General features: G+C 36.2%; 1 protein-coding gene and 2 long non-coding RNA genes across 3 annotated transcripts; 1 reads left to right on the top strand and 2 right to left on the bottom strand.

Moving 5' to 3' along the window:
* Positions 1-5,713: 5,713 nt before the first annotated feature.
* Positions 5,714-7,503, bottom strand: LOC127942082 (uncharacterized). Its single transcript, XR_008149255.1, has 3 exons — positions 7,453-7,503; positions 7,260-7,324; positions 5,714-6,553 (listed from the first exon to the last, which is right to left on the bottom strand). It is a non-coding gene; the product is annotated as an uncharacterized LOC127942082 (long non-coding RNA).
* Positions 7,504-7,583: 80 nt separating this feature from the next.
* Positions 7,584-9,768, bottom strand: LOC127942083 (uncharacterized). The gene is made up of 3 exons (XR_008149256.1): positions 9,609-9,768; positions 7,841-8,091; positions 7,584-7,678 (listed from the first exon to the last, which is right to left on the bottom strand). It is a non-coding gene; the product is annotated as an uncharacterized LOC127942083 (long non-coding RNA).
* Positions 9,769-43,630: 33,862 nt separating this feature from the next.
* On the top strand, positions 43,631-125,827 carry LOC127941564 (splicing factor, suppressor of white-apricot homolog). Its single transcript, XM_052536750.1, has 18 exons — positions 43,631-44,186; positions 45,855-46,018; positions 52,546-52,677; positions 56,416-56,495; positions 58,382-58,607; positions 59,288-59,403; positions 61,821-61,971; positions 67,346-67,619; positions 67,702-67,875; positions 68,002-68,095; positions 84,677-84,758; positions 85,101-85,337; positions 89,766-89,950; positions 106,721-107,025; positions 111,293-111,439; positions 119,340-119,498; positions 120,182-120,254; positions 125,133-125,827. The coding sequence occupies exons 1-18, from the start codon at positions 43,993-43,995 to the stop codon at positions 125,196-125,198; spliced, it is 2,859 nt and encodes a 952-aa protein (XP_052392710.1). The 5' UTR covers positions 43,631-43,992; the 3' UTR covers positions 125,199-125,827.
* Positions 125,828-144,179: the final 18,352 nt, after the last annotated feature.

Genomic DNA, 144,179 nt, shown 5'->3' with positions numbered 1-144,179 from the left:
ACGTGTCCATTATAAATGTGTAAAATATCTGGAGGTGACTTTTTTTATTTATTTATTTATTTTAAACCAGTCATTAATAGTGCAGAAGAAATCTGAAAGAAATCATATGGCTGTTAGTAGACTAAAATAGATAATCTTACAAATATTTCTGATGAAACTTAGTAAAATATAGAATATTAAACATTTTAAGCTATTTATCTCTGGTTATTTCCATGAACCCACTAGGACCCTCTTCTGAAACCACACATTGAAAACCTAATGCCATCAAAACCTCTGTTGAAATAAGTAGGACCTTTAGAAAGTGTATTTCCCACCCAAACTTCTTACTTCAGTAAAACATACATCAAAAAACTTTTCAAGCCATTTCACTGTGTTTTAAATTTATCCTATTGTATTTTCTCTCTTGCCCTTGTTTGAGTACTTTCAAACATCTGAAGATCCTCTTGGTAATGTCAATGTTCAAATATCAATATGATGTGAGCAGAATAAAAATATGGGATGAGATGAGAGACAAGAAAGCACGTCCTGACCTTATCTCCCAAGATTGAGACACAGTATGACTGTATGTCTTTTTTTAAATATTTATTTTCTCATCCTTTCTTTGATTTGTGATATTTCTTCTTCAAATTATTCTCCACTCCCAGTCTCCAGAGAGAAAAGCAAGAGACTGCACCTGAAAACTGATATCTTTCCAGATGCACTGAAGAAGATATCAAAAAATCATTTTGTGCCTAATTTAGACTATTTGGTTTACAGAAAATGGAGAATGAACTTCAAAGATGTTTTCCCACAGCACTGTTCTTTGTCAGTGGTTGGCTCTTTTGATAATAGAGAGCCATTTATGTCTAATGAGAACTTTTCATCTAAAATGAAATTGTCTGTTTATTATTGTGTACTTCTCAGGGACATGCACACATAAATAAGATTCAAACATGGCCTTTAAGTAAAACTTTGTTTTTAATATTGAAAAAATTGCTGTGCGTTTATGTTTGTGAAACTGCCATTTATGGCTAAATAAATGCCTAGAAGTGAATGTAGGCTATAATGCTCTGATGTTTTCAGATGAGACACATGATGCCCAGAGGAATGGTATTACATTGCTATGTTTAATTTTCTTCTTTGTAATTCTGAGCAATTATGTCCATCACTGTTTTTCTCATCTTTCTCGCCCTTGAGGGCCTTCTGGATTTTGAATTGATTTAAAAAATGCTTCATGTTTGAAATTACCTTTATTTTTTTGAAAAGTTCAGCCAAGGACATCCTAAGAGATTTGATGGCACAACACTCTGCATGTGATTTGAATCAACAACCTATGTTTTCCTGTGAAACCTTCCATCTCAACCTGCTCATGAGGCTTATTTGAATGTCTTATCAGGGCTGTGCTCCTTGTTACGGACCTAAATGCACCTCTTTTGAAGAAAGATTAGAGCCGAGGATTACTGAGATTCAGAAATAGCTTGTGTGATCCAGCTACACACAAAACGTGAGGAAAATCATGAAACTTGAATATCATGACCTTGAATCTCGGTTCTTTTCCAAGAAACCTTAAACTTTTCTATCTCTATGTGGTGCTCAATATAAGGAAGGCTGAGACCCCATTAATACCTTTACAGCCAATAATTATCTTTATAACCAAGCTTTAAACTTATCATTACACCAGTACGTCGACATCTCTATGATAATTTAGTGAGATTACTGATTAAATAAATATTCGATTCAAATACTGCAATTAAAACAATAACTTGCAGTGATTTCCAGCAAGGTTAATAATAGATGGTAATTCTGTTGGAGCCATAAGAGAGAGAGAGAGAGAGAGAGAGAGAGAGAGAGAGAGAGAAAATGTAATTCAATATGTAAATTAGGTGAAGAACTAAAAAGATGAAAGAGCTCCAGTTAATCATGATGTGAAAGTGAATGATGAATGATGTAACTGATTCGGTCTCTCAACACTCTTAGAAATGTGTATGCAAGTTTGGGGTGGGTATGATTTTTATGGATTTTATTTTTTTTCAAAGAAGTGTCACCAAGACTGTGTTTATTTGATACAGTAAAACAAGTCTTCAATGTCACATGACCCCTCAGAAGTCATTCTAATATGCTGATTTTGTGCTCTAGACACACTTTAAGTTAAAAATAAATTGATAATAGCTGAGTACCAAATCAGCATATTAGAAATGAAGGATGTGACAGCTTCAGCTTTGCCATCACAGGAATAAATTACAGTAAAGAGTGTGTATTAGTGGTTGGTTGGTTCATGACTTAGAATCCTTTACCATATGATTTTCTGAGTACCTGTAGAGAAAATAAATGAGGGTAAAACATGATGTCACTGTAGTCGGAGCCGACTATATGAATGCTTTGTTCTAGGCCAGAAACTTGTTTTCTATAAATGCATTTGTTTCAGTTTCTCAGAGCTGATCTGGTTAGATTCTGTGTCAGTGTCTTTTGGCTTTGTTTTGCTGTTGTTATGCCTCCAGATCAGTATATCATAAATCATGAATTACATTTTGAATTGCTATCAGCCTGTATGGTGATGTTCAAATTTGCTTCACTGACTATGCAGTATTCTACCTGTTTATCTTTTGAGTATGACACACGTTTATTACCTTTTTATGAAACATCCTCCTATCCTTTGTTTGCCATTAGCTAATATCCCATCTGTCTCTCTAAAACGAGTTTCTGTCTACTGTGAAGAAAAAGCTGTCGGCTTAGATTGTGTAATTTTATTAAAGTGTTCTGAACTAAAGTTTGCCATTATATAACTTGCCATAGAACATCGTTCCTCACTCAAAATAGCAACCGCATGTGGCAAAACAATCAGTGATAAGGCTTATCCTTGAGAGTTTTTAGATTATGTTTTATCAGTAAAAACGATACATTAACAACAGATCAACAATGGGGGAGAGAAAATCAAAGACAAAGATTTAGACTGGAACATGTCACTTATAAAACACCACAGTCAAGGCTGTGTAAATAGGTAATATTGACACTTTTGAACAGCTTTTTGGATTGAAAAAAAGAAGAAGTGAATTTAGACTGATTCTACCAATTCGGGTGTCATGGGAACAAACTGGCCTCTTGCTTGGCCTAGTGTATAAATCAAAATTGCAATAAAATCTTCAATGCCTAAATCTCAACCAGTGATTTAATAATAAACGAGGGTTACATTCAGCAATCTGATTTAATGGGTGCTTCTAAACTTTGATTGTCCTTTTGAATTATGAAGCTAGTGAACATGCCATTGAATTGCCATAAACTTGATAAATGAAGTTGACCTACAGAAGTAATTGTCTATTAATGTAGGACATCGGTTTTTAATATTAGGCTTATAGCTTAAGAGAAGTTTCCTCCATTGGGACAAGCCATTGAACAGATGAGTACACAATTGTTTTGCCCTCAACTCAAAACTTAGGTTAGAAATAGCTGGTCAAGGAGACGTTTGTAGATATTTTTATTTTTTCATTTATTTTTCAAATCACTTTGAAGCCTTAGTAGACCTTAGACTTTGTTCAGCCACATGAAACCTGCATTTAGTTTGGTCTTGATTCATCACAACAAACTTTACCTTTGGTTAGTTTCACAGACAAATAACACTGCCCATTTCTTGTCCTCTGACCTTTGACCCATAAGTCAGAATTAGTGACATTCAGCCTGGATACGATGGAAAATATGATTATTCCTTGTTTGTTAAACAAATAGTCTTACCAGCTTTATCTTTTGTTTTGTTTTTAAAATGAGTTTTCGTTACAAATGTCTTCTATTACTTGAAATGGAACCCGTCTTAAAGATTATGCAGCTCACACACTGAAAGGAGAGGGAAAAATCTAATAATTTGTTTGTTGCCATTCATTTGTGTAAATCAAGTACTCAATTTTCCAGAGGAGAGAAACAATCTAATTGAAAAAGACTAGTGAGCTCCCTTTTTCTTGTTTTCTCCATTCATTTCCCCCATGAATCTTAGTAATTAATAGAATGCATCACAGGCTGCTCCGGTGACTTATTTGCCCAATTCCACCAGGCCTAAGGGACAAATCAGTCTAACTTAAGAAAGTGGGTAAAGAAGCTTCATAGGCCTTAGTCAGGATGATTCCATATTTATTTATTTGTTTATTTATTTTAACCAATGATAAGAAGTCTGCAATGGCAATGGCAGATAGACACTGAGGTATTTATACTTGATCACTTCATGTGCTTTAATTGAATGGATTGCTGTCCGAATGTGTATATATATATATATATATATATATATATATATATATATATATATATAACATAATAAATATACATTTGATTTAGTGACCGAGTGTGAATACTCCCATGATTACAGTGCCAAGACAAGTGTTGGGAAATTCCATATAGCCCTTTTTGTCTCCTTCCACTTTCTTGCAATAACTGGTATTTATTATACCCTTACATATTTGGTCTAGCTAATTTATGTATTACCATACAGCCTGATGACAGACTGTATGAAATACAAGGTGAATCATCTTATTCCGAATTCATTATTGTTGATTTACACCTTTAAAATGGCCAGTTTGCATTAGACCTGTATCTGCATGTACTTTATATGTTAATGATACATTATAAATGAAACACATAGCCCTTTTACAGTTGCCTGTAATTCAGTTCCATTTACACTAATACACTGATTCATAACCAGAGTAAGGTCTTATCGAAACTATTCAGTCATTAGTTAAATCTTGAAGGAATGCTTTCCTATAAAAACCCATATACATTTTTAATTCTCTAGATATTTCTAAAGTAACAGATTCAGCTAGCAAAAGCCTTAGGACCAAAAGAAGCTGAATCTGAATAGGCTGATTTATGGCCCATTACACTAATGTGTATAAAATCAGACACTATTTTTTTATTTTTTTTACTACTTTTCTACACACTTCTATATATCTAGTACTGGAACTGATAATGAACTCACATGCAATGATTTGCTTCATCAGAGAACTATACATGGTATGGCCCAGGAAGAAAGAAGGGAGTTTGGCTCACACCTGACTACACCACTTCAATTTTATGGGTAGCAGATTGCAGAATTACTATGAGCACACGTTATTTAAATAAATGAATAGATAAGAAAAGCTATTTAAATTGGAGCAGTAGGCTGTATAAATGGCCAAATGGCCAGATGAAGGCAGAATTTAAAAAGCAAGATATGCACACACATCAGAAATGCAGAAGTGCTTTGTACTGTTATCAGTGGCATCTTCAATTAAAGAAAATGCTATATCAAAACCTCTAGATTATGTTTTAGATGGGAATAATCTGTCCAATAGAAGACGAGGGTTCTAGAAAAGGCTATGAACAATTGTTTGTTTACATTTTTGATGCATACTTTAGCATGAAGGGAAAAAAGAGACACTTTTTGATTTTATAAATAAATGAAGAGTTACACTCTAAAAACTGCTGGGTTGAAAACAACCCAATTTGGGTTATTTTGACAACCCAGCGCTGGGTCAAAAAGGGACGAACCCAGCGCTGGGTTGTTTTAACCCAACCAGTTGGGTTATCATATTTAACCCAGCCTGCTGGGTTGCCTTTTTTATGGTTTAAAATGACTATATTGCAGGGTTTAAAAAAAACAGAGCGGGTGTTTTTTTTTAGCACTGTATTTCAGAAGGAAAACTACTGTATTTAGAAAATGTTCGATATCATTTCGCATGTGCTTGATAAGGCAGCGTTTGTGAGCTCACCGCCGCTCTGCAGCCGTTACCGGAGAAACCTACCTCTCCCGCTCTTAGCGCCTCCTGCTGGCAGAAAATAAACTCGCAGAGTGCAGCCATGTGGGGAAACAATGCATTTCTACGTTAAAATTAACCCAAATTGAGCTAGGCATTAAACCTACAAATGTTGTTCATTTTAAATATCACTTTTACACACAAATAATAATTACCAAAAGGAAAATATTTATTAAAAACAAGAGAAAAGTCAAAAAGTAACATGTTAGAAGAAATGCAGAAAAAGGATGGCATTAACAGCTACAGAGTTCATAAACAAAGCATTGAACATTTGATGAATATAACTTAAGATCAAATTGGACTTTGTTCAATTGTATATATTGTATAAAAATATACGAAAACACATACAATAAATTTACAATTAGTTAGGTTTTTTTTCAACTATTCTGGCATGACAGTACACAAATAATTCACAACATTAACTTTGATATTATAACATTTAACAGATGCATGTATGTGTGTGTGTGAAAGAATGTGAGCAGGTGTATGAATGACAGTGTAAACTCTTCTACTAAACAACACAGAAAAAGCATTTAACTTTTTTTTTTTTTTAACAAATTATACACTTACAGTTTGTTTCATAGTCCATGAATACAGATCATGCATCACAGTCAATTTTCATGATCTGTTTAGCATAACTGATGTAGTCATGAAGAAACCCCATCAGCACAGCATGTGACATCTTCTACATCATCCAGGGCAGCGTCCTCCTTTAAAACCACCACTGCATCAGTTTAGGCAAAAGAAGATTCTCCTCTCTGACCAGCATTCATCCCAGTCACCGCCTGTTCTTCATCAGTGGCCTAAGAGAAACACATTTGAAAAAATTAAACATTTAATTAAACTATCCATTTTCAGGTAGAGGTGTATTCACATCCGTAAGGATAGGTAAATAATCGTTTTAAAGTTTCAACACTTTGTGCGGTTGTTTAATGTCTCAGTCCACCACAGCTCTCGTGAAGGCTATAATGGCAGCACTACTGTGAGGGCAGGTGATATTGTTTGAATAAATATTGCTTTCAGAAAGCTTCTTTACTGAAACATTAAAACAGATACGACATTCACATACCTCACAAATGTTCATTTACGTGGAGGGCTGCTCTTCAAACCGTTAGTTCACCAAATAATTAAAATGTTCATAATTTACTCTCCTCATGTTTTTCCTGACTCATACAAACTCTGCTAATTTTTTGGAAAACATATGAATATATTAAATATTCTCTTTTTGTGTCCTCCATTGCTGGTCTGGGAGACCAGTATTTTATTTTGAACATACATGTTTGCTATCATATAATTTAAGATGTATTCATATATAAATATCAGAATTTACTTCTACAATAACTCTATATTTATGAAGCTTGAAAATACTGATTATCTAAACTATAAATGGATTAACAAATATTATGAGAAAACTAAAAATATATTAATTTATGTTGTAAAGACAGACAAAAGTCTTATAGGTTTGGAATGACTTGAGGGCAAGTAAATGATTTTTTGTGTGAACTTTACCTCTAAGAGCGAAGACCAAGAATAATGACTCTCCAAATCAGACAACTCCAAAGTTGGTTTGATTTCTGCAATAAAAAACACAGACATCAATGGTCTTAATGAAATGAGCACGTAATCACACTGTTGTTGCATCAAAATGTGAAGTAAACTGGCAGGAGACAACAGAAAAATTTATTTTCTAAAAATAACTTACATAAAATCTCAAAGGAATGATGCTCTCCCATGTCTCTTGCTTTTAACATCTACAAAAACAAAAAACAAACATTATTTTACTCTTAGTAAAAAAACAACAACTGATAACATGAAATTATGAAGTTTACTTGCCTTAAACGATCTTTCCCTCTCTTCAGAAGAAGCTGAGAAAACCACCTCCTCACACAAACAGACTTGTGTGTCCTTAACTCCAGTTAGTTTGAGTTCTGCAAAGAGGGACATCAATGGCTTCAATAAAATATTAACATATACATACATACATATATAAAATCACACTGTTTTTGCATCAAAATGTGAAGTTAACAGGCAGGACACAACAGAAACATTAATTTTCTAAAAAAAAAAAAAGTAATAATAATTTAACTTACATCAGTCTCAAAAGAATGAAGTTATCTTGTCTCTGGATTTCAACATCTAAAAAAACACACACACATTATTTTAGTCTTAGTAAAAATAAAGATAACTTGATGTTATTCTGAAGTTTACTCTCCTTAAACCCGTCTATCCCTCTCTTCAGAAGAACACCGTCTCCTCCTCACAGTCTGTGACTCCTCACACAAACAGCTTCTGTGTCTTTAACTCTCAGCGCGAGGACAATGAAGACAGGAGCTGGACAAGTCTGAAATATTACATGTAAAACATACTTTTAACAGTTACCACTTCAACAGCCTCAAAATAATTATGCTAGTCTTTACTACACAATGCCGTTACCTTTAGGAGACAAACACACATTCAGTTTAACCGCGAAAAAAAAAGACAAATTCACATGAGCGTAACCGTGACCATAACGTCTGTTAACGCCTCAAAGAGAACAGATAATGTAAAATCGTATGTAAATATGACAAAATACATTCACAGACGTTATATTAAAAGTACATCCTCCGTTCAGTACCGTTAAGGCGGGCGTACACGGTGCGAATTCGGATGGTCGGAAGATCGTATGTCAACGCACACGGCACGAGTGAGTTTATCTGAAAATCGTACGGACGACATGATATACGACACGATTTTACAACCTGCGAATTCCAGAAGCAATCGCACGAAGTTGATAGACGCGTTCGACTTGAAGCAGCGCTGCACGCTCAGAAGGATTACTGTATGTCATTACCGCGAGAGCGATAAGAGAGCACACATATCCAATGCATTCGAATCGCTCTCGCGGTACTCTGATGTCATACAGGTGATCATTCTGTGCGTGCAGCGGTGCCGTGGAACGCGCCTAATATAACTGCTCTCCCTCTCTCATAACTGCAAATAAAATATTGATACGAGCCTTGACTGTTTCCTACACGTACAGGTTATTTTTCAGCAATAGGAAACCGGGACATTTGGTTACCCTGTGTGTGTGTGTTCTTGTAGGCCTATATGGTTTATAAATATCTGAAATGGGTATTAAAATGTAAACATGGTTTATGAGGACAATTACTGTGCTCTCGTAAAAAATACTATACGGTGTTTAATAGAAATTTTAAACATGCATTTCGTGATGGATAGAGGTAGTGTATGGGGATATACAGTATAGAATACCGTTACGTCTATGGAGAGTCCCTGTAAACTACATATGCGTGTGTGAGCGAGAGAGAACTGAAAAGGCATTGGAATACGTTGCTAGAAACATCATACAGCGCTCGCTGTTCCTGTCAGACTTCAGCTGCCTGTCTTCGTCTTTCTTCTTCTGTGGTTTTCCTATTTCGTGATTGGTCAACTTCAGATAAATCAACAAATCGGCTCGTTCAACAGCACAAATGGCACGAATTCAAACCTATAGCTCACGAACTTTTTAGACATGTTTAAAAATGATCGGGAGGTCGGGAAGTGCTCGTAAGCCACTCTGCTCGGCTCGTAATTCATCGCAAATGATACGAGCCGCGACCATACGAGAATACGCGATTTCCACACGATTGAAAAAAATCGCATGCGAACTCGTACGACAGCAAAAATCGCACCGTGTACGCCCGCCTTTACATGAGGCAGTTATAAGACCTCCGTGTCCGAGGCGAAAACCGCGTCCGTTTTTTTATATATATATAACGTTAAGCTCCTTTGTTTCCGCCTTTCATAAAACCTTCCGCCTTTCATACAACCGGGTAAACAATAAAAGATAACTTTACATTTTGAATATTTAACGTTACTTACCATAGTCTTTCACTCGCTTCTATCACGCTGAGAAAATGGCGGCTGCTCGCACTGGAGACGTACGATTTTGACGTGACGTGCGTGCTCTCCTTCACGTCCGCGTCCTCAACCCACCCCGCTGGGTTAAAAAAGAGAGTTATTTTCAACCCAAACTTGGGTTAAAACATCTCAAAGTCCTATCCAACGGCCTCAACCCAGCAGTTGGGTTGAAAAAAGAACCCAGCGTTTTTTAGAGTGTATAAAACAATGTGAAAATAATTAATTTACAAGTGTTTTACCAGCAGGCATTTAATGGATGCCTTTAATGAAATGTGTGAATGGGAGGGAATCAGATCAAAGCATCATACTCCCTCAATAAAGCCTCCCAAGAACAGTCAGGTCAATACAGCACATCTTTAAATCAACTCGTAAGAACGTTTATACGCAGAGCACACCGTCTTCCATCTTCTTTCCAAACAGCACGAATGCTGTAAAGAGAAAGGAAGAACTCCTGCATAACAGAGTCATTTGCATAATCTTCATCCCTCGTAATAGTAATAATGGTTTGATAAACATGTTTCTCATGTAATGCCAAAGCACCCAAGATGTAATTTGACCCCAGATGCAAAAGGGGTATTATATGCATAAAAATAATTTGCATACTTACAAACTGCAGCAATAGAATAGTATGCTATTGTGCTTTTATTGCACATCAGTCTCACATTTGAGGTCTTTTTGATAATGCTTTACTAGATTACCGTCAAAGATCATCTAAAAGCTGCAATTCATATCACTTTTGCCTCTCTATCTTGAATAAGTCATGTGTTTATCTCGAACAATTGTTCAGTCAGATCAGATCATATGTATCACTGAGAAGAATTGCTCTTTCTCTCTCACAGCTAGCAGAAAATGAGTGCCATTTACTTCACTGACCATAGCAAAGCGAGACAAAAACAACAACAAAAGAAGCTCAATTTCTGAATCAAGCGAACAAGTATTCTAATGATAGCTTGCTACCCACTGAACCACTGTTCAACTGAGAAATAACCCTCTCTGTGCAAGACTTTAATCAGATCTCAGAGATGTCACCACTTCTAAAAAGCAATGCTGATATGTATTCTCATTTTTTTCACAGGCTTCTGTTACTTTCCCTTTTTGACTGCAATCTCTCCACAGTTAGCGTCTTATTTTTGACATCAGGCGATTCCTCAGAAGCTGACAATAAGGGCCGTTTAGAACTTTACTTAGTTGAAAAATGCCTTCTTTTTATTGTTTTCGGACTTGACGTAACCACGCACAGACAAATGATGTCAAACTGACAAATGATATCAATTTTGGAACCATAACCTCAAATTTTAAATCATTATTATAAGCTTACCATTACAAATCTAGGTAAGGTATGCAAACTCTTTTGAACAGCGATGTCTTACATACTTGCTCAATAACTGATTTTTGTTCATTTTTAAAACAGAAAGTTGCATTCTGCAGCTCTGCAGCATATTCTTTATTGACAGCTAAAATAGTCCAGGCCTCTTAATAAGAAAAAGGCAAATTAGTGCATCATAGTTTGAAATGGCAGTAACCCTTAAGATTTACACACACATGAGGGAACAGTAAAAGCCACCACAGGTAAACGCCTCTGTTCAGATACTCATGCAATGTGCATGGATTACAGTAATTAAGGCACAAAAGCTTCTTGATAAAGGATGAGTCAGACATGTTCTGTGCTGCCAAGAATACAATATAAGATTAATTCCGTATTTCTGTGACTTCATTATATTAATGCAGGGGTTAAATAAACTAATAAACTAAATGAAAATTGAAAACTGCCTTGGCCAGTATATATTTTGTATTGAATAACCATTTTTTTCCCCCCCATTTTGTATTTTGAATTTTCACATTGTTGCATTTGATGTTTTTGATCAGAACAGCCTTAAATGTGGGTCGCGACAACAGTCGAGAACTCTGAAATTCAACCAAACCAGATTTTGGCAGATTGAGTTTAATAAAATGATACCAATCAGTCCCACATCTGATGTCTGGGGTGACTTATTTCATCTTTCTTCTTTGATTCCTGACAATAATATGTCGTGCTCATGCTTTCTAAATAACATTTGATTTGAAAAACTGATGGTTTGGATGATGCACATTTATCTGAGTTCCTCACCACTAATGGTCCAATGTCATGCGTTCCGTTGGTCACAAGCCATCTGTTCCTCACTCTTACAGCTGGCCCATTTAAAGGCACACGGCATTCATAATTCATCAAAATTAGCACCAGTTAAAATCCTGCTGTTTCCTCAACAATCTTAATTTGTTGCCTGTATGCTTTAGATCATTCTATCATTATCTCCATGTCCAATAATAACTAGAATGTTCTGGAAAATCTCCTTGAGTGTGTCGATACTGGGCCCTTGTTCTGATCCGATGCAGTTTGGATGGCTTATTGTTAAGTTTACCAAGGCGAAAAGATTAATTATCATTGCAGCTCCTGTATTAACTGGGTTTTCAACCCAGGTGTGAAGTTTACACCTGGGACATATGCAGATGTGATAAGACTGACATTTCAATGGTAAACAACAGTTGGCAGAAAATAAAGTCACGCTGAAATATCATGTGCTAATAATTGATGGCTGCTGCCGCCTGAGAAAATAGTCATGTGTAAAATGTTGACGTACATCTGAATAAAGATTTAATGAAGCCAGCGTAATTCATCACTAGTTCATGTTGACTGATTTCAGAGATCTTAGTACATTAATGCACCATATGGGAAACTTTTAATAAACCATTAGATTTATAGGCCTAATTTAATAAAAAAATAAATCTAATTTATTTATGCTCACCCCCCCCACACATTTTAATGTAACCTACAGTAATTCAGTCACAAAGGTTTATAACATCTTAAGCTATGTAAGTGTTATGATGGTATTTCAAAACATATGTCATGTGAATGTGATATTCTTATTCTTATGCATACTATTATTATTTATAGTATACTTACTAGTCAACACACAACAACACACACACACACACAAAGGGAAGACATTGTCAAATCATGAAGCACAGTCTTTAATGGTACTCTTATACTTTAAACTCAAAGCAAAATGATGAAAATTCATCTTTTAAAAGAAAGCACTTTGAATGCCAGAGAGGCACTTTTATCGGCATGATGACATAAGTGAAATATAATATTGTATTACAATGCTCCCTAGTCTCCTCCACCATGCATTTGAGTCTGAGGAGAGAAATGTCTTAATAGATCGTGTGACAGACAATGCATTTGCTTTCTTGTGATGCTTGGCATGTCTTTCTTGCTTTTTCATCTGCATTTAACAGTTTCCTATGTAGGCAGTGAGGCAGTTCACCAGGGTCTTAAACAATGCTAACATTTTTAAATGTAAGCAACTGATCAAAGCATTCATTTCAAGCAATTTTCAAAAGCTTCTTGTGATATTTTATTTCAAGCGGAGGGTTTTATCAAGCAGAGAGTACTCTGACCTCCTCATTTCTCCATCTGTCTTATAGTGCTGAACATTGTTAGGCAAACGAGGGTAGGAGACTGAATTAACAGCTTGTGTTGGCATTCATTAATGCTCTGTATGTAGCATCTGTGTGTTTTTTTGCTGAATTTTATTTGAATAATCAGTGTTCTCATTAGTGGGGATCATAGTGGTAGCTTCAACTCATTATTAAATTGTAAGTATTGCTTAACAAGAACACAGCCCCTTGTGTGGAGGACAAGGCCCTTTGAGAAGCACTCTCTTCACCGAAAGCCCATTATCACAAACACAGATCAAGGTATCTCAGTGTGTGTTAGAATATGAAGACACAAGGTTTCCACAAACAGATTTTGTATTCCACCTCTCACACTATCTCTTCCCCCTTTGCTCTCTGTATTTGTTTGAATGTCAAGCGTTTATTGAAGGATTTTCTTCATTGCTCTTAAGTAAAAAGGTTCAGTGTTTGCCAACACACTCTCATGATAAGGAGTTCTGCACTTCTAAATCTTACCTTGTTCTCATATTAGGCTCTTTTTGAAGGGCTCCTTTAGGTTACTAAAGCTTTTCAGTTTTTTATTTATTTATGTTATTCTTTTACATTGCTTAAAAGTTCAATCTGATTCTGACATCTGTGGGATCTTGTTTCTAACACAGAATAAAAAATAAAAAAGGGAATTGTGACTATTTGTCTCACAATTCTGACTTTTTTCCCTTGCTAATTGACATTTCACAATTAAATCTTTTTGCTAAACTGTGAGACATAAACCCAAAATTCTGGGAAACCAATTCTACATTTTTATCTAAACTAGTTTATATCATGCAGTAGCGAGAGAAATAACCAGAAAATTCAGAGGGGGAAAAAAAGTCTATATTGTGCAAATATCATTAAAGGGGGGGTGAAATGCTATTTCATGCATACTGAGTTTTTTACACTGTTAAAGAGTTGGATTCCCATGCTAAACATGGACAAAGTTTCAAAAATTAAGTTGTACATTTGAAGGAGTATTTTTGTTCCCAAAATACTCCTTCCGGTTTGTCACAAGTTTCGGAAAGTTTTTTTCGAATTTCCTTATATGGGTCCTGACGCACTTCTGCCGGAAGAGCGCGCGCTCCCGTATAGCGAGGCTGAGCAGCACAGACATTTCACTGATCAGAGCGATTCACTGATCAGAGCGAGAGCATTGCGAAAAGTCACAAAAGAAGTGTGTTTTTGGTTGCCAGGGGCAAGACAACCCTGCAGAGATTACCAAAAAAAAAAAAAAAACAGCATTAAGGGACCAGTGGATGGAGTTTATTTTTACAGAGCATCAACGGAGTTGTGCAAGTGTTTTTGTTTGTTCCCTGCATTTCGAAGATGCTTGTTCACAAGGCCCAGTTTGACGCCGGATTTGCGTATCGTTTATTTCTTAAGGATGATGCAATCCCAAGGAAAAAGGGTCACGATCGTGTGTTGGAACCGCAGGCGGTGAGTAAAACTGCTTCAAATATCTCTGCATCCTTGTTAGTGCGTCCCCTCCCATGCCAGAGACCCCGCTTGGAGCGAGTCGTTGCTGCTGCTGCTTTCGTTCAGTTTCAGCCTCTGGATCTGATTCTGGATCATAAATAAACGGCTGAATCTGACTGTAAGCCATGGTTTGTTTTGGATGATGGTTTTTCCCTCACGGTAATGTCACAGCTTCCACATGCTCTCAACGCAAAAGCCTACTGGCGCTCGTGATTCTTTAGCTCCGCCCACATGTCACGCCTCCAGCCTGTCGTGTTTTTCTGGCAAAAATCGGTACAGACTATCTTTCTCTTATGAATATAATAAAACTAAAGACTTTTTGGATTTATGAAGGATGCAGTACTACTCTATAGGTACTCAAGATTAACAGGATATTGAGTGAAAACGAGCATTTCACCCCCCCCCCCCCCCTTTAAACTGTGAAAGTCACAGTTACCTTATTGTTTTCGTACATAAAAAAATAAGATTTTTGTCATTTATCTGTTGTATTAAAGTTACCCTTTGGTCTGTCTTGAATGTTGTGTATTGATTATTTTATTTGCTTTTATATTGTTTTATTAAACTTACTGTAGAGCACTTTGGTCAACTTAGTTGTTTTATTAGGTGCTCTATAAAAAAGTTGTAGCGGAAGTTGTAGTATTACAATTTTTTTTATTTTATTTTATAATATTCTCTGAGGTTCTCTTATAATGTTAGAGTGATTTTACTTCAAAAACATAATGTAGAAGTAATCGACTATGTTATATCCTGTTTTTGGAAAAGTAAAGCACATTTACTTAAACTTCTGTGTTGTCTTACTATTGGATATGGAAGAAGCAGTGCTGTAGAAGCAGGCGTTGATCTTCTCCTGTAACACTATTACGTCATAAAGTGGCACATTCCGAAATGAGTTGTTTTCTGAGCTTGGTTTCAATAAAAACAGTTTTTAAACCAACTATAAAGTTTTAAAACTTACATGATGTTTTTATAGTACAGTATAGTACATTGACCTGTTATATGGCAAACTATCAAAGGAATTTCTCAGTTCATGACCCCTTTAAACAAAAAATAGCTTGTATCCTGTTCATTTATTTATTGTTATATATCTATATTCCAGAAACTGTGTGTAATGAAAGTCCTCTGGAGGCGAGTGTATGAGTGCAGCTTAATTCCAATCATGAACAGATACAAAATAAACATGAACTTGACTTGACTTGCCTTTACTTGAAACATAAACTAGACCAAAAACTCACCAACAGTGGTTACAGGGAAAGTCTAGGAGTTCTGGTTAAAAAATAATTAATTAACATTTTCAATAATTATAAAGTTGGACAATTGCCTGGCAGCACAAAGAATGTTATTGAAAACTGAAACACTGCCCTCAAAAAGGCCCCAAAACTAGATCACTTCACCTGGTTTGATTCACTTAACCTGGTTTACCCTTGATACTGAATCTTTGTTCCAGACATACTGTAATGCTGATACAGTCATAAATAATGCAAATTTCAAACACTTTGTTCACATTTTTTCTATCAAGTTTCAGTCATTTTCGCAAATTGTAATTCTTTGCTTATAATCTTATCTTGTCTCATTTTTTATTAGGGTCCAACTGATTCCCAGGGAAAGTGGAAAATCCGGTGGATATGAAATAGGCATACGTTTGTGGAGCACATGCACATTGTTTAAAGAGAATGAAAAGCTAATCTTTTTTTTCTGCAAAAAAAAAAAAAAAAAAGATTTGAAGTGAAAAGAATGCTATTTGCTAACTGATTCTGGTCTTTATCATGATTCCTGTCCAAATGAACCATAAATTGCATTCATATCAGATCCATTTGTTAATAGTCTTCTGACTTTAACCTTATTCACTTCAGTACCTGATAAGCAATTGATTTCAGAGTCTCCCCGAGGGTGAGAGATGTCCTCTCCCACCTCTCCTCTCCCATCCTCATCAGGAACGGATTTTATATTGAGGTAGCAAACAGAAAGTAGAATGGCCATTTCAATTTTAATTTAAGGAAATACAATTTGATTTAGTTCTTATAATTGCTATATATACAGTACAGACCAAAAGTTTGGACACACCTTCTCATTCAAAGAGTTTTCTTTATTTTCATGACTATGAAAATTGTAGAGTCACACTGAAGGCATCAAAACTATGAATTAACACATGTGGGATTATATATGGAATTATATACATAACAAAAAAGTGTGAAACAACTGAAAATATGTCATATTGTAGGTTCTTCAAAGTAGCCACCTTTTGCTTTGATTACTGCTTTGCACACTCTTGGCATTCTCTTGATGAGTTTCAAGAGGTAGTCACCTGAAATGGTCTTCCAAGAGTCTTGAAGGAGTTCCCCGAGAAATGCTTAGCACTTGTTGGCCATTTTGCCTTCTGTCTGCGGTCCAGCTCAACCCCTAAACCATCTCGATTGGGTTCAGGTCCGGTGACTGTGGAGGCCAGGTCATCTGGCGCAGCACCCCATCACTCTCCTTCTTGGTCAAATAGCCCTTGATGCCTTCAGTGTGACTCTACAATTTTCATAGTCATGAAAATAAAGAAAACTCTTTGAATGAGAAGGTGTGTCCAAACTTTTGGTCTGTGCTGTATATATATATATATATATATATATATATATATATATATATATATATATGGGTCAGTCAGTCAATAATGTTAATTGATATATGTAAGCAATATCATATGAGCAAGAATGTTATGGTTGTAAATCATCAGCATTTTTTTGATTTGGCAGGCATTCAGAAAATAATTGCATCAACATTTTCCTAAAATAAGAGTATAATTCAATGACTCACTCATAAACACAAAGTTTTGTTCCAGAATCAATCAGAATTTTTGAACGAATCGGTTGAATGAAAAGTAAAGTGACTCACTCGTGAATGTAACCTGCGATAAGACTCACTGTCGCAAAAAAAGATGTATTCATTAACTTAACAAACTGACATAACACTATTGATATATGTTATTTTAGACTGATATACAAAAGAATAAGAAAAATATTAACATTAACATATTTTGCTATTTTTTTTTACTAATATATTGCGTGACTGTGTGGAATTGCACTTTAGCCTTAAGCTCAAATTCCAACTCGTGAATTGAAAGCAGTTATTTTCTTAGAATTAGACTTATTCGCAGCTCTTCCTGGATGACATCAAAGGAGGAACATTGCACCTATACAGAACTGTGTCCCTATAGCCGAAGACAGCAGACTCACAAGGTGAATAATAATGATTTACTTCTCTCAGTCTCTAAATATGTGGCTAAAAAGTAGTTACACTTTGCCCTTCATAAAGTTTCTCTTCTATTGCATTCACCGTCTCATTGGGCTTCACATAAAAATGGACAGTCTACTTCTGTTAGCATCATTAGCATATCATCTCATCATTGCTATCAACTAAATTTAACCACAATTTTTGATAGGACACTTCTTTGTGTCTTGATTTGTATTCACCCTAGTGACAGAATGGAAGAGATGTTGTTTTACTGACACTGCCTCTCCCAGCTACACACGTTCTCAGTTATGCTTTATAACAGACAGAAATACCTATTCTGAGTAAGTCAACGTGATAAATAAACTCCCTCAATAATAAAATGTGAACTGGTAGAGACACTGCTGTACTCAGTAATGTGCATTAGTCCTAAGTGGTTTTAGGCTTAATGAAATCATGGCAAATTTGGTTTTAATAGAACTCATTGACATTGGGTAAGAAAGATGATTGTTAGAATATATACAGTATATATATATGCAAAGCTTTTTTTTTTTTTTTTTGCATTGATCCAATGAAAAATATTGGATACAGCTGGGAAAGGATTCTCACATTTAATGCTTGCTAATCAATTATTTAGCTGTTCTCAAAGCAACTTTAAAAGCTTCATTTATTATCCAACAACCCACTCATTCACTTGTTGTTTTTTCAATCTCTCTGCGCACCCTTTATTATATTTCACAGAAACAAATGCCCTTTATCTTTCAGATTACATGTAGAAATGTCATTTAAATACAATTCAATATATATGTACAGTGCTTTGCGAAAGATGTTTTTTTCCACATATACATAGTATATTTATTTATATAATAGTTTTGTCGTTTAATTGCAATTTGTTTCAGGAATTTTATTTCATAACTGTTTTAAAGTTTGAATTTGCCTGAATAGCCTAAAATGTAGTTTTTAATAATGGGTTAAGACACGACAGTGCCATAACTGCATGTTGTCACAATAAATGTGTTAACTGAAACATTTTTTTTTCTTGGAGAGTAAAGGTGGAAAAAATCCAGAAGCTGTATTTATTTGCTTATCTATTTAATGATCTAGTAGTCTGATTCTTACTTCCTACTTGATGAATACATGTCCACCAGTGGCGGCTCCAGACAATTTTGATTGGGGGGGCAATGGGGGGGTCCTGGTCTTTTCAAGGGGGGTCTCATGAAAACCAACAAAAAATACAGTGGACATGGCTAATAACTGCATATTTCTGCTACTAAACAACAAAAACACCTTTGCAATGTAAACAAATTACAGGCTACATTTGTTATTCATATCCTTCACACTGCACTTTCATGTCAGGTATATTATGCATTTTTATTGACATTGATATTTTTACATTTATTTCCAGATAGATATTATTGAGTTTACAGGCTAAAGTGGTCTTGCTGTTGTAAACACTGTTGCTATTGTAGAAAAAATATTTGCATCACATTTAAAATCTGAATTGTTTTTATTTTTATAATGATAATTCAGAGAATGAGAAAATCTGAATAAGCCTTACCAGTGTTGTGATAATTATTTTTACGTGTTAAAAATAAATAAGTACTGTAATATAATAAAAGTTTATTCAAATAACATAAAAAAGACCAGACCCCTCGATGCCTGTGAAACTTTTCTCCCTCAAACAGCACGCTAGCGTTACTCTACACTACAGGCTACACACAGCAATATAAACAACTTATCTGCATGTTCTCACATCACATCGTTCTTGTAAAATAATAATAAGTAAATAAACACCAAAATCACTTCGCTGAGAATGAAACACCACTTACCAGCTGCCACGATGTTGAAAATATCCTCTAGCAATTAAAAAATGCGCGTGCAGCATGAGGAATCTTCCCGGTTGGATGAGGTCGCAGTCAGGTGAACGGTCATCATGTTGGTCATTTTATTTACGGCTAAATTATTATTAATAAATTGTACTAATATTATGATTGGGCGTGGGCAGGCATTCACAAAAGTTTATGTTATTACAAAAAAAAATTTGAGGAAATTTTGCTTTGACAAAAGGGCACTTAAGGGGCAAAGGAGCAGGTGCTCAAGTGAACCGGTTCTTTCGGACAATTCGATCAAATAAACCAGCTGAAAAAAAAAATGGTTCACCGGTTCTTTTGCGCTCGATGTAATGCCGTCATTGGCGATGATTGCCCTTCATTCAAGCCTTTGGTTTACCCGCGCTTATAACATTAGCACAGAATCAGTTCAGAATCAATCACCAAAAGAATCAGTTCGGTTCAGATGCGCTCTGTGTCAGTCTGCTTCACGCTGAATCACGCATGCGCAGTTATCATCAGCTCATCGGTTCTCGAATCGGACGCGTCCGACAGAAACGGTTCTCGGTTCAGTGTATGAATAAATGTCGAAATAATTATTATTTATTATTGTTCTGCGTAGTTTGAAGAGAAACATTTATGGATCTTTATCCCGAATATATATATTTTTTAATCAGGAAGAGGCTGGGGGGTCAAATGGGGGGTCAAGGCATTTTTTGGCAGGGTCTTGAGACCCCCCAAGACCCCCCCTGGCGCCGCCGGTGATGTCCACTTGGTTAATATGAAACTAATCCAGAGTGCTCTCAGCCGACCCATTTTTTTTCACTTCAAGTTTTAATGAGTATCTTGCTGGTCACAGCATGATGTGGATGAAACTTCTTGGCTTCTCTTTTATTTGAATTTTGCCATGCTTATAATAAAAATAGCTGAATGTAAAGACCTATAGGTGTAAGTGCATTAGTTTGTAGGCAGCATATAGTGTCTTTTGACATGTCGGTTCATTATTGTTTATCTACCACTATATATTCATAGCCATCTCAACTGAGAAAAATTGTGCATCAACAAAACAACCACAGAAGGCCTCAGCCTTTGAAAAAGTCTTTGTTACTGTTTAGTTCTTCATGTCTGCATGTGTATCTTAGCTCATATTACTCCTCTCAGCTTATCTGATGTTTTTACTTCTCTGTTTTTGTCAGCTAAAGCAGAATTTCCATCATTATTATGGGCTGAACTGTCATAATACCTCTGTGCCTGGACATTACTGTTTCCCTCAGACATTTTCGAGTCAAGATTAAAATTTTATGTAGGCCTACAGCCGCTCATGCCCAAATTGAAAATCTGCTGTAGTGGAATTCCATTAAATTAGGATAAATAATTGCCTGCTGTTTTTCATGCGCACAATGGCAGCATTTAGCAACAGAGTGATTGCAAAGGGGAGAGACTTATTAAAGCTATCTTTCCTCACTCAGCTCATCTGAGGCTGGGAGATTTTTCTTTTTTTACCCTGATTAAGATCAAAATGACTGTGTTGACGCATAAGTCAGCAGTCTACAGCAGTCAAAATGTCACAAAGTGTGGATGAATCTGCATTTAACGTCATTACAGGCCAGCGGTTAGTCTCTCAAGGACATAATGTTCCAAACATTGTGAACACTGAATAGCAAAAGTTAAACCATTACGACAATCAATTAAATGCTTGATGACCCGCTGCGTTGGTGGTCCACAATAAATGTGTCACAAGATGCTGACAAATCGGTAATCGGGTCTATGAGGGAAGTTGTCACAAATTACATTTTCAATCATAAAAGACTGTATCAGAAAGACTGTTTAAACAACCATGAAAAAAGACAAATAAATAAATATATATACCTGTATTTATTAGATTTTGTGTGTGTGTGTGTGTGTGTGTGTTTGTGTGTGTGTGTGTGTGCGTGTGTGTGTGTGTATAAATAGAGAGAAGAGAGTGAGAGTGACAGAAAGAGAGAGAGGGGGAGATTATTTGAAAAAAAAATATATATATATATTAATTACATAAAATTACAGGTTTATTTATTAAAATTCAATTTACTCTGTACAATTGCTTTATTTAATATTTTAAATTTAATATTTAAATTTGTTTCGTGAATTTTTGGGGTCTTTATCATGTTTATTTATTTATTCATTTCTTTATTTTTTTTTTAAGTTTACATTTTGAAGAAAAGCCTATATAATATGCTGTGACAGGATTGTCAGGAGAGAAAGTAATGGACATTTAGCCAATAAAGTGTGATAACATATTATTGAGACCTGTTGTCACAAATAGTAATGTGGTTTCTCTATTACAGACTGCAATAGTGACAATGGTAATTATCTCAGCCTGACTCATGCAGTCCTACACAGTACATGTGGATATTTTAGCAGTCTCAATACAGCCCTAACATCATTGCTTTGGTGTTCCAGAAGAAATCAATGTCCAAAGAATCCCACACCTCAGGTCTATCTATGAACCTGTTGTTGGAACTATATAACTGCCAATATCCTTGAAGGCTCAGAAAGTTTTTCTCCTGTGTGACATTGTACATGGAGTGATTCTGTCAGGGCCAAAAAATAGATGTGTGCGGATAGAAGAGAGAAAGAAGGGAGTATTTCAATATGAAATGGGCTCACACAACATAGAACAGTCAAGAACAGTGTAATGTCGCAGTGCTGCTTTGTCCTCTTGGGCCATGATATGGTCTTTTTTGTTGTTCAGAATATATAGTTTATGCATAAATAAAACCATGAAGTCAGGCAGTTTTATATTCCTAGAATATTTGATTTTGTAGATGAGTTGAAACAAAGTGTAGAGATAAACTGCTAATGCACTGATAAACTCAGCGTTGGTTTTGACCTGCTGGTGGTAAATGAGATCCATTATCTGTAATGCTTTTTAATACAATATTTTCACAAAGTTCAAAAAAGTAGTTTTTGTTGTTTACTGGTGTTACACAATATGCAAAACAGAATAAATATCAACAGTTCATATAAAATATGAATTTGAAATTCAGATTATTCTTTAGCAGAGCCGTTGAGCAGGATAATGTCAGACCTGTCATTTTTATTTATTAATTTATTTTCCATCAGAATAATCCTAATGTACCGACCGTGTATCAAAGGGACATAAAAACAGCCGAAATGTCAAAAGCGAGCAGCAGAGACAGACACCACCAAGATGAAAAGTGGGCAGTCAGGTTACTAATGGATAATGTCAAAGACAGCAGTGCCTCATGGGAATAGACTGTCAGATCACCTAATCAGTGGGACAGATGAAGACTAGGATAGATGAAGGACAGAAGAGGAATCTGAGATCTGGGAAACACTCATTTACCCAGGCTGACATTTTGCTGTGCATCTATGTTGCTCCCTTCACTGTCATGAAAAAACTAAACTCCTTTGTTTTTTAATAATCCTAATTATTTCAGCACTGTAAGTAATTCGTAAGACAGTGATGACAGACAGCACAAGACCGCTGATAAACTGATGAAATAACGGAGCACACTCTCATACTCTCTAAATAAATTATCAATATTTTTTGTCTGTATCAGGAGAGAAATATGCATAGATCTATCACTGTTTACAAGTGAATTCTAAACACTGGTGGAAGTGTTAAAATGGACTGGGGCCTGGAATTTTGTCCAGAAGCGACATAAAGTTAAAACAACTTATTGATGCATTTGTTTCTAACAAATACACAGCTTTTCATGTCACAAGTTAATCAATGAACCGGGGTTGTGTGGATTGAATGTGGATTATTTTAAGGTTTTCATCAGCTGCTTGGACTCTCATTCTGATGGCACCCATTCACTGCAGAAGATTCATTGCTGAGTAAGAGATGCAATGCTAAATTTCTCCAAATCTGTTCTGTGGGGACCGTTGAAAAATGACACTAAATAATATTTTTATGAAAATCTAAAAGTGGTACAGGTAACCATTATGGTTAGTTTTACTATTAGCTCAGCATAATAACAATTGAAGAATCTTCATAATTATAGTCCCAATTGCTTTCATGCAAATCCACAGGTGGCTTCCTTTCAATATGTCACTTGCAGTATGTAGCATGCTGTGTCTAAAAGAGTATTTCCTTAGAGGAGATGAATGTGGGGTGAAACATGAGTTTGGTTTTGCTTTTAAGTGGCTCTGTATGCTGAAATGACTCTTACTGACAACAGAACCATTCTGAGAAAAAAAGGAGTAATCATTCTGGGAGCCAGCATCTGGCTACTGTGAATGTCGTGGGGTCCATAGAGTCATTATCTATAATAATGCATCTCATGAATGTAAAAATAACAACTGACTTTTGTTTATGCATGAAAAGACTAATGTTAGTATTATTTATGCAGTATTTATTGTAGTATTTTTTAACATTTTGTTATAGTTTTTTTTATATTTTCAGTTTCCATATGAAATTTAATAATTGTGCTAAGTTTATACTTTTTCATTTTTGTTAGTTTTTGTTTTTATATTTCTATTTAGTTAATTGCAAGGCAAAGTTAATAATTCTTTTTTAGTTTAATTATTATTTTCTAAAGTTTCTTCATCAAACATTTTTTTTATTTTTATAAATCTAAATGTGTATATTTATTTAATGTTGGAATACTTTAAAATGAATTTAAAATGCCATAAATATAATGTTTTATGGAGCAACACTGTAACAGCATTTTACCCTTACAACGCTCTTATGGCATGTAGCAGTGACAAACCCAAATTTCCTTTAAACAACATTAGAAAAAAGAAAACATAATGCTAAAATATTGCACAGTGGAGCATTACATCGAGGGCAGAATTCAATAAAGGTTGAGAGAGATAGAGAGACCAATCACCTTATAGTGTGAGGCACCGATCCCCAAGGTTAAATGACCATACTTATGCGTGGTGTAAATCAGATATTAGCTATAATGCAAAGCCCTGAGGCATCTGCTCTTCACTCCTTCTGTATTAATGAGATTTTGTTCCTTGTTCAATTGAAAGATAAAAAAAGCTCATCAAGCTCAGCCTCCAGAGACTAATGTAATTTGGACAATCAACTCAATCGACTCAAATTTATTTCTTGGCTGGTTTGATAAGGTTTTGTCCAGAAGTAGCAAAATTCATGTTATGAAAGTCGTAAAATTGCCTTTGCTTCGGTGGGATGTTCTTTTCTCTGCCTTTATCTTTTTCTTTTACACATAATCAGGAATTGTTTGTTAATTTAACGAATAATGTCCATGGCAGAAAATTACAAGTACCCTATCTATCTATCTATCTATATATCTGTCTGTCTGTCTGTCTGTCTGTCTGTCTGTCTGTCTGTCTGAGTTAGGGTTAGGGTTAGGGTTAGGGTTAGACTTTAAACATGCAGATTTGTTGCATTATTCACACTCTGTAAATAATCATGTTAAGGCTTTGTTTGCACTGAGGGTTCATACCATACCACCATTTGAAAAACAGTAAGTGCATTTCTCACAACTCATACAAATAGCAAAACACCATGCATTACCTGCAAAAGCCAGGTCTTTTTAGAGTTTATCTCTAAAAACAAATATTTGTGTCAATGAACATGTCAATGCCATCAGTATGACCAGGCCTTTGTTTCATTGTGTACGGATAAGACAGTCAAATTGCTTAGTCATGTTGTCAATATAGTGTACTCTGGAAGGATGTTCTGCTGTAAACTATGGCTACAGTTTTGATAACAATTATAGTAAATTGTAGGTTACACCTTAGAGTATGTGGGAGTTTGATTGCAAGAGACTGGACAAGATTCACATTTACGCTTTTACTGTAATTTGTTGACAGACCATGTCATTGCGATACAGAAAGGAAAAGACAGCACTGCATAGCACAAAGAGAAAAAGAAAAGTGGAAATGTGAAAATCTCATTACAGTATGCCTGATGATGTTGGAGCGATGGAAACTGACATGTCCCAAACAATCAAGTACTTTGGCAGGTCATCTCCAATCTGACCCCTCTCTAGTTCAGGGATGAGATCCCTGTAGAGAGTGTCTAAAAAGGTGACAAGACACTCTGTATTGTATGGCCCAATAATGGGAATATGCGTTAGCAAACCATTCTAAGAGATACAGTAGCAGCACCCATGATTTCAGGTGCAGGTGTGAAAAGGGGCCCTCTGCCATACCTGTCTACCAAAAATGTACCAAAGCAACTGAGAAAAACTGTTTCCCCTAAACTATCATGGATAAACATCATTTCCACTATTTTTTTTCTTAGATACATTTGAGCCATTAGAAACACCATTACACAGCAGATGCACAATCTCAACTGAAGTTCCTTAAGTTTCTCATTGATTTAAAATATCCTGTTTGAAAAAAATAAACAAGTTCCATTGCAAAGATGAAGAAGAAGACGAAAAAGATCTCTTTGTAGGCAGAGTGATCAAAACATTTACAGATGTTCCTTTCAGTAAAGAGATGCTCAAGGTCTCATTGAGAATACTGTTTGAGGACTAAAGTCATTCAGTGTTCTTCTTCTTCTTCTTTTTTTAGCTTACATGCTAACCTGTACAATCAAAGACTTGAGATCAGTAGCAGCCCAGAGAGCATGTCGATCTGTACAATCAGCCTCAGGAGAATCAGTGAGGGATTTGCTTTCAAACTGCCATGAAAAAGAAAATCAAAAGGCTTTTAAAGGAACACATTAGATGCCTCCTCATTTCTCGGGACCTCTGACAATTTATATGCTTTTTGTTTAAATGTTTTGTTTAAATAAATAATGGTAAAAATGGCCAGAAAAACCAATATGGACTCAGAGATTATCAAATATTTCTTTTTAATCAAGTTCCAACATCAATAATGAATTTAGAGCATAAAAATACCCAAAATACCAGTAAGGTTTTTTTTTTTTTTTTTTTTTAAGGAAAATAATTGTTTTGGCTCTAGAAAGGGGGTGTTATTTTGCTATTGTAAATTTAAATTAAAGCACCAGACCATTCAAGGAACACATTAAAGTTTGAAGCTTTTCCCATTCTCATGTTGAATGTTTTGTGAGGATTAAAATGTCTTATTGAATGGATGTTTGCTTTGAATAAAACAAAATCTTTGAATCAGAAACATCCTTCCACTCTGTATTCCACTGTTTTGCACATGGATGGAAAAAAGATCTAAAATGCATTTGGACTGTTTTATTTGGTTTATGCTATTATACTGTTTTCTTTTATATATATATATATATATATATATATATATATTGTATACATAACTAGTTACATAAAACACACACACAGAAGATCAGATGACCCAAACGTGTCTTAATTGCATCTTGATCAGTTTACATAATATACCTATTACAAATTCAGTCCATGCATATACCATCAGTGCAAGCAGAAGGAAGTTGCAATATTGCAGAAGTTAAAAAAAAATCCATGCCAACAAACCTTAAATGTTATTTTCTATATCGCTGATCATGGATAACACATGGAGACTTTATTAGGTATTTCCCTTACATATCAAAACCAAACAGTAAGTTTGGATCACTGGCTGTGCAAAGTCTGATGTTGACAAATATGATTCATTTAAAATGCAACCTCAAGTTTAAGATATTTTTCCAGTGAAAATTAGAAGATGGTAATTTATAGGTCTCCTGGGATTTATATAAATCAAATATTGTTGGGAAATGCATCAATGTATGAATGTATAGTGGATGTCCATTTAAAGAAATTGATCATGCTTTCGTTATATATGTGTAATATCACCTATTGTATGACAATCAATATTAATAGTAAATAAATGTGTGTTAAACATTTTTGTAAATTCCTTAAGACAAAAGTGCATTTGTTATTATGGATATAATGTCTAATACCAATTCACTGGAAGTGCTTTAGAAGCCTATTTGGATTTATATTTTTTACACAATCTCTAAATGAACTTTAAATAATCAATGCACACTTTTTTTAGGAGTGATTGGCCTTTTCTTTCTGACCTTTAGTACAGCATTAATAGAGATTCCACACAAGCAGGATGAAATCACAGGTAAACAAACTCACCCAGCTGGAGAGGTCTCATAAAACACGAAACACCATCCACTCAGAAGTCAAACTGAGGGACCATTTATGGCATTTCAATCCTTATGGAGGGTCATTTCAGTTTGATCACTCGCCGTCTGGTCCAATGATATTACATTTACAATGTGAGGGTTATTAGACTAAAATATAAACATTAAGACATGTCGGTAACACTTTAGAATAAGGTTCCATTAGTTAATGTTAGTTAATGTATTAATTAACATGAACAAACAATGAATAATACATTTATTACTGTATTTATTCATCTTCGTTAATGTTAGTTAATGAAAATACAGTTCTTCATTGTTAGTTCATGGTAATTCACAGTGCATTAACTGATGTTAACAAGCACAACTTTTGATTTAAATAATGCATTAGTAAATGTTGAAATTAATATGAACTAAGACTTATAAATGCTGTAGAAGGATTGTTCTTGCTTAGTTCATGTTAACGAAAGTAGTTAACTAACATTAACTAATGGAACCTTATTCTAAAGTGTTACCGACATGTCAAATAGCTTTCTATTTCTATTTCACTAGTTCATGTGGTTCATGGTGGTTCTTTTCAGTGCTCCAAAAAAAAAAAAAAAAGGATTTGGCAAGCTTTTAAGTTATAGTATTGTTTATTATTGATTTTTTTTTTTTTTAAATCAATTTGAAAAAAAAGTAAAACAAAAAAAGTAGATTCTTTCTTATGAGAAGTATAGACATCCCACTATCACAAAATTATATTTGGCCCAATCTGGTCCAATGGTGGCAGTGTGGTCAGTATGTGGAGATGGAATCATTCATTGCTCCACAGCTCTGACAGGCTGATAGAGACAGGCAGCAGCACACAATGACAAAAAGCCTGCCTGGAGGGCAGCACAGGAACTGTGAGTGTGAGACAGGAGAACCACACATTCTGAGCATACATTTGTACAGAAGGTACAAAGGATTAGCAAACAGAGATATGGTAACGCCTAAGGAATGGAAAAGAGTGAAAAGGAAATGGATAGAGCAGAAGACAGAAGAGAGGGTGAAATCAAGTTTAGCAAATATTATTTCAGCACAAAAATGGGGGGAAAGCCTCTGAAGGAATAGCTCAGACGAAAAGGAAAATTTGCTGAAAATGTATTCACCCTCAGGAGTCAGGCCATCCAAGATGTAGATGAGTTTGTTTCTTTATCGACAGACAGTTTGAAGTTAAAAATGTCTTGACAGATTTCTTACAAGACGTTACTTTATGGACTGGAGTCTTGTGAATCACTTGAAAATTAATTTTCAAAATTTCTCATTGGGTCTGCAGCACAATTAATTGAATTTCTAACTGTGATTAGAATTATGGATGCCACAATTACATAATCGTTTAAAACAGCAATGGATCATTCAAATTCCACTTAAGACATCCTTTTTCTTCTTGCTACATGTAATCTTAAGGAGTTTCCTTACTTATTAAGGCTAACAAGCATAGAAAAATTGTTAGTATATGATCCAATATACTGTTGCAGCATAGTTTCATTTCAGACAGATCACCTCCCGAGTGCACGTTTTCTGTTGCACTAGTCATGATGTGTTGTGTCAGGTTGATCGACCATGAGTAACTTCATAAGTAAAGTAGATGAAGCCTGAGATATGTGCAGTAATGAGGGCCATTTGGCCCTTCCACATCCACCTGCTTACTTTAATAACATAAAAGTCATACTGCTGTCTCCTGCTGGCATTCAGCCATAGCAAAAACCTATGGAAATGAATATCATTATTCAAAGAGCTGCCTACCCTCCCATTTGTTTCCATTAGTTCTTAACATATTTGAAAGTCAAATTCAATCAGTGGGGGACTGAGAAAAGGGAATGAGGACCTCAGAGACTGTAAAGCAGAAGTAATACAGCCAGACGGTGGCCTCCACATAAAACTTTTGATTTGAGATGAGTCAGGGGTAGAATGAAGGTTAGTGTATTCATATGTAAAGTGTACATATTTAATGTTACGATAGACACTTTGTGTAGAACATTTTATGTGCCAAAAACAGAGCAGCTTTCTAAAAGTGTGACCATGTCTTGTTTTTGGTTGTGCTTTCATATATCAGTCAAACCACACAAGAAAAACACACTTGAAAGCAAACAGACTCTTTCTAAAACGTGTGTTAAACTGTTTGGAGCGAACACTTCACACTTATTAAAATAAACTGCACTAATGGAGCAATAACAACAGAGTTTGTTCTAATTTAACCAATCCTGCCTTAAAATGCCCTGAAATATTTTTTATATCCTTTTTTTTTTTTTTTTTTTTTTTTATGTTTTATAGTATTATTGATACATAATTAACCATTTAATTGATCAAATGCATTTGTATTTCAGAAGGGCATTGCAAAACACATTTGGTTTTATCTGAGGCTCAGTCAATATGACTTTTTACACAAGCAACGCTGTTCCCGTGAATATCAGAGAAAAGGTCAGTACTGTTAATGTTGTTATATTTGGCCCACATTATATAAAGCAGGTTATTAAAGTTCTCAGACTGCCAACTTTCTACATCGGCAGACTTTTTTTTTTTTTATGTGTACAGTATGCATATGTGGTTCAAGTGTAAATGATCAGTTAAATAGCTTGTTTTTTCCACATTATTATATGATTTGCCCTCTGAGATTTGAGAAAAATATTGCCCCACAATTGAATTCGACAGCACTTTATGAATCTCACCAGCACAAAAGGCTCCTTTACCATGTGATTAGAGGTTTAACAATAAAACGCCTCTCCTGGTCTTTGTGTTGTGGTATTGAGAGGCGCCATGGTTCCTTTACAGGAACCATGTCATATTCTCTCAAAACCTTGTATTTGTCGCCATCCTTCTGTGTAACAGATTGGAGTCTGTCATTTTTAATTTCTCATCTGACACAGTCGGGTTTTGACATTGCTTTGGGTCGCCCAATCTATTGTGCAAATACTCTTTGTCAGTCTAAATAATGTCAACAAATGGCTTGTCATGTGTTTCTGTTCTGTATTTCATCACGTAATGTACTTCATTATACCTTACTGATGACAACAAATGATAAATAAAATCTACGTGAGAGTGTGTGGGTGTATCTCCAAATCTCTAGGCTATCTGTACTGTACATCTTTCTGTCAGAGTATTTGTTTCATTTTGGTTTCCTTGTTTCATCATAGCTTGAAAGTCTTCTTGAAAATCTCACTCATCCAAATAAGTCAATCCTCCACCAGATAAGTGGTAAAGAACAACAGAGCGGGTCAAATTAATCAGCTGAAGTAAAATACAGTCTGCATTGTGTCTCCATTGCTCAAGATGACGCCTGAAAAACAATCAGGCAGCCATGATAAAGTACATTTGATTTGATGCTTCATAAGTTGATCAATAGGAAATAGGAATAGGATGAGGAAAGGGGGAAACCGATATTGTTGTACTAGTTTTTCTTTGTTCAGTCATCACAGCTGGTGATCACAAAAAACTAAGACTTTTTTGAAGTGTATTATCTTGACTGATTGGAAAAAAAATGGATCGAAGAGATTGAAAAGATTTTTAAAGAATGTGTTTGCCAGTGTGTACGTGTGTGTTGTAGTAGTTCAGCTTGGTACTGCACACATTTCCAATATGAATAATGATTGTGTTGGATACATATTCCTGTAGCTAAAATATGGAGATATATTGTTTGTGGGATATGTAATTGTCATCTGTTAGTGTTTGTACACAAAGTGACCCACAGAAGGCTTTGTTGTTCAAAATAATTGATTGTGAATGAAAAAAAGTAAATACAATTTATTTTATAAGTTAGAAGCTAGAAGGCTTTTTTAATGTAACATACTTAAAAAAGTTAAATGGCTATTTAAACTTTATTCCCCTTAATTTAAATTACTTTGAATGTAAATTAAGGGAAAATGTATTAATTGCTGTTTTTAAACATGCAGACAAGACATATATGTATTCAACAAACAATAACAAACATACAATAATTAGAGAAAAAACCAAAACAACTTGTTTTAAACATTGTTTATTAGATTATGTACAACAAATCATTGCAATTTTTATTTTATTAAAGCACATTATGGCATAGTTCTAAACAATTACAGCAAAAAAAATATATATATGTATATATATTAAAATTGGATTGTTTCTATCTAAGATCTGTATATATTTATTAGAAATCTATAGATTTATGATCAGATTGAGATTAGAAGATCAGATTTATTATATTATTGCAAAACTATCAAACAGTGAAGTACAGTACTGTGATAGTTTGATAAAACATTTAAACAACTTTCCTTGCATGCTGGAATGCTGTCCTTGTCTCTCATGGACTGGTTTTACGATAGTTTCTCAAATGCATGGTGAAGTTGCTGGGAAGTCCTTGTCTGATCAATTCTTCCTGGAGCTGAAACATGATTTCTCTGTTTGTGAGATATTTCTGAGTTGTATTCATTATTTACGTTTATGATTGTTTCACATTATGACATTTTCTTTACCTGTATAATCACCAGCTCTTCAATCTGAGACTGTGATAAATATTCTACACTTGTGAGTTTCACTCTAAGTCCCATCACTGGAAAATACTTTAGTCAGTACTTGGAATTTGGGAATTTATTTTAATTAACCAAACAGAAAAGATCACGATATCTACACAAACCTACCATATTTATCTGAAATAGTGGGTCAGTTTGATGATCATCATGTCCACCACAAAGTAAACAGAAGACAGAGCATACAAGTTATTGACCATATTAAATTAAATTAAATTAATAATATAATTTATTTTACTATTTCCTGGCATTGTGTGTAACGTTATATTTATTTATTTCATTACATAAGGTATATTTGCTTACCGCTGTAACAGAAGAAAGGCAAACTGGAAAAGCAGCTCTCATCTGTCCACTGGCCAAAGTATTGTAAAGACACAGCTGTGCAGTGTTGAAATCCCCGCTGTCCTGGGACACTATAACCATTATCTGGTTGTGCAATGACTTCTTTAGTCAACGGAAGCCAATATGTGAAGGAAGAGTTGCTCTGATCTGACCACAGTCTGTTTCTGTGCAGACCAATCCATACAAGATTAAGTGTAACTTTCAGTATCTGTTGACGCTCTGTTTCATTCCTCACACTGGCCAGGTCTGTGTATTTCTCTCTGCAGTAGCTCTGAGCTCCAGTCCAGTTCCTATACTCATATATCCAAACATAATTCTGAGAGCTGTTTCCTCTACACTGTAAAAAATTTCTTGTTGTTTTTACAAAAACTTTTTGGCAGCTGTGGTTGCCAGAATAATTTTGTAAAAATACAGAAAACTGTAAACACATTTACGTCAAAAACTGTTAATTTTACAATATAAAGCTGTAATTTACAAACAAGAAAATGTGAATATAAACCAGTAAATTCAACAACACACAAAATTAAATCTGTTTTGTACCTTGAAAATACTGACAACCACCATAATAATAAAGATGGTACTGTATAAGAGAAAGCCACATGAAGTATCAAAGCTCATCACAAGTAGCTTCACCACAAGCAGAAGTATATATTAACATATAGAAGGTGCACATTTATGGAAACACAAAACACCATCATGGTAACACACGTGATACTTAAATAATGCAAAAAACTTTCATTAAGCAACAGAAGATGTAACATAAAGCTCAAATGTACATAACTGATAACAAGAACTATTTAAAAACATGATTATTTAAACAAAATACTTTCAAACGTGGAGTGTCACGCAGGGAATTCTGGGAATATCAGTTTACAGTTTTAGACTGTAAATTATACATTGATTTGTTCTTTTTTTACTTCTAAAAGCTGTATAATTAACAGAATTTTACTGTAAATTTACATTAAATGCTTTGTTAGATCTTTTACAGTTTTTCCCTGTATATAGTACGGGAACTTACTGTTAACCTATTATCAGTTTTTTTCCGTAGCGTTTTTACAAAATTTTACAGTTAAAATTACACTTATTTTTTACAGTGTACCTAAAATAAAACAAAATAATGGATGTGTATCAATCAATTTATTTATTTCTTATCTAACTTTATACATTGAAATTATTTTACTTGTAACGTCTTACCATCATAGCAAACAAATGACAGAGTGTTTTCACATGACAGATCATACCATTTTCCATTATTATCCATGTAAACACACAGTTCATTCCCAGCATTGTTTGGTTCATGATAAAAGTTTCTGAAATCTCTCTCTCCTTCCTGATAGAAATCACTGTCTTCCAGTGACCATCTCCAGCTGTTCACATCATCATACTCTCCAATCCAGGCTGAACCGTTGTAACTCCCATTAACTGTGTTAATCAGTCTGTTTATTTCCTCCATGTTGTCAATGGTGGCCAGATCAGTGTAATTCTGTCTGCAGTATCTCTGAGCTTCAGTCCAGGTCTTAGACTCATTCACAAAGTGATACTGACGGGATGATGCTAATGCTGTCAAGGTGGGAAAAAAGTTAAAAAGATAAAAAGTTAAAAAGATAAAAGTTAACAAGGTGCATTAATTGCAACATAATGATTCCTTGTAATGGCATGTGCCATTCTGTGTAAAATGATAATTTACTTGTAAATGTTTACTAATTAACTTATTGAAGATTACGTAAAGATAAAATTACATTACATAATAATAACAAAACATTAGTTAACAAATGAAAATGCTTAATTACATTAAACATTAAATTCATAAATGATCATGCACTTTATAAAAATGTACAAATAATTTTATCAGATGTTGTGCACTGTTTAATAGCATGTTTATTATTGTGCATTTGAATACTTAGAAATACCATTAAATTAGTTGTTTAAACCACTTTACAGACTGTGGTTATGAGTTAATGATCCAACATGAATATTGTATGAATGAATAAGTGCTTGAAATTACTACATTTTTTTTTTACTAAATTGGTGATTGTAAATATAAACATGTATTAAAGAGGTTTAATGGCATTCAAAGCACTTAATGTGTTACACTTAATGTAACAGTGTATAACATCTGTTATATAAAGTATATAAAGGTCAGGGTCATATATGAATTGAGTTTGTAACAACATTTGTAACCATTTTCATTTGTTATGTTAACTAATGTTCTGTTAATCATTTTGTAACATTCAGTAAGTTCAACAGTAAACATTTACATCTCATATAGGCATTTGAATATATATAACTAATGATCTTTTAAGCATTATGTTATGTTTGCTCATGATTAAGGAAAGTTTTTATAAAGTATTGTCTTCTTTTTCTAAAATTCAGTAGCTAAATCTTCTAAACAAAGGTCAACATCATTAATTTTTTAACAGAGATACAGAAAATATCACAGACAGCTGAAAGTGTATGTTTCTGGCAAGACTCTGTTGGGGTCTAAATTATCTACTCACCACTGTAACAAATGAAAGGTAATGCAGTGATGCAGTTTTCATCTGTCCAGTTCCCAGAGTCACTAAATGACACTGCAGTGCAGTATTCACTGTTTCCAGCATTATCTGGCTGTCCTGTTCTCCAGTTACTGAATGAAGAGTTGCTCTGATCTGACCAAGATCTGGTTCTGTACAGTCCAATCCAAAAATTGTAATAATATGGAAATAATGATTGAAGTTTGAAGTTTTCAGTCTCATTCCTGATACTGATGAGGTCTGTGTGATGTTCTCTGCAGTAACTCTGCGCCTCAGTCCAGTTTTTGCCCTGGTTCACAAGCACATAACTTGTACTAGCGTTCGCTCTTCCTGTGTGGAATGCATATGTAGATGTGATATATCTGTGTATCATAAATACTGTATGTTGTTCTTAAAAAATAAAAAATAAAAAATAAAAAATAAAAAAAAAATTCAGTTCTCACCATCATAGCAAAAAAAAGGATATCTATAGGAGCAAAAGGCTTCCCTCCATATTCCCCGATAATATGATATGGATACACACAAACTCTCTCCTCCTGAGTTCACTTGTTGCTGAACGAACCAGCTTTTAAATCCTCCATCAAACATTACACTATCCAGTGACCATCTCCAGCTGTTTATATCATCATAGAGACCAATCCAGGCTTTGCCATAGTAAGTTCTGTGTACTCTTTTAAAGAGCCTATTCATTTCCTCCATGTTGTCAATGGTGGCCAGATCAGTGTAATTCTGTCTGCAGTATCTCTGAGCTTCAGTCCAGGTCTTAGACTCATTCACAAAGTGATACTGACGGGTGCATGAAGATTGTGTGCAGATTCCTTTAAGTTTAAAATACAAAACAGGGAAATATATTAGATTTTTCTCTGCAGAACTGCAATATATAATCAAACTATGAAAATGGGTTTGTAAAGACTTTTTTTGAGAAGTAATACATATTGAATAAAGAAGAAATTATTAAAACTGTTTATATAAACACCTGCTGTTTATATAAAATCTTGAAGAACAGCTTTTGCAATGTGCAAATTAAAATTTGTGATAAATGGTTTTAAAATCTAGAATAATAATAAAGAACATAAATATAACTGAAATCTATACATTGATAAGACATTACAAAAAGTGGTATTATAAAAACATTAGAGATAAAAAAAAGAGGGCAAAAATCTACTTACTGTCATAGCAGATAAAAGTCAAGCTAGATAAGCAGTTCTCATCAGTCCATCGACCTAAATGACTGAATGATACAGCAGTACAGTGCTGCAAGCCCCACTGGCCAGAAACATAATCCCCATTATCTGGTTGTTCAGGTGAATAGGGAACGGCTGGTCTCCAGTCTTCATAACTGGTATTCTGACCGTTGGACCAAATCCTGTTTCTGTACAGTCCTATCCAGACTCCTCCACCTGTTGTCTCAAAGATCCTCTGGTGCTCAGTCTGATTTCTCACATTGACCAGATCTGTGTAATGATCTCTGCAGTATCTACGAGCCTCTGACCAGGTTTTCCACTCATTGATTCTGATAAAACTTACTGTTGCACTCCCTCTACCTGAGATATATATGCACACAGAAAAACTTAAACTGAAAAATAAATAAATTAAAATAATGATGAAATTTCCTTACCATCAAAGCAAATGAATGGCAGCGTGTTGTCACATGATATATCAAACCAGTTCCCCATATAATTCATGTAACCACACAATTCCTTTCCACCATAGTTGTCCGGTTCATGATACCAGTTCCTGAAATCTCTCTCTCCTTCCTGGTAGAAATCACTGTCTTCCAGTGACCATCTCCAGCTGTTCACATCATCATAGAGTCCAATCCAGGCTGATCCGCTGTAATTCCCATTAACTGTGTTAATCAGGCTGTTCATTTCCTCCATGTTGTCAATGGTGGCCAGATCAGTGTAATTCTGTCTGCAGTATCTCTGAGCTTCTGTCCAGGTCTTAGACTCATTCACAAAGTGATACTGACGGGATGATGTCAAAGATGACACTGTGAAAAAATAAAAAAATGTAAACATTTAATAAAATTTTTACAGTCCTGACCACTACATAGACATCCACTCACCACTGTAGCAAATGAAAGGAAATCTATAATCGCAGTATTCATCAGTCCATCTCCCAGAGTCACTGAATGAGACTACAGTGCAGGATCCAGAATTATCTGGCTGTCCTGTTCTCCAGTTACTGAATGAAGAGTTGCTCTGATCTGACCAAGATCTGGTTCTGTACAGTCCAATCCAAACATTATAATAATAATAATTATTTAATAAATGCTGGATCTTCTGGTTTTCAGTCTCATTCCTGATACTGATAAGGTCTGTGTGATGTTCTCTGCAGTATCTCTGCGCTTCAGTCCAGGTTACGGACTGGTAGACAAACACATAACTAGCACTGGCATTCTGTCTTCCTGAAACATTTTAAATACAGTTTTGAACTTTAGTGAGAGCTGATTATTTCAGAATTTTAAATAAATCAAATTAATTGTTTTTCAGTGTCCTATACATATTATTAATGAAACTCCTTACCATCATAGCAGATAAAAGCACGATTATCGAAACAGTATGTCGCATACCATATTCCATTGTCCATATACACACACAGACTTCGTCCTCCATAATTGTATGGTCCTGGGTTATACCAGTTCCTAAAGTCTTTCTCTCCCACCTTGAAGAAATCAGTGTCCTCTAGAGTCCATTTCCAATTATGTACATCATCGTAGAGTCCAATCCAAGCCAAATCAATGGAAACATCATTCACTGTATCGATCAACTGGAGTGTCTGTTGTTCATTTTCAATGGTGGCCAGATCAGTGTATTTTTCTCTACAGTATCGCTGAGCTTCTGCCCAAGTCTTTGACTCATTTACAAAGACATACTCATGGGGGACACTCAAGGCGAAGGTGAGAAACACTATTAGAGTTAAAGTTTAGATTTTCAATAAAACAATACTAAAATAAAATAATAATAATAATGAATTGTCCATTTAAATATTTATATTCATTTATATTCTCCAAATGATAAGAATTTAATTAGTGTAATTTTAGTAGCTAGATAAATTGTACACCATGCTCTTATACAGAATGTCAGTTTAATTGATGACAAAATGTTTTAGAAAAATATGTCTTACCCGATAACAGAAGCAATGGAATCATAGCTCTGGAAGATAGTATGCACGTGTAAAATCAATCAAATAATTGTATTTATTTTCATCATATCTTCATCATATTTATACTGTTTAACAAATGCGGGAGGGATCATTTTTATAAACACACCTGACATCAATAAACCTGTTGGTTCACATAACTGCTAACCTCGACCTAACCACCCCCACCCCCAAAAAACCCACTAAACATAAAATATTCCACATTATGATTTCAACAAGAAACAAGAACTGATCAAAATGTATTTAAAAACTTTAAATGTGGAATTATTTGCATTAACTGTAAATTGTCTTATTTGTTAAATATTAAAAATATACATGCCAATAGTATAAAATATTAGTAATACCACTTAAAAGTCAACATTTCTGTAAACAATATCTTAGCCTTTATGAAAATTTACTCAAAAAAATAAATTAATAAATCAATTAAAAAAAAAAGCACATGGTTACTATAGCTAAACCATGGTTACAACAAATTAGCCATGGTTTTGTTACAATAAACATAGTTTAAAATGGTATTTGAACAAATGGTAATCAATATGCCAAAAAAGAAAAAAAGAAAAAGAAAAACACATGGTTGCTACACTTTTACTATAATAAAACCATGGTTCATTTTCTTAAGGGACAGAACATTCAAAATGCAGGTCACTGATTTTTGAACCATTTGCTTGTGCAGGAATGCTGTCCTAATCTCTCAAAGACCAGTTTTACCATAGTTTCTCAAATGCATTATGAAGTTGTTGGGAAGTCCTCATCTGATAAATTCTTCCTGGAGCTGAAATGTGTGATTAGTTTTGAGATATTTCAGAGCTCTAACTATATGAAAAATAAATATAAATAAATTGCCCAGTACTGAACACACAGTGAATCAGTGATGTGTAACAAAAATAAAATAAATAACTAAAAACACCATTTAGGATTAAAGCTCCAATATGTAGGAATTTTGTAATAAAATTTCCGAAAATAACTTGCACAGTGTGATATATTTCCTCCAGTTGTGTACTTACAATATCTCAAAAGTCTCCAAAGATTATTTATTTCAGAGAAATTCTGATTTTAAATTAACTGGCCATTCCAGAAAAGAAATGTTGCCTCTCAGTGACGCAATGTCCGCTCTATACTTTTTTTCCGGTGTAGACCATGTGATGTTCCACCACAGCGGAATATCACATGGTCAACTGCGGAAGTGGTGGTTATGTTATAGCCGCGCATATGTTTTGGTTGTCGTTGTTATGGTTCATGATTACTCTTTGGCGAGTATTGAAGTGCCAGTAAAACGTAAGCGTCCATATTCGGATACATGCAGACTTTGTGACAAACGGAGGAATAAAACCAGGATAAATATCAGCCAGGTGTTTACGAGATGGAGAGAGCTGCGCGAAAATTTTGGACTTGACAGAGACTCTGCTCTTGCGACTGTATTGATAGACAGGTAAGCAAATCAATTATTTATTTTGTTATTGTACAAGTAACGTAATAGTTACAGTAAAGATAATTTTAATAGATATGAATTACACCACATGCCTGTACATTCTGTCACTGTAGCATTTTTTTATCAATAAATTTACCTGTGAGAAAATAATATTACGTGGCAAATGGACTGTTTCAGTTTCAATAATAGCACTTTTAAACAAAGTTATATTGCTCTTTGTACTAAGGTAAGGATTTTATCATGCCTTTGTTATTGTTGGAAATGCGCCCTCTTGTGGTCAATTACAAAAGTCACATACTGGAGCTTTAAAACCAGCAAACCAGTACTTGCTTTTTACAATACACATTGCTGCCAAACAACTCACATATCTTTGTATAGTTAAAATCATGCAGTTAGTCAATGACATGTATTTAAACAGAAATGGTGAACATAATTAACACATTTTATATTGTGATTGAAACATTTTAGTAGTTTGACAACTGTTTCAGGATGGCATCATCTCAAATCTTCATAAGAGGTCCAGAGTTTTGTGACATTAAGTGATGGAATGTAGCATGATAGAAGACACAGGAGCTAAACCATTTAGGGCCCTTATGAGTAAGCAGCAATATTTAAAACTTAGGTATAGGCAGTGGGGAGATTGTAAATCTTGGGTATTACGATAATATTTTCTTGACCTGGTAAGGTCACACACACACGCACGTCTTTTTGCAGGTCCTTTGGCGGTCTGTGCAAATACGCTTCTCTATCAGCATCAACAACTAAATGGAACAAAAAGTGTTGAACTTGAAAACATTTTTTTTTTTTTGCACACTTGCTAAATAAAGTCGGATTTTATAAAATAGATCAAACTAAAATATGTTGTTAATTAATGAGCTGCAGTTTTATTATATCATGCACTGACAACTGCATACTGAATCTGGTACATTATTTCTGAGTAACATTAATAATCTCTATATATTGTTGCACCACCAGTACAACCAATATTAAGGGGGTCATGCTTATAACAGTAGCTTGGTAAAGTAGTCTAATTTAGACCAGTATAGTAATTTGGTTTAAGCCAGGCTTTAGTGAAGCATGATTTAGTCAAGCACCTGACTAAATTGTGTCAGGCACAGTTTAGTAAAGTATATAAAAACTATTATCTGTGATCATTTCATTTAGAATAATTTCTTTGGGTGTGAGTGATCTAATGTTTAGCAGGCCAAGCTAAAAAAATGCTTTTGTTCATTTATTTTGCAGTTGTGTTGTTTCATCGCGATAATATTTTTTCTAGATCCTGCATTAAATGTATATTTTGACCTTACTATTCAGGGAGCACACAGTCTCAATAGAATAGATAAACTATACACTTGTGTCATTTTAAGGGGTTGTAAATTAGCTATTTTCAAAGGCTTGAATGTGTTTATGGGGTGCACTGTAACGTGTTCATGCTTCATATAAAAACAACAACAAAATCTTTAATCTACACCAGGGATATTCAAATTTGGCTTGAGAGATCCACTTTCCTGCAGAGTTTAGCTCTAACCCTAATCAAACACACCTGAGCATGCTAATCAATGCCTCCAGGATCATTAGAAAATCACAGGTAGGGCGAGTCTGATCAGGGTTGCAGCTAAACTCTGCAGGAATGTGGATCTCGCGAGCCAGATTTGAGTATCCCTGATCTCCACCATTGTTTCCTTTCTCTTAAAAATGCTCTGTTGACTTGCTGGTTCTATGAAGCCCTTCCCTGAGAAATATGCAATGGGCTCAGATTGGTTAGCTGGCCCAGTGTGTTGTGATTCGCTAACCGTACCTTGTTTGTATTGTAAACAATTTTGCTGCCACCTCATCCATCGAGCAAGGGGATGGATCATCTGGCAATCTTGATAGGGCGTCCGCATTTTTGTTGGTGGACCCTGGCCTATACACTGTAAATGTACAAAAAATGTAGTCTTGACCATATGCCCACACCTAAACCTAACCTTAACCATGAGTGATCCTTAAAATCAGAGGAAATGATGAATGACACTGATGTACAAGCACCTAACAGTGATTGTAAGCGTAAACTTCACAAAATCTAAAAACTTGTTCTTCAAATCTGATTGATTATTCACAATGTTGTTCCAGGGTCAACAAAGATGTTATCCCAGGAACATGTCTCACTTGGTAAAATCAGGTTCTGCCCAGATGACCTGGCCTCCACAGTCACCGGACCTGAACCCAATCGAGATGGTTTAGGGGTGAGCTGGACCGCAGACAGAAGACAAAAGGGCCAACAAGTGCTAAGCATCACTCGGGGAACTCCTTCAAGACTGTTGGAAGACCATTTCAGGTGACTACCTCTTGAAGCTCATCAAGAGAATGCCAAGAGTGTGCAAAGCAGTAATCAAAGCAAAAGGTGGCTACTTTGAAGAACCTAGAATAAGACATATTTTCAGTTGTTTCACACTTTTTTGTTATGTATATAATTCCATATATAATTCCACATTTGTTAATTCATAGGTTTGATGCCATATAGTCATGAAAATAAAGAAAACTATTTGAATGAGAAGGTACACACACACACACACACACACACACACACACACACACACACACACATATATATATATATATATATATATATATATATATATATATATATATATATATTATAATGAAGATAAGGTTTCAAAATTAGTAAAAAGGTTCCATACCTGAGAACTGTTTTATTGTAATATTGTTTTATTGTAATAATGTTTAATGTAATAATTTATACATATGTTAAAGTAAATAAGCACCAGTTTTGTCAAAATCATTGTTTACCATTAAGATTTCAAGACTTCAAGTCCCCTGTCTTGCTCACCAGTTTGAGGTTGTCTGTAAATGTATTGCAAAATGTGGATGTGACTATTTTCTTTAAAATTTCTAAGTCTGTTGGTTCACCTAACTAAGCTACCAGCATGGCTTTATTTAGCAGAAATATACAATAAATAAATAAATAAAAATAGGTAGGATATTTATGTTAACACAACATGTTTATTAATAAAAGCATAAAGTATAATAGACATGCTGTATATTAAAAAATACATGAATACATTTCTGTTCAGAAGTTTCAAGATTTGACAAAGCACATGACAAACAGCAATGGAATACAATACAGGTATTAAAAAAAAGAAAAGAAGAAAATAAATGACAAATCAAAGTATATCAAAGCAACACACCCACATGAACAATTTCAAGATAACCAAGACCAGTACAACTGGAAGTTAATTTCTTTTAAACCAGGCCTCTTCTACCATTATATAGTACAATAAATGTGTAAATACATACATAGAATAAATAAATAAATAATTAATAAAAATAATACATATTCTACTCCACTGTAATGGGCAGCATTTATAGAGCTTTTGTCATAAATCATTATTATTGTCAGTACCCAACAAATTTTTTTCCAGCTATGGATCCAGCTCTTAACTTTATGTGAACCCACAATGAAATGTGTGTTTAAAAATGACAAATATAGCCAACGCTTCAGATGTTCTACATGATCTGTATGCTATGTCCGGGTAAGCATGTCCCCAGATGTCATGTCTGTATAGATAAATATAGACTCATTCAAAAATCATGTTATTGAAGGAATGCTGTAGTTTCAAATCAAATTAAGCTACTAACAGTATTTGCAACATGCTTTTGATTGCCACCTGAGAAATCTCATATGCCTCACAGTTTTAAAATGGAAGTTATGCATAATAATAGGTTTAAAAACACACACTTGTGTAAACCATCCTTTCTAAAAACTTATCATGAAGAAAATGTGACTGTTGTGACTGATGTGACTATTTTGTCCTCTTTCTCTGACTCTGACGCATAGGTTTAACACAGTCAAATCTGCACCAGTGGCGTCAATGCAGGCGCTTATATTAAACCCTAATTTCACACACCTGATCCAATTAAGTCGTTCAGGGTCATTTGAAAGCTACATTGTATGTGTGTTGAAGAAGGGTTGGAACAAAACTCTGCAGAGCCAAACTGCAGGGCTCAGACCCTCCAGGAATTGATTTACACTTTCACGTTGACGTTTTCGTCTTGCATAATAATAATAATGGTATCTATCTCTCCAGTCTAAGTGCATACCATAAATGTTCAAATACTATAAAAGCTCAAATATTATATTTAAATATTTTTTATACAAACTAAGACAGCAGCAACAAATTCAGTTTAACGAAACGCAATGCAACGAATCTGCGACTCTGAAACGGAACGTTCTTCAAAACGCCATATTTGATTCAGTGTGTGTTGATATGTTTTGCAGCGGTTGCTAGCCCACATATTTTATTTAACTTTTCCCACCTTTAAAGAAATGGTTACACATTTCTAGCAGTCTCTCGCTTGTTTCGTGTGTTTTGCGGATATTTTCTGGAATGTACCGGCGCGGGGGAAGCAAGGCGGACCATAATAAAGCGACTAAGGAGCAAAGCGACAGCAGCAAGTATGCGGAGCTGTTGGTGTTCGGCTACGCCTGCAAGCTGTTCCGGGACGATGAGAGGGCCATCTACCACGATCAGGGCAAACACCTTATCCCATGGATGGGGGACAAGAACATCATGATCGATAGGTCGGTTAAACAAACCTAATGGGAATCATTACTTAACCAACTTAATGTCTTCCAAAGGGACCTCGGATGTATTTGTTGTTTTGCAGCACACGAGGAGCTGATGGCATTGTGTTATGTTTACATGGCCAAACGCGAATAAAAGAAACCTGACATTGACAGATCTAAGATAACTTGCTTGGATTGTGATTATTTGTAAGCTCGTTGCATTGACAGCAATGACAAATGTTTCAAGAAGAAGTTTAAATCAGCCTAAAATGGCTAGCTGGTCTTAGCTGGTTTAAGCTAGCCCCGCAGCATTGCCAAGCTGGAATTCAGTTTGTCTTCCAGCCTGTGCCCAGGCCCCTCGAAAACCATTCAGGAGACCAGCAAAACAGCTTAGGCTGATTTGAGATTTAATTTATTTATTCTTATTTTTATTTTTGTAAAGTTAGGAATGTTTAAAATGCAAAGCAGAGTCCTTGCTCACTTGGCCCTCGCTTATATAACTTAAAATCAAAATCAATAAAAATATGGCTGATCTATAAATAGAAATTACAGATTTATTGTACATTGTTACAATAAGTGAATAGGAGTCATAATATGGGCCTAATGTACTTGTCACGTGATGCCTCTGCTTCTTAGTACTGAATCTGCTGTGGTCACATCGGTGTTGCATTTATTCGCTTTAATGCAAACCACAGCAAATTCACTGTAAATTAGTCCGTGCATTAAGGTGGTTCACACATTAAGTGATATATGATTTGAATCCCATTATATGAATTATGTCTTTGTGCCTACTGTAGATCCCAAGTCTAACATTGTTCTTTTGCAGGAAGCACTTCCGACATATAGTCAGTCGAATATTGCATTCCTCATGTGTTTTCTCTCTTACTCCACACTTTTTCCAGTTCAGCTGCAGTCCTTCAAATTTGTTAAAATTGGTAACGAGCCAGGAGTGTGTTGAGGCAGCGGGTTGCATTGAGCCACCTTAATCTGCATGGATCTGTTTTCTTGTTTCCAATGTGTATGTGTGTGTCTCTCTATCACGTAATACAGAACTTATTTCCTCAGCAATTAAGGCTAAGGGGTCCCGACAGGCCCCGATTGCCACCTCATCGCCCACTTCTCTATTTTGCCGAAGAAACTGGAACTGAGAAGTGGAATACAGGAGCAAGCGCAGGAAAATTTCCTCCATATGGGTTCTTACGGATAGGTATTTATTTACTCGGGCTTGTGTGGATGTACTTCTTTTACAGTAAATGTAGGAATGATGGCAGTTGTCTCAAAAAGTTGGAATGGTTTGTTGAACCATTTAAGGTAAGAGGAGAGTTGTTGTTTGCGTTTTTTTTTTATTTTTATCTTTACTCAGGCCTGTTGCGTCTTTTTATGGTTTTAGTGAAGAATTAGATGGATTTAGTAAGTATATCATGCAAGTACACTCACCTCTTGATACGTATACCATCTGGAGCGCACCACAAAGGCCGTCTGCTTTTTGCCACCCAGGCATGGTTCAGTTCTCACACCTCCTCATGCTAATCTTGTAAGCGAAATAGCATTTTGAAAGAAAAGCATATATGTTGTGAATATAAATTGGCTTTACTTTTAGGGTTCTCCAGTGTGGTGAGTATTTCTTGTATGTAATCCGATGTTAATTTCCTCTCGCCTTTAACCATGTGATTCGTCTTGCAGGTACGATGGCCGCGGTCATTTACATGATCTTTCGGAATATGACGCAGGCTCGTGGAATCACGATTACCAGCTGTCCGAGGAGGAGGCCAGGATAGAGGCTCTGTGTGATGAGGAGAGGTACCTGGCCATGCACACGGATCTGATGGAAGAGGAGGCCAGGCAAGGTACAGCTCCGTAAATCTTCATACATAATTTAAACATTTGAAGGTCATGTCATCTCAAGTGCAATGCTGATTTTTACACATTTTTGAAGTCCTACATTGTGGCAATTTTTATTTATTTTTACTTATTATTATTTATTTTATTTTTTTACTCTTGACTCAAGTGGGTTGTGTTTTTTTGTGTTTAGGATATGTTTGGGTGCAACATTAATTATTTACTGGCTTTTATAATTTTTTTTTCCTTCACATTTCCAATTTATATATTTATACAATTATTTTAATTTTTCTTCTATATTTTTTAAACATAAAATGTTAATTGTAAACAGTGCTTTTTAAATTTTTTATTAAGTTTTCTTTTTTTTTGACATGATGCACATAAAAAAAGTGTTCATTAACAAACATTATTTGTCATTCATTAGGCAATTGTGAAATACTTTTTCTTCCATGTATAATTTCTTATAAATACTTTTTCATAAAATAAAAAAAAAAAAAAATTATAAAATATGTAAGATGTACTGAAATGCACACAATGGCAAAAAAACCTAAATGCAAAATACACTTGCAGTTTCAGACTTTTGGACCCCACTTAACCTATTTAAAGTTCAGATGACTTCCTCCATATTCCATATTCAATATTTATTAATATATAAAATGAATATGTGTAATGGTAAATATGTGGAATGGTGCACTGTGATTGGTTGAGCAGATTTATCGCATTTTGCAAAAAAAGGGAGACTGGTGTTTGTCATGGGAAAAAAAAGCAGAAAACATGACAGAATAACTGCGAATATCGCATTTTGTGTAAAATTTAAAATAGGCTTTTCAATAACAACCAGATATAGTAGTAATTATATATATTTTTTACTTTGTTAACTTATTAGAAATAAAAATACAAAAAAAAAACTTTTTCATTAGCAACCTCATAAACAAATTTTTTTTTTTTTTTGCTAATTTTCTGTTAACAAAATATAAGCATTTTCACTAGTGGTTTTAGCCTTTTCAAATGATAAACTTCTTTTAAACTTCTTTTAAACATAGAAAACATATTCTGAAACCACAATATGTCTGTCTTGTCCCTGTGAGAGATTGTTTCATTGGGAGGCATATATATGACAAAGTAGAAAAGCATGAAGAGGCCCTTTCATAGTGGCAGTTGCAGGAAAATAAAACCTGACCTTTTCAGCTGGAAATAATTCATCTAGCTTGTTTCGCTTAGGTGGACAACCCAGAGCTCTTCAGTAAACTGCTTTTCATGGTTATCGACTTTAGACTGGTGCGGTCAGGCTTTAAGTGCTTTCCTCAAATATATTTTTGATTGTATTACATTCCCAGAATAGGGGAAGGTACTTGTGCTTTTTTTTATACACTGTGAAGAGCGTAAAGCTGACATGGCTGAGTTTGTTTTGGTATAAATCAAATAGGTTAACTCCATTGAATGTTAAAGTGTTGTTGTCGGGTTATACAAGGTCTCCAAACTTATGTTCAAGAATGCTGTTCAGAATCAAGTTGTCCCTTGACTACACCCAGCAATTAAACCAGTTTAATTCAGTGAGGCACATTTACGTAACAACTGACCTGAAATTAACACAAGATATTATCAGATATGTCTTTAAGAAAGCAATGAGCGAGCTATTGCTTCAAATGAAGTGCAGGTGAGGTCACGCAGCATTGCGATTTCCACCACCATTTTTATTCAGATAATTCTCAAAATATCACCGTTATCGTGTCATGAAATGTAGTTTTAAAAGTATTTCAGGCGAGAATGTAGATGTTGTAAACTCAAATATGCAGTTTATTTATAAAGACAGAGTATCCGGGTATCCACATACAGCGACGATGACTTTGTCCTCCATTGTTGTTTCGTCACGTCACTACTAAGAGCAAGCTCCTAATTGGTTAATGTGGCGCAAAATTTAGCCAAAGTTCAACTTGCATGTTTCACGTCAAAACAGCCGAAATACTCAATTCGCACCGTGTCATTCGTGCTGCAGTGAAGGCACCATTAGTCTTTAAACTATTCTTATGAATCAAATGGGGCACTTTCTGTATGGCACATTATTATAACTCTGTATACGCATCAACAGGTTCAAAAAGTCAAAAATGAGCTCCTCTGCTCAATTTGTGGTTTAACAATCTTTAAACGGAGGTGAGCAGTAAGTGGGAGTGAATTATGATGTCCTTTGCTGGTAGTGTGAGTACGCTATAGTCATTATCTCTGTAGTCATCATGTGGATTCGCCCTTGAGGGGGAGACCTATCCTCATTAAACTTTTATCAATCTGTCTACATTAACATCCTATAAACTGTAATAAAGCATTGTGATTGTTAGGGATGTCAAATTTCGATTATTTCCATGATCGATCGTCGTTTAAATTAACGATCAATTAATCGATTAATCGTTAACCATAATACTGCAAAATGCGTCTATTGTAGGCACGCAGTCAGCGGTATGACAGGATGACGTGCAAAAGCCACACACACACACGAAACGCTTTCTCGCTTGAATTAAAGAGGTTTTAGTCTGAATAAAATGCTAGTAGCAGGATTATAAAATGAATAGATGCGATTATGATCATTTGATAAAATGAAGAGAGCGCGCCATACTTTTGAGGTCATTTTACTTTGTTGACAGTTTCCAATCCCGCACAGAGAACGCTGAACGCGCCTCTTTAAATGGTTTTGTGGTGCTCGTTGTTGTATTTTAAAGCACAATTGCAATGTTTTCAACTGACATTATTGTATAAAATTATCCGAAATGTGGAGCGCGTGTGACTGCGCTGCACATTAAGTGAACTACATCGGCGCTGCTGCACCAAAACACAGTTGCTCACATTAATTTGATCCTGCTGGATTCTGTCCTAGAAAATGTCAGATTTTTTAAAATCCGGCATACAGCGCATTAGATCGTGACAGTGCATGCGTGCAGTCGAGGATGAGCGAGCGCGGCTTTGGCTAGATTAATTTGGAGGTTATTGCTCATGTCTCATTCGGCACAAATCGAAATGTTTCCATATTCGCAATGTATTTGAATGTTAAACTATTATTTATAATGTAAACTAGGCTCGTACTTAACACGCATTCGCATATAGACGGAAAAGATGATCCTCTTCATATGAGCAAAAACGTCCTTGGCATAACAGCAGAGTGGACCGGTATGCTACGGTCTATTTAATATATATTTAATATATATATATATTTCGCATAGCCTATTTAAAAAAAAAAAAAAAAAAAAAAAAAAAAAACATGAAAACAAATTGTTATTTTTATGTTGGGCCTATTACTTAGTAGGCTATACATTTTCCTTAAAGCATCCCATTTTGTCCCAGGGCTTAGAACCTGTGCCCGAGTCAGGTCCATGCAGAAACTTGTGAACGATGCTCGGCGTCACCGTTTAGTGACAGCAGTGAATGCTCCAGGAATGTGTCGGTCACAGCGCCTATTAATCGCTGTTTTGAATCCAGCAATTATTTATTTAGAAATGATAAGATCTGATTATGACAAGTGTGGAATAAAAGCTTTGTTTATTAGAGGAATAATAGGTTAACTGGAAAATGTTAGATCGCGACCATGCTTTTGGACCCCATAGTCTTCATTTACGCGGCTTTGTTCTGGTTTGCCGGTTGGTCACGAATTTCCACAAATTCAGTATATTTAGGCATTGTTTCTTTTCCTAAATCTTCATAGTCTAACCCTCTAATTTCCCAGGTTTATTTTTTATTTTTTGTTTACTTTCGCTTTTAATAACTGTTTTCGCATCTCTTACTGTGGTAAACATGGGAAGGGAAATTAAAGATTTCATGAATTAAGAATTCGTTCGATTTATTAATTTGTTCCCTTATTTCACTTAAATCATGGGTTATTTAGGGAACAGAATTAATGAAACATGGACAATTGCCACATGAATAATTCGTAGGAATGAATTAACAAGTTGTAGGAATGAATAGACTACCTCTCTCCTGTCACTGTGTCCCGCAGCCCTGCAAAGCGCACGATATAAAACAGTTATCTGATGAAATGATTAGTAACTACATTTCTATTGCATTTAATGTTGAAGAACTTTTATGTTGTTTCTATTTTAATGTACTTTAAAGTTTAAATTACATTAAAAGCTTAATTTGTACATTGTGAATCAATGATGATGCTTTTATATATCGTCACCGTCACTCACAGCCGCTCGCACGTGTTGAGTGCGCGTGAGCCGCACGCAGCCCAACATTGAATCGGTTAACCGACCATCGATAGCCTTAATCGATTGCATCTCTTATCGACAATTAATCGATCATCGATTAATCGTTGACATCCCTAGTGATTGTTTAATATTGGACTGTCCTTGTGCTCTATTGCAGTTTTAGTAGCTGTGATACTGTAGTGAGATTGTTAAAGATGAGAACACTGTGGCTGCTTGGATGTGCAGATTGCTATGAATATATGAGGGTCTGCAGCTTTGGCAAAGATAAACTAAAATTAGACCGTATTTGAAGTTTTAGATAATTCGGTTCAGGTTGCTGTTTCAGGATTGGGTTGTGAATAAATGAAATGCCATAACAGAGTTGCTTTGGTGATGTCGTCAGCACATACCCTGTTTTCATTTTTGTTATAGATAATCTAGATGTAAGAAAGAGAAATCCAAGTAACTGTAGTGATGGCTTTTCAGCCAGGAATACACACACACACACACACACACACAGTTGCAATCAAAATTACTTAAAACCCCTCAGAGACTGCAGTACTTTACAAAATACAAGCTTTTCTGAAGATCCAGGATAAAATAAAAATGGCATCTATAACCGTTCACTGGCATTTTAAAAGTGATATTGTCAATATATAATGTAATACTTTTAAGTTATAAGATTTTTCTAATAATACTGCTATGTCATAATTATTCAACCCCTATTCAACATTTCTGTTTTTAAATCACTTATTTGCATGGTGGGGAATAAAACGGTCTCAAAACACAATTAAGCCTTTAGAAACTATTAAAAACCGAGTTAGCTTGAGCCGTTACACACACAGTTAGCCTTGGAGGTGGATCAGTCCTGTTATGGGGTTTCTTAACTATAGCAGGAAGTGGAAATCATGACTGTATGAAGGACATCATGGATTCTTTGAGGTATCAGGCCATTTTGACAAGAATTGTGATGCCTTTGGTGTAAAGACTGAAGCTGATGATCAATGGACTTTCCTGCAGGACAGTCATCCCAAAGTACACATCCAAATCTACCACTGCTTGGTTCAGGGATCAGTCATGGAATCTACTTGAGTGACCTGTTCAGTCTCCAGGCTTAATTCTCATTGCAAATATATGGTTGAATTTGAAGAAAGCAGTGGCAATATAAAAACCAAAGATTATCAGTGATCTGGAAGCTTTTTCAGGCGAGGAATGGGCCAAGACTGTAGTAGAGCGGGGACGGAAGCTTCTAAACACTTACAGACAGCGTTTATTGGTGATTTTAAAGAATTAAAGATTCTGCACAAAGGGGGTCGAATAATTTTGAACATGAATGTTTAGAGCCAATTAGAATTTGATCTTGATTCATCAATGTTCCATTCTCAGAATCAGAATTTAATAAGTGTATTAAAAACTTTCTCTAATACTTTACTGATGCCATTGATTTCATAAAATGTTGTTCTCTGCTGCAATATGTCTTGCAGGTCAAGGGGGTTCAATAATTTTGATTGCAACTGTATTTTTATATATATATATATATATATATATATATATATATGTATATATATATATATATATATATATATATATATATATATATATATATATATATGTGTATATGTATATATATATATATATATATATATATGTGTGTATATGTATATATATATATATATGTGTGTATATATATATATATGTATATATATATATGTGTATATATATATATATATGTATATATATATATATATATATATATATGTGTGTATATATATATATATATATATATATATGTATATATATATATATATATATATATATATATATATATATATATATATATATATATATATATATATATATATATATGTATGTGTATGTATATGTATGTATGTGTGTGTGTGTGTATTACATAAAACGGTTATTTCAAATATAAATAATAAATAAAACAATTGTATGTGTGTTTGATCAAATCAATGCAGCCTTTGTAATTGTAAGAGACTTTCAAAAACATAAAAAAATCTGACCAAAGTTTTGAACAGTGTATATAAAACAAAAATTTAAACCTCACCTAAGGATAGAAAAATATTTAAAAAAATGTGGCATTTTTATCTGATTTGGCTAGTTTAGTAATAATTAGTTTAATCAGTTTTTTATTAGCCCTTTTAGTGTTAGTTTGTAGCAGTTTTAAATCAATATATTTCTTAACATAAATCCATTAATCCAATAGCTAATTTGTGAATCAGCTGTAAAATTGTGGAGAAGAATAGAAAGAGAATGTTGGAGGACGATGAGCACAAGGTTTTTATTTTTTATGCTATGCTTTTTTCTGTAAATCTTTTTTTTTTTTTTTCTTCTGTTTGCAGAGGAGGAGTATAAAAGGCTGAGCGAAGCCTTGGCAGATGAAGGCACCTACAATGCAGTGGCCTTCCGTTACAGCGCTGACTACTATGATCCCTCCCAGCCCACTGAGGAAGATGAGGCCAACAAAGAAGCAGGTGGGATCTTTAAAAGTCAAGTAACCACACAACTTCAACCCCCACATACTTACTTTGAAATGCTGCCTGTAAGTCTGCTTGAGGAGATTTGGGTTCTGAGGCAAGTTTCTGTGCGTGCTTTAGCCTACGAACTTCAAAATGCTCCGGGATGAAAAGAGGCTGTTTCCCTTAGGTCAAATAATTATCATTTTTGAGCCTCAAGGCACTGAACAGCTCAAAGTTTTTTAAAGTCTGAGCGAGGCAGGCAGTGGATATGAAGAGACTATTAATGACCAGCAAGGTCCAGCGGTTCACCACTACAGGGTTTTAGCAAAAACATCACACTCCATGGCTGATTGCTTTATAAATACAGCAGCCTGAAATTAGTTGAGTCCTCAGACCTTGTCTCAAGCAGAAATGTAGTGCAAATGAGTTTCTAAAACAGACAGTAATCACCCTCAATGCTTTTGTACTCCTCATTCACACCTGGTCGCTCCAGCACTCTGCAGATAACAAGACTTGGCCCATGGTGCAAAGTCTTAATCCACTGATTTATTACACACACACACACACACACACACACACACACACACAGAGTCAACAAGTAGCATTGCTGTGTTTTTCTTACTGTGACTGTGATGAAGTCATAAATTTTGTAGGTGCTGAACTGGAAGCCAGTCAACTTTCTTTCCCCCTTAGCATAAGAGGAAGTGCATTCACAATCATCAGCCTCAGATGTCACACCCCAAAGTCCTTTCATCGACCATTCGACATTTCTCACAAAATTGGAAATAACTTTCTGGATGTGGCGAGCTCTGATTTGATTGTCTGGCTTTATACAACTTTCAAGAATGATGGCATTAGTAATCAGTTTTACAGCCTTACTTCACAAGCTTTTCACCACTTAATGTCAGGAAACCTTCAGTTAAATACACACTGAAACTCAAAGATCTTTTGTTACAAACCACCAAAATAACAGTATGATTTAACCTGAGGAAATTATGACCAAAATATATTACTTGCGTTTCCTAAAATGGACTTCTCAAAATAGCAATAGTAATAATAATAATAGTAAGTAGTGTTGTCACGGTACCAAAATTTCAGTATTCGGTACCGATACCAGTGAAAATCCACGGTTCTCGGTACCAATTTCGGTACCAAAGCAAAACACAAAAAAATAAAATTAAAAAAACTTTTTATCACTAAAAATAAAACCAATGCCATTCTTTATACTTATTTACAATTGTGTTTAAAGGTTTTCTACAGGTTATATAATTATGAAAAACGGTAAACAAGTTTCACACAAATTTAATTTGTCTTTTAATTTATGAAATTTAAACTTGTCTTTCATGTAAAGTTCCTTTGACTATTAAGCATATTTTGTTGAATTGTAATTTTTATGATGCTGCTAGAAAACGCTTTTATTCAGAAACATGCTTGCATGGAATATTTGAAAATGTACCACCTAAATGTATTTTAGATTTTCTATCTTATGTTAAGTTGAAATGTTTTATATAATGTAAATCTTATGGATGATACTGAACCTTTTTGCCATGATGCTAACATGGCGTAAAAAACTCAACAAACAAACATGAAATTTAAACACATTTTATTTTTGATAAATAAAGGGGATTTACTATTAAAATTAAAACATGGATGAAATATTGTGATTTATTTCTTTAAAAAAATAAGTTTTATATTTTTTTTTCAACAGCAGTAGCAGTATCACATACATTTTACTAAATAATAGTAATATTTCTAGCACAATGCCTTTATGTAAAAATTTACTTTTAGGCCTAATGAATGCTTATTTGTAATTTTAACTGAACTTAAGACTGGTGGTGATGCTTAAGATATTTTTGGTCATTGAGGGTTTCAGTAAAAAAATTGTAATAGATCATATTAATTATCATTAAAAGATAATACTACTATTAATTCTACTGTCATACTAATGTATATACAATGCACTATGAATTGATGAGCTGCTGGATTCATGAATATTAATCACGTTGTCTGCGTTCGGTCAAATGAAATTTTCGTTTGCGCATTAGCTCCGCCCACTACCGGAGAAACCGGTATGTCTTCTGCTTGTTCGAAAATGAATGTGAATAATTCTAAATTAACTCCATTATTTTGACAGGAGAAGACAACAAAGAATAGTTTACATATAGCGTGTCGATCCAGCATGGTAAGACTCTCGCTCTCTCTCTCTTTGCATGTGTGAGAAACGGCGCTATCAGTATAGCGAAGGTGAGTCGTGCGCCTTCACAAAGAGTTTACAGAGCATCAAATACAGGTGCGCTGGGCATCCATTGAGATGAACTGAAAAGTTCAGATCGCTTGATGGAGAGAGAACTCTGAAGCTCAGATGCTGAAATTAATGCAAACGTCATGCGCTTCAGTCTATGTAGTAAACAAACTCGCACGTCTCTGCCATTCATTAATTCACACAGAGACGCGCAGAACACTGATTCAAATTTCAAACAACTTTTGCGGCTTAACATTTACAGATACTGGTCCATATGGAGATTTGATTTGATTAATTTATGATAACTTTGACAAATTCCATGACTGTCCATATTAAAATGTAAGCTTAATTTTCATGACTGGATTTTGAGATTCCGTTCTCGTTTTCTGCTTTGCGGAAATCATAGCGCTGAACTGGGTTTGAACGGGACCTCAGTACTACCGGTACTTAAAGAAACCTGGTAGCATCACATTTAAAATTTTTTAGTACCGACTTGGTACCGAATTACTGGGTCTTTTGACAACACTAATAGTAAGGAATATCATATTACCAAGATGTTATGATTTGTTTTCATTTATACAGTTCTGCACCAGCAATGTTTCCATCTTCTTCGCCCATTTCCCTTCACACTGTATTCAGCATCAAATTTTAGTTAGCTTTTACAGTTCTATTGTGGACATTTTTATTTGACAAAAAATAAGTGACATTTTGTTGTAAATAAATTTTTATATTACCACCAAATGCCATGTTTTATTGGCACTCTATTTTTGTTGTTGTATAAGCATAAACAAAACAAACCGTGGTTGGTCATTTAGATGTCATTCTGATGATCTCATTAAATCTAAGTGCGGCTCAAAGTGGGCCAAAATAGTCTGTAGTTAGTATCAGACCATATGCCATTTACTCGAAGCTTTCTGAGACTATGTGAGATGATTAGATTGCTAGGTTGTCTTTTGTAACAATCAATGTAAAAAAAATACAAATAAATAATAAATCACGTGACTTCTTACTATTTGCTGGATAGCTTTAGAAGTGCTGTTTGATTTAATAGAGCAACTAATGTGGCACTTTGTAACTTCTAGATTTGATTATTTCCCAAGTATCATTGGACATTAATGCACCAGCAATGTGTTTCCATCTTCTGCCCCCATTTCCCTTCACACTGTATTCAGCATCAAATTTTAATTAGCTTGTCCCTGTCTTGGCCAATTCGTGGAGGCAGAGGGTGGAAGGGTGCATAGAGGCAGCAGCAGTAGTAAACAGAGCTGACAGGGCTTGTGGTCTCCCGGAAAGTTGTAGTAACTTACAATGAAAGCTAAAGTGCTTTTGGTTCTTTTAAAGTGCCCTTAGTTAAAAAGCTTCATAGTTGCATTGTTGTGTGTGTGTGTGTGTGTGTGTGTGTGTGTGTTTCTCTTCCTGCTCCAGAAACTCTGCTTCTTTCTGATTCTTTTGCCTTGCTGATCTGTTATTGTTTGCTCATTCTGTTTTTCCCACCTTTGCTCTTCTCTCAGATCAAGAGCAGCAGGAGGAAGAGAGTGAGGAGCCGTTCGTGGCGCCCCCTGGCCTCCTCATCCCTTCGGATGTAGAGCTGGTGAGCAGATTTTGAAGTATATCTTACACCGTTTCAATTGGGGATGCACCGGTAGTAAAATTCTGGTCGATACCCATAAAACAGTAATTATTTTCATTTTATGGCCTTTTAATGGATAAATGGCCAATGGCTTATATGGATTCAGTAATATTTTGTCTAAATAAATTAAAACAATGCACTAAAAGTCAATCTTTTTTTAATACTACAAGTGAATTAGGCATCACAGCATTATAATGTACAGCATGAAAATGGATTTTCATTTGGAGATTTGTGGAAGATTAAATATAGCAGATTTTTTTAAAGATTAACTTTAAGTGAGTTAAAAGACTTAAGAATCTGGGAAATGAGCGCACACACACAATTAAATATCCAATACCGGTGATCTAGATCAATTAAAGGGGTGGTTCACTCAAAAATGAACATTTTGTCGTCATTAATTTTTTATTTTTTTCAACATTCAAAATAGCATATATTTTGTGTTCATCAGAAGAAAGAAATTCATAAAGGTTTGGAACAGCTTGAGGGTAAGTTAATGATGACAGATTTTTTTTTTTTTTTTTTTTTGGGTGAACCTTTTTATGTAAAATGAAAGTCTATAATATTTGCAGATAACTGATATGGAACCAAAGTATTGTGCATCCCTACTTGTAATCATCATTACCTGCATATTTTGATTGAATGTGTATTTGATTTGCATTTCTGTTGTTGGATGTCTCATAACTTTATCCGAAATGATTGTTGGTTTGCACTGCAAGTGTCCATTTATGACTGTGTGGCAAGTAAATACTCTATTATGTTTTTTTTCCATTTAGAAGATTTCGAATGAGCTTTAAAGATCTTCCTTTTGTGTAACCAGAGTGCGCACGGTGGGATGTAAATGCCAATCTATACAAACCAGACATGGGCATTTATCTCCACTGGGTTCCTCGTTTGGGAGCCACATAACAATCGCTGATCATTTTTTACTGTTTTTGTAGCTGAAAGCACGTTGATCCCACCAAATTATACTTCTCTAAAAGCTCCGGAGTCTTGATGCTCCTCCTTTATGATCTTAAACCAAGGATTTGTCAGTGCTTTCCCTACTGGCCTACTAGAAACATAGCAACATAAATACTTGGCCATCCAGTGAGCCACTTGCCATGCACCCCAACCAGCCTTTTTTTTTTTTTTTTTTTTTTTTTTTAGGAGGGGGTGATATTTGTCTCAAGGTTGGAGAATTAGTTGAAACCTTCAGTTTCTCAGGCTTGGAAACCCCAATTAGTTTCTTGTCTGAGAGGTTCTTTTGAAGGAGCCTTGTGAATTATTAATCTTCAGCTGCTCTGATTACCTTGCTTATTGTACAGCACATAGCTTGAAGCAATAAAATAATCCGATTTTGAAGACAAATGTAAGGTTGATTTATCTTCAAATTAGCAAGTCATTATGGACATTGGAGCTAAGGTTCAGTCCTTCGAAAAGTTCTTCTCATACAATATTCATGCTTGCTTCTAATGAAGGATATGTGTCACTTGGAGCACTATTGGTGCCATTTGTCATTTAAAATAAGGCATTGCCATAAATCAGCTCAGCACATGAATATGATTTTGTCTGCAGCTTGAAAGATGTGTGACTATTTTAAATCTGCATGTGTAGCTGGAAATGAATAAATGACGTCCCTGGTTAGATTCATGGAGCACCAGCCCACACTCATACATAAATTGTTTGTGTGTGAACTACAATTGCTAGAAAATCCTGTACCCGGAGTCATTGACGATAAATATCCTATACCCATTTTTCCCTATACAAGTTTTCAAATTAATCTTTATTTTTTAAAATGGCATATTCTGTAATAAGCCTAAACAGAATTTCAGTCTTGTTTACCCAGTTTTCTTTGCCATCTATTTCAGCCTGCGACCACCAAGACGCACGCTATTATTGAGCGCACCGCTAACTTTGTATGCAAGCAGGGGGCTCAATTTGAAATTGTGCTGAAGGCAAAGCAGGCTGGGAACTCCCAGTTTGATTTCCTGCGGTTCGACCACTACCTGAACCCTTACTACAAACATATTTTACGAGCTATGAAGGAGGGGAGATACACACCGGCATCAGAGAGCAAGCAGGACAAGCAACAGGGTAATCTTTTCACGTGTTACAGTTCATTTATTTGACATTTAAATTTTGGCCACCTTTATTTCCCCACAATTCATTTGTGCGCACCACTTCAAACCAATTTCTTTTCTATTTTGGGGCGAATGCTATTCTATAAAATCATAGGATGCTCTTCGGTTTGACTTCAATTGATCTTTGATTATTGTAAATTAATATATAAATTTGGTTTTGTTGTGGTATAGAATATCCACTTTTCATAATCTAGTTTGCTAGGTGAAATGAAATTAACAATTTTATTTAGCAAAGACTTTTTTGCATTCACTTCCCCCACCTACAATTCCTGGCAGTACCGAGACTCGAACCCATGACCTTTGGGTTACAACTGTTATGCCATGACTGCCCCCAAAGACAAAAAAAACAAAAACAAACAAATGCTGAAAAAAAATATCACAGTTTCTTCAGAGATATTATGCAAGCACAACCGTTTTCAACTTTGATAAGACGACGTGTTTTTGAGCACCAAATCAGCAAATTAGAATGATTTCTGAAGAATTGTGTGACACTAAAGACTGGAGTAGTGGTATATATCATAATTTAACAAGTTGAATTGAATCAGTTGTTTTTAGAATATTGGAAGAAATCTGAACAAATGAGACATTTCTGAAGTCGGTCAACAATCCAATCAATTGCCCCTTTTGAAACAGAATCAAAGTCAGACGATTCTAATGACGACGATGATGATGATGATGGGGATGGAAACTACCTGCACCCAAGTTTGTTTGCATCCAAGAGGAGCTCTCGTCTGGAGGAAATAATGAAGGTATGGCTTCAAACATATACCCCATGCTGCTTAGGAATAATAATACTACACACTTGGTTTTCAGGCTGTGATTATGTACCGTGAACCCTGAATCATTTTTTTTTTCGTCCGCGTTAAAAACTAAAAGAGCAATGACATGTAATTTACCCTCCAGGTATGCACATTGTGCTTAAGCATACATTTTGTTGCAATCAGTTCATCCAACTAAATGGACTGTTACTGTTGTTTTCAAAGTAGATGGATAAGTGTTCAAAGCGATACATTTCAGAATCAATGTCAGACTGCTCTTAAGTAACTGGGCCTAATATGAAAGCATCTGACATCAAAGTATTCACTTTTTATATATCTGTTCAAATAAGAATATGAAGATATCATCAGATGTTTATATCGTGGAATTCGTCATCTAATATTCTGAATGTTTAATCTGAGTTGCTCTGTCATTTTTTTTTTAAAGTGTCACAAAGACATTAGAGATAAAAGCTTGTAAGATAAACTCATTTTATCTGTTTTGGCTTCTTAATAGATGTATTGAGCTCTCGCCTTTTTATTTAAACTTTTGTTTTTTTCTGCAAGATTAATCTAATTTATTTAAAGGAGCTGACTTGTGGTTATTACAGTCAAATACTGCCAGAATTGTCAGAAATTATTAAACTAAGTTTTCTGATGCTGAAGAAAGAGTTACTGTTTAACATTCGTCTCAGGTCTTACGCTTGAGATCCGTCTGCGTGTCATGTTTTTCTGTGGCTTAGTCAACCTGTGTGTTCTGGTTATTCCAGAAAACAGGATTTATGCCACCCGCATGTTATGGCGGATTGATAACTTTATAGCAGCTCAAATAACCAGTCATGTGTTCTTAATGACACAATCAGCTTTATCAAGTTTGCAGGGCATGTAAAAGTAATCTGAACCAATGTGTAAACAAAAAAGATATGATTTTAAGTTTTTTTTTTTTTATATATATATCTATCGATCTCAAGTAATCTGAGCCAATGTGTAAACAAAAAGAAAAACATATATGTTTGATATAAATATATATTGATATAATTATATTTTATACATAATTATTATGGCATATGGTCATTTGTTTATCATTTTCAACCCATTTAAAATTCGAAGACTATTGAAGACTATCACAAATCATTTTCGCAGTTTCCACAAGACTTCACTTATATTAGCCAGCTAAATGACTTCCTAGACATATTTAAATAATCAGGGATTGCAATGAATGTTCAGTATGTCAAAGAAAAGCAGAGGTTTAGGTTTGTAAGGCATACATAAAAACACAAGATCAACACACTTTTGCTCTATTCCTTTTAGTGATTTAGAGCTTGGTCCTATACACATTTTCATATGAATACTTTTATCCTTTTTCATACATTTACTTTAGTCTCTATGAATGGAAATGTAAGGAATGAAACCAGATTCTTACCCATAAGGTAGACCTTTTTGCCCAAAGAGTTCATTCATTTATAAGATTGAAATATGAGCCCTTGATGAATGATTTCTGCTGATGTGATGAAGAACTCTTGAAATATTGCTCCTATGATGGTGAAAAGCAGTACTTCAGCTTCAGCTGCAAAAGCTTGTCACGCATAAATGAAAACTCCCTCATAATTTCCTCACTCTTATGTTGTATCCTAAAATAAAAGTTTATTTAGTTAGCAACAGGCCAGCAAATGGGATATTAAAGGCATTGTGTCATAATACCATGTAGACATTTGTAGAGACTAGACAGAAAATGCACCGGAAGACTGAAAAACTGTGTCTGGTGAACGGTACATTAAAGGTCACCTCCTTAGGGGACAGAAGGGAATCCAGTTAAGTGCATGTTTAGAACGCCATCGAAAACTAACTGGTCTCACAGGGAGGGAAAGAAACCGTTCATGCAGGACGGCAAAAAGCAGAAGCAATGATGGCATGCAAAAGTCTATAAAGCATGGAGTGACATCCAGTGGCAGGAAGTACTGAGGAGAGATGAGTGCAAACTTGTAATCTTTGGTTCATATTGACGTCGCAATATGTCAGACATCAGATTCTTCCAGTGTTATACTGGCCACCTCACACACAATTGGAGCTCTGTCCAATCACATGGACAAGGGAAAGACCTAAACACAGCCAAACACTCTGAGTGAAGCTTGGAAGGATCTGCCACAGAGCCATTTGGAAAAAAACTACAAAACCATGTGCTGCAATGAATTGCTTCCAAGGGGCTCACTCGAAGCTCTGTCTAGATTTAAAACCTGATTAATTGACTTATTTCTTTCATGTGGTGTTTTTACAAGCACATTAATCTTTTCTGTGTTTTTTAACCACATTTTGTGGGGGGTTTGTGTGTGTACATATATTATAAATATATATAATATTTATACACACACTTATTGCACAGCCCATTGATCTTCTGTTTTCATGTGTTATAGCCTCTGCAGGTCATTGATCCAGATCACCCGTTGGCTGCGCTCGTTCGAAAAGTCCAACAAGAGAATAACGGTGCTGCAGCAATGGCGACCAAAGCAGAGGAAGAGCAGCAGTTGCCGGCAGTAGCCACGAAGACAGAATATTCATCTGACCGTGAGTATAACTGCAAATCAACATGTGATCTATATGGTTTAAAAGAAGGTTCTGGAGCAACATTATAGAAGTTAGAAGGGCTCAAATCTGCAAAATTGTTCAAATATAAAATGATTATGATGATTAAATTGTTTGTTTGTTTTTATTTATTAATAAAACAATAATGATGATAGTAATACTAATAATTATAATAATGCAGTTTAATAATTCAAATAGTATGCATATCATGATATTGATTGTATTTATTTTAATTACAGATCTTTGCACATTATTATTATTAATATTATGCTATTCATTAATAATAATAATCACAATAATAAAGCAGTTAAAAATTCCAAACCATGCATATTGTGCAGCCCTGTGCATTATAACAATAATAATTAATAATTAACATGACTTGTTTCTGAAATAGTAATTTGTTTTTTGTTTTCATTTTACTTCGTTTAATTATTCATGGGAATTTCTGTATGCATTTTTATGACGTGCTTTAAAATAATTCACCTGCGCTGTGCACTGTTAATCATTTTTGGCTGCTCTGCTGAAAGAACAGAATTGTGTTTTAACACATGGTGAACATAAACGGGCTTGACATTTGCAGTGTGCTGAGACTTCAAATGCACCAGAAAGCTTGACACCATCTGAAACTGAAGTCTGAAGAGTTCTGTTTGTCTTTTTTGGATGAGGTCAGTCGTTTTTGGCGTGTCTCATGCTGATGAACGAAGACATATGTCTTCTTGAGAAGAGCCTTTTAATGGAAGAGGGGGAGGACTACAATGCCAGCTCTTTAAAGACTGTGGCAAATCATCAACATCTTGAATTATTTTTAGGATGATTGATTTTTCAGGGCATCCTTGAGGTGACATGGCAATGAAGCTGACCATTCAATGCGAGCAAAGTTCATTTAATTAAGTACTAAAGTGGGCAGACTGCTCATCGTGCCCTCCTTATCTTTAGTCTGTTCTAATTCAACATCTTTACAATATTAAAGCCAATTTTTCTTTCACCACTTGAACTGATTCTCACTGATTTTTGCAGCTTGTTAAACACCATAGCCAATCACAGACATGTTCGATGTATGCTTGAATTCAGTGGTGAACCACAAGTGTTCTGGTGAAATGAAGAATTTGGCACTCAGCTGGTGAAACACTCAAGCTGGGACTGCTGATTTGTCTCAATTAGCATCACTGAAGGAACTCTACTGGTTTCTTGAGGGAAGTGCCACATGATTACAATGCCCGAAGGAGCTTCAGTGGGCCAGTTTCACAAAAGAAAAGCTACTTTGATTGCGAATGTGTATTTTCTAGGATTAACAGCATGACAAAGAGGTTCTGTAGGCTTAACCACAGTCATCCTATAATCTCTGTCCAAATGTGAGGGTTATTTTTCCAAGGCATTGGTCTGTATCTGAGGTTTGCTGTGTATTTGTCTTCGAGGGACGCTTGGCACTAAATTTGAAGTATGGTTAAACATTGTTCCCTCTCTGCCCAAGTCAAGTTTGAATTAAGTCTCCTTATTGAAAAATTTAAACTGGTTACGATCAACCCCAGCCTGAGATCCAACCATGCAGTACATCGGAAGCACAATAATTCTTTATGAAAGCAGTTTTCTTTGGTTAACTGGCAGCAGGATGTCATGGGGCTCATATAAGTGTACGCTCATTGGGCTTGAGAGAGACACACGGCTGGCTGACCTCATGCCTTTTTGCATCTCCTCATTTACAGCCATAGCTTAAGCACACTCTAGATTTATTGCGTCACTCGCGCTGTTCTGCTCATTCATCCCAGAATGCTCTGCTCATTGCCTTGAGTCACCCTGGGTACCTCACCACATGCCATGCCAACCTCTCCCTCCCCATTACTCCAGTAAAACATTGCTCTTCTGCGGAAAAGAGCAGTGCGTTCTGTCCGTTTCTCATCGCTAGAACACTTGCGATCTCATTTCATCAGGGTTCAGTAGACCTCGGTGATCCGCATCCGTTCCGCACACATGATTAATGCAGTTTATTTAATATGTTGACAGTGGGGAGGTGTGACCCTTGAGCTGCTCGGTTACTGGACTTAGCTGCTGCCAAAACTGCAATCCCAGTAGAATGAGTTGTCTGTTTTTATGTGATGAGTCATGATGGTGGTTAGAACAGTGTCTGTAGGATCTGCATATTTGAGTTAATGTATTATTAGTGTTTACTGTACAGCGGCAGAAATAGTTTTGGCTGGATAGATCTTATAGAACTGTAATAGATCTTACAGTTAAATGACTCTTCTGAGCCAGATCTTTTAAATGCAAATATCAAAGATAAACTCACTGGTCCAAAACGGATTACTCTCTAATTGAATCAGCTGAAATGGGTCTTGAAAGAAGTAAATCATTTCCATACTGTTTATATACAGTATTTCTACTTTAAAACATTTGGAGTCGGTAGAAGTGCCTTTTTTTATTTGGTCAAAAATAGTAGAAACCGTAATGTTTGAGAAATAATAACAGTACAATTAAGATGAACAGTTTCTTATCTGAATTTATTTCAAATGTAATTTATTCTTGTTAATTTCAGCAGCTATTATTCCAGTCTTCAGTGTCATGTGATCCTTCAGTATCATTGTTATATGCTGATTTGATGCTCATAAATGAATGTTATCCGTGTTTAACAGTGGTGCTGCTTAATATTTTTGTGGAAACTTATACTTTTTTCAGGATTCTTGAATAGAAGTTCATTAGAACAATGCATTTGAGATTGAGATTTTAATTTATTTATTGACTGTCACCTTTGATCAATTTAATGCATGCTTGCTGATTTTTTTTTTACATTTGTTCTAGAACTAAAACTGGTTAATTTCTTATGACTTGCATGCCATCAGCTCCATTAACCTCTCTATGATATGCCATGCTTAGTTCTAGTCTCAGTATTATGAGGTGTGAGGTGTGTTGAGCGTTTCGTAATGTAATTCCTTGAAGAGAAGACACTCACAGACTTATTTGCGTGATTGAGCATACATTTGTTTATGTTTGAGATGTGTTCTCTGAGGAATTGAGGACTGTCTGTTGATTCGTCAGGCTAATCTTTCTTAAATCGCGCTCGAGTCAAATCCAGCAGTACATGCTCGACTTCCATAGCTTCTTCCACAGCTCTCTGCCTCTTCATCTCCACAGGGAGACCTCATAAACGATTAGATCCCATTATTGAAAATGAAGCCTGCTAAGCTGGAGGTGGAGTAAGGAGTAGGACCCATTTTTTTTATGAGCTATATGAATTCTGCTGGGGGTTTTATTGAGCAGGGATGTCATTCCGTTATATGGTTTTGATGTGCTCTGATGTTAACAGGCCTGTCAAAATGATTTCATTATCATCCGTTCATCATTATTAGAACTAATTGCTGGTATTTGATGAAACTGTAACTTCCACTTCCAAACTTGAACATTAAAAAAGATTAACGGAGTAATACTATAACAAATGTAGTTTTTATTGTTAGTTGTTAATTTTGTTTTATTTTTTTGTTAAGTGTCACCAATAAAATAGATATAAAATTAACACCATATGCATACATGCATAAATAACTGAAAATAAATTTAAATGACCTCATCATATTCTTTGTTTAATTGGAGTTGTTCAATTGGTTATGAACGCATAACATGAAACTTTATATAATTTTTTTTATGTTCCTTTTGTTTAAATGAATGTTTATTTTGTGCTCGGGGTGTTTATTTAGCAGGAATGAGTGGGTGTGCATCATCCCACGTATTACAGGCTGCCATATAAATAAATCAATCGAGATGAAATATTGCTGCATAGTATTGATCTTTATGTAGTTTTATTCAAAATTTCATAAATGTGAGTCACAGTCCTAGTTCTGCCACATCTCTCATAAAATGTGGAGATGCATATGCCACACACATCTTTCATTCTCTCCTTCTTTCTATTCCTTTTCTCCCAGAATCTCTTTTTTGTTCTTTCCTTTTTTCTCATTTCTTTTTGGATCTCGCCCTCTTGCACTCAGTTCCTCATTCTTTTTCTCCAAACACTCACATGTGGATTCACACATGCCAGTCCGTCGTGAAGTTAATGTGTCCAGATCCCCTCCGTTCCTTTCCTCTTTCAGCTCTCTCTGATGTGTGGCTGCAGTCAGACGGAATACTAAACTTGCCTAAACGAGAAGGACTATTGGTCTCTTCTAGGTCCTGAACAGCTCTATTTTCAGGAGTACCCAGGAGATGGCATTGCATTAATTCCTCTAGCTTTTAAATTTCTTTGTTTCTTTTGTAGTGTTCCATCATTGTCAGAGTGCTGCAAGTTCATCTCTTTACCTTCTATGAAGTCTGAACACCTCTGTGCTCACTTAAAGGAATAGTTGACCTAAAAATTTGCATTTTGTCATTTACTCACTCTTATGTAGTTGTAAACCTGTGTGAGGGTGAGAATTCTTATTTTTCTTGAGTGAACTAAACATAAAAAAAAAAAAATGCATGTAACTGATATTGTCTGTATTTGCCTAATAGAACCGAGCTTGAACTCCCAGCTCTGTTTGCTTTGGTTTCCTAGTAAGCTGCTTTGTTTTATGCTTCTTTTAGCTATTGTAAAAGCTGACTGAAGGGAAGGAGCAGCGCTTGACTGTAATTAGGCTTTATTAAGTGTTTTTCAAGAACTGTATGTCTTTACATGCTTGCCATCTCAACATGAGGACAGTTTGATCCTAATTATTTGTGGTGGAGCAGAACAAACGGATGCGATTTTTCTCTTCCGCTGGCTTTTTATCTTCTACTTGAAAAGGAAATTTAATTATGCAGACAGTGATCCAAATGTAGATTATTTCACTTCTTAATTTGCGTCAACAGTTATTCAGTGTGTTTTCCCAGCTGTGTAACCAAAGCAGAAATGCTATTGATGATGTTTAATGCAGAACTCAACAGATGTCACCAAAAATATAAATATTGGGGGAGGGATCTATACTTTTATAACATAAATATAAATTAAACTGATCAAAAGTGACAGTAAAGATGTATAATGTTACAAAATATTTCAGTTTCAAACCCAGAGAAAAAAAATATTTTATGTTTTCCACAAAAATTAAGCAGCACAACTTTTTTCAAATGGGTTTTATTTTTATTTTTTTTATTTTTTTAGTGATTTCTGAAGAATCATGTGACACTTTAAGCTGTACATTTTAAAATATATTGAAATAGAAATCAGGTAATTTTTTGCAGTATTTCACACAATATTTTTATTTATTTTCTTGGCAACAAAGATGGTGACATTTTTAAAAAACTTAATGGAAAAAAAATTATGCAGTTTCAAGTACCTGCATTGAATGTGCGTTTGATTTAGTAACTGTGTGTGTTTTTGTGTGTGTGTGTGTTTGTTTATTTCATATAACTAATGTGGCAGCAATGTACTATGGCTACTGTATGCTGCCTGACGGAACATACTGCCTTGCCCCGCCGCCTCCTGGGATTGATGCCAGCTCTTATTACACCTCGCTGCCCACTGGCATGATGACAGCTCCTCCTGCATCTGGTCCTCCTCCTCCGCCTGGCACTACACCTTTGTTGGATCCTGCGGCTGCAGTCCCATCAGCCCCTGCTGCAGGTCCAGTCACAGTGTCCGCTCCTGCGTCTGCTCCGCTCTCCCATTCCGCTCCTGCTGCCCCTCCAGCTTCCAGGTGTGCAACGTATACTGTCTTTGCTTTCTGCAGGACTTATATCCTATATTTGGGTTTATTTTTCTTTCTTTTCGTCCATCAGTTCTCGACCTCCTCAAACCACCGTTGCACCGACGGTACCAGCGGCTGCTGCCCCTGTCGCAGCCATCATCCCTCCTCCTCCCGACATCCAGCCTGTTATTGACAAACTAGCCGAGTATGTGGCCAGAAATGGGGTGAAATTCGAGAGCAGTGTGCGTGCCAAGAATGACCCGCGGTAAGCAATTTGGCCTCGGCTCGTTACAGCCACCCTTCAGACACGGAGTTCTCACCACTCCTCTTAGATCACTGTAATATGTAATAACTATAATCCTCTCTCTGTGTGTATGTGTGCACCTTATAGGTTTGACTTCCTGCAGTCCTGGCACCAGTACAACTCCTATTACGAGTTCAAAAAGCACTACTTCATGCAGAAAGAAGGCCTGAGCATGCAGGAGGTAGTTTCATGCTTTGTTGTCTTTCTTTTTACTATCTCCTTTCTTCCCCTCTCGCACACTTTTTTTTTTTTTTTTTTTTTTTTTTAATTCATTACTAATAACAATTATGTATATTCATTGAGCAGATGCTGTTGTCTGAGGTCCCTTAAAGGAATAGTTCACCCAAAGAAATTAATTTAGCTGAAATGTTCAGGTAATCCAAGGTGTATTGGTTTCTTTATCTGAACAGATTTGGAGAAATGTAGCATTACATCACTTGATCCCCACAGTGTTTGCCACAGGATTTTTTTAAGACTTGTAGCGACAGGTGTGACGTCACACACGAAATGGCGTATTTATGACATTATTGCATTGGGTTTGTCTTCAGACAAGTTTTGGAACTTCAGAGCTGTTCTAATCTCTGAACTGTCACATACTGTAAAACAACTGAATGCCCAATAAAGCAGTTCCAATTTACCCATTTTCTTTGGACATACATAAAACAATTATAAATACTTGTAAATACTAAACACAACCCATTGATACTACATTAACCAGGAGTCACTCTCACTGTACTTTTTAAATCCTGATTTATAATTGCGGCATCGTATTATAAAACCAACATGCATATACACTAAAGAGCGACTATATGCAGTGGTTTTGGCTATATCACTTTTTTGTCTCTGCATCTGAGAAACAAACTATGTGTATAGTAACAGACGGACTATGTTCAAATTTATAAGCCCAAACAGTCAGTAAGAATCTGTTTAGATAAAGAAAACACAGATCTACAGTTTGGATGGCCTGAGGATCAAATGCCAGCTAAATTACATTTTAAGGCAAACTATTCTTTTAAAGTACATTTATTACAGAAACAGCCTTGTCCTGTGTGAACAGCTTCTGAGTATGCATAAGACATTGTCTTTTGATACTGACAAATGGTTTTGCATGTTAATGAGATGCTGATAAAACAATGGCATATTAAGAATCTCATTAACTACTCATTTTGTTTGAGAAATTAATGTTCATCAACTTAAATAATCAGGTTTCATAATTTTCAAGGTTGTTAACACTTGGTGGCTCTTCTCCAAGGCCAGTTCTTCAGATTCTGCATTACTGATTCACCCCCGTATATTTCTGTTCATAACTTTCGCACGTTTTCAGTGAGAGAGCCTTGATTCGAGATTGCTGCATGACTTGCATCAGTAAAAATGTTCAGGATCATCTGTATTCCAAATGCAGTTTATGAATTTTGAGAGAAATGGAGTGTTTTAGCAACCGTTCAAGATGGTAACTTCTGTGAATGATGGTTTCTTGTGTACTGGTAGGATAAAACAATTGTAATATGGATGCAAAGCCAAAAAACCCAGCTTAATGTAGACAAATAAGTCAGTGCAGTAGGCAGATAGTAGTGCCTTTTGGTCCTCTTTAGTAATGTAGAAACAGTGCAGTACAATACAATAATGCCATTCAGTTTAATGGTAATTCAATAAGGCAATTCAGAACAGTGTAAAGAGCGTAATATAAGGGCAATTAGTAAGCAGTAGAGGTATTATGCAGTCAGAAGCAGTTTATGATGATACTTGCTCTAGTTTAACACCATAGAGAGATTTGGAAGCTGTTTTTAGCAGATATAATATTGGATGCTTATCAGTTTAATTTGACAGAATTTTGAAGAATTTTCATAGTTGACTTTTTTGTTTTTTTTTGTTTATTCTGATCTTAATTAATTGAAATCAAATTAATATTAAATTGAGCTTGTTTATAAAATATTTCTCTATTCTTGATGAGGTTAATCAGTTAAATTAACATTGAATTAATCATTGATTAATCTTTAAAGCTTAAGTGTGTAAGCATCTCTCCTATCCCTGTACCTGTTAAATTTGATGGGATTTTTTCATAATGGTGATTAGTTGTTGATTATTATTACAGTAGTTGTAATTTTTTTGCTGGAATTTAAAAATGTTAAAGAATTTAGTAGTATTTTCCTCATAATTATTTCACATTTGAATTAGCCTGTTCCATGTGCAACCATCTAAATTATACACTCCGCCAAAGGTTTGTGTTTACGGCAGGACTATTTGTTTGATGCTTAATGGAAAATTATTTACCAAATCATTTTTGGAAGTCCATTCGGTAAAGCCATTTGCACACTTCAGCTTTAACATCGCTGTGTGTATTCAGGCTAATCCAAGTTTATTAGTGACCGGTTTCAGACTGTAAACCGCAAATGACGCCAATCTTGACCGCTGACTGCTAGAAAATGACATCTTGATATATTTACCAGTCAATTAGTCATGGTGGCTTAAAAAGATGTCAAGAAGGAAAAGAATAATTATGGCTATTAATTCCTTTTTTTTGGTGGGGGGGGTCGTATTTTCTTTTTCTTTTTAACTTTATTTGTTGTCATGTGTATTCTCTCTCTAATGGTGTGTGTGATGCTGTAAATCCATTATGCTATTTGTTTTGCCTGTCATTATTGCTTATTAACTCACTGGTCATCCTTAATGGATTGAGAGGCAAGATCGACTTAACTGTGCAGCTGTGCGTTATTGAATATAAGGAGCGTTCCAGTGAATTGAATGAGAAATAAGAGGGTTTTTATGAATACATCTGCCTGTAAGTGCTCAGAGCTGCCTTGCTGTATTTCTCCCACGCATGCTGGAGGTGAATACAAATTTTGTAAGCATATGATAGATAATGTTTATGGTAGAAATAAGGCGGGATTCCTCATTTTTTTTATCTGTTTGGTCGAATGCATGCATGCTTTAGATGAGCGTTGACCTGTGATCTCCATTAAATAAATCTTATGCTAATGGACCCATCTAAGCTTTAAATTGATATTGCGTGTGTGTAGTTTAACGTTAAAGTGATCTTAAATTCGCAGTTGAAATAATCAGACTGTTTTCAGTTAATGAAAATTAATAATGTGGCTTCATTTATATTGATAGTTCACCCAAAAATGAAAATTGTCATTAATTAATTGCCCTCACGTCATTAAAAACCAGTAAGACCTTTGTTCATCTTCGAAACACAAATTAAAATATTTTTTATAAAAATCTGAACTTGAATGCAATACAAGGTGCTTTAGATAATTGTCTGCCAAATGCATAAATGTAAAGAGCACATAATTTTTTTTTAAGACTTTAACAGTGATATGAAGACATTAAATGTGTTAATTAGCTGGTGAATTAAAAAATCATATTATAGTAAAGGTGTCTTTCATGAATATTTATTAGGTTACTTGACTGGACACCCATGGAAGGTTGCTAGGCAACTTCAGCATGACCAAATTAATATTCACTATACCTTGAATTTAATGGGCGTACATACATAATGAGGTTACATGTTCAGAAACCGCTAGATGAAGCATAACATAATAAAATTGAATAAAAGCGGATCCATGGAAATGAAGACGTACTCCCATTAATTTTGTATAGAATGGCCGACTTAAACTCCTCTTGTTGGGTAGAAAGTAACAACAAGCAGCCAATCAAAGTGTGAAATTTAATTTGCGTAGGTTTATGAGATTTTATGATGGTATTGTAAGATTTGGTATCAGACAAGTTTATACACATTGAACGGAGTCTGTAGCTGCTGTTTCTTCCACAGTCTGTGATTATTATTAACAGTTCGACTGAAGATCCTCCTTTCCTTAATGAGACCGCCGGCTGCGAGCTTTGGCTGTGTGTCTCTGTCGGTGTGTATTTAGGTCAGAAATGTGTGGTTTTGTGTGTGCTGCACTGCTTTCATCCAGGGCTAAGCAGAGTCTTTGGGAGCGTAGATGAAATCAGTTCTTTTTCCAGTTGCCATGGCATAGTCATCCCTGCAAACTCTGTCTGTTTGATGCCTCAATGTGTTTTTTTAGGGTAAAGCTTCTGGTTTGGCCAGTTCACTCATTGATCGAGGTCTTTCTTTTAATGTTCGTGCTAGATAGGGATATCAGTGAACATGTTAATTTAGTGTGATTTAATTATTTAAAAATTTACATGTTTAAAAAATGTAAGTCATTATCATGCCCTCTGATTTCCACTTAAATTATTTTAGTTTTATTTTTCTTTTGTTAGAATTGAAGTCTGGTTTGATGAATTAATAAATTAGGCCTATGTAATTATTTAAACTGTCTACTTGTACTTTTACTTGATTACATCTCTGAAGAAAAAAACAGTACTACTTACTCCTTAATTTTATGTCATCTTGAAAAGTACATAATATTTTTATTTTATCTTATGCCCATTAAATATGGTAAACAGAAGTTCAAACGTGTGTGCCTGATGTCAGAACTAATGATCATGGTTTTCATGCATCAAACACACACATTTCTACTTAAGTCATGACTTTCATCGGGTAAATGTCTGGCTTCGAAAGTTCACCATCAAATCTGAGGAAGCATACTGAGGTAGCAAAGTTTAATCTTAATAATTGCATTATTTTCTTATTAATGTAATTAGTCACAAATAATTATTTATCAATATTTGCTAAGAAAAAAACTCTTATTGCCCCAAAACATTAAACATTAATTGTCCTTTTAGACAGTGACGTTGAATAGACAATGTTTCATTTTAATTGTTGTTGTTGTTGAACTTAATATACATGTTTGACCTGTGCCATTGCATTTTTTCGTTCTCTCCTTTTAACCATTCTTCTGTATGTCTGTCAGAAAAAAGTAGTTCTACTTTTTTAATACTTGAGTACAATTTAAAGTTGTAAATTTTTTACTTTTACTCAAGTATGTTTTTGAACAGAAACTTGTTAGTCTAATTTAGTACTTTTTACACCTCTGCAGATAATCAACCTTTAGAAGTGAGCTCCGTGCATGAGCTGCGGTCGGATTGACATGGCCTCTACCCAGTGTTCATTGCTCCCTACTCCCTGAGCAGGGGAAATTGGTTTAAGTTTACGTTACTTCACTACTAGGGCTGGGATAAACGATTATTTTTTAAACGATTAATCTAGCGATTATTTTTTTGATGCATCGATTAATCTAACGATTATTTTTTTCCAGACCGATTCGATTTCGATTATCTCCCCATTAATTGACTACTAACAATTTATACATGTTGATTTAAATATCGGAATGAAAAAAAAACATGAATTCCTTAACATTACAATATATGTTTATTGCTCTTAAAATTACAACATAAAAGACTGACTAATAATGCATTACTTTGCACTTGTATAGAGATAGCATTCAATAAAACCTTGAAGCCTTGAAAACACATAGCTTACTGAACACATAGGGCCTAGCTTACTGAAAAAAAGTTCTTCTTTCAGATGAAAATAACAACAACTTGATGTCTAGCATTCAATAAAAAGGTCTTCCAAAATACTTGTTTAGAGCAATTGAAAGAATACAGTAACCACTGTAAACTTGAGGGCTTTAAGCTAATACAGAGAGTGCTTTTCCAAAAAAATAAATAAATAAAAATTAACAGTGGGAGCCAGCAAAAAAAATAAAAAATCTCCGAATGCTCCACTTGAAACTTTGGCGTTCCGCCCTTTTTCTATCGTTTCTAATGATTTTGGTTAATATGAACGAGGGAGAGAGAGAGAGCAAGATGGCGCTAGTGTAGTTTGAAGACTGTGTGCGATCGCGCGTGAAACTTTGGTGTTTCGCCCTTTTTATATCATGTTTAATGATTTTGAATATGCACAAGGGAGAGAGCGAGCAAGAAGCGCTCGTGTTGTTTGAAGACTGTGGGTGTGCGCGCGCAGCCGGGGCTCTCTCTCTCTCTCCCTGTCAGGCACAGCAGTCATTCTATTCTACATCACTCACCGATCAAATAAGGCTTTGACAGCCACCAAAAAAAAAAAAATCAATGCAGAAAAACCCCTGGATTAGTTATATAACGTTGGACAGAATGTTGATCCGGCCATCGCGTATATTCAGCGCACATAAGGTAAACGTTTTACAAACGTTTTTTAGAGAAATAAAAACAGGTCGACGAATCGATGCGCATATTTTGCGTCTATGTATTTTTTGCGTCGACGTAATCGATGACCTCGATGCGTTGTCCCAGCCCTATTCACTACTGAACATTCATTCATGGTTTTGTGCTGCGCTATGTCTAAACAAGGACAAGTGTGACATCATATACCTCTGTAAATAAATACAAATTAAATTCATGTCTCGCACACTTCGAATGATCTTTGAATAGAACATATACTTTGCTTCGAACTGGAATCATGGCGAAATATCCTGTGATGTCAACTTCGCATTGGACTTCTGTTCGGATAGACCATTGTCTGAAGCAGTAAGAGTAACATACAAAATGTACAGAGTAGGGTGGCGTGAGGACTGGATGAGATCCGCTACACACCGTATCTACACCAGACGCGACAGTTTTTGTTTGGCGCAGCATCAGCTAAAGACTGTCTACACTGGATGCGACAAAACGACCATTGTAAATCAATCAAACTTTGTGTCAGCATGTCATAAATAGAATTTGACAGCAGTTTACATTTCGGGGGATTTCAGTGTAGACCGCATGTTAATATCAACCCCCCCCACCCCCCACCCCTGCCGATCTCATTGTCCATTGTGATGCTACATTGTAGACCGTGTCCATTGCCAAATTTGTAGATCGTGCCCAACCCTAATTGTCGCAATCAACAAAACAACGCTGTGCTCACGGCATAATCTGATGTTAATTGCTTTCCCTGCCAGTAATATTGTGTCCAGAGACAGATTTGGGATTTGGCTTTAGTTAATTTCCTCAGTTGTTCAGAACTTTTTGAATGAGTGGTGCAATTTTTGGTTGTTTATTCATTTTTAATGTACTTCCAACTGGGTGGCAATCATTCCAGCTGCCGGATGTGCTGACTGCTTCCCAAACTCTTAAAGCTTTGGCTTTGCCTTTGGGTGCATAACATTTCTACTTGCATTCCCCAAATTAACTGGGTAGAGAGTTCTGGAGATCCATTGAGCTCACTTTTGGACTGCTGCTAAGCATTGCCTGAAAGAGTGATCAAGTTCTGCTCCCAAGACATTTTGGACTCACTTGAGTGCTTAAAGTATTTGCTCAACATTTACTCACCCTCATGGCATTCCAAATGTTTGAGCTTCTTTCATGGAACACGAGTATTTAAAAGTATTTAAAAAAAACTGATTATGGGGAGTAAATTTCAACTGAATTTTTAAATCCGTTTTAAAATGTCTGAATATCATTACATAAGATCAAGCAAAGTATCAAATCAAGTGGCTTATGCAAGCAAATAGTGCTAAGAGTACTACACTTTTATAAAATTTGTAGTTATTTTTTAATATGTGGCTTAATGCTCCAGTTTCTTTTATGCAAAATACAATATTAGGCAAAAAACAGTTTCATGGCCAGTAATATTTATGGCCAGTAAAATTTCTCAATTTAAGGCTGGTGTTGCAGAACGTTTGCTTCATGAATTATGCTTTATCTGCATGATTTAGTTTAATATCATCTTAAATTGCATGTTTTATCACGTCATCAGAGCCAACTGTTAGAAAAACTGAACCATGTCAAAGCGTTGTCAGATGAAGCGAGTTTGCAGTGCATCTGCATTCATGCACACTTCAGTGCTTTTTCATTTAAGTCGTTTTGGGGGACGATTATTTGCATGGTTAGGATAGAAATCCGGAGGAAGGACAGAGGAAATGTCAAGCCTGTGAAAATCTATTTATTCTTGTAACTTGTGTGCAAGGACATCATCCAACAACCTAGTGCTTTGAGCATCCTGCTACACTATGGGAGTATGTGGTTAGTCATATTTCACTAACATGTGCTGCCTCATTAAAACCCGTGTCCCACCAAGTGCCTGGAAGCTATTTTTTTTCTGCTTATGGTTGAATAAAAGATGTTTCAAACCAATAGAAAGGGCAGAATATCCTAAATGCATGCACAGAAGGACCACAATCTGATATCCCGGAAATCTTTTTTGCATTGCATGATGTTCCTTTATTCCTCCTCACTTATTCAGCATCCACCAAGGATGCTTGACATGATTTGCAAAGTTCAGCATCCCTGTAAATTTGTCAGTCTCAGCCAGCGTTTAAACTTGATGTTCTGGGATCCTCTTCAAAGTGAGTGACATTTGTTTCAGATTTCTCCATCTCAGCAAATTCTGACTGCTTTAAATCAGCTATATTTAACCACAATGTTTTTTTTGTTTTTTTTTTGAGGGTACTTGTTGTAAAAAGTTTTTACAAGGCAGAATGGTGTCTGTAGACTCTCAGGGACTGCTGTTGCTTGACTTTTAGAGGGTAATGTATTTTGTCCTGGATGGTTTGGGTGCTTATAATTGTTTTTAAGGTTCTTAAAGTCACAATTTTTGTAATTGCGACCCAGTCTCATATTTAAAACTCTCTGCTTTGGCCATTATCACAGTTCTTGAAGGGTTCTCTTTGGAGAACATGTACTTATGTTTAATAAGGTCCTTTTAAACATGGTAATGGTTGTTCCGGAGCCCATTGCCCTGTTTTATTTCTCCTTATCAGACCTTTCTCAGACAAGCCTTATATGTCTTTCCATTAAAACAAGTATAGGATGGCACTTAATGTATTTATCAAAGAAAAACAGGGTCTGGTGAGTATGTCAGATGATAGCATGACGTTGTTTCTCTGTTTTCATCAGTAGTCTAATTATTTGATGAGGTTTTAGTCAAGATTCTCTAAGCTAATTTGAATGTTATTGACTAAGTTGTTATTTTGTGGCATTCTTCTAGAAACCTGAGTGGGGAGTATCTTTTTTGCTTTATTTGGTGAAGTCCTTGTTAATATTTCCCTGTGTAATAATCAAGGCTTTTGCAGTTTAACATTTTTCCATAAGACATAAATGCTGCTATGTTAAAGGTTTTGGAATGCACTCATATTTAAATGAAATGGTCGGCCTTTTAGCTGCTTTTAATAAAAAATGGAAACGTTTCTCTGCAGTTCCAGACCTCCATATAACTGATCTTTTAATCAAATGTTTTTAGCTTTCTTATTGCACGTAATTGGAAAGAGCGGGTTGATATTTAATTTGTCTTGCATATCTTTGCCACCAGCAACTATAAATATACCCATTTCGTTTTCCTCACAAACATTATAACGTTATGAAAAATTTGATCAGAATGCTCTTCTATTCACAATACTACATTTCCATCCTCCACTCTTGAGCGACTACTTTTATGTATTAGAAGGATTTCTGAACTGCACAGAGCTTTCTTCTGGAATTCAATAGAGCATATCTTCTGCTTATTACACTGCTCTCTTGAATACTTGATTCTGATATTTTTGTAGAATGGCTACTGATTTATATATGTGAATGTTGTCCCTGGCAGCCAGTTTCCTAGATAGCTAGTTTCTTCTCTCTCGTAGCGCAGTGCATTATTTTTATGTAAAAATTATTTCAACTTGGATCAATATTTCATGTACTTTTTATTTATTTATTTGATTTTGTTTATTTATAAGTAGCCATGCAAGCAGCATGATAATGAACTGTCAATTGGTCATAATCACAAAGTAAACCCCCTTAGTTTCCTCCACTTTGCACTGACATCCAGATCAGCCTGTTGAGGTTTAAGATGCGATAATGAATGGCGTTATACCTTGCATATAATCTTTGATATTTTTTTTAATAAATGAAGTGACATTCATGTTTTATTAAATAGTAGGAAAAAAAACAAGTTTTTGCCTCTGCCAATATTTCGTTTTCTAAAATTAAAGCTAGAATTTTTAAAACGTTTTTTTTTTTTTAACCCTCTGGCATGGTTTCTGCATTTTCTTTCATATCCAACAGACTACTTTAATACATTAGAAAATTAAAAGACATTATCTTTGTTGTAGTTTTTGAGGGCGGTAGTAAGCGAAATACATTTGCATGTCTTCTGTAAATATTTCAAAATATATCTTCCAAAAGTATAATTCTGAAAATTGCATATATATATATATATATAATGTTAGACTTATGTATACTTTTGATTAGTTGTGTTAACTGGATGCGGTTAAAAGAAATGGAGGGCTATTAGAATTGCTTGTTTTATTTTGGCAGATGGATGTGTGCTACTCATGTCAGTGACTTTGAGAAATGCCTTCAAGCTCCAGTATCTGTTACAACAGTGGCGCTTAAAGGCTGTCTGCACATTTCTAGCAGTGTGCCACTTTACAGCCCCCTTTAGGGCACTTTTTCCTCAGCTAAACCAATTTTGATCATGTGTCCCTCTCTCTTTATGTACATGCAAGGTTGCAGCTTTCTTTTGGTTTCTGGTTACTTAAATGCACGGAGAAGTGAATGAAATGAATACAGTGAATGAAAAGAATACAGACTACTGACAGCATGTGGAGGAGGAGACTGACCACTTGTAGAAAACTGAATAAAAAATTGCTGTGCTCAGTGTAGTGGGTGTAGGAAAGAATAATATTCTTTTTTTGTGTGTGTGTGGAAAGAAAGCATTCCTTTTAATGTAAAACAATCAATTAGCTTTTTTGTAAAGGCTTGTTCTGGTCTATTGCTGGTGTATAAGTGCATTAGTTGGACTAGCTTGAAGAGTACCATATATTCGAATGCGGTAAAGAATTTAATTTTAATACCGTAGCTGTCAGATTTTGTGGTTATATGACATGTTTCTGTCCTTTGGGATTAAAAACTTTGGAAAAAATTAGTTTTTTTTTTTTTTTTTTTTTTTTTGTGATTTTTGCAAAGCTGATTTTCAGCAGTCGTTACTGCAGTCAGAAACCATTTGAATATGCTGAGTTGGTGCATAAGGGTTAGTTCACCCAATAATTAAAATTTGTCTATCTTCTACTCATCCTTGAAGTATTCTGCATGCTGAAGTTCTGGAATTCATGACAGCTTTCATTGGCCAAGGCCCATCCATGAGGCCGTTTGAAAGACATGTCCAACAACCAATCACAATCTTCTCCTGACTGTGGTGAACCGGAAGATGTGCAGATGGATGTTGTGCTGCGTGGTTCGTGTCGAGCGCGGAGAGAGAACAAAACTAATTGCTCATTACGAATTGGAAGCACAAAACAAGGATTTGAAAAAGAAAAGCATTGGAGGATTTCGAAATAAGCCAAAAAGTTTTCCTTTGCTACAGTAAAGAAACTTTGTTTCCTTTTGATGTTAAGAAAAAGTGTTTATCACATTTGAAATCTGGATAGTTATCTTACAAAAACACATGGATTCGCTACATGGGGCCTTTATTCACCCCCCGGAGCTGTGTGAGGGACTTTTTATTACAGATGCGTGCAATTTATTTAATGTCTTCTGAACTGTTGACAACATACACCCTCTTACCCCATTAAAAGGCTTGGAAGAGCAAGGACATTTTTTTTTTAAATAACGCAGATTGGATATTTCTGAAAGAAGAAAGTCACATACACCTGGGATGCTTCATGGACAAATAAAAATTTGGGGGTGAACTAACCCTTTAAGACATGTTTCTTGAAAGCATTTTGAAAGAAGTTAACTTGAATTTATTTATGCCCTGTCCACACGAACGTGGTTATTTTTAAAACTGCAGCTTTTTCTATGAAGTTTGGCATTTGTCCACACTTATACGCAGCACCAGGTCAATAAAACAATACATTTTTTTTAAAACGAGTTTTGGGCTTGTGATGTTGGAGCCTGCACTGTTATCTCCGCCTACTGGACACTTTTTCAGTCTTTTGATGAGCCAAAATGGCTTTACGGTTGAGATTTATATTACCACCTGTTGGCTTGGCATTCTCTTGACCGTGCTTCATAGCATGTTGGCGTTTTTATGTGGATGTTTGTTTTTTTTAATTGGAAGAAGAAAAAACGTACTCCTGTAAGTGTCGACATGGCCTTAATTGTAAAGAATGTGAAGACTTGTCATGTGTATTCATATGCAAACACATATAATGTATGGTTGCATGGATGTTGTCATTTTCTGTATGTGCCCCTACTCGCACTCTCTTGCAATATGCTTGCTTCTCCTCTTGTCCTGTCTCACCTCTCACATAGTTCACTTAAGGACCAACTGAGGTGCTATGGTTTCTGTTTTCTGTCTACTCCCAAGACTTCCATATTCTCCTGTACCTACTTTAAAAGCACAGTCTGTAATTACTGCAACTGGCAGGCCATTAGTGGCAGTGCGAGAACAAACAGCAGCTCTTCCTGTTCACTTCTGTGGTGATTAAGCAGGCATATTTGCAAACCCCAACCTCTGTTTTAAGCCTGTGAGCTGAGTCTTTGTCTTTGAGCATTTGTTTCATCAATTATAGATCGCATCTGCAATTAGTCTCTCAGTCAATCCTAGCATTTTGTACTCCGTAACCTCCTTTTATTATGTCTATCCTAATTGTAAAGAGAATTATCCAGTGTGTATAATCGAAGCCTTGATGATTACAGTCTTACAGTATGAGCGCCCCAGGGTTTCAGTGGTTATTTTCTTAGATTGTTTAGTTTCATCTTTCAGTTTGTAAAGGTGGGTCATAATGGATTTCTCTCTTCTTTTTTAAAAGTTTCTTTCTTAAAGTTTTTACAGCTTTTTTTTTTTAGATTAATGTTAATTTATAAATACACTCGTTCTTCTAATCCATATGTATTAATAATACGTTGTCAAATGTTGATTTAGACAACTTGAAATGCTACAGATGTATTACATTTAGAAATTAACGTTGGTTAACAAATGCTATAAAAGTATTGTTTGTTTCTAGTTTCCTTATACGCAATTCATCTTCTCATTTTAACAAATGTACTAATGGAAACTTATTGTAACATAACTATTTGGATTTTATTTATTTTCATTTTTTAGAGGCATTGCTCTATTAACATGCGTTAGCAGTACAGTTATCACTGTTACAGTTGTTCCTAAAGTTTATCCACCAAACTATTTATTTTGTGTGTTAACTTCAGAGCAGTGAGAGTGCTAATATTATCTGTGCATATCTATTCTTTCAACTTTGTCCTGACCATCCGCCTACAACAGTAGTGCCAACTAAAAGCATGTTTTAAAAGACATGTAGCATTTTTTTTTTTTATTTGTGCAGAAGTGCTTTAACAAAAATATGAGCTTTGCATTTCTGCCTCCCTTGGCCCATAGACATCCATTGAATATGTTTTGTCCCATATCTTCCATCGTAAATGCCTTACCCAGTAGATTTAAACAGCAAATGCCTTGTCCTGTAGATATCCATTGTTAAGGCCTTGCCCCATTGACTTCCACTGTAGGTGACTTGCCCCATAGACTTCATTTAAAATTGCATGGCTGTAGAAATGTTTTATGTTTCACATACAAGTTGAGGAATGTGTCGTGTGCGTTTTTCTTTCTATCTCTTATCTCTCGGTCTTTCTTTTTATTGTCGTCCTTATTATATCTACATGCATTTTATCTAACTTTATAGTCCAGTTAGCTCTGCGCTTACAGCTTGAAAGCCATTGTTCTTGATTTGTGCCTGTCTCTCTTCATTCGGTCCACCTTTGAAGAGGTGGAAGAGCCAAAGAGCACTTCAGTAACCCGGAGTTCTTTGTTTGCCACCTTTCATTGTATTTTTCTCTGGGGAAGTGAATCTTGGTTGCACCTGTCCTCCTTCACCATTCCATCCCTTGTTATTCCAATTCGTTTTTTATATATATATATATATATATATATATATATATATATATATATATATATATATATATATATATATATATATATATATATATATATATTAGTTGTAGTGCCCCACTTTTCTGTAAGCAGGAGGGGGAATGCTTCGACGTGATTGGTCAGATAACCTCAGGCCAGTGCATTGATGGATGGATTAGTTGAAAGAAGCTGTACACAAGGCCTCCAACAGCAAATTTAAACTGAATAATTAAGAGAACAGAGGCTGCATCATTAAACAAGTCAACAGTTTCTTCAAAGCAGGTTTTTATTTATTTTATTTTATTTTTTTTACAGGAGTGTACTTTTCTGACTTTTTGGAATAGGAAACATACTTTTGTTGTCTAATATCATGTCATGCAGTTAGTTGAAATGTTGAAGCATCTTCAAATAAGATAAAATAAACAAGTATTGTTGCTTAAACACTTATTATCATTGTTTTCTTGCAATCGATGTTGCTTTGAATGGTGGTGTGTAACCTAATGTGACAGAAGGATTTTAAGCAATTTTATCTTTTGCTTGTTGTATTTATGCACCTTGTTTTTTAAAGCATCACCTTCTTTCTTTAATTGCAGTGATTAGTAAATAAACTAAAATTAAAACTTCTTATTACTTGCTTTTAAAGTATTTTTTCTCATTGCTATTTTTTTTTTTAGTTAACTTCACCTTAGATCACTTTTCACTGTGTAAAAACGGTTTCCGTTGTTATTTAACATCAACTATATTTTAAGATAATGGAACTTCATGTAAACCTTCATCTGCTCTCTGTTCAGATTTTTAGGTTTCAGTCCTCCACCAAATGGAGAAAAACATCAGTTATATATAAAAAAAAACATCAAGTGAATAATATACTCCATTTTTAATGCCTTCCCTTTGCATTTGTTACCTAGCTACAGATATAAACAGATGTCTGTTCAATTATTACATTGTGAAAAGGAATCTGTGGTGTCAGGGGACTGGGGCTGAAATGCGAACTCCGAAATGAAAATATATTATGATATGTACATTGTGTGATTTAAAAAAAAAAAAAAAATCACTGTGTATTTCATTATGGGTGGATCATTTTTTCTTAGAGATGATGGCAAAACCTTATTTTCCATGGCACCACATCTCTTCATATGCCTTGATGAATGACACCTACCATTACACTCTAAATTACAGCATGCTGACTCTCCCATAGTGACTATGCTCATTCTGATGACTTTATCCATGAACAGGATTAAGGGATTACCACTTCATATGAGAGGATGAAGACATTCTGTATGGCACCATCTCTACAGGGGAGAACGTGTATAATAAAACCCAAGGCTGAAGAAGTAATGTCCCTCACAGGGGGAGACGATGAAACAACCCTCGATTTGTTTTTAATGTTCATTTGATATTAATTCAGTGATGTGTAGACAGCAGAGGACTCACCAGAAACCAACACACACTGAAGTTCTCTGTTTTAAAGCAGAGTAAACAGGCGCAAACAAATGGACCACGCTTGTAATTCACAACAGTTTTCTTTTTTCTTTTCTTTTTTTTAACCTATTAATTAAAATGGGCTCCATTCTTTCATAATCTGGACACAATTTTCTTTTTCTAGTATTTCTTAAAATCTGAATAAGACTCGACAGTGAATCTGAATGAAAACCGGTTCTTAATTCTCAACACTAGGTTAGAGTATAGACTACACTGCAACATTCACTCTCCCCAGTCCCCACAGTGTCTCTCTTCAGTTTTTTATCGAGTGTCTGGTCACAGATCCAATCTCCTGCTTTAATTCCTTCATCTTGACTTTCATCTTTGGGCCAGAGATTTCTAACTGGGTTTAATGTCCTCCTGACCCTTCGTCTTAACCAGGATCTACAGACACTTCTTTAATAGAGCTGTGAAATATTGAAAACTTCCATTAGCGACACTAAACTTTCAGAATCATTATCTTTCGTCCTCTCTCTGTTTTTTTTTTTCTTGTTACATAAAACCCTGGCAGTGATATTATGTGGGATTATCAGTGTGTGTGATTTGTTGTATTATTAGTGGCCACTGACTCGAACAAAATAATAAAACCCAAAGATTTGGGTCAATATAAGGAAAACATCACATTAGTGTGGAAGCACTGAACCTCATTAATGACCACCCCACAGTCTTCAACATGTATTAAGGTGGAGTTAGACATTTATGACCATGTAATCTGATGCATGTAATCTCTAATGTAAGATGATTGATAAATGAGCATCAGGCCTGCATTGCTCTCAGGCTGTATGACCGTGAAGGATCTTGTTGCCATTTTCTCCGCTGCAGAACGTTCCTGAGATTATACTCGTCCATTAGTGTAGCTCTCAGAGTGATACTCAAAGCCTGCATCTCATCCTAACAGAGCTCGGACCGAAACGCTTATAGCAAGTGGGAAATGCTCTCTAAATTTTTATTTGTTTGAAATTGAAGTAATTTCTGTGGCATAAAAAATTATTGCAAAATAATAAGTTTCCAAACAAAGCTAATTTGTTTCTATAAATAGAAAGGAATGTGAAATGGAATGAAGGAATGTTAAATGGAAGGAAAGAATGTTAAGTAGAAGGAAGGAGGGAAGGAATGTAAAATGGAATGAAAGTAAAAATGAATGAAGGAAGGAGGCACGGAAGGGGAAGACAGCGGGAAGGGAAAAAGCAGGAGGGAAGAAAGCTGAAGCAATCCGTAAAAAAGGGGAGAGAAAAAAAAGAAAGAGGACATAGAAAGAACTTGAACATCAAAATATTGCACATGTGGCTTTTTAAGGATGAGATGGATTCTCTCTGAGGCCCTGCTTATAGACTGAACTCCTTCCATCTTTCCTTTTCTTTACCTGTGAAGAGTATAGAGGAATTACTGACTCAGAATAACCATGTATTCAGTACAAAGAAAGTCCTTTAAAATACTGTCAAGCTCTTGAGAGAGCCTTTGTCTGAAAACTGAGAGCTCAGGGTTTTCATCCTTAACCTGTGTCTGCAAAGCAAAGTAACTTTGTGTCTCTCTTCCCTTTCTCTCTCTGTTCTTGTCGTCTCGGCCTCACAGGGTTCGCTTTACAACAGTGGGGGGGACAGCACAGCAAACTGCTCTTCTGACAAGCAGCAGAATGAGGGCAAGCTCATTAAAGGTAAGACAGCTCTGCACTCCATGATCGAGTCCTCAGAACATCCTTGTCAGCCATACTAACATTTCACAATGTCCTCATGCACCTACGTAGCAGCACCATGCCATGTCTCTCCATCTGTAATTGCTGTTGTTGTGCTCCGGTTGTGTCACTTAGAGTTTAAAAATGATGCGCTGACCCCTGTGTCTCCGCTGATGTAAATATAGATGAGCTGTTGGGCTTGACTGTAATAATCACATCTTTGACCATAATGACTGTACCTGTGCAGCAGATTTGTGCTAAGTGAGAAAGTGAGAGGTTATCGAGTCACCGGATAAAACGTGTCTGTTATCTCTCACTTTACAGCGTCCTTTGCACCCATCTGCTTCGCAATCAAGTCAAAAGAAAATGACCTTCTGCCTCTGGAGAAGAATCGTGTGCGACTGGACGATGACTCGGATGAGGATGGGATGAAGGGGGAGGTGCAAGAGGGAGCAGAGTTAGCGATCGGATTGGTCGAAGCAGCCAGAGAGCCTCCGCAACCTCCATTGGCCGAGGAGAAGAAACCAGTACTGTCCCAGGAAGAGCTAGAGGCCAAACAAGGTACGTCAATATCTTCACCAAAGAATTATTTCCTTCAGAAATAAACTTTCTGACAGCATGTACTCTCACCTGCTTGATCAAAACTGTGTGGAACTCAAAAATGTGAAATTGTGAATTGCATCCTTCAATAGGTTTAATTTGAATAATGAGCTAAATCTGAAGCCATGTAATAGATTTAAATGACAAATTAGCTTAGATTTAAATCTGCAGAAGTCAAGAAGAAAGGAACGAGAGAATAAGGTAGGTAGATAAATGGAACTAAGGAAGGAAGAAAAGAATGCAAGGAAGGAGATATGAAATATGAGTGAAGACCGATAGGATGGATTAAGGAAAAGAAGGAAGGATTATTTAAATGTAATGGTGCTATTTTGAATATTTTTGAGCTTCAAAGTCTCCACTCACTTTCATTATATGGAAAAGAGTGGCCAGAGTATTTCTCAAAATGAATAAGTCAAAGGGGTTTGGAAGATCATTTAAATCAGTTGTTCATTTTGAACTGTCCCTTTAAAGCCACTAGACTCTATTCATCGTCCATCTTTATAAATGCCAAGCATATTAGCAAGTTTTAGATTTGAATCACTATCTGTGGAGTTCAGAAGTTAAGTTTTGTAATTGAGTGTTTTCAAGGCTGTTCTTGGGTTATGTTCTGAAAAATAGTTGAAACAGAAAAGATGAGTTCGTTTGTGGAGTATTACGAAAATAACTCGTGCTGATTTCTCTCACCATAATTGTTACAGCCCAAATGTAATTTCTCACTGACCAGAAGCTTAGAAGCTAGACCTCTTTTACTGTAACAAGATAAGTTTAAGAAATGATAGTTTATCAAGATCACATTAAGCCGAGAATTTGGCTTCACTTTTAGGACTTCTTCTTTGTTCTTTTGACCCTCAGAGACTTAAAATAGTGAGCTGATCTGATCGTTGTAACATCACGATGACTGGCAGCACATTAAATTACTCCAGCGAGGGCCAGTGATCTAATGTAATAGATCTGTCCATATGGACCACGCTCACTACTGGCAATAACTGTCCCCTGTATTTAAGAGGGAGTGCAATGGAAGTCAACAGAGAGCAGAAAATTTAAAACACTGATATACTATACTAAATAACACCAACCCTTAACTTTTAAATGGTGTTGTATATATCATGTTTTTGCTATAATGATACATTAGTATATTTTGGATAGTTTACCCAATGATGAAAGCTCTGCATCATTTATTCACCCTCCTGGCATTCCAAACTCATAGGACTTTCTTTCTGGTAACACAAAAGGATTTATTTTTTAAATGGATGAACTGGGTGCTGATTTCAGTATAAAATGACTGGAAAGGCAGGTCTGAAGGTATTATTTAATATGATGCATATGAGATTCAAATTAATCTAAAATCTTGCCTTTTGCTGTTTGCATCTATTCAATTATGACAGTTTTCAGATGTAAAACATCATAATAGGTTTCTGTGGTTTGCCATTGCTTAATTTTTTTGACCGTTTTTGGCCATATTGTTGAATTAATTGCACAGACACTATTTGGAGACGACTGAATGAAGTTGGATGATGACATCACTGAATCAACGATGACTTGAATTGAAAAATTGACTGTTTACTATTGTCCTCTTGAATTTTCACTTTTTTATTGTTTAATACTATAAAGTTGCTTTGACGATCTTACTTGTATAAAGCACTATATAAATAAAAGTAACGTGACTTGACATTGCACCATGACCAAACATCATTGTCACCTAGGGGAAAGACTAATTGTATAAGTGTACAAATATTGCATGGACCACTTTTATGGTAGTTTTTATGTTTGAGCTTGACAGCCCTAGTCTTCATTTACTTTCATTATATGCAAAAGAGTAGAGCCAGGATATTGTAAAATTTTTCATTTTCCAAGGAAGACAGAAAGTCATAGGAGTTTGGAACATCACAAGGGTGAGGAAATTATGACGGATGTTCACTTTGAGTGAAACTATTCTTTTAACAAGAGATGCATCTTTCGTTATAACATGCATGCTTTGCATTGGTTTAGTTGTTCCTCATTAGAAAGTAAGTTCGTTAAATCTCATCACTGACTTTGGACTGCACACGGCAGACACAGTAATGCTCTTGAAACAGAGGGGTAATTACAGTAATAAGACCAGATGCCCAGAAGAAGTTTACTGCATGAGGAAGTGAAATGAATGGCACTGCAGTCAAGAAGGCTTCACTCAGTGGCAAACTAGCTTAGATTGCATGACTATCGACCCGTCCGGAGGAACATAATCTGTATTGATGAGCTGTTAAAGAATCACAGATGCACGATTCAGCAAATGCTCTGTCTGTTTTAATTTGTTCATCCGTTACCTTTTAGTTTATTTACTGAATGGAGTGAGTTTGCGTGATTGTGAGTTTTATTGGGTCGACACTCTGCTGTTTCTTGTGGTTGTGAAAGTAGAGGCAAAGTATTCACACCCCTTGTGTATTTACCAGAGCTTGCCTGTTCATTGAAAATTGTAGTTTGAAAATGAAACCTCAAAAGGTAGCCTTATTGGATTTCGTCCTTATTTTATTTGCTGCCTCAATTGCAGATTGACTTCTGAAGTGTGTAGATGAGAAATTATGCATGAGAAAGCAATTTGCAGGAAAATGCAGAAAATTACTTGAGTTATTGCTTTTAGAAATGCAACAAGCAAATTACAGGTGTTAAGTGCTGTGGGATGCATTGAAAAGGCTTGTCAGGCATTTATTGCAACATTACTGAAGTCCTTTATCTAGGGATGCGCACAGGAGCTTTAAAAGTGCAGTCATTGGTAATGTAAAAAACAAATGATTTACACATGACACAGCTTCAATGCATTTTAGACTAATCTAGTTCTTGTAACTATATGAACATGCAAAAATCACTAATCATTTAAAAAAAATATTATAATTATTTGGGGGCATTTTAGATGAAACCTTGTGGAATAGAAGAAAACTGGTCATTTACTCACCTGTATGAATTCATTTCTTCAGTGGACAACAAAAAGTGATGTTATATACATCCTGTTAATGTGTTTTTATATGGAAGTTAATGTTGTCAGTACCATTATTTATAAAATACTATTATATTATTTAATACTTTGAAAGATCTTTTCTTTTAGCTTGAGATTTAGTAAGAGTGTTACCCGTTTTTTAACTATTGTATTGGTTTAAGTATTTATATTGTCTGTTTAGCTTCAATTTCTTTTTGGTAATTTAAGTACCTAAAGTTTTATCTGCTATTTATATTTTATTTCACTTGTTTGGATATCGAAATGGTGTTGTCCTTGGTGTCTGAACATAGAGAACTTTATGACCGTTTTAGAAATCGGATTATTTTCTGTATGTGTTTTGTATGAAGCTCATGGTATTTTTATAACAAAGAATGATAATGACATAACAAAGAGTCTGCCTATTATAATCCAAAATCAACTGTAGATAGTTATTGCAAGCAAGTTATTGCAAGCACTCAGTGATGGTTTAAACTAAAGTGACTCTTAAATAAATACATTAATAATTACATATATTTTCAAGTGTAGCTTGATGCTAATTGTACTTCTAATTGTGGGATATTCTTGATATTTGTGTTTCTGGTGTAGAACCAAACTTTATCAATCTTAATTTAATGCTGTATATTGAGCAGCGGATCATATACGAGATTGATATCTGAGGAAAAATACGTCAGTCGGCACCAGCTAGCGTGAAGGTGTGAATTAGCAGAAAGCTAACAGTCGTTTTGCACTCAGTGTGAAAGCATAGTTTGTCTGCGATTTTTCTCCTCTCTTTGTCGCATCGCGTTCGGTGTGGAAAGGCCTTTACACACAGTATTATTTTACTCCCAGTGACATAATAGAGAAGACTGTTCCCTCCAGTTGTTTTTTTTTGTTCCAGAGTTATACATGATTGTCCATGGCAGGGGGCCTATTTTTAGTGCGGACACTGACAGGGCCCTCTTCTTGTTCTTGTAGAATATAATGGCTTGTTTTTTTCTCCCGTTTTCCTTTTGTTATTTTTGTTCCTGTGAACAAAACCTGGAAAATTATACATGGGTACATTGCCTACTTGAGCTAGCTAAACTGAGACCCCATCAACCGTTATACAATCCATAACCAGGCAGCCTTAAACACCTAAGCAGAGAGTGCATGTCAGAAAGGATAATTCTATCACTGTAGATCTGAAACACTAAAATGCGATGCATCGTTATCTTGTAGCTTTTTAAGCTCTATGCAGTTTTTATGAGGCGCACTGGCTTACAAAACCAGGTAAGTCATGAGCAGCCTCGTCTAGAAACATTCTGCATTTGCTTAGTAGCAGGAACAGAATGCACTTGTGCACGCAAGCTCCCTTGCCTATGCTTTTAGTTGTCAGAGCATATGGTGTGTATCAAGACAAATGTCTGTGTGTCTGACCTTTCCTCCCCTTTGTCTTCCAGCCAAACAGAAGCTGGAGGACCGGTTAGCAGCTGCAGCGAGAGAGAAGCTCGCCCAGGCCTCCAAAGAGTCCAAAGAGAGGCAGCTACAGGCTGAGCGCAAGAGGAAAGCTGCCCTCTTCCTGCAGACTCTGCGAGGACCAGAGGCTGAGGTCAAGCATACCGAGGAAACTGCTGCTGCGTCTGAGGTTTGTTTGAGAGTGTGTTTGTGTGTGTGTGCATTTTTCAGCATCGTCCGTCTACTACCACATGTACCTAGGCTTTCTCTCAATTACTAGTACTAGTATGAACTGGATTTGAACGATGTTCAGATGTGTATTATATACTGTATCTGCCATATTGACATTGAACTTTGAATTTAACCACAAATAACAATTTCTTCCTACCTATAGTGATTGCGATTGAAAATAGCCCACTCTTCATTTCGCTTTTATTGCATTTCCTGACATGCTTGCCCCGACAAAAAAAAATTATATGTTTGCTCTGCTCTTCAGAATCATGCACCGTGCCATCATGGTTATAGATTTGAGTGTTTTTATTTGATCGGTCAGCATCACGTCAGGATTCCTGCTCTGGTTTCCTTGCGGTTTGTTTAGTCAAGTCCCCCTGTAAAGAAAAGCAACATATTTTATGGATCAATCAGAAATCTTTTGGAAATGCTCATTACTGCAAAATTATTCCTGACAACTGTTTTTCAGCAGTCTCTGGGGGTCAAGTGTGACTTTGTGTGCTGACAGATGAGATGACATTAAATGCGAACACATAGACGCTGTTCATTCTATCCCAGTTGTATTTTTATAGACTTGTAAGAGGAGTTGTTCCTAATTAGTTGTGCTGACAAAGCTGGTGTCTCCCAGGAAAAATGTCTGTTTGTACTTGTGAGTAGTGTTGTTTTTGGCGGCCTGTTTTAGTCTTGTATTTGTGTGAAGCTGTCATTTTAGTTTTATTCTTTTTAGTCAAATTCATATTATTTTTTTTTTTGTCTAGTCAAGTTTGTCAACTAAAAGTCTACTAAGAGCAATTTAGTCTTATTTTAGTCAGAAATATCCATGACGATTTTTGTCTAATTTTAGTCGACGAAAACTGATGACATTTAGTCTCTTTTTGCTAATGCAATTCTATTTAACCCAGTCAATATAGTACAAGTACCTAGCAGTATAGACTAACCCAAAATTATTTTAGCCAAATCCATTTCAAACCAGGGTATCTTATTATATTATTGTTAGTTTATAGAATCGGAACAAAGATTTATAACATTTAGTTTCGTCTCATTTTGGTCAACGAAAATGAAGAGACATTTTAGCATAGTTTTTATTTTTTAATCCACATTTAGTTTTGTTTTTATTTGTCAACAATATTGCGTTATTTAATTATAGTCTTTGTCACATGACTAGCATTTACGTTGCATCTCGTTTTCGTCACGTGATAAAGGTTCATTGACGACGATATTCAGTCATTTTTTGTTGATGAAAGCAACACCACTTGTGAGTTTATTTGGATTTGTTTATCTTGGTTCAGTGTTTATAGCCATCGAAGCAGCCCTGATGATTTCTAAATCCACTGAATCTTTGAATGAAAATGTCAAAATATCTCCAATTAATACCTCACCAATTTCATGCACTACAATTCAAATATTTGGGACCATTAAGATTTTGTTTTTTTGTTTTTTACAAATTAATAAAACGATTAACACATTTATTTAGCAATGATGCATTAAACTGATTGTTGAATTGTCAAAAGTGACAGTGAAGACATTTATAATGTTACCAAAGAAAATAAAATAAAAATCTCTTTCCATTAAATGCTGTTATTCTGAATTAAATGCACTAAATTACTGTAAATGCATCATGGTTTCCACAAAAACAAACAAATGTACAAATATAACAGCTTTTTAAATGTGTAATATTTCACAGTATTACTGTTTTACTGCGTTTTTGATCAAATAAATGCAACCTTGATGAGCATAACAGACTTTTTCAAAAAATATTAAAAAAAAATCTTGCAGACCCAAAACTTTTAAACAGAAGCCAAAATTGAAAATTGTCATTTACTTAACTAACATTAACTTAATTCCTTTCCTTTTCAAAAGCACCATAATAGCACCATAACATAATTTTCAGTGAAAATTTGCTTCTCAAAGTCATATAGACCACTTTTATGGTACATTCTTGACAGCTACCTAGCCAATATTTTTATAGTAAGCAGCATGAACACTTTTTTTTATATATATAGTATATTTTCATGTACAGAAGAAAGTCATAGGAGTTTGTAGAGACACCCATTCCTTTAAGGACATAGTTTGGTTTTTAAAGGTTTTCTACATTTCTCTATGGCGTAATATTGTGTATGGTGTCTGCTTAGAGTGGTTTCTCAGCAGGTGTTTTTGAGATCGTATCCATGATCTTCCTCCTCCTCTCACTATAATGGCCAACTCTGCCTGTGTGCAGCTCATATTTCCCCTGATCTTCTCCGCAGGCTGCAAACACTGTTTCTTCTCCAGAATTTTTGCTCCATGGTGTTCATGGAGGGAGAGCGAGAAAGGCAGAAGTGTGAGATCGAGAGACACCATTAGGAAAAGTGAGAGAGAGTAGGAATAGGAGAGTAGTGGAGACTAATCTCGCCGTTTGTCTCCACTGGCGTGCGGTTCAGCTCCACATTAATGAGGCCAATGAAGCGTGAAATCAGAAGAAGCAGCTGGTGGATGCAGGACTGCTTCCTCTGGGCTTTTACCTGAGTCTCTCGCTCACATATACACAACACTGCTCCTATACGTTCCCAACCAACTAATCCATTATGAATGTCCTTCTGCTTCTTATTCTTGGACACCCAATTACTTGAGAGGGATACCTTATTTAGTTTCCAACTTCTTACTTTACTTTACCCAAGGCCTGATTTCAGATGCACCTTCCAACAGCTTACGGCGGTTCAGTCATTTATCCTTGGGAAAGAAGCAAAGATAGTGTGGCTACACAAGTGATGTGCACTAAACTTTCTCTTGCGTATAAATCTTTTTTTGTCCCAACTAGCTCTGTCCACAGCGTTTAACAGGATTTTTTTTTTTTTATTATTATGACTTTTTAAAAAATAATATTTTTTGCCAAAACTGTTTGAATCAATGTCGTTTTTTTTTTTTTTTTTTTTTTTTTTTTTTTTTTGCAGACCAATCAGGATATCGAACCACATAAACCACGAACCACATATGCTATTTTTATTTTGTAAATATTTTAATTCTGATTAGTATTTTGCGGAGGTATCTTAGTCTCAATCATTTATTTGTTTTTTTCAGAATTATTATTTTTTTGTTTGTTTGAGCATTACCTAATCTGCCGTTTAGTTTATCTGGCCAAAAGTATTTGTTGATCACTTGGTTTTTATTTCTCGTAGCCCAGCTCATTATGAAATCTCATTGGTCTAAACTATTGCTCTTCACAACTGTTAAACCTGAATTATCTTCTGATTGGCTTGTGATTATTTCGTCTAGCACAAGAGTTTCGCATTCAGTGTGAATAGGCAAATTATTTATTGCTGGGAATTTTGCATAGCTCTTGCTAGGGCTAGGTGATATGACAATACATATCGGATGGATTAAATTAAGTATTGTTTCATATTATGCTCTATCGTTTATTTCGTGGTGCCGCAAAATACATAGTTTACTGCAATAATTTCTTATCATTTGATTGACGGCAGTCTTACATGCATTACACGGGGTTACAGGCAGAAGCAAGAATTACAGCTGGTCATGAAAACTTCGTTTGCATAAGTTTTTAGGCACTGCAGTTTAAAACCAACTTATTTTAGGCTGTTGAAATGCAAACAACAGAGCTATATGAACACTCTGTTTCTGTATTTTCTGTCTGTTTCCTTCGCCTTGCCTAGCCATTATCTTTTTCTGTCTTTTTCCGGTGACTCAGTAGTGGTAATGATTTCAGTCAATTTAAGCTTAATGCCAGCTGTGATCTCTGATGGAGCTGCCAGCATTGATCTTAGCTTCCTTTGCCTTTTTTTAGAAGTAGTGATGCACCAAAGTGAAAAGCTGAAACTGAAAATTCTTCGCACTGGGTTGAAAATTGAAAATGCTTGTTTGATTGGGAAAAATATGCAAATGGTTTTAAAATTTTAAAATTATAGTTTTTTTTTTTTTTTTTTGAAAACATGTTTTTAAAACCACAAATGTGTCGCATCTGGATAATGTGAACTAGAACCAGTGTAGTGATAAGGCTTCTTGTAAACTGATTCCACTGAATAGACTATTAAAAAAAAAGATTTATTCTGCAAAATATAAACAAGTTTTCAGACCCTTATTTCCTTTCTAGAGCTCTTTGCAGGTGAGAAAACATTACAACATTTTTTTTGTTTGCAGCTCCCTCCATCCAGATATGCAGCCTTTGGCGCTTTACTGATTGCTATGGCAACAAAAATCAAATCTAGCCAATTCAGCATGCATCAGGTCACGTTTCCTAGCTTTTACCAAACCCAGGATTGCTTCAATGTCTATAGATTCATTTAATAGCTGCAAATAGCTGTGTTTTACAGAGAACTCTTCAGAGTCCAGGGTGGTCGTACATTTTCGCCATGTTGAACCAATAGCCATCTCGTTCCATCACAGCCGGTCGTGACTGCAGCCCTGTTCGTTCAATAAGAGTTTTCCGTTTCTTCTGGAGATAGTATAGAGTGCTTCTGGCAGAGCTCGTATTTGTAGGATTTCAGCTCTCGTTTGCTGGAGTGCATGATTGTGCCACAAGATCACAGGGGGAAAATAAAATAGCCTTGATCTGCACTGCTGTCGCAGGGCTTAGAAAGATAGATATGGTGTGACAGACAGGAGCGCTTTAAAGTGGAAATAAGACCCGGCTAATTGTTTGATGTTTAGCTACAACCTTCCGTCACGCTAAATGCTGTTTGGCAGGTCTCTCTCAGAAAAAGCCAAGCTTGAAATGGGAAATATGGACGGTCATCTGTGCAGCCAGGTGGCACTTTGCAGAGAAGCCCAGCAAAGTCTCTCTTTGCTTCCATCAGCAACTTCCATATTTCTCAATGGTTTTTAGCTCTTTTGCTTGAATTATTTGATCACATTGTTTTATGTCTTTTTTATGTATTTATGGAAAATTCACATTTTTTTTATTGTTTTAGTGTCTTATCCAGCTTATTCCAATTTCTTTTATTATATAAATAAAATATAATATAATATAATATTTTTATTTTATTAAAATATATATTTTATTTTATTTTATATTTAATACACTTCCACCAGTTTCTGTGTCCCTTTTGGATCTTAAATTGAAAATAAAATAGTTTATTACACTACATCATAAAATAAGCAAGTATAATATATAACGTGAAGGAAAATTGATTAATTAAAAACAAATAAGTTAGACAAAGAACATTGCCAAAGTGCGGTTTATGCGACTATCGTCTGTCTAATGCTTTTGTAGGATTTAGTGTAAATATGTGTATCTGAATCAATAAAAGCTGATTCAGGGACACAGTTGTCCAGTTTCAGCATTTTCTGCAATTGGTTTAAAGCATTAACAGCAGCAAATTTGAGAACGAAGCAGCCAAAGACACATTTATTGATTGTGGGATGGGAGAATGAGAGGAAATTAGATCAGGACCTGTGAAACGTGCATTTCCTTCATGAGTGCCACAAGCTCAACATCAGGGGAGGCTTTTGCGTATGGCACCCATTGCAGTTTCCATATCCTAGCATTCAGAGTCATCAGAACATCATGATGATGCTCCTTAAAGGTAATCCAGATATTTTTAGGAGAACAGACCTGAACATATTTAGGTCGAGGCTTCTAATAGTGACAATTCATGCACTATTTCCAAGACCTATAACCAACCGCAGCTTTAAAAACAAGCCCAATGTTATTTGATTTATTATCAATTATTTACTACCAAAAAAATGTTCCTACAACATATTAAACTGAAACAACTTATATTTGACAAGCACAAACTGAAGATATTTTACAAAAAATCAGCAAATGGCAATAAAGCACGCACTATGCATGTATCGCCAATCCCCTGTGAGCAGAATAGGATTGGAGAGCTGGAAAAGGAGAAAAAGATGAGATTTAAGAGGAAGCCATAACACATCCACATACTTGTAACTTGCTTCAATTATCACGCATCTTTTTGATTAGCTCCCAGCAACTTATGCAGTAAAAACTGCACAAATAAGATCATTTTTTTATATTTAATGCTGTTCACTGTGAATTTTATTTATTGCATCATGCACTTTAGTTAGGTAATGTGGGTTTATCGTTCAGGAGTGTTGTCGTTGTTTGTATGCCATACCATAGGTTTCCGTGAAATTCTTCCACTGTTCGACGTGCATTTTTGGTTTTACTGTGACCAGCATAATGTTGTGATGGAAGTCAGTATTTATTCATGTTTGTTCATGGTCATTGTTATTTTGTTCACGGCTCAGACAAGCTGTGATTTTGAAACACTCTTTTCTCCTGATGCCATCGGTTTTGTCATAGTCTACTGTGTTTTTGCATCTGGTTGAGTGAAGTGATAGATAATGTTTCAGCTTCTGTACAGCTGAATTGAAATGACAGACCACTTTTCTAAAAAGGGAGCTAGGATTCAATGGCAGTTCTCAAGGAATGCATTCATTAGTTCACTGAACTTTTTTTGTTTAGTTTTTTTTTAACATGCAACTCGAGTTTGAATCTTCAAGCACTGCCATCATGAAAGAATTACGATATTAACAATTCTGTGTTCAAGATCTAAAATGAGACTAAAGACAGAACCTGTGAGTCAGTTTGCGTCGTCTTAAAGAGCATGGCATGCCTTGGAAGACTTGGGGTAGACAAAGAAAACTCCTTTGTCAGTGTCTGCATTTTCCAACGCTGCTATTTGCAGTATTATAGAAATGCACCTTCTGTGCGACAAGAAAATCTAATTTTTTTTCCTGCTTTTTGTAAATTTGCGCATCTGGAGGGTTTGAAAATTCAAACAAAGTGAGCTTGTGATGCATCTAATTTACTTTATTCCAATGTATTTTATTTTAATTGTTTAATTTCATAATATTAAGAAAGCATCTATATTACATAATGGAAATTAAAAATCGATTAATTGAAAATCAGTTACCTTATTTGAAGAACATCTGCCAAAGTGCAGTTAATATGTGACTGTTTCTCAGTTTGTCCAAAGCTTTGGCGGGATTTAGTGAATTATTTTTTATTATTATTGTTATAATAATCCTATTCCAACAGTTTCTGTGTGGTGGAGTCCAACAATCAGTCTATTTGTGTTTTCGTTCAGACAAGAACAAAATACTCCAAATTAGCTCTAAATCAGTGCAATGCTTTCTGTGCTTCGTTGCCATTGGATGTTCTGCCAATAGCAGTACAGCTTCGGGAGGACCAGCTTCCCAACACATGGTCTGGAGTAAGTTTCCTCTGACCACTGTTCCGCTGTAAGATAACGGCATGTTTACTGGCAAAACAAAGCAGCCGATCATGCACACTTCAAAACCGTATTGAATTTGTGCTTATGGATCTGTCTGTCACTGTGAGATGCTATCAGGAAAGTTTTCTCACAATGTAGTCCCCCACTTAACACCCACAGCCAAACGCACTCTTGGCATTGATTGATGGGCACAGACAGATTAGTTTTAATGCTATTCTGACTAGAACTTGACCAACATTCATCACAGCTCTACAGATTTAATCTGAAATAAAATCCTAACAGACTGTTGCCATACATCCATATGGATTATTTGAAAATCTAGTTTAAATAGCTGTGATTACTGTTGAACCTGTGGCTTAGTGTTTCACTTGTATAGCTGTGTTGGTTTGAGTTTGATATAATTATATATTTCTTATAACTATTCGGTTGTTAAGTGATGACGTAAGAAGCGCTGTTTCCGGGTCCAAGCCTCAACTCACTTCACTTGAGAATACGACCTCAGCAGCCGTTTATGAGCACTGTTTATTCATATTAATCATTTAAGCTAAACGCTTTCAAACTTACGGTTTACACTACAGTCTCCCTGCTCACAGCGTCCCAAACTCAAATAATGTTTTAATATTTTTTTTATATTTATATTTTCATTGTCTGGCTATCTGGGACTTCGGTATGGAGTTAAAGGTTAAGATTATAACTTTTTCGCTAATATTCTATCACATTGTGAGTTTATATTGGCACCTTTTGTTGTTTTCTCATGGCAACTGATAGAGCGTTTGGACACGGAAGCGCTGCTACGTGACGTCAGACTTAACAAGCGAATAGTTGCCTTGCAGCATACTTAAAACTAACTTTCTTGGCCTTTTTTGTTTTTGTGTTATGTGACGCTTTTGAGAAGTCAACATTTATTATAGGCCGGCGATTGATGAGAACAAAAAAAAAAAACATCAAATGGAGGGCCTGTTTTCGGTTAAGGCAATATTTTGCTGGAGCTGTCCTTTTTTTCCTTAAAGTCACCAGACAGAATTAAAAAGGGGAATGGAATCGATGGACCCTGAGGAAATGAGGCTATCTGAAACTGTTGATGCTCACTGCCACTGTGTCTGTGCTCACTCTAATTAGTTTATACATAAATCCATGCCTAAGATTTAAGAGCCCACTATAACTTTTATCCTGACCTAAAAGGAGTAAATTGGCTACGGATTAGCTCTCAGCGAAAATAATTTTTACCTCAACAAAGATTGCTTTTTCACTGTTGGACCATTTGTCACAAATCCCAAATGTCATTCAGAAGACAGAAACAGGTTCTTAAATGGGTTAGTTCACCCATAAATGAAAAGTCATGTATGCCCCCCTCATGTCTTTTTGAAACCTGTTTTGAAATGAGTTATACACTCTTAGAAATAAAACTCTCATTGGCATCAATGTCTACGTGAAGAACTTTGAACATCAACAGAATCTTTCCATTGCACAAAAGGTTCTTTATAGTGGAAAAAGATTAAATTATTCAAATGTTTTTACACTAAAAATACTGAAAACCCATGAAAACTTTTTTAGGGAACTTTTTTTTTTTAGGTCGCTGCAAAAACTCCCATTTTGGAACCTTAAATTTTCAGAGTATAGTACAATGTTTAATCTGCTTTTTTCCATAGAATAAAAGTGAATTGTGACCATGACTGTTTGAAGTAAAGGTCATTGCACACCCAAAATCTTGGCATTTGTGATCCGAAAAATTTCCGATGTAATATTTTTTTGTCCTCTCTCTTTTTAAAAAGAGTATAAGAAAGAGGAAATATTGGGTCCATCCACTCCTGCGATTGTGTAGAGAGGAAGGAGAGTTCCACCTCCTTATCAAATAGCTGCGGGATTATCCAGACCGATTCAAAGTTTACGTACATTCGATTGTCCGTGGCTCAGTATGATGTTTTGCTAGCGATACTGGAGCCACATATTAAAAAGACCACTAATTTCCATGCATCAATTGATCCTGAACAGAGACCGGCAGTATGTCTAATAGCTGTATAATAATATTTGTAGTAATTTTGATACAATAATATTTGTATATATAATTGTAGGTATCTTTTAGGTTTCTAGGTTGATTCATTCACCACCATTGCCAGGAGTTTTACGGTGGCTCAGAGTTTTCAAAACGTCTCTCAAAATGAGTTTTTATACAGTCTATGGTTTTTACGGATGTGAAAAACGCAGAAAATCGAACCTGTTACAATTAATTTTTGATGAACGAATGTTTCGGAGGCAGTGTGCAAGCGTGATTGACGTAATGTGAGGTCGAATTAAATTTTTGACGTGCGGAAATTTTGCTTCCAAATTTGGACTGAGTGTGCAATGGCCTTAACAATGTAAATCTGTTCTTCATACAAAGTCTTCTGAAGAGTCAGAATCCAAGACTAAATTTGCTATAATTTTGTGGTTCTCTTTTGACCTTTGGTCCACATCCACTTACATTGTATGTAAAAAAAACAGCCCTTTGTTATTATTTATTCAGATAATTTTACTATTTAATATTTAATATTAGTGTTATTGTCATGAAATGTAGTTTTTAAAGTATTTCAAGGGAGAATGTAGGTTAAAACTCAAATCTGCAGTTTATTAAGACAGCGCCTATTTAAAAGTTGTTTAGCTGATTTCTGAGACCAACCGCCCTACACGATCAGCGGGAGCTCAGTGCTTGACTCCTAGTCTTTATGACATTTTCCGCTGGCTCTGTGTCTTTAGTGAAATATACATAAAAGTACATAAAATGTGATCTTTGGTCTTCAATTAATCTATTAATATGTTGAAATGGGGAAAAAAGTTCCTGGTACAATTGTTCTGGGTAGTTTCGGTGGAAACGCGGGTTCTGACCGCAATATCTGAATGTCTGCATTTGTGTTTGCTGTCATTGCTTTTGTATGTGTTTGTCAGGAAAACTGTATGTATCTTCAAAATGGCAATTATTTGTATATTTCCACCTCATGGTTCACCAGCCAGGAAAATTAAGATGCATCTCAACATGTTGTCGAGAATTATTCTGGGTGCTAAATAAACAGGCGGCATGTAATCATTAAAGCCATATTTTTCACCTTGAGTGTATTCAGAATAATTAGCAAATGTTCCGGACTGCAGAAAATCTTTGTGCCAGCTGGTCGTTCTGCCGTCTTTCGTTTGATGAATGCACTGTAAATTGTTCACAGTGGACTGCCGACTCTCCAGCGATGTCTTGGATTGACTGCTTTATTGCTATGTCTTGTACTTTAAGCCTGTTTCTTAATATTGACCTTTCATTATTAAGTGGAACACACAGGAATAGTGGAGCTCACAGGACACCTACTCATTGCCGTTCTTTTGAATATCAGATGTGACCGTATGGCCACCTTGTTCTTCACTTTTGATTTCGTGTTTTTTCTTCGGACTGTGATCATTGTCGCAAACTGTCACGGTTTAAGAAAGAACAACACAACGGCTGAAACAGAAGCCAGGCCAGTTCCCACCTCCCTTATTCTTGTATTTCCTGTCTGTCTTTATTTTAAGTGTAAGATTTAACTTTTATTTTATTTTCAGCATTGCTGCATTTTCTTTTTAAAGAGCCAATCATGTGCTTGATGCAAGTCTGTTGTTCTTAATAGAGACTGGTGGCCAAGTGGATAAAGTTAAAGCACTTTTCTCTGTTATTTAAGCAGTATTTATTAGATCGTGAGTATACAGGCAAGCAGACATCTGTTGCGAAGACTAAGGTCTCCCTTCACATCCTTTTGTGTGAGTTTTTATCATGGCTGTCGGGACCTGTTTGCTGTGCCCAAAGTGTGCTTATGTGTACTGGAGCGTGTTCATGCTCCCAGTTGCACACATTCTTGCCCCAGGGCTGTGGCATTTCTCTTCCTCTGATGTGTGATTTACCATTTAATTGATTGGGCACTTTGTATGCGAGCGGCTCTTTTTAAAAGAAGATCCCATGAGAGCGGTGTTTCCAGCAGGTACTGCTTTAACAAGAATGTCGGCTCACAGGAGGGAACACGCTCCTGATTAGTGACAAAAGCAGGGGTGTGGAGGTGAGACTCTGTGCCTTTGCACTTCTCTTTTGTCCGTGTTAAACGAGAATGCTGGGATTGGTGTTCTCGCTGAAGCGACTGGAGTGTATCATGGCTGGGATGGAGGTTTCTGAAGCTGTTGTTGAACAGTCTGCTTATTTGACATGAAGAAATTGTGAAGGCTTCGAGTCAACCAATTGTGTGATTCTGGGGTGGGGCTAACTGTTTGTTTCTGACCAATGGCAGAAGATGAGGGATTGTTTATAAAAAATAAAACATTTTTTGGAACGACATGAGTGAATTAATATAATAAACACCACCAACTGTCCCTTTAAAAACTCATTATGTTAGTTTGACTCATTTCAGAATGGCTGATCATTTTGTTTTCTTCCATTTATAATTTAATGTAATTACACTTAACAGTTTTTGAATCACAATAAATTGGCAGGTCACTTTTTTTTTTCAAGCAAATTTGCTATTCAGTAAAGCCGTTGTTATATTAGTTCCCTTTATGATTGCCGGCAGTTAAACAATCAGTGCGTTTCTTTTATAGTTCACTTCCCTGGTTGGAACCTTCCAGAACGTTAGTAAGAACGCCTTGTGTTGCTGTTACTTTGCCAGGCACCTCCTGACAGATGTCCATTCATCATATTGGCATACTGCAGGAAAAACAAGCTAATTATTTTTGACTTAAAAGCATTCTTTCTACCCCCCTGAAGACGAGAGCTCCACCAGCATTGAAACATTCATGGATTGTTCATAATGAATAGCCAGTTTTTAGATTATTCATTGTTGGCTTGATTAATGTGAACACTTCCATCACTCACTGCTCATTCATCAGTACTAAGCAGAAGAGAAGAATGAATTCAGCCATGTTGACTGGTTGAACTTCAGCCATTTCCATTTAAACCACAGATTGAAAATATTCCTATTTGATGGGGATTAGTGGCTTGTAATAAATCAGTTTTAAGACTTTTTAATTAAAGGATTTTATAGGATGAGGACTTGATGTCATTCAGCTACTGGGGGGAAAGTATGTGCACCCTTTATATTTATCTTGATTTCTGCATGAATTCAATTTAAAAGACAAACACATTCTATATCTTTACTGAACATTTTACAAAGCAGGGTGGGAAAAATGCAAACATTTAGATTTAATAACTTAGAAGGAATTACCATTTTTTCCTTTAAGAGACTTTACGGTTTAAAATATTCTTAGAATATATTGTATAAATTAATCTCTTGAGGTCGTGCTAAAGCATCTCAATCAGTTTGAGGTCAGGACTCTTCTGTTGAAGTATTCCTGTTGTTGGTTTACTCTTGTGCTTTGTGTGACTGTCCTTCAGTTGACAGTCGGATGACCTTGCGTTCTCTTATGTCCTGATCAGGGCCGGATTTATGCATAGGCATTCTAGGCATGTTCCTATGCTTGCTCGTCCAGGGGGGCCAAAAAACACAATGATGAGAAATTTATTTTTGTTATGCTATTGGCTACCTACAACAGCAAATGAGCTAAAACCCCTAAAAACAAACTTTTTCCATGTTTTCCAAAAAAATGTTTTCCTATTTTACGATAAGAGGTAAAGACCTCCCTGGTCCTGAAAACGTTGGAATTCTCTTTTCCTTTGACGATAGCAAGGGATTCAGGCCCAGAGTCATAAAAGCAGCCCAAATCCATGATGGCCTCTCCTCTGCTGTTCTTTTTTTTTTCTTTGATATAGTGTCCCTAAAAGGCTTTTAGAGACCCCTTTCAGTTTTCGGCAGATCAACAGTTCTCAATCTCAGATGTTCAAAGAATTATTTTGCTTGAGGTTTGGTACACATCAGGCAATGCTTTTTGTGATTTAGCAAACCCAGAGTTATAGGGAAGCGCTGACCAACACCACCAATGTCGCCTCACTGACTGAACTCAAGGTTAGTTGAACTCAAGATTACATGGTTACAAGATTACACTAGCCTAGGTGTTCACATACTTTGTCCTCCCTGCAGTGCGAGGGTTTTCACACCGTGTTCATTAGACACAAGAAAATGTGTCTCTGTGTGTAATTTTTCAACAGACTGTTGAAGGTCAGATCAAAATTGATAAGAAATAGTTAAATTGAAAGGGTTCACATAATTTTGATGACTTCGATAATTGACAGAAAATTTGTGACCAGCTTGCATTGTTTGCATGGTCTTAGAGAATTTGCTCTAAACAAGCCTCTGTCAATTTTTCCCCCCATAATCCCTCGGTTGCCATCCGGCATCATGCATTCGCTTTACTGCTTTCTTTCAGTTGACTATTACTTCTTTCCCTTTCTATTTCTCAGTAATCAAATCGTTCTTCACCCCACAACACTTAGTTAGTTCTGCATTTTCAGCAGACACCAAGGCGATTCAGCTGGTAAACGACGATGTGTATGTATATAGTGAGCAGCTTTCAGACTCTCTAAAATCCCCTCGAACTCAGTCAGAGATCCTGTGGGAGAAAAGTGTCCTAATGTTCCATACGAATGTCGGGTGAGATTAAAGCTTCCCTGTGGTCCCCAAAACCACTACAGCGCTCCTTTTAATGCTTCGGACCATGATTTGGAGATCAAATGTGTGGTGGTGTATTTGTTTTTTTAGAGGAACACATTTTTCTTTTGGCAAGTTGATATGAAGTCCATTCCTCTGTAATTACGAAGATAATAGCTTTTTAGACTCCCATTAGATGTGACACATATTGTGTGTGTGGAGAGAAATCGTAAATAAATTCAACTCCTGTTTCCCTGAAGTGCCTTTGGAACTATTGTCCTAAACTCCAGGCTCTCCAGATGCTCCTTCAGAATTAGGGAAACGATAGCCTTTCGTTAAAAGAAGCTAGAGAGAATCATAAATAATGGTTCGTTCCAGCAAAGCCCAAGCTAATTAGCACAGTGCTGAGTCTCGACTCGTAGGCTGTGCCAGAGTCGTTGCACCTCAGTCTCCCAGAATCCCAGGAGAGCGAGGTAAACTGTGGTGAAGATCAAAGACTCATTCTAGGTGTCATCATTTGAATGAAAAAGGCAGTCTGTGCTTTTTCTGGCTATAGGAGAGACATTGACTATCCAGAGAGTTGTGCTGCTGCTCATGCATTTAAATGGCTCTGATAACACACTGAATCTGCCTTGTGCAGTCAGTGTTTGGGGAAAATCTGAGGAGATTGAGGTGATCGTGTCAAAAGCTGAGGAAGACTGATCTGCTGACTCACCTCTGATGCTTTCCCACCCTTTGTGACCTGGGGTGCGTATATACTGTGAAGAATATATACAAGGAAAAGGCTGCTGGTTGTAAATCACTTCCACCTAAGGCACCTCCACCATGACTTTTTTTTTTCCTCTAAACTGTCAGTCCAAACTCTTTCGATCCAGTTGAAATGGTAAAACAAAAAAACTACTGTGGTGAAAACTTATGTTTCTGGCAGTGTCTCTAGAGAATGTGAACTTAATAGCAGCAATTTACCCCAATTACATTTGTTTTTCTCTGCAGATATGAAGAACAGATGGATTAAATATTAAATCACTGCAGATGGAGCGGATTAATTGTTTTGATGACTCCATACATTTGCTCTTCTGCTGTTCTAGGTGCTTAATTTGATTATTTATTCAGTTATTTAGAGACCGTTTTGCACTCCTATCCCCCAGTGTCTCTTACTGAGAAAGTAAGGCTGTAATTAACCCTTAAAGTTGTCTACCATTTGAAGGCTGTTTCTTTAGTCAGGCTGATTTGCTTTAGTCACAGTCTGAGGCTGAACAAACACAATGTTTGACTTATTTATAGATCAATAGATGATAAATGCAATCCTCAATTTGCAATCTTTGCCGTGTGTGTAAGGACCAAATAAAAATGTTAGGGAAACAAGTGAAAGGTTAGACCTTGCCGTTTGTCTCCTACTAGCACTCCCACCTTTCACTCAACTCCATTTTCCTCGCTCTCTACCTTTCACTTGGACTTCTTAATAGAGTTCCAAGAGTGGAACAGCAGCGTGTTTTATACTGTGGGGATTTAGATGCAAACTTTCTCCTTATTAACATGTGCAAATGACTAAGCTCTTTAACTTTGCTGACCTGACATTCTCAGCTCCTCTCAATAAGGGTGTACTTAGTAGTACTTAAAAGGGAAGGCATCACTATTGCTCATACATTGGTTTATGTATTTTTTTACAAAGCCCTAACCCTAAGTATTAAACTTCTTAATTTGTCCTGCAAAGTTTATACTATGCAGTATGTGCTCAAATAGAGGCATGCTGTGCTATTACTTTAATACATTTTAAGCATTTTATATGATAAAACTGTGAATTCATGTTAAAGGTGGCACCCAAGCCATATCTTGTAACCAAAACATCATAGACTTGAGGCTGTCCTCATTTGACATGGACCTGTAATAAACCCCATAGCAATGCTTCGTTTTTTTCAGAAAATGTAAAACTATAAACATGCCGATTATGGGGCTCTATCAGGCTTGACATTTTAGAGGGCACTTTGTTCCTATCTCTCGAAAACAGAAGCGCGAGACTGGACAGTCGTCCACACTCTCCTTTGGGGTTTATCTAGCCAAATGTTAACCCAAAGCCCCTGAAATCAAACTCAACCCTGCGTCCCATTATGTAACTCCAGCTACAGAGTTATCAAATTGAATACATTTGCTTATCTTCCATCTACAGCACCTTTCTTGCCTTGAGCAGCACTATCTTTTACATAAGAGACGTTCCCATGGTAGATAGAGAGAAAAAAACACTTTCTAGATTAATTGGGACAAGGTTAAAAATACTTTAGGATGATATTGCGTCCTGGTTCAGTTTAAGCTCTCCAGAGCTGTATTACATGACCTGTAGCCCTTAGATTTTGAGCCTGACTTTTGAGTCCGTCGCCTTTTCTGTCTAATGATAAAATAGACTTTTTTATTTCATTGAGTGTGATGAACTGAGGCCCGCAGATGTGGTTATAAAGGCGTGAGCTGCAACGTTGATTGACGAAATATCATTTCTGATGGCAATCCAACAGCAGAGGGGATCTCATTTAACAAGACAGACACATATTGAAGTGATTACGACAGAAGAGAATGGCCAATTATACTTCTGCCAGACCCATATTATGCTGCGAAACAACCAGCATTTTTAATTGCCGCTATTTCTGGGGTGGAAGGAGTGAAGAGGAGCTATTAGGACCAGGGATGGAAAAGACAAAGGCACTGCTCTGGGGTGCTGTCCACATACATCGTATCAGTGCTTCCTTTCACATGGAGACATAACACTGATGGCAAAAACCTTTCTAAATTGGATACGGTCCTTGAGACCATTCGAAGCCAGTTGCGGCTCTATTGATTGGAGCAGATGCGCAAATTTAGAAAGCCACCGGGACCAACTTTCATCTCAAATGTGTTGTAATTTTGTCTGAAGTAAGCAACCCGATTGAATTTTGCTTATTAAAAAGGCAGTTTTCTTTCATGTGCCCGTCCGAGTTGTGCTTCAGGTCTCACGTGTCTAATCCCTGTTCCTTTGTTGTGTCTCTACAGCTATTGGCGTCCACCCTTCCCATGAGCGGCATCCCTAAACACACGTCTCGTATACCAGGATTTGACTACCAGCCCTTTGAAAGTGCACTAACAAGGAGTGCAAATGCCCCTGCATCTCATGTGACCACTTCTTCCTCGTCTTCCTCCCGTGTGCCTGAAAGGGAACGGGATAGGGATAGGGATCGGGATCGAGACAAGAGGAAGAAGAAACACAAGAGGAGGTCTCGGTCCAGGTCCCGCTCCAGATCCAAATCCAAATCCAAGCACTCTTTGCCCAGTGCCTATCGCACCTTCAGGAGATCCAGGTAATGGCTTGGGAGTTGTAACACATTTCCAGCAAGGCTGTTAAAAAGAGTTTGTTAATTGCTAATGGCATGTACCTAGGGCTACATTTACTGAAATGTAATTATGTTTTAAAAACTGCCTTTTCCACCTTTTTATCCATCCAAAAATGTGGTAATCTAAGTGGCCTTTTGAGTTAAATGTAAAATGTGGTTTTAGGGCTCAAAAGTTGGAATTAATCATTTGAACATTTCACTTCTTAAACTTAGAAATACAGTTGCAGGAAAAAGTATGTGAACCCTGGGGTTTACTTTGCATTTCTGTATAAATTGGCCAAAATGTGATCTGATCCTCAACTGTGCCACAGACGTGCTTACACAAATAAAACACAAACAGGAAGTAGTTTTTATTGAACACAGTGTAAACATTCAGTGCAGGCTGGAAAGAGCATGTGAAACCTTCCATTTAAAGGGACAGTTCACCAAAAAAATAATTTCACACTTACTCCTCCCTCAAGTCTGTTTGACATTTTTCTTCTGCACAAAATATTTTTTGAACAATGTTGATAACAGAGCATTGACTTTCATTATATGGACAAAAAAAATATATACATATTCTTTTAGGTTCCTCAGAAAAACTAAAATCATACAGGTTTGGAACAATGTTAGGGTTGGACAATTAATTTTCTGTGAACTCTTTAAATTTAGGGTCTGTTTGCACCAATTGATTCCTGTAATGGCAGCTCAGATTTTCAGATAGGAAAATCAGGAAGATTTTTGGAGTAGTAGTGACTTAGTTGAAGAAGAAAAGCTTTTAATGATTAGTATATGCAGAAATCATTAGCAGTAGTCCAAAGCTTAACTTACTTTCTCCTGCATCCTACTGTACATCTGGGGAGGGTAGCTTGTCAAAAATTTTGTTTCCAGAAATTGAGGCAAAGATGCAATACCCCACCTCTAAACTTTTGTTCACCCCTCCGCCCCCCTTGTTTTTTAATTGGTCCTCTTTATTGGAAATCAAGGATTATTTGTCATTATCCACTGTTGAAGTTCCAGCAATTACAGTCCCCTCATAATGCCCACCCTGACACACCCTAATATAATTTCTGGAGATTAAATCATTTGGCCACAGCATTTAAATCACTCGCAGCATGTAAAAGGTCTTCTCTCTCTCTCTCTCTCTCTCTCTCTCTCTCTCTCTCTCTCTCTCTCTCTCTCTCTCTCCCTCCCCCCACCCTCCCCCAATCCTTTAAAAGCTTTGGGTCTTTTCCTTGGTTATATTTCTATGCAAATTTTCCAAACAAGGGCAAAAAGTCTGGCTAGGTGAAATATCGGAAGGAGTAAAATTGCTTCTTCTAAAAAAAAAAAAAAATTATATATATATATATATATATATATATATATATATATATATATATATATATATATATATATATATATATAAAATATCTGACAAACTGTAGAATAATCTTATGTCTGTGCAAGAGAAAGATTGAGATGAGTTTTGGGTAGAAGCTCTTCTTAGACTACTAATCTAGTTTGACTGATACTCTGTAGATACCGCCTTGGCTTTAGCCATGTTCTCCATCTATCCCTGGTGGTTTTCTTATTCCTCTGTTATTGAACTGCAGTTCATCCGCTTATTTCATAAGCTTTTTGCAGTGCTGCGCAGACTGCAGCGTCTGCATTAAGATGACAATCCCATCTTCGTCTAAATCCAGATGTCTCACCTCCAAGTTAATTTCTCATTGGGTACAGCCCCATCATGGCCTTTCCAGTGTTGCCCTTTCCCATTAGTTCTCAGGTGACCTGAGTTAATGAGTGCCTGAAGTGGCACTACACCTTTGTTCACACACACCCTGTCTGTCTTCCCCTTCCACAACCATGCCCTTAGTAGACATGGACATGTACGTTTCTCTAGCCAGACATGTGCCCTTGTGGTTTTGACCTTGTTCCCTGATTGCTGTCAAGTGGAGGAGGGCCTTTAGACCACGAGTGTTTGTTTTCCAGCAGGTCAGAATCCTGGTCAAGTGTGTCTGAGTATTGCCACTTCAATAGAGGAAATGCATGTTAAAGTGTTCAGCTTTCACCTTTTGTACTCTCCCCTAGTAATTGCTGTTCTTAGCGAGCTGATTTTGAATTTGAGAGGAATTTAATAAACTGTTTGTCATGTATTCTAAAGAAAATAGAGGTAAAGTACATGCCAAGTTTTCAAATACTAGGAAGCAGGATTTAGAGTTTTTAGATTTTAGATCTGATTTGTACTTTAAGCTTATAGGTATTATATTTTCAGCCACTGCAGGCCGAAGCACTTAATCTACAGACTCAATTCAAACTTTTTGACTTAACTTTGACTTGACTTAAATTGATCAAATATTTAACATTTCAAATCTCACCAAAATAATTTGCATATATATATTCACCAAGGCTGAATTAAAAATACAGTTTCTATGTTGTTGCAGTGAAATCAGTAATATTACGATAATAAATCCGCTGTTTTCTAACTGAGTATGTTTTAAAATGTCTTCAGAGTAACACGGTTCTTCAGAAATCATTCTAATATATGCTGATTTTGTGATCAAGAAACAACTAGGTAACTTTATAAAGGAACATTAGTAAGTTGTATTAATCAAACTTCGCCACAATCCTGAGCCTGTTGGTTTTTATTATAGCCTTCATTAATAACAAGCCCATATCTCAGTCTGTGAGTCCAACAGTGAACATTAAATTAGTAATCCTAGGGCCAGAAGTGATTATAAAGCCCCTACATTCTGACATCAAACATGACCAGTGTTGTGCCTGTAATTTTTGTTACCGCTAATAATGCCGGTGTCAGAATTTAAAGCTACTCGCTCATTTTTATTTGCCGTCTCCTGACACCTGACATCTCTTCGTCAACACCAGGGACCAAGCCACACATTTACTTTTAATGAGTATATCTGTCCAATGTAGCAGAATAAAATACCGAAAGAAAAAATGAAATTCACACTGGACACAATTATAATAAATGGATGCAAATGTATTATGGTGGGGAAAAAATACTTTCCTGTTCATCAAATAATAACTTTGACAACCCTGCAGCAGATTATTACTGATTAGATTTAATATCTATTTTTCTTTCTTCTTCCTGTCTGTATTAATATATATATTTTTCTATCTCTGCCTGTTCCTGACCCTCACCTTTTCACTTCTCTACTTGTTTGAAGTGTGTGTGTGTGTGCGCGAGATATTTTAATTCACATTATCCTTCTGTGTGGGTATATACACGTATGTATGATTACATTTCAACTCTTAATAACAGCCCATCCATTTTGTTACTGGAATGTTTTCATCAACATTACAAGCAATTTCCAGGCTTCACTGAGGCTCATATGTACTGTTATTGAACATTAAAAGTGTAATGTAGTCCTGGCCTGTATTAAATTAAACACATAACTCTTATTACAATGAAGTGTAAATTATATTAAAAAATAAAATTGTGCAGCACAAGATATGGTTTGGTTTTTTACTCAGAATTTTTGTATACTGCAGTGCTTGCTGTCAGAGAAACCTATAAATGTGCCAGTTGAAGCTTCATTTACAACTGTAAACTGTAACTACTGTCACTCTTGACATTTCTGATTGGCTGTTTGAGATCCACTCAGGTCTAGAGTCAGTCCCAGACGGCCTGCACTGGAGAACAGTGATCACCGATTCGCCCAAATTTTTCAGCTCCATGACATTTCTTCGCTGTCTTTGCAATGTTTACAGTAATGTCTGCTGTGTGTGGCATATAAGTCTAGGAATATCAAAAAAAAAAAATATGATTCCTCATGACTGCTATTTCAGTGATTTATACCAGATACTGGCAGGATATTTTATGTGCTGTTTTTATTCACCACAAATTAAAACTTGCAGCGTGCAATTAATTATCATCAATTTAACAATAAAATCACACTGAAGCGCAAAGCATTAACTAATATAATTTTTATTACATGGTATTAATGTCATTAACACTTTCCTAGTTATTTTTTTTTTTTTATTAAATGTAATTTAAAATGTTACTTTATGAAATTAGTTTCTGTTTACAATAATGGCCTTTCTTCAAGGTTCAAGAGCTCAACTGCTTTTTTAGAACTTTCTTTATCGGTCTAAAAAGTATTGAAGATGTAATAGAGAGCAAAGAGCAAAGAACCATCATCAGCTGACAGTTAATTTAACAGCATCAAGAAGTCTCCTGTGGGTTTAATTTCTAGTGCTAAGTTGACCATGTTTCTTTCTTTTCAATCTCTTTTTCTCTCTCCTCTCTCAGGTCTGAGTCTCGTTCCCCCAGCCGCAGAGACAGACAAGCTCGCCCTTCAGACAGAAAGCGTGATGAGAGGGAGAAGGAGAGCTACGGTCCAAGCACCTACCGCTTTGGCAGCAACCCAGTGCTTGGCAGGAAGCGCTCCAGATCAAGGTGGGGTGGCACTTAGGCTATCAGGGCTTGTTGTTGATTTTTTTCTTGCTTTGTGACAAAATATTGTGATCAATTTATTTTCTAAATGTATTTTATTTTAGCAAAGATGCATTAAATTAAAACGTTACATTAGATTATACTAGGTCATAATTGTCGATTATTCCCTTGAAACTGTAATTGCGATGATTAATTACAATCATCGCTATTTACATTGACGTTTATGCCATATTTTTATATGAAAATAAACAAGCTGAAAAACTTTGTTCTTTTCTATAGTATTAAGCTTCAAGTGTTAACTATACATCGGTTTGGTTTCTTTAAATTATAAATAAGTAAAAATATGAATGGTATTATAATGTTATACTAAAATTAAAATAATGGGAAAAACCCTTAAGATAACATGTAGAAATTTAAAAAAACACATCTTAAGCACACAGAATAACATAAGTGGGACTTTGAACGATTAATTCCTGCTTTGAACGATCGCGTAATTGTGGCATTCATAATTGTAATTGCAATTAGAAATTTGGTTAATTGTGCAGCGCTATTTTGTACTTATATTTAACAATACTCCTGTTTTTACTGTTTTTGATCGAATATAAGCAGCTTTTGTTAGCTTAGGAGATTGAAATACATTATTTTAAAAAAAAAGGTATCCATCCCAAAATTTTTAACAGTAGTGTACATATACAAAGATTTGTCCAAAATATTTTTTTTTATATACAGTGGGAATAGAAAAGAATCACTACCCATTTTGTTGCTTTGTGGCCTGAAATGAAGATGGACACAGTTTAGGTTTTATTCAGCTGTATTCACTTCGTGCAACTTTTATAACAGCCAAGTGAAAGATAGAACACCAACATGTCAGAAATAAAAATAAAAAAACGGAATCACTGAGTTGGAAAATGGATCACCTCCTTGTGTCAGTGTTTTGTTGATCCACATTTTGCTTTAATTACAGCCTTTAGTCTGTTGGGATGTATATCTAATAACTTTGCACATCTAGACTTTTGATATTTGCCCACTCTTCTTTGCAAAACTGTTCGAGTTGAGTTAAATTTGATGGTGAGCATTTGTGGGCCGCAGTCTTCAAGTCATTCCACAGATTTTCATTCAGGTTTTCATTCAAGTCTGGGCTCTGATTAGGCCATGCAACCACTGCATGCTCAGTTTTGCTGTGGGCTTTGGGTCATTGTCATGTTGAGAGGCAAACCTTCTTCCCCTTGAAAACTTTCTGGCAGAGGGCAGCAGATTTCCCTCAAGAATTTCACTGTATTTTGCCCCATTCATTGTTCCTTTTATTCTTACAAGTGCTCCAGTCCCTGCTGCAGAGAAACAGCCCCATAACATGATATTACCACCTCCACGTTTTACTGGAGGAATGCTGTTACTGAGATGGAGAGCTGTATTGGATTTCCATTACATTTTTTGGTGTTGAGGCCAAATGATTCCATTTTAGTCTCATCTGCCTCAGAATCTTCAATGTTGGTTTTTGCAAAGCTCAGTTGTGGCCTTTCTTGAGGAGTGGCTTTTTTCTTCAACCCTCCCATACAGGTTACATTTGTGGAGGATTTGTGATAGTCACATGCACACAATGACCACTCTTTGTCATAAATTCCTGCAACTGCTTCCGAGTTGCTGTAGGCCTCTCGGGTAGCTTCTCTGACCAGTTTCCACCTGGCTCTTTCATCTAGTTTGGAGAAACGTCCTGATTCAGGGAGGTCTCTGTTGTACCAAATACCTTCCACTTTTTAATAATAGACTTCACTGTGATTCTATTGGCATTGATAAAGCCTTTTTGTATTCATGTCCTGACCTGTGCTAGAGGTCCTGGACATCTTGTTCAGATACATGGCATTGTGGATTCTATCAAATACCAACAGATAAAAAATCAACACCTGACTGTCTCTGTTAGAAATCGTATATTTATAAGAAAAAATTCAGAGCTGTCATCTTGAAAATAATTGGGTTGCAATTAGGGCTGGGCGATATGGAGCAAAAAATATATCTCGATATATTTTGCTATATCTCGATATACGATATATATCTCGATATCTTTACAGGAAAAATAACCCCCAAAAAACTACTGCAAAAACAAATATGGCAAATATTACATGTTAAGGGGCCTATGAAACATTTTATTTTTTTCTTCACCATATGTTTTATTGTTACCTAATTCTGTGTGCATAAATGCATAAAAACAACTTAATTAGTTAAAAAAAATTCTTAAAATAGCCTTATGTGAAATGTTTTTTTCCCTTCAGAAATTCTGTGTATTTACATTTTACTGATTATCAAATGAAGGCATAAAACATTCATTTAATTTATCTTTTAATTATTTAAAATTAAGCAAACTTTATTTTTTGGTAAACAAAGGGGATTTACTATTAAAAATAAAACATGGGAGAAATGTTGTGTGATTATTCCTTATAAAATTATGTTCGTTTCATTTTAATAGTAGTAGTAGTGGGCTGTCTACATTCTGCTGTACAATAGTAATAGATTTCTGTCAAATACTTTTATTTTTTTCAATTACTTTACAGTTCTGTGTATGTGATACCACAGTCTATGATGTGATATGAGCTAATCTTACTCAAATCAAACGGTCAGATGCTCATGAAGTGACTCTCAGTGCAGTTCTGGAGATGTTCCTCATGTGTTCACGTCTTTATTTAGAGAGAGGAAAGACAATGAAATCAGCGCGAGCGTTATGCGAGCTTCCGTGTTTAATGAATGAAGACGCGCTTCTGCTCCATTCGTTGACACAGACACGCAGAACATGCAGGATTCATATTTAAATAGACTTTTCCAGGTTAATATTTGCAGATATTAGTCCATTTCGCGATTTGATGTAAGTGCATGACCGACTTTTGATTAATTCATTTAAAATTTGACCAATTCCGTGACATTCCGCGTTAAACTGTAGATTCCATTTTTATGACTGGATTCCGCGATTCCGTCCGCGTTTCATTGGGCCCTACAGTAGACATCTGCCTGCCGTTCGCCCTACGCCTTAAAACTGAAGTATCTCCATATAATGGAGCCAGTTGTCTTTTTTTTTTTTTTTTTTTTGACTAGTTCTCTACACGCGAGGTGAGAGGGGACAAAAGCAAGGAGGCGGGGGGGCGAGCACAGCACAGGGAAGGCAAACAAGCAAAGTGGCGGAATCAGAATTTAAACAATATATCGATATATACGATATGTCAAAATCCATATCGTGTTTAAAAAATATCTCGATATATTTTAAATATCGAGATATCGCCCACCCCTAGTTGCAATAATGGGTGCTAATAATTGTGGCCAATGTGAACTAGATAAAAACATTTTTATAATGAGACACCCCCCCCCCCCCCCTCCCCCACTTTCAATTGCTTTACTTCAGTGATTGGTTACAATCTTCTTTGCTCATATTTACCAAGGGTATTAGTGAAGGGCATATATATATATATATATATATATATATATATATATATATATATGTATGTTAAAGATTTACTATGAATATAATATAACGACAGCTGGGAGAACATGTGTTTGTATTACCAGCAGCTGTGATATGGCCTCATTTTAAACCCTCTAGCTGTATATCATCACAAGGAGCTGATTATCAGCATGCATGCTGTTGTTCACAGTGGGTAAAATGTGTTTACCTGGTGTTTCCCCAGAGTCTGTACCAAGCATGATTTTTTTCCTTCACTGTAATCCTTCTATTGAAGAGTCCTGTAAGACTCCAATCCATGGCACAGCTATCATCACCCTTCACTCTCTCTCATTTCCTCTACCATCCCATTATTTTCTTACCAACACCTATAAGGTGCTAAAGTACCACAGAAAGAGGTGGTCATTGTGACTTCTCAGATCTCACCCACCTTTTATGTCATTAGTTTTTATCTGAGCGACCCATTCTCTCCAGTACTCTTTAAAGCTTTGCTGAGATGCGTCTCCATATTCTGCTGCAGAGGAGGTTGCAGAAAGCAAAGGCAAGCTTTTTACACATCTCCTACAAAAGAAAAAAAAAAAGTTCAGCATCTTTCATTACACCCTCGACCCTTTCGGGTTTGAACCGAGGAAAGAATTGAGAGCGAGAGGTAGATGGTTAGATCACTTACAGGGTTTTAGTGCGGTTTGGTTTGCCAGAGTGATGATAGAAGCGTCTCAGATGCAGAACCTTGCTTACATGCGAGCAGAGGAAGATTGAGTGCCTGTCTTGGACCAGGCAGCAGCTGTTGTCTTGGAAATATAGCATAAGAGTCAGGTTACGGAGGTAAAATATTTGTTCTCTCCATAGAAAAATGTTTTAACAAAATATGTAAATCTTTCAAGACCGAACAGCCATGAGCTCTGAGGTTAAGTGATTGTATGCTTCTGTAAAAACCATTCTGTAAGTCACAGTGAGTCACTGCTTTATATTTAAAAAAAAAAATATTTGAATAGTCTACTTCTTTGTAAATAACTTCACTATTATTCTGAAAAGAGATTTATTATTCAGAAAATTGTGATGTAATCCTTTGTATTTGTATATTGATTTGAAAATCATACTTTAAAATGCTTATTTGTAATTGTTATATTTTAAAAACTCGTAATTATATATATATATATATATATATATATATATATATATATATATATATATATATATATATATATATATATATATATATATATATATATATAGTAGCGTTATTTATAATTATTAGTAAAGTAATATATTTAATGAATAGAATACAACGATTAGAATAATATTATTTACATGTATAAAGTTTATCAAATAATTTATCAGTAATAATCTAAATACAATTAAATATATACAAATATTATTTAAAATATTATATTTTTATTTTAATAAGTATGATTGTCATTTGCAGTGGTTTATAAAATGAACCACTAATAAATAAATAGAAGTTCTAAGCATTGAACAAAGCCAATCAGCTCTGAGATGAATCAAAACAGCAGAAACTTTGATTTTAAGCCAAAAATAAAAATCATAAAAAAGACAAGGTTTAAACCAGGGTTATTCAAATCTTGCCCCGGAGGGCCAATGCGGTGCAGAGTTTAGCTCTAAGTCAGACACACCAGAGCATGCTAATCAATGTTTTTGGGATCATTACAAAATCACAGGCAGGAGACTTTGACCAGGGTTTGAGCTAAACTGCACCGCATTGGCCCTTGCCTTTTTTATGATTTTTATTTTTGGCTTAAAATCAAAGTTTCTGCCGTTTTAATTCATCTCAGAGCTGGTTGACTTTGTTCATTGCTTAGAACTTTTATTATATCTATTTTTTAATATTAATGGAGGAAAATACATTCGGAAGTCATTGTTTAACTCAATACTGCTTTCCTGTTCAATAAGCTATAAGAATCTTAATCATGCCAATCAGATAGGGTAGGTGACAGGCCTTATGTGTTTGTCTTTTTTCCATGAACTTAGCTTGATTGGTCCTGTACTGTTGTGGCCAAAAGTTTTGGCAGTGACATACATTTAGTGTTTTACAAAGTTTTGCTGCATCAGTGTTTGTACTGTAGATAATTTTTCCACATGTTTCTATGGTATACTAAAAAGTAATGGTAAGCATATACGTTTTAAAGGATTTTATTTGCAAAAAATTAGTCAATATTTACAGTGTTGACCCTCGTTCTTCATAACCTCTGTAATTCACTCTGGCCTGCTGGATATTAGCTTCTGGGCCAAATCCTGACTGATGGCGATCCATTCTTGCCTTATTAGTTCTCGGAGTTGATCACAATTTGTGGGCTTATGCTTGTCCACTCGCCTTTTGAGCACTGACCACAGGTTCTCTGTGGGACTGAGATCCGGGGAGTTTTCTGGCCACAGATCCAAAATTCAATGTAATGATCTTCGAGCCACTTCTTTTTGACTCTTGCTTATGGTGCTCTATAATGCAGGAAGTTTTTATACCATTCTTTATTAATGGCTGTGTTTTGGGGCAGAATTATGAAAGAGCCCACTCCCTTGGTTGAAAAGCAACCCCACACATGGTTGGTTTCAGGATGCTTCACTGTTGGCACAACACAGGACTCCTTTTTTCCCCGAACAATTGATTTTCCAGATGTCCCAAACAGTCGGAAGGGAGCTTCATCAGAAAAAAAAAAACTTTGCACCAGTCTTCTGCTGTCCAATCCTTGTACTTCTTGCAGAATTTCAGTCTGTCCTTAATGTTTTTCTTGGAGACAAGTGGCTTCTTTACTGATTCCTGGCCTCACTGTGCGTGCAGATGCTCTCACACCGACCTGCTGCCATTCCTGAGCAAGCTCTGCACTGCTGGAGACACGATTCCTTAGCGTAGTCCTTAGGAGGAGACGGTCCTGGTGCTTGCTGGACACTCTGGAACGTCCTGCAAACTTCCTCACTGCAGTTGAACCTCTCTCCTTGAAGTTCTTGATGATCCTGTAAATGTTTCTTTCAGGTGCAATATTCTTTGTAGCAATGTCCTTGCATGTGGGGCCATTTTGATGAAAAGCCATGATGGTCGCACGTGTTGTTTAGGAGGTAACCAGAAAACAGTGACTGACTAGTACTCAGTCACACTTTCACATGTGCTGCTGATATAACTATAGTCAGTTAATGTTAGTTTTTTTTTTGTTTTGTTGTTTGGCCAGTGAAGCTTTTAGCAATTATTTCAAATGCATCTGATCACTCTACACAATAATCTAGAAACCATGTGAATGAACACCGCAACAGCTTAAGCAGCAAGGTTTGCAAAACACAAAATTTGTCACTGCCAAAACTTTTGGCCACAACTGTACTGATTCAATTAGCCACAATAGTTTATGCCTCAAGTGGAATTCTTGACATGTCTGCAGCAGCACATTTTTAACCTCATTGTGTCTCCTAGGACTGCTTTGATCCACTCTACAAACATGTCTTGTCATTTTGCTACAGTGCCACCGGTAATTAGAGGTCACTATGCCCATTAACTGAACTTGGGTGCTCCTTTAAAAATTAATTTTTCCAACTAGAGGACATGCCTAAGGTGTTCAAATAAAATATTCATAAAGGGCCGCCTGGGAGATAAAGGCCCCTTGATATGGACTGTGCGTGCTTTTTCTCTGGAGATTTTATATATAGACTTTTATATATGTGCGAATGGTCTATTCCAGTCCCCTCGCTGATGCAGTTCTGGATCGGGGGTCTTGCTGAAGGGTCGTGTCCACAGTGTTACCTCCTGTCAAACAGTAACTGTCTCTCCAATTTTTCGTCCACAGAGCCTCAAGAATGAAGGCTTTTCCAACTCCTCTGATAGTTCATGAAAAGTGACAATGCTTACATTTTGCATTATTTATATGTTGTTGTTCTAACCTTATGACTTTCCATCTTATATGGAGCAAAGAAGTAAGACACTTGTTAATGTCAATGAACTTTTCCAATGCAACAAAAGCATAGTGACTTTAAACCATGTAGTGACCTTAAACCATGTAGTGACCAAAAATCCAAAATAAAATAAAAAAGCATCAGAAAATTGCAATGCTCCCAATATGTGTGCAATCCAAACCTATGCAATAACTTAGTGTGAGATACAAGTCAAGGACATTTTATTTACACAGTACATTTTATACACAGTGGTAATTCAAAGTACTCCACAATAAATATATATATTTATAATATTATTATTTTTTTTTATGGTAAACATAAAATGGTTCAAAGAAATAATTAAGAAATGCATAAGGTAATTGAAGAAATAATACATTAATTAAAAAATAAAAATAAACATGCTGTTATTAACCTAAAATGTTCCCCTCTAAAATCTTGTTTGTCTGATGCATAACACCAGATATTTAAATAAAAACGAATGGCATTGTTTATTGTATCCAAACATAATGCAACAGATTTTAAGCTGATCTATTTGATAAACTTTTTTTATTTTTATTTATTTGTTTTCAGATCACCTCATGAAAAGAAGAAGGGTTCAAAGTCATCGCACCAGTTTAAGGGTTCCTCCTGTTCGCCCTCAGCGTCCCCTGACAGAGGCATAGTCAACGCCAGAGTTTCTGCAAGCCCCTCCCCTGCCGCAAGCCCCGCCTCCAGCCTGGGGAGGTCCAGGTAAAGGGCATCTCGCTCTGGTCCCATTACTGAATGATCAGTGAGCATGAACCTCGCGAGAGCCACCCACCCTCTGTCTGAAGTTCAGTCTGCTTCAGTCAGAATCATAGATTTCAAGCATATTTTTCCCTTCTTTGTTGCAATATTAATTTAAGCTCTGCCAAGAGCACTGCCTGTGAGACACAAAGACAGTCTGCGCTGTAGCTTTTTAATTTGGAAGTTATAATGCTTTTAGGTATGATTTGACAACTTCAGCAATGATGACATTTTGATAAAATGGTTTGACAGCATAATATGAATGAACTGTACAAGAAATTTAAGAAAAAAAGAAAGTTTATAGAGGTTTTGATTTAAAAACCTGCTAAAACACAACTGTTTTTTTTAAACAACTTTTTCAAGTTCCATCAAAGTTGCTTTTGTTACTGTTCTTTACCTCCCACCGTGTGCCTCTCTCTAGACTTTGTTTTTATTTGTGCAGTTGTTGTGTCTCTTCCGGCATTGGGTTAATATTTAATGACCTTCTTCTGGTCGCTCAGTTTTAGCCTGAGATGTCTGCGGTGATTACGCACTCACCAATCGTCATGAATACTGTATTAAGGTGTTTTTCACAAGCCATGCCAAATGGCAGGCCTCTGTCCCTCTGTCACTGTCTCACTTTCTCTTTCCTCTCGTTTATTAAACAGGGATGGCTCTCAGGAGAAAGACAAGCAAGTGTCCTCCACGATTGTCTCTTCCGTGCAAAGCAAAATCACTCAGGTATGCCATCAAGAAATTAACTTCCATATAGCAACAAAGCTTTCACTAGATTAAAATTTTGGACTTTTACTAGATTAAAATGTGTAAATGAATTATTTTCATTGTGTAGTTTAATTACATTTAAGCACAATTATATACATATATATATATATATATTTGCAGAGAAAAGTCTCTAGAAAGTGTCTTGACACCCTGCGTTCTTTTCCATTCTTTGGCGTTTTAATGCAACGTTCTATGCGAGTGTGTTTTGTACATTATGCAGTTTCAGGCCAAATTAATATGTAAGGTTGAGGGTTTTACTATAGACCTCTAATCAGAATGCATCTGAAATATCAATACAGTGCTGCCTTGCAAAAACTGTAAGAAGCTAAAAAACACAACACTTTTCCTACCTCTCCTGTCTCAATTCAGTGCCTAATGGAAAAACAGACCAAAATTGTGTAGCAGAACTGATGAGACCCTTAGATGCTTAATAAGGCTTTAATATATGTCATTTAGAATCAGACGGTCTCAGTGGTTTGTGTTTGCCGAGCCTTACGTGCCGAAAATGAGAAATATAGTGATTTGGTTGCATGACCCTGTCGCCGGGGGTGGGTATGTAGGTGTGTGTATGTTTATGGGTAAACGGAAAAAAAGAGATGCTGATTCAATGCAGCTGTCAGTCCCTGCAGCTCTGTTATAATCTCTGGCCTTGTGCAGCGAAGATGAAATGCAGAGTGTGCTTGCTTTCCTTCCATTTGCTTATTGTTAGAGCAGACGAAAGGTAGATACTATGTTTATTTAAAAAAACAAATGCAGTTGTGTCAGAGGGAAGAGGATGTGAGTAATGCATAATGTAAGAAGATAAACAGTGTACACCATACTGTGTTTCATTTGCAGTCATCTGGTCTTCAACAAAAAGAGAATTCAGCAGGATAAAAGCCTTTTTATTCGCTCCCTCTGTACTAAAAAAAGTCTACAGTCTTGACATGATTTCAGAACTTTTGGAAACCTAATTCACTTCCCTTTTCTCCAGGTGCATGAAAACAATTCTGACACCTCAGAACTGGGGCAGGACTTCCAGGGGGCAACATCTAGCAAAAACGTGTTGGCTCTTATTAAAACCAGCAACTGCTGCTTGAATCAATAGAAGCACGGTTCACCTTGACAAATAACTGCCGGCAGGAACTTCTGCAGGCCTGTGCATGCTTGCATTGCAGTTGCGTGAGGAAGTTCCATTGTCCCAAGTTACCCCCTTTAGCCAAGGCAACGAAAGCTCTGGGCTACAACGGACCACCCGTAGATCCTGCCGGTAGAGAAGCAGGTTTCAGCTTGGCTCAGTTTGATCCTTTGCCCGTAGCTCTACATCGTGCAACTATATTGGATCCTCCAGAGGAGAGTGTTCCAGCGCAGACATGCACATCCCGACTATTGATAGAGGAAGAAGTGCTCTCATGAGGCGCTCAGGTAGCGATTGACAGGGTTTTTTACAACTGGCAAATAAAAAAGGCTGGGGAATGTAACATTAAAGCCTGGGGAAGCGTGTTCTCGATCTTAACACTACTCCCCTGGGATTTAACGAACCTTCTATCTTCCTGTCAGACAAACAAGGGAGGCTGGTTTATGATTCTCCCTAAGGAACCCAATAGTCTCTTTTTCTTTTCTAGTGCACTGTGCTGTCCTCCCCATATTTAAAATGTCGGTGTTCCCTTCTTATTTGCTACTGTTTAGCTTGGGCTTTGTGTGAAGTGTGGTAGGTGACTGATGGTTTGATTAGGAGGGGTTTATGGGTTGCAAAATGCACCCTGGCAAGTTATGAGAGCATTACTGTTGTTGTGTGCAAGATAAGAAGCTGAGAAGCATTGCATTCTCGAGTACCCCCTACTGTGATTTAGGGTGAAAAGAAATCTCTTGTACTAATTGATGTGATCAACATGTGGAGGTCTTCACGGTATAGTAACAATGCTAAAATGAGACCTTATCGAAGATGCGTCTTTCCTACCTAACCTTAGAGCTCTGAATGTTGGAGCAACCTTACACTGAATCCAGTACAAGCTGAAAAAGTCTTACGTTATTAAATGCATCATGCAAAAAGTGCAGGGTGCATATGAATTAAAGCGCAATCTTACCAAACTGTAAGCTTTCCACACAAGGAAACTTTGAAGAATCCTGGAAATCTCCTAGCCCAAAACCATCTCTAACCAACAACTACTCATGCAGTGCTAGCAAGAAAGTATGAACACCATCGCCATCAGGTGATTGTAGACGAGAAGACATCACCTGGATTGGCCTTGTGTATTGAGCCAGATCAGCCTTAAAGATAATACATTTAATTACGATTCGGAAATTGAAAACTCAATTCATAAATACACAGATAAAAGCATAAATATTTCCCCAAATATGGATGTTACATTGAGCCAATCAAGGTAGGCTTTCAATCCACCAATCAGAGCGCTCCTTACTTTAAAGAATCAAGAAGCTAAACGCTGCGCTTGTACTGTGCATTTGTTCTTTGATGTAAAGGCATTTTAATGCTTATTTTCAATCTTTAATGTTATTAAGTGTTAAATGTCCAGATATTTAATTTAACAACAATTATGTAATGTGTTCTGTTGTTGTTGTTGTTCTAGTAGTTGTATCAGATTTGCAACTTTTGAACTTCAGAACTTTTGATCAGGCATTAAAAACCCCTTCCACCACCTAAGGGAGATTTATAACAAACAGCGGAGAGATTTCAGCATGGAGGATGAAAAAAAAACGGATTCAATGAGTCAGTAAAGTAATTTTTTTTATCTGATGGTACCCATTAAAATGTCTTTACATCAAGGACCCAATCACGGAACAATTCACAGTTCAAGTGCAGCGTTGAGCTTCTCGAGTTGGTTTAGTAAGGAGCGTTTTGATTGGTGGATTAAAAGTGTTCAGCGATTGGCTGAACAGATCTTCCAATTAAAAAAAAAAATATATCCGTCCGTCCGTCCCTCCCTCCCTCCCTCCCAGGAACGTCTCAAAAATACTGCACATAAATTCAAAGCAGTCAACGCACGTGTGATTATTTGCAAATGCAGGTTTGACGATCCATAAATACATGTAACATCATAAATGTAATTTTAAATGGAAATATTTATGCTTTTACTTGTGTCTTTATGAATTGTGTTATGAATTGTGAATTGTTCTGTGCTTTTGTGCTGTAAATTGTGAGGCTAATCTGGCTCCATATCTTTTGGACGCCAGAGGGAAAATCAAAGGGAGAAAGACCAAAAAAAAACACCTGTCACTGAACAGTGGAAGCTGAATTGAAGACCCTAAACCACACCTGGAATACCATTCAGAAGCTGGCCTAAAACAGACAGGAGTAAAGGGTCATGAAGAAGATGACTAAATGACAGTCAGATTTTTTTTTAAACGTGGGGTTAGTTCAGAGTGATATTGGATGTGAGATTTCAAAAATGTTTTTAAGTGGCATGGGCCTATGATTGAAGTGCAACCTCCTTGAACTGAAAGTGGGGTGATCCTCTGACCCCTGAAAATGTGGGTACAAATTACAAAAAGCAGTCCTCAGTCCCAATTACGACTAGCTCTTGTTTGGTCATTTGATGTCAGAAAGCAACACTTAGGTTTCAATCGAGCAAGAGTAGAGTTAGGTGGCCACATTTCCAGATGTCCTCAGACTTCAGCCAGCTGTGGTCTCACAATGAACTCTAAGCAGCCTGAAGATATCCTCCTTTCATTACAGTAATCTGCTCAGGTCAGCTGGAAGCATAGAGAGCCCTTTATCCCAGTTTAGGGCTGCCACTCTAATGTACTGGATCAACACACTATGATCAGAGAGACATTCTCATTGGTTCTTCGTTGAATTGGTTCTTTTAGCTGTGTTCGAGTGTTATATGTGTGGGAATTTTTAATTGAATTAGTCACACAATACAGAAAGTTGATGTGGAATTTGAAGTGGATTGACAAGAATAGGAAATTTTTTCGATCCATCCATTTTTAGGTTTATTCTGGATGGCACTCAAACCTGGTGGGAGGTGATGTGCAAGATTCCTCAACCCCCACACCCTGATTTAGTCTGTTTTAGCCACAGTCTCTGTACACTATTTAATGCCATCCATGTCATTTTGTGGTTTCACTTCCCTAGAATGACTTTTATGATGATTTCACCCTAGTACACCAGCAGACCCTTCTCTCTAGAGGCACATTGGTCCTTGCCTGTGTTGTTTGTGCTTTTCTTGACCACTTGTTTGTTTAGTGATTCATTCTGCAGGGGTTTTATTGGAAATTCAGGGTTAATAAATTTCCTTCGACTGGACGAGGGGGTGGAAAGCAGCGGTGACTTGAATTCTGCAAACGTCAATGAGCAAACCTTGCTCCTATGACAACCGTGCAATTCAGCCACCTGTTTCGAAAGATTATTTTACTGATATGTAATGCCAAGTTGAGCTGCTTTCAAATTTGAAAGCAGTAAAGAACCTTGATGTGATTATATGCTGGTGGCAAAGAAAGCCATTATAATAAGGGAACAGGCCGAAATGTATCTTAACCTGTAGCTTAACTGACATGTACATTGGCGTATTTTAAATATTATATATTTTAATGTAATCTGAGCCACATAGAATGAGGGGAGGCATTTGAAGAGCAGGAATCCAGCTATTTGCCGATGGTCTTCTCTTCTATAGGATGCCACTAGACATCCTTATGCATATTTAGCACGTTGGATTCTCATACATACAAGGCCAGAAGCCAATCTGAATTTCAAATGGTTAAAGTTGTCTTCAAGCGTATGGTTTTGGTTTTCCTGTTGTGTTTCTACTATGATTAGTCTCTCACGAACTCTTCCAGCTCTGCTCCCTTACGAATACTGTAGTATATCACTTTTTCTCCATTTCTTCTCGTTTGTAGGACCTCATGGCGAAAGTACGAGCAATGCTTGCTGCCTCCAAAGGCCTTCAGCCGAACGCCTCCTGAGAGAGTTCCACCACATCCAGACAGGATCAGTCTCCAGCTACATCTCGCAAGGCAGCAAAAGCTTCTGGCTAACTACTGGACCGCTGTTCACCTGACAAGCTGCACAACGTTGGGCGCTTTTATCCCTTTATGAATGCCTGTTTGGATCTGCCGTTAAATGTTTGTATTTTGCCTCCAGATTAGCATTAGGCATGGAGATCTGCTTTATTTCGAAGGTGCAGGTGAACCCCAAGCAGGTGTAGAAAGAACGAAACCAACAGCAGATGGTGGAGCCTGAGTCCTGCTGTGTGTTTTAGCTGTAGACCAATAGGAAGAAAGTATTAAAGGTGTAATTCCTTGGATGCAACTGAAAATGTTCTTTCCTTTTGTAATGTTGTCTACCAGAAGGACATGTTATATCCTTCTGTGAAGGATAATGCTGGTTATTTCTCTCCTGTCTCCTTTTTTCCCTCTGTCTCTGAGCTCTTTTTGACATGAAGTTGTCTGCTTTCTCGGTTGTTTGGTTTTTTTTTTTTTTTCTTTTTTTTTTTTTTTTGAATATGTGGCCTTCAGTTTTTGATTTCTAAGTTTGTACAGGCCTAATTTTGGAGCTACTTTGGAAAACCATCAATAAAGTTTGAATTATGGAACATGAGTGTGGTTGTCTTACTTTCCGCAAGTGAAATCTTGTCATCTTCGCCTCTTGCTAAGTCTGTTTTTCATTTCCTGCACCTGCGTGCTCTGGCCTTTCGACCGTCAGTGCATATACTCCATCCCAGCATGCACTCTGCATGATAATTAGGCCCCATGTTCTGCTGAAGGGTCCGTATGAGTGAGGTTCACAAGAGAGGGTTTGAGCGAGAGCGAACGGTGGGAATCATGGTCCATTTTAAGTTAGCCTTTAATCTTGTGGCCATTCAGCCCGCAGAAGCAATGCACGGACTCTCATTTGGTCCTGCAAGAGAGCAAAATGGACTGGTTTGAGATCCCTGGAGCAGGTCAGTCTCATCCAAACCCATATTTATACTCACTACACACTCTCTTGACATGGGGAACTTAACACTTTCCCATGTTCGGATTATGTTAAGTCAATTCAAGTGGGGTTTTCCTGGAAGAGGGCACAAAGGAAGTGTTTTTTGCCAATAAATGTACTTAGAATGTCCATCTGGCATGCTTTTTATTGACCCCCTGGGTTTTCATTGTTCACTCTGTCCTGTATGTTCAGCTGCACAATTTAATCAAGGCACTTAATTCACTGAAGTCATTTTTGATTTGCATTATATCAAAAAATAAATTCTTGTTTGTAAATTGATGCTTAATGTCCCGTTATTGCACCAATCACAATAATCATATTGCTATGTGCTTTTGAAAAGGGCAGCTTTGAACTAGACTTAATAATAGACCTTGCATTTTTATTATTGCAATTCTCATTGCAGAGTTGTTTGAATCTTTTTTTTTTTTTTTTGGTCAGAAACATGAAGCACATTACCTGAAGAAGAAAAAAAATTCAATTATGATGTAGCAAAAATTATTTATTGTGTATTAAAAAATATATATATTAGTAGCAGTAGTAGTATATAATGTCTTCATTTCAATACATTTGAAAAAGCTGTGTTTCTAAAATGAAATTCAAGCTTTACGAAGGCTTAGTTGTGAACTGAGCCTGTGTTAAGTGAGCCGTTCACTTTGAAACAGACCTGAATGTCTGTTCCTAATGTCAAATTCACTACATACTGAGTCTTAGAAATAAAAGGCTTTGCTAGAGTTGCAGTTTTGTTTGTTGCGTACAATATTCCATTGCGAATCTGTTGGTTGTTGAGGGCCGTTTTCAGGCCAAGTCTTTATAGGCAATTAACTAATTATAATCATTAAATGGAACTGTATTAGCCGGATTGAAAATGAAGGTACCATCTCTGGGGGTTGTTTTTGGCATCGACATTGACCTGCTGTCAGAGCCAGTACACAGAAGATGGGTCGTGAATGAGGCTCTTTGCAGGCCAGGACCTCCTTTTTTCTTTCTCATCCTAGAGTCTGTGTTCATCACTGCACACCAGCAATCTGCTCAGCCGAAGCGAGTAAACACATTCACTCATTCCAGGCTTGTAATAGCCGCAATATTCCCTCCAATAACTGGATTGCCTCGTATAGCATTAAATAATGGATTTATATGCAATTAAATGCACCTCATAACATCGATTTGATTCCGAAAGGCTGCATTCAAGGTTTCGCCCACTCGAGCTGTCTGAGTTTTTGTGTATTACAAAAAGAATGGCCGTGTGGTACCAAGAAGTCACTTACAGGGTAGAATGACAAGGCCAGTATGCTGATTTGCTAACTTTATGAGACTTGAAAACCACTGGCTTCAGTTTTGTCCAGTCAAAATGCTGAAAGTAACAGCCTCCTGCAGGGAGAGAAGGTTTATGGATTTGTATTATTGATATTTTGGTGACTTTGCCAATTTAAAGAACAGTACATGCAACATTTACTATCTAAAGTCAAATGACCTTAGGTTGGGTATAGACTGTTTCATGGCCTGTTCTTAAGTTTTATTTCCCTTTGCTATAGGGTGAGATATAGACGTCCTGGCCACATAATAGGTTTGTGTCTATTCACTTCCAGGAAATCTTTAATATGGATGAAGGCTAGGAAAATTAAGTTAAACAGTAATAATAATGAAACCTGTCCATTAGACCAAAAATAATAATAATAAAAAGTGTTTGACATTTCTGTCCCCCTCACTTCTGAAATGAAGTCTACACCCCTGGGTCAGAGCTCAAAATGACCATTTGCCAGTCACTGCATGTCATGGGAGAAACGGTCAGTCACACATAGCTGCACAATTCTGGATAAATGGAGAATCACTTTTTTTCTTTCTCTCTCTCTCAAATAGAACATGATTCTCCCATGATTCTGAACAGAAAACTAAATCGAATGTAATTTACTAGGTTCAGACAAAATGTTAATTGCTGCAGTCTATTTATTTATTTATTTATTTTCTTTGAATTATTTATTGCAAAATCTGCACCTCTTCTGTGGCTAATATAAATTTCATAATGATCCTTACTCCCGTGAAGTCAAGCAGCAGAAGTTAAGTGACAGTGTGCAAATACTGCTGGTCCCTTTTGGGGTGAACTGAATATGCAAGACTAGATTTACATGTCACTGTTTATAAAAACCTCCTTCGCCTGGCTGTCATAATGAAAGGAGTCGTGCGGCGACATGTTGGAAATCCACGCTGGACCCAATCGAATATGTAAAATAAAAAATCCAGAAGCACGTTTTTGACAGCTTTCTGATTCTTTTGATGTAGTTGTTCAGCAGTGGGGTGTTGCGCTTTTCAAAGTTGTGGCCTGAACTCATTTAGCAGCTTTGCTGAAGGGGGGAAAAATCTCAGCCAGCTGTGATCTATCCTGAATATTATGAAATAGAAAGGCCTTTTTGGAAGTGCAGAAAATATTTTCAGAGCGGAAAAGAATATACATGAAAACGCTAACCCTCAAAGGCATTATTTTTATGTGTTGTAGATGTTTTATTACTTTTGTGACTTTAATGTGGTAACTGAGATGTTTTCTCTTCCTATATGCCTTCCTAGTAAATTGGAAGGAGGGATACGTGATGCACAGAGATGGCGATTTCTGTGTGCTGCATTTGTGAACCCAAATGAAATGCATAACATTAGAAAGAATAAAATGGACTATTGGTATAAACAGTTTGGAGGCTGACTGACCAAATCCTTATTTTCTTTCAGCTGAGCTTTAATTTAATCCAGCATGTTATTGTTAGTCTTCATCACTTCTGCTGTTTACCATATTCAAGTTGTCCTGATTATAATGTTGCAGACTGTCTTAAGTATCCTTCAAGGATCAATTCTATCCCACACAGCCTCAGGAAATGGGTTGTGTTATCTCTCCTGTGGCGATACCATGTGATCACTCTAGCTGGGCTGTCTGCTGGTTTATCCAGCAGATGTGAGCGATTTGTGTGATGATATCACCGCCTTCCAGTATAAGGTTACAATTTCATTTAGTTTTTGTTGCATTAATACAGACATTTGTTTTAGTATAACATCTTATCTGCCTTAGGTGGAAAACAATTAACTTGTTAACATGGATGCATTTAATTATTGAAAAAAATTATGCTTTCTCAGTCTCAAGCACTCGTATTAGTCAATATGATTATCGAAATTTATATATATAAAATTTTAATTATTATATTGATACAGACCTTAATCAGAATGGCTGCCATATTGAATTTAACATGAATGTAAACACTGAAAAAAGTTTCGTTCATCCCCAAAAAATTTAGGGTAATGATTCACATCTATATTTTTTTAACTTGAGCCAATGAAAAATAAATATATATAAAAAAGTAAAAAATTTAATTGGATGAATGAAACACTTTTTCAGTGAAGATGTGAATGTTGCTCGTTAAGTGCTCGATTATTAAATATGAATATTGAATATGCGTATCACTGTCTTTCTACATTATAGTGTTTTTTTTTTTTATCCTTAATAATGTCTCTTGAGATGCTGTTCACTGGTTTGATTCTGTAGTGTTCTCTCTTCTATGCTTTGAGTACCATCTCAATTTCTCTCTTTCTTGAGGTCATCTTGAGGGCTCCTTGCTCCCTACTAAGTCAAGCCAGCTTGTTTTTTTGTGGTGTCAAGACAGTGGTTTGTGGGGTCGAGAGAGAATAAAGGGAATATTTTATCAAAGCCGTTGACTGAAATATTTCTACTGACATTTGCAAGTCAAATAGTCTGTGGGATGGAGGGGCTTGACTAGAGCAGGACTCTTGAGAAATGTTTAAATGCTTTATTTGGATGCATTATACCTCTGGATCATGTTATATCAATGATATTGCTTTGATGCATCAATTAAAAAGTATTTATAAAAAAATGAAGCCTTGATTCTCACACATGCAGAGACATGGCATTGTGTTTAAGTAAGTGTGTCCCCTAGGTCCTTTGCTTCACAAAGGGTTGATTCAAGTGGGGAGGATTCTTAAATCCTTGTAAATCCATTCCTGGCACTGAGACTTTCCGCTCTTTTTTTTTTTTTTTTTTTTTTTTTAAACACCTGAAACATTGTTGGATGAAGTAGCTCTCCTCTAAGTACTATATTTCTCTCTGTCTCTCCCTCACCCCTGTCTTGTTTATAGAAGTGCTATTAGTCTGTAGCTAGTCCAAGTTTGGAAAGCAACATTTGTCCAATGCTAATCTTGAGGAGGGAGATTTGTTGAGGAATTATGGACTTGTATACGAGTCATCTTATACAGCTCAAGGACTTTGGCTGTACACTGTCAACAGACGTGCCCAGTTAGCTGAGCTACACTCAAAAATATTTAGGCCTACATTTAAGATTTATGCATTTGAATTGCATATAAAATATCATCAGTTTATACACTTTTAACAATCTAATCAATTTAATGTCATGCATATTTGTCAGTCAAACATAAGACAGGTAAGGTTTATGTACTCAATAAATCATGGCATATTATTATTTGCATCTATTTTATTTTTTAGTTTTCAAATGCATTTTTTATTTGTTTAGAATTAGCATACACGTGTTCATTGTGGGGGAAAAATAACATTTATGAAGTTGAAAAGTATAAACATGGTCAAAATATGTAGAATAGGCAGGATTAAATTAAGATATCTGAGATTGAAACAAATTTCTGTATCCCATCTATTTCAAACTATATTGATGGGAGTTTCATATGCAATTAAAATGTATAAATCTTAAATTTCTGTCTAAATTGTTTTGAGTGTACCTCACATCCATTAAAAGAACAAAAATAAAAATTGCCCATCATTTACCATTGTGTCTTTCCAAATCTGAATTATTTATTTTATCTCTGTAAAACACAAAATTAATTTAATTACATGAAGGCAAGCAATATTTTTTCTGTAAAATGCTTTAAACATCAGCATGTTTTTTTTTTTTTCTTCTTCTCTAAAACCAGTCAGAACACTTAAGATATAGATTGTAGCAATTGGTGCTTTATTAAGATATTAAATTTATGATGCATTGCCATTGTATTCAAATGAACTTGTTTTGGAACTATGTGAGGCTGGGTAAATGATGGCAGCTTTTTAGTTTTTGGGTGAACTGTCCCTTTAAACATGGACATCTGCTAGAGTGAAGGTTAATGATGGCTGCTGGCACTGCCCACCTCACTAGATTGAGGACCCCATCAAATGCCCCCATCCAAACGCCATCCTCATAAATTCTTCTACCCAATGTGCCCAGCGTGCTGCTAAATGTCATTTTAACTCATGACCTTGCGCTAGAGGACCATGTAACGTGAAGGGGGAGAATGTGAGGCTCCAGACGCCTGTGGAACAAGCCGTCTGGTCGCCCTGTGAAAAAATCCCAATCAAAACAAATCAGTTTGCACCTTTCTAATTATCCTCTTATGAATACGAACAAGTGTTTGCCTCCACGGGGTACGCAGAATCGCAGCGAGGTGGCATATCTACTTGCTTTTCTGTTAATTTCTTCGTTTCTGTCATTAACTTCTCACAGCGTCCTGAGAGGATGTTTTCAATCTTGAATTCCTTGTGTTTCTTGGGTAATGAGAGAAAAGAGCATTTAACGGGGTTCGATCACATTCTTGAGCTTGAGCTTCAGCGCTCTGATTTCGCTCTCTTCAGCGCTGCATGTTCAGACTGATTGAACCCTGTGAGAGTGAGCGATTGCCTCCAGCTTTGTTGCGCCTTCTTTCACAGCTCTACAGACGGATGCTCACTGGAGAAGGTGACCCATGAGATTTCATAGGCTTTTTAAATTCTCTCAAATAGGGCTGACTGAGGAGGACTTTTAAAAAGTAATATCCCTCTCCATTTCTCACGTCTTCCACTTTGGAGTTTGCAGTACAGTGTATGTAAAAAGGGAGGCCCTGTTCCAAATGGCATACTTAATGTGGGCTTGTTGTCTCATGGCTTTCTTGCAGGGTGATGTAAAATCAAGTCTCAAGTCTTTGAGTTGAGTCAAAGTCAAGTTTTAAGTCTTTCAAGGACAAGTTTAAAGTCAAGTCCCAAGTTTTTTTTTTTTTTCTTTTTAGAAGACATTTTTATAAAGGATGCACCAATATTACACTTCAGGTCAATACTGATAAGCTGACAGCTGATTTTATGTTGGCTGATAACATTACAACATTACAATTACAAATTTTTTTTCTAAATAAATAAAAACATTTAACTAAAAAATTGAATTAGTTGTTTCCAGGGCGAATTTAGACATTATAACTTTATAATTTACAGTATGAAGACATGGATATTATTTTTGAGATGTAATAATGATTGCTTTTATCAGTGATATTAAATTGTGATTGCTAACATTTTAAATAAGGTCTGATTTGTTAAGATTAGTTAATGCATTTTTAACAGTAACTGACAACGAGCAATACAAGTGTTTAAAATTTGTTAATGTTTGATATACAAGTAACAGTAATTTCTTCATAGAAAAGTGTTTTCGAAGAATGTAAGGATAGAGATCACTCCTGCACAGAGGTGATCAGTTCGAGCTTCACTGAGAATGACACTGAAGGTGCAAAAACATTATAAAATACAAATGATCTTGTTTTATTTCCCAGGATAGATTATTGCTTTTTTTTTACAAGCTTAGCTTGCTAAGGTTTTGTATGTTGAGTAAAACTGATGTAAGATAGACATTGCTGAGGTCATGTAAGTGAACCCTTGACATTTTAACCTCAGAGCGTATAGTGATTTTGCAGCCGCCCTGTATTTTTACACAGTCTGATAAAAATCTCAGACTTGGATAACAACCACTCTCACCGGCCACTTTTTACGAATTATCTGGTGTTAAAAGACACCAAACCTGCTTATAAAAGGAAGAAAATCTGAAGTAAACCAGTTGATCATGGTCGGCAAAGTAATCTCTAGAGCGAGCTGCAGTTTTTGAGACGAGATGTGATAGCGACATGATTACAAGGAGTGTAATTTACCTGCGGTGTGTACCATTATGTTTGCCCTGTGGTAAACACCCACCCTTTATCAAGTAGAATTATGGCCTCATCAGTTCTCGTCTTTCTTGCCACTGCACAAGCATGAATATGTCTTGCTCTATGGAGCAGATAGCAGGGGAAGATGTGGCATCATTTCACTCAGAGAGGGGGCATGTGATGAGGCATGTTCGGCATCTCGAAATCATGCATCTCCCCCATTAGATTCCACTGAGCTCACCTTTGGGCACTGCCACTATCAAAAATCATTTTCCTTTATCTTCGTAACATAGGGAAGCTGATGGATCCATTCATGTTCCTAACTGAATATAACCGTTTTGTACTCCACCTAATTCCACATTTATGCTGAAGGGGGCTTAGATACATAATAATTTTCAAATAATGTTTCCCATTATGTTTGCCCTTTCGTTTTCCCTTTCTCTTACACCCTGTCTGATTTCTCTCCCATTCTGTCTTGGTATCTTTTTCTCACTTGCACACAAATTAGCACAATTTCAGTCAGATTTCAGATGTTCCCATGCAGTGTCCTCAATGGACTTTGGTGTCCATATGGCCGTTGGAACTGAAGTGGTCAGTCTCCACTTTGTTTAATAGCTCACTGTGTTTTGTTTTGTAGTGTTCAAGTGTTTAAGAAGATATTCCCTGTAGGACTGCAGCTTTTTGTTTGAAACATTTTTTTTTTTTAATAGAACGTAAGGGCTTAGCCTGATTATGTGTTAGGGGTCGTATTTGATCCTAAATTCGCAGCTGTTTGCTAGCTGTGGAGAGAAAAGTGGCTTCAAAAGAGTATGTTTTCAGTAGGGAATCACATAATGCAGGTTTTGGCCTCCTTTGGCTCTGTAAACAGACACTGCTAAGCCCTTTGATTCTTTATACCGCACTTTTTGTGCTCGAGACCATGACTTTCACCACTACAAATATGGTAGGTCTCATATGCATAAATGCAGCTTTCTTGTTTGAGTGTGGATTGATGGGAATGAAATGGAGGGATTTGTGGGGAAAGTTTGAGCTAAACGCGCTGCGAAGACAGATGAACAGAATCCAGCCACACTTAAGTGGATTACTGTGGCTGAATTTAATTGCGACATTAGTAAAGAAAGGACACTATCTGATCATTTTATGGTCTGTCTGAAGCTATATAGTCTAATTTTGTCTAATTACGTTGTAGACCTGACCTTATGGGTGTCTGTGACATGAAGTTATTATTGCTATTTGACCTTTTGAGTTTATAGTTTCTATTCATGTATAAGTGTTGCTCTGTGAGATTTCGTTTTAAAGGGATAGGCCACCCAAAAATGTTATGCAATTGTTTGTTCACCCTGCTATTGTACTGAAACAACATGAGTGAGTAAATGATGACAGAATTTTCATTTTTGGTTGAACTAATCCTTTAACAGCATATCAATCCTGTCAGAAGACTACTCCAGCATACCAAAGCAAACCTCTATCTTTCATTTTGTTCTGATATTTCCTCTCGAGCCCAAGTCTTACTTTAATTAAATAAATACATATGAAGGGTCAGGACTTCCAGCTGACTGCCAGGGCTAATCAGCACCGCTGCCTCTCTGTCAGTCAACTCTGTATTGGGTTTGTAACAGCATAATCCTTTTACGCTAATGCAAATGATAATGGAAAAAAATAGCAGAATTGTGACATTGAAGCCAGACAGGTTCTTGTTTCCACAGTATTATTGGCATCGAGTTGAGGTTCCATTCATAATGCTTTATTGTGTGACTGCTGTTTTGGAATATGCATTCCTAGTGACAGTTAAAACAGTCACCAAGAGACATTTCAGAACCTGTTCATAAGTTACAGAGAGGAACCAGTGAAGCAAAGTGAATCTGAAATTAATGTTTCTCTGCAGAGGAGCCACCGAGGCCGTATCAGTGCAGGAAGGGCCTGTCATTTAATTAGAATCTGCCCCTCAACATTTGCTTGAATTTCTGGCCAAAGATACAGCCGGTAGCTCTAACTTTTTTATTAATTTTCATTTTAATAATATTGTGGTAAAATCTTAAGATTGATCCTGAATGGCATGCAGAAGCAAAGTTAAATCTGTTTAGTTCCTTTACATGTCAATCAGAATGGTCTGTTCAGTGAAGTAGGGGGATTTTGTCCTTACCTTAAAAGTTACCTTAGTATTTGGGTTTATGTTAGGGATGTTTTTTAAAGAGATTTAGAAATCAGCTCAGACACTTTTGGTTGTTTTTCATTTTTAAAGTTTGGCACATTGGACAGCATGGACTAGAGCAGACAGAGAAATTGATCTGCTTTTCTTTCTTCAAAAAGCGTCAGCTTTGAGATGCATTGGGACTCTGGGACTGTCCATTGTTTAACGCTTTTTCCTGAGCAGCTTTGAGGGGTGTGCTGCCCACCATCTCTCAGCGCCCAACGTCCCACAAAACTGCTCCATTGTTCAATGCATTTTAAACCTGTCCATCTCCCCAAACGAAATTACATTTGGCTTTGTGGATGAAGTATGTGTAGCCATTTGTGACTTTTTTTAAACCAGGCTTAGATGGATCAGCTCCCTCTATAAAAAGACCAGCTAACAGTAAATTACTCTCCAAAACACATGGACAAAAACTCATCTGAAGAGCTTGAAATGATCACAAATGTTTCCAGACTCTCAAACTTCTTGTTGTACTGAATGTGAGTTTTCAGTGAAAATACAATTTCATTCATCCTGGTTTCATCAAAAAACAACAACTTTTTGTAGCTGTATGCTGTAGAATTATTTGTTACTCGATCTGTCTAATTAGCACATAATGGCTACACTTTACACATTTTTTTTTTATTATCTTTGGTTTTGAAATCTAAACCTTAGGTTATTGTTCGACTGAATACGAGCCTTAGCATAAATGTTTAGCATCTATGTAACCACACATTAAATTAAGCTGGTTTCTATATCTCTAGGAGAAGGATTTTTTATTATTACTGTATTATTAATTTATTTGCTGCCCTCCCCAGATACTAAGATACTCAATTTTCTGTCAGTCTTTTAAAGAATCTTTGTCTTCTGTCTTATTCGCCACACTTGAATGCATTTTGGATCTTTGCTCCCCTAAGAGGAAAGAGCAAAGGAAGGACTGACTGGGCATTAAGATGCTTCCTCAGTGCTCAAAGAACAGCCCAATTCTCAAATCTATCATGGGACTGATGCCTCCTCCTACTTCCCCAATGACTCTTGTACCCGAAGGCATGAACAGACTGCAAGGCCTGAATGAGGTGTGATGTTATGCACAATGGTGCAATTGTTACCCACTGCTTGATCTTCAGTCAGATGCTGTTTCAATATTGACATAACATTTGATTACTGGTTAAAAAGGAGTTGATGTAAAACCCCAGGAACTGCATGCATGGATTTATTTTAGCGACAATTATACCAGACATGATGTGTGCAGACGTTTCAAAGCTGTTAGACAGTGAAGACATCCTGTACCTGTCTCCAAGGACATGTCTGCATTATTCTCCTCTTATTCCTCCTGCAGAAATCTGGTAGTCTGAAGGAATTCAGGGAAATGGATAATATCAAGAAAAGCATCATATGACACTCACATACGTGTGCACTTGAAACTGGGCATTTACTGTAAACCTTTTTCTAGTGTTAAGCAATCAGCTTATATTTTTTGGAGTTTTATTTCTATTTCAATTGCTAATACAATCAAGACATAATGGGCAGAATGTGAGTTTATATTAACATGAGCCCTATTGCGTCTTTTAATCCTCGAGAGAGCAGAGGCTATTCGACTGGTCCTGAAAGAGAGCTGATGTGCCAGTAATGCACATCAGTTTTCTAAATGGATAGATGGATATTGGCCACAGGGGGAGAGAGTTGTAGTGATTATTTGTGGCAGCATTATAGTCAATTCTCAGGTCACTCGATGTATTTCAGCCATGCGTTTTATTAAGTTTTTAAAAGATGGATCAAGATTCAGATGGCAGTCATAGGAGGCTTGGCTGGAATGCTATTAGGCATTGTCAGCCACACAGTGGTTAGACTCTGTGCAATTGTTTTCAGACTCAGACCAATGTTTGCAGGCTTATGCAGACATTCCCACATTGGTTTTGAGAAAGAATGCCATCTTATGAAGCAAAGGAATGCTATTAGGCATTGTCAGCCACACAGTGGTTAGACTCTGTGCAATTGTTTTCAGACTCAGACCAATGTTTGCAGGCTTATGCAGACATTCCCACATTGGTTTTGAGAAAGAATGCCATCTTATGAAGCAAAAGGGACTCTGTTGGCAGCTTCTTCAAATTCTTGAGAGAAATTATGACTGTGACAAGTTATCAGTTCTCTCTTTCTCCCTCCTGTAATGATAGCACTCAGTTGGATTGGATTTTAGCCAAATCCTCCTTCTGATCTTATTGATTTACCAGACTGCTTTAATTGCAGAGAGGTACTTTTAAAGTCAGAGAGCAAATAGCTTATATATATATATATATATATATATTTTATTTTAATTCTTGTATATAATCTTTCTTTCTTCAATTTGATGGCTGAAAGGCATCTTTTTCCACATGTGCAAAGATTTTATTAGATTCCACAAGCTAAAAAGGCTGTGAAAATGAGAAGCCGATCATTTTGCTTTGGAGCAGATTTTTGATTACTCTGATTTTAATGTTATGTGATGTTGCAGTGAAATGCGTTAGTTTTGTGTGAGTAGTTAAGTGTTTACACTTGTTTACTACAGTAGTGATTGTGAGTGTGAATGCTCCTCTTTAATGCTGATGAATGTGAAGAGTAGCAGGGCTGATGAAGAGCACTACACTTTGAGGACCATCAAGTGACATTATTAAAATGCAAAATTAAAAAAAATATATATTTTATTTCAGTTAAGAAAAGGTTGGTTGCTTTGTAATTCTGTAAATTAGGAATGTTGTTTTCTCTGCCACACCCATATTATCTGTTTGCGTTTTGACTTTTGATTATGTTTTTGTTCAGCAGGTCGTGTCATCATGATACTGCATCACTGTTCTTTCATTTGATGTATAGCTGCTCTTGACAAAGCTGCCAGCGTAATCCACACAGCCAATTCTACAGATTGTCCATCATTAATTTGCTGGATATGGCTCAATGGCCCCTTGCCTTTGGGTGCAGATTAAAAGATATCCATCCAAGAAAATGTCAGTAGATTCCTTTTTGATTAAGGTGGGTGGTTTTCATTTGCTTATGAAGAAGTGCTCCCTGTCCTTTGTGTATGGTATTAATGGGTCAATTTGGCCCCCTGGGCCTTTATTACACCACTAAAATATGAGTATTTTAATAGATCAGACTTTCTGCTTGGTTTCTCTTTTTTCTCATTGTCCTCATTTTTCTTTATCATCTTGTGTGTGTGTGTGTGTGATATCTTCACAATTATCCAAATATTCTCTTTTAAGGAGAGGGGGGAAAACTTGTTTTGGTATTGTATTTGCCCAGAATATTTCATCATTCTTCAGGTATATTAAATTAGTACTTAAACATACACATTTATTAGTTCAATAATTTAATATACATGATTAAATAAAGTATCTTACTTAATAACAAATGTTATAAATAATTTATTTCAATAGAAATTCCATACATTGCTTCTATTAATCTTGATTCACCAAGATCACAAATATATATGATAATAATAAAATAATAATAATAACAATTGCCTCCATTCTATTGTAGGATACTGTCCTAATCTTGAATTAATCAACATTTTATATTTATGAACATGATTTGTCAAATCTTCAGTTTGATAATGAAATCATAGCACATGCAGTTGGACTCTAGTTAAATTGCTGCCATTCTTTTAGTTCCCCAAATGTTTAAATCTTTTTTTCCCTTTCTTCATCTGTGCAGGAGCCGCATCAGACGTGTTCGGCCGGCAGAGAAACATTGCTCATTTTCAGTACAGTGACGTTTTCAATTGGTCCACTTCTCAAGAAGGCTTGTTTGTGAAACTTCCATTAAATTTGCCACTGAAGCCATCTGTTTGCGTCCCATGGCGCTCTGATGAAACTGATCAAATTAGAGATCAGCGAGTAACAATACTGGCATGTGAATCTAGTGGCTGTGCCAGATTTCTAACCTTTTTCTTTTTTAGGAGTATCATAGAAGCCGGTTTGAAGAGAGAAAATGATAACAGAAATACAATGGCAAATGCCATGAGTCAAGCGCAGCTGTCTTGTTAGGCGTCTGGCACCAGAAAACCTGCCAGACAGTATGTGTAGATGTGATGTCACAGTGAATGTTGGAAAGAGAAACCCATGTGACTGCAACAAATCAGCAGCTTGGATAAACACATTGTGTCACCACCAATCTGGAAGATAGATCCACACTAACGTTTTGGGTTTTGTCACACAGATTTCTTGTCATTGTAAAATTGTATGATGACTTCTTTGGGAAGGGATTACTTAATATCCCATCTTTGTGCTCTTCAACATAACATATGGGGAGGAGCGCCTCATCTAAAACTAGGCGCCTGGCAAGGGAATATCTGTATCTGCTCTCTCTTTTCATGTGGAAAATTACATGGCATCTTAAATGGTAAAGTCGGAGTCTGAGGAAAGCGCTTGCCAAACGTTGACGGATCTTCCACTTCTCTTCATTGCACATTGGTGTTATCTCACTACACACAAAATCTGGGGCAGAACCGAGCACCACATGTGGCATGGTTAATTCAGGCAACCATGTTCCTGTATTTGTGTGCGGAGTTAAAGAGCTGTGACTCTGGGTATCATTCACTAATTATTGCATAGAAGTTGCATACTCTTCATGCACATTTTAAAATAATCCATTCAGTTTATGTATAACATCATATATCATTTAAAAAACTATTGACAATTTAGGTATGTACTTAATGTGTGCAGAAAAGACTGATCAATCATTTTGTTACTTTGAAATAAGATATTGTAGGGTCACTTGCTTATTCAAATTGTATTAAAATTAAGCATATGTAAAACATTTTCTTTCTTTTTTTGGCATGCATACTTAATTTTCTCCTGAACTTATCAATGAATCTTGATTTTTGTGTTTGCAAACAGGCTTCATGCACAAAAGTGCACATCGGCATGCCAAAGAGACTGGAGAACATGAAGGCTTGCTGAAAATAAGACAAGCCCAAGGCCCTTTTCCCTTCTCCTATTTTTTAATCATGAAGGCAACACTGACTCGGTAATCAAGGGAAAAGCACCAGGCCTCTTTCCCGCAAAGATCCAGTGGCTAATTATTGGAGTGCTTTGAAAGGGTTAGATGTTAGACCGTAGGGATCCATAAATCAGACTTCCCTCCCGCTTGCTTTCCTTACAGTTCCAGTGTCAGTATGGATGCAAAGAGGCCAGCACACCCTAAACTTGCCACTCGTTCACATGGACTGACACGTAAAACACAGCTGAGTCCAAACATATTAGCAGAATGGATTTAGGGAGACAAAGAAGGACGATGGTGCAAGGAAAAGGAAGCCCAGAGGAGGGAAGAAGAATCAAGAGAGGGCACTAATGTTCTTTTAGGCCTCCAATGAAGGTCAGCAAATGTTTCCAACACTAAAAGGGGGGGAAAGGGAGCCAAAGGAAGAAAGAAAAAAGTACTGTACAGAGCTGGAGTGGCGGCCCCAGCTTGTCAGTGAAGCAAGAGAGATAATCCAGTTAAAATGAGAAATGTGAATGTCAGTGCCTCTCCATTTGTCTACATTAATCCATCGGTAGATCCATGTGCACTAATGGTTAAAGTGATTAGGATTGATATTTTCAAGCTCCAGTAAAGCTACAAGATGCACTTGCGATATCGACAGAATGTTTTGTGGCTTTGCCTAAACCAGTAACTATTTTGAATCCCTTTGAAAATGTGAAGGGTCATGTGCTCATCGCTGGCTAAGTATAGATGCATATTTCAGACCTCAGAGTGTTGTTTATCGGGTGTTGAATGGGAAAGCTCACTGATCTGGCATGGTGACCGGTCTTTGTCATGTTTCACATAAACTGCGGCATGGCATGTTGAAAGCTTCCCACTGAGGGATCCTTCAACCTTTCAACTCCATATACCTCCCACACTGAGACTCTTTTTCCACAACAGCTAGTCCTAGTAGTCCTAATGAAACAATTCAGGGAACCTCCGCCCAAAACTGAATTTAAAATGCCTGTTAAATTACATTTAAACTCCTGAATTTGAAATGAGGTAGCAAACAAATGCAGAGTTTAATATAGAAAAGCAGAATTTAAATAACTTGAAATTCAAAAAAATTATTTAATTTAAACCACAACTTTTAACTAGAAAAGCCGAATACAAATTCCAAATGTTGGCTTGAAGTATTGTTTGAAGGTTTTGAAAAATGTAAGTTTTTAAGGCACTTTTGTAAGGCACTTTATCCATATAAGATTAAAAGTGGAGTATTTATTTATGGACCGGTTATGTGGTAACATGGGCTTTGAAAAAGAATAGCCAAAAACCAATACTATTTAGATGAAAACATAGTTTATTCCTAAAATCAGTAGGAAATAATAGCCGATTAACAAGGTTGTAGAGGAACCTAACTCTGATTGTAAGCCTAAAACAGAAATTTCCTGAAAAGTTATATCTCAATTCTGATTGGTTGATTGGAATGTTGTTCCAGGATCAACAAGGATGTTGATCCAGGTACATGTTGTACTTGGTGAAATCACACTCGCCGTCTCTAAACTGTGGCTGTCACTTGTGACAGGGTGTGTGATTTGAAAGATTTGCAAGAAAATCTGTTGCCTCTTCTTCTGTGGCTCTGAAACGGCAGGATGGAGAATGCCGTAAATCGGAAAAAATGTCAGGTACTGATACAACATTTATCATAATATAAAGAAAAGGTAAAATATGAATTGCTTTTTGCTTCTTCTGTTTTTAGTTGTTTATGTTACAAAGATTGAAAAAGGTTTTGCCCTTTGACATTTAATACTACATTACTGTGGAATTTCAAATAATTGAAGTAATGTGCAGTGTGTGATGAGTAAAAAGCAGGTTGTAATTTCTAAATGGTTGTCACACTGTGAAAAGGTCTTAAAAGTGAGCCTTTCAGCCATCTGTTGCATTGCCTTTGACATTTAAGCTCCGATACTGGCTTTGAGTATTTTTGTGAACCTTAAATAGTGTTCTCTAGCTCACTGTCCTTAAGAAACACACTCTTATTGTGGCCTTTCTTAAGGTTGAATTGCTGGAGAAAGGTTTTGGGGACAGGGCAATGGAACCTAATTGATGAAAGAAATTGTGAGATAAAAAAATGTCCCATGGCCCAATTCCCAATAGTTGGACAACACAGTGTTCCATGTCACAGTGGAATGTGATTGTTTTGTTATTTGTGTTCCTGTAGCTCAATTGGTAGAGCATTGCGTTATCAAGCGCAATGTTGGGGGTTTCAGTTCCCCGGGAACACATGATAAGTAAAAATTAATAGCTTGAATGCACTGTAAGTCGCTTTGGATAAAAGCGTCTGCTAAATGCATAAATTCAATTTAATTTAATTTATATGAACAGAGTTGTAAAAGGGAATTTCAATCTAGATTTGATCTTTTGAATGATGCTTATCCGTGAAAAAAAAAAAACTCATCATCATGATGCTAGGGTATTCGAGTTGGGTCCCATTTGTTATAGTATCTGAGGTATTCTTAATGGTGGCGAGTGCAGTGCTGTATTGTTTCTAGGAGATTTTTAGTGGTTGTTAGTTAGTCACTTACTAGCACAAGTGTAAAGAGCACACCCTCAAGTCTATTGAAGTTTTTTGCTAATTTTATCATCCGCCAGATCCTTATATAATCTAAATCCACTTAGAAAAGTAATAGCACAACTTTCTACAATAAGCCACAAGATTTGGGGGGGTATTCATGTCTGTTGCACAAATGTTGCATGGTGAATTGCGTGCCAATGTTTTAAACTTGTAAGAAAACTGTTCAATGCTTCTATATTGATGTAATTCATTTCAGAGCAGTTTTCCAGATGTGCAGTTGTATGCAATGAAGACACACTTCATACTGAGTCTCAGAGTGGAGCTTAAAAATGGTCTAGTGGCCTTTTTGTTTATACATACAGACTTTTGTTTATACATACTAGCCACCGATATGGAGAGTTTGCTGAATGTGACAACATTATAAACACAGATGATTCCAGACCCAGCTGAGTGACCCACATTTCGAGCTGATGAATTTCACTCCATTACATGAGCCAGAATTTTGTTTATATAATGAGAATCTCTCCTTTTTTCTACGCTGCTTGATATCTCTAAGCTCCCGCTCACTGACACTGTAATTGTTTTGTTAAACTGCAACAGGAGACTGGCACAAGTCTCCCTTGAAGAAAACCATGTAATTCAGTTTCTGCGACCGGGAGCTTTGATCGGCCGGCCATGCTACCATGTCTTCAAAGCCTAAGATTTGCAAAACCGGTCTCTGCAGGAGACTTTCTGCTATTACAAGCTCATCAGCATATGTAGCCTGGACTGAGACATATCTTCATTTAAGCCCATGTGGGATTCTGCCACCATAGATAGTGTTGGTGCTTCACTGCTTTTAATGTTACTAAACTTTGATGGGAAGCACTTTGGTTCCCAGGAAACGGAGCTGAAGTCTGTTTTGTAGTTCACACCCTCGGGGAATGAATTCAGAAAGTTTATGCATGAAGTCATTCAGTTCAAATGGTCTCAGACATGTGTTGGTTACTCTGTGAATGCAATATTTTGTCAAACAGGAACTTGTGTGCTTGCAAAAATAAATAAATATTTACATAATTGAGGGTTTCAAATGCATAATCCCTTTCCAAAGTCTAACTTTGCTGCAGGATGTTTGAATATAATGAAAACATTTTAAACATTTTATAATAGCATTTAGTACTGCATTTTGAGGAAGAGCTATTGATACTTTCTATGGTTTTATACGTTGACATGTTTTAGATTTAGACCTGGATAAGTTAGCTTTATATATATTTAATTTTTTGTTAACCTCTTAAGCACAAATGCTATTTTGGGGATTTCCGTTTTTCATTTTCCTTCCTAATTTTGAATGCTTCCCTATTCACATTCAAAAGT

Source organism: Carassius gibelio, chromosome A21 (assembly GCF_023724105.1).
Source record: "Carassius gibelio isolate Cgi1373 ecotype wild population from Czech Republic chromosome A21, carGib1.2-hapl.c, whole genome shotgun sequence".
Lineage (NCBI taxonomy): Eukaryota > Metazoa > Chordata > Actinopteri > Cypriniformes > Cyprinidae > Carassius > Carassius gibelio.
The sequence above is the reverse complement of the archived record's forward strand: the minus strand, read 5'-3'. Positions and strand labels throughout refer to the sequence as shown.

Coding starts and splice junctions, on each gene's coding strand:
- LOC127941564 (XM_052536750.1), top strand. CDS start 43,993: ATGTACCGGCGCGGGGGAAGCAAGGCGGACCATAATAAAGCGACTAAG. Junction 52,678..56,415: donor TGAGGCCAACAAAGAAGCAG/GTGGGATCTTTA, acceptor CTCTTCTCTCAG/ATCAAGAGCAGCAGGAGGAA. Junction 85,338..89,765: donor AGAGCTAGAGGCCAAACAAG/GTACGTCAATAT, acceptor TTTGTCTTCCAG/CCAAACAGAAGCTGGAGGAC.